The sequence below is a fragment of the Anopheles coustani genome, chromosome 2, assembly GCF_943734705.1.
Source record: "Anopheles coustani chromosome 2, idAnoCousDA_361_x.2, whole genome shotgun sequence".
NCBI lineage: Eukaryota > Metazoa > Arthropoda > Insecta > Diptera > Culicidae > Anopheles > Anopheles coustani.
This window is the reverse complement of record NC_071289.1, coordinates 5,108,201-5,252,379: the sequence shown is the minus strand read 5'-3', so window position 1 is coordinate 5,252,379 and position 144,179 is coordinate 5,108,201. Positions and strand designations below refer to the sequence as shown.

Below are 144,179 nucleotides of genomic sequence, written 5' to 3'. Positions count from 1 at the left end.
GCCGGAGCCGTCCGGAGCCGTCCGGAGCTGTCCGGAACCGTCCGGAACCGACAGGAGCCGGAGCCGTCCGAAGCCGTTTGGAACCGTTCGGAGCCGTTTGGAACCGTCCGGAGCCATCCGGAGCCGTCCAGAGCCGTCCGTAGCCGTCCGGAGCCGTTCGGAACCGTCCGAAGCCGTTCGGAACCGACAGGAGTCGGAGCCGTCCGGAGCCGTCCGGAACCGACAGGAGCTGGAGCCGTCCGGAGCCGTCCAGAGCCGTCCGGAGCCGTCCGGAACCGACAGGAGCCGGAGCCGTCCGGAGCCGTCCAGAGCCGTCCAGAGCCGTCCTGAGCCGTCCTGAGCCGTCCGGAACCGTACGGAACCGACAGGAATCGGAGACGTCCGGAACCAACACGAGTCGGAGCCGTCCGGAACCGTCCGGAACCGTCCGGAGCCGATAGGAGTCGGAGCAGTCCGGAGCCGTCCGGAGCCGTCCGGAACCGTCCGGAACCGACAGGAGCCGGAGCCGGTTTAAAGATGCTCGGAAGTGATTCCGGGCGATGGGTGCAGTTCCGAGAACCCATCACTAGTGGTCAGGATGGCAATTAATAGAGTACTTCGATTAGAAATTTAAAATGGGTACTAATAACATTAGAAAAATAAACTAACACCACTTTCTGTCACTAAAAATCCCCTCCCCCAAAAAAACATAAAACTACCCACTCTAGGCACAGATTTTGTATTATTTAGTTTTCTTTAGTTTACCAACAACGGCACGATCCTTTCACTCCCGTTCCGGGAGATAATGCAGAAAAATTTAATTGAAAAGGGCCCCAATAAGCTATCTGTATGCTCAGGACAGCCACAAACGGCCACACAGACTGGTGACATTGTGAACTCCCCCCTCGAACATGGGCGCCAACGTTCAAGCATTACTCAATTACACTTCGGAGCGGAAGGTTGTTGGGTGCTTCTTTCCTTCACCCCAGACTAGGGGTTTTTTTCTTCGTTTCATTTTTTCTAGACCTCCCAAGACCCAAATCAAAGCAACAGAACCGACGCTCATTAGCAAGATGATCTCGCCGTGGCACTCGACTGTCAACAAAACCGACGTGCAGCTTCACTTCGCCCGATGGGTCCCGCATTGTTTGGAAATTGTGGCGGCGTCAGTTGGCGAGAAGTAAATGAAACCGACCAGTTCTTCCGCTGGAGACGCCGGTGAGAGTGTTGCTGACTAAATACGGCCACCGAAAGGACACCGAGCAAGGAAAATGGAGGCAAGCTATACACAGAAACAATGCACCGGGGTGGCGTAATAAAGAACGCTCTGTTCCTTCCCGGTGTTGTTGTTTGTAGTTGTAGTATGAAGGAGACTCTTCCTCCGCCAGAACAACCTTCATCAGCTCGAACGACAAGGACCGAAAGTTGGCACGGTCGACGCATCAGATAACAACCGAAACCGAAAAACGACGGTCATGACGCATTATTTGCTTTATTTTTATTTTCAATTAGTATCCTTTTTCTCCGGCGGGGCAAACAACAATGGCGCTTTGGGGAGAACGAGAAGGTTCGAGCGTTTTTCCTCCAAAGTAAGCTCGAAGGTTTTTCACCCACCCTGGGAAGGGTGTGTTTTCATTGTCATCGGGCTTCCCGAGCGGTACCATTGAACATCGGTTGTCCATTGCCGGGGTGGGTTTGTTTTTCCTCTTTTGGGGGCTTTTCCGAGGGGGAGGCAATGGGTTGGCTCTATTTTTTCCACAACAGCGAAAGGACAACCCAAACCTAGCCCAGTCGATTGTCGGTTCGGGTGATAAGATTTTCTTTCCAATCGTTTTTTCAACCCTACGTCCATTCAGGAAAAGATAATTTCCAACCTGCTTCTGCCATATTGTTTGCAGATTTTTCTCGCTTCAACTGCAGGCTATTGATTCTTTTAATGTCACGATTTTTTAGATACTTTGAAAATTCACCAACATTCATATGTAAAAGTCTATGTTACATAAAAAATACTTGGTTACAATTTTGTCATTTATTAAAATGTTTAATTTTTATGTTTGTCACGTTTATTAAAACGAATTATACTACATTTTAGCATCACATATTCAGCTTCTGTTTTTTAACGGGTTAGGGAATGCTCGTATCCAGTCCGTTTAGGATAACCTTTTAATTTGAGCAAGCACATCTCTCCCCTCAAGCATTTAGCTTCGGTCAGTTAATACCATTTCCGGTTACATTTCCGTTCCATAAACATGTGTTTGTCGGAATCATGACCTCTTATTTGCCTGCCGACTAACTCATTCCAAAAGACCGATCCAAAAGGATACAGTTTTATCGAACAGACTGTTTTTTCACTTTCTAGTGCGTTAATCCGACAATCCTCTCCCGTCAAAGTAGGCAGCTTTGAAAAAGCATGCTGTTTGTTTTTTCAGCCTCCAACACAGCTTCCCTTCCATTATCGGTTTATTACTCACTCGGGAAAAATATGAAAAATAAGTATTGAATAAAATATTAAGCACGGGAGAAAAAAGGTACGTTGCATTTACAGCACACACGCACACGCTGGTAATATTTCATCGAGACGCGTGCCAGGGAAAAGGGGCCCCGGTACAACCGAAAGAGATTTCCTTCCCCGAGGGGTACCGAACTCCAAACCAGAAGGCAAAAGTGACGAGCACCAAATGAAAGGGGTTACACGTACAAATGGTACACAGTTGCAGAATCGTTTCTGCTCCGATGCGTACCAGGGCAGGTGTTGGTGTTGGTGGTGCGGGAAAATGGAGAAGAAATCATACCTCCCTTCATATCCAATCCACCACGCGCGGATGGAAGCGGAATTGAACTTCACGCGGGAGTCACCGTTTTTCCAACGCCCACCGGAAATGAGAATGTTTGCCCGAAATGAGCGCGCAAACATTTCGTTAGGCTCACGTGCGGTAGGCCCCCTTTTTTGTGGGTGAAGCGAGGGAATAGAAAGGAGGGGGGGAGAAAGATCAACCGAAGAATATCATCACACGAGGCGTACTGCTGCGAAATGGTATTGCTCCCTGTCTGGCGGGATATTACAGGAGAACCAAAAAGTATGCAGAAAAACGGAGAATGGGAAAAAGCATTTCCAGTACATGCCCGCCATGATGATTTGGCCTCGGGTTGAACATCGTGGATTTTGGAGAGAGTTTTGCAAAAACATATTGCGATATTGATGGGTAGGTATAAAAATGTTGCCAGAAGTTCCGAACTCCTCACGGCCAAAACGCAGACGCTTCGCGAATTGGTTGGATTGTTTGGAAATCGAAATTTCACATGTCAGAAACAAAATGTTGGTAGGTTGCCGGTGCTTTTTTTCCGGCCAATACCGCCATCATGCATTGAAGTGTTTTTTTTTCGAACAGTTAAATTCATCAAGGATGAAGCCACATGCCAAAACCATTTGCAAATCAAGAAACCACCGAACAATGAAACCGTTGCTCGATCCTGTCCGAGGGCATTATTTGCTTCCATAAAAATATCTTTTATGCTGCTTAAATCAAAACTCTTCCATGCGCAAGAATAGCTTTGCTTTGTTATGGTCTGACCAGCATAATTAAGGCCACAATTGAAGCACACCTTCCTCCCGCCGTAATCGTCGACCATTAAGCACAATGCTCTGACGAAATATCTCTGCAGGTTCTAGGTAACAAACTTCAAACAATTCCATTCGCCATTTGCGGCCTGAGCGAATTATTTTCTTTGCGCGTTACACGATAAACCCATTTCTTGAATTTGTTTTCGCCTTTCTTTTCCACTTCCCGAACGGAGCAATGTTTCAAAAGGAAATGTTTGTTTAGGACATCGGGGCCAGCGGGAGTGTGCCGCCCGGTCAAAAGGCAGTGCAAAATTTCCCTTCGATAGCCCCCGTGGCGAGCCCTCGATTTCCCGCTCTTCCACCTTTGGCGCGATTCAAACGAAGTAACATTCCGTTAAACCGAAAACGGAAGGGTTTTCCTAGGAACTTACATTCCTCGAAGATTTATGCCGAGCAAAAGGCGAGGAAACGCCGAACAAAAAGTACAAAAGCAAGTGAATTAGTAAACAATCCGAAGGAAAGGGAACCGGGTTTGGCCGGTATTTATCATTTAAATTTAGAGAAAAACTTTTCACTTTCAGTTTCCTTTCGGAACCGTCGTCTTTGGTGTGTGTTTTCACTTCCTACCTCCTTTATGCCGGAATTCCAATTCACCGAAAGCAGGTAGAAGAACATAAATGTCCTAAACCATCCATGGGGATGAAATACCGATCTAGAATCGCTTCAGTTTTTCCACCCCGATCCTGGATAGACCCTTCCTCTTTACATGTTTCTCCAACGGCAGCTTTTTGATGCCCACGACTTACATTGTTGTGTGTTAAAGCCGACCATTTTCTTCACAATTTACGAATTTTTACATCGTTTTTGGTGGAAACAATGGATCGCCGGAATCGTTGCCTTTCTAGTTGATGAAATGGGAGGTAGGTGCGGAGATGGAGGGAAAACTTTCGAAATCAACATAAAACATGTGGCTAATGGTGGACTAAAACTTATTGCAAGTTATGCTTTTCGACGATCCCTGGAGAAATGGATTGATCCGTGTACGAACTTATCTGCGTCAGTGTGATAGACATTTTAAAGTTATTACTTTGAAACAATTTTTGTCTTTCTCACAAATAAACGTCACTTGTTATGACATCAACAAAAAAGTGTGTTATTAGAGAAAAATGGATCGAACCTTCATATGAAAGGTGAAACATTGTTGATATAACAACAAAAAACATTCTTAAGAAACCGTGTTCTTCAATTGTATTTGAAACTTTGAGATGAAGAAATTGCAGGTTGCTTTTGTTTTCAATTAAACCAACAAAATGAAGCTCCAAAACTGATGATAACGTTTCACTTTACCAAGTTCATAAATTCAGCTGTGAGCCATTCGGACGTAAAATTACTTTTCTTCTTCCCTGCAGTCCAACCAACAATAAAGGCCAATTATTGTGTTCTAAAGACGTCCTGCCTGGACGATCCGTGAAGTGCGACACTCTCCATTCTGTTGGCCACTCTGGTGGAAATTGGCGGATAAGAAAGGATTTGGAATCCTTTTTTTCTATCCGTATCGTCGCTCGAACGATCTTCGTTATTTAATTAAGAAAGATTCTCCGTTGACCTGCTTTTTTGGGGGCAATTTCTTCCACTTTCTGTCCAGGTGAGAATCGTCCGGGTAAGATGAAATGAGGTCACAAATCCAAATATCATCAGCTATGGTTTCCTTCATCAAAACGGTTCGTTGGGTCCGTCAACTTACGACTTTTGTCAGTGGGTTGATTAGACTTCTTCTCGGCGACCTTTTACAGATCGAGAAACAGACACAAAAACGGCTCTATTGGTCCATTGGATTGGACTTTATTGCGACGTGGGTGGACCACAGTTCGAACAAAAAATGGCGTCCCAAGTTTCATTTGCGCAAACAGCTGCTCATTGGGGATTCGAGATAAAAATGATAAGCTTCAAAGTTGCGCACTGTCGTTCGTTTGTAAACACAGAAAAAAAAAGAACAAACCTACCTTCCTTAGAGGCACGCAATAACCCTTCTGCCAGCAGTGTTGGTGCACGCGGCTTGGAGATGGAGCCGGTTTATGGTTAAAAGTTTCGCTCTGCTCCATCCCTTAACGATCCCCACCATTAACCTAGTTTGAATGCACTTCGGAAGAACTTCGGAACGGAATTGTAAGTTGTGAAAAGGCCCGGCCCGGCCTACGCCGTGAAGTTGATGAAATTTTGCAAAATGTCGCAATAAAGAAAGCAACTAAAACTGTAATGGGCCACCAAAGTGGGAAAGCCCACCAGGAAAACCCGGATCGGAATGGCCTTGAAATGGGTTTACAACTTTGCGCGAGTTGACATAAAATTAATTATGAATGCGATACAATCTGGAATGATAGTTGGTTCGAAGTTTAAACCTCGACCGGTGGATGGTTACGTGTTGAAAAGCTGTTAAAGAATATTTTTCCAGTTGCATGCGGCTACAACAGGACAGACAGTATTAACATTTATTAATTGTTTACCGTCTTTCATCAACCAATTAAATTGTTCACTTTTCTTCATAAATATCAAACGATATTCTTTGTCGTGTAAATCTTTTCTAGAAGTAAAACAGTTCAAATAGCAAACGCATTGCTTAAATACTGCAAAAAGGGGCGCTGAATAAAATGCTTATACATATTGCACATCACTTCATGCGGTCTCAAAAATCCCAACTTCGAAATGCCAACCATGTGGTTTTTCTACCGTGGAAACTCAGTTTCATTTTCCTACTCATCCCTTTCGCTCATTTTAGCTTTCTGCCAGTCTTAAGTAAACAAATATTATGTTGTTTGTGCGACCACAACATCCAACCGATATTATCCTTGGTCACCACAATTTCGCCATCTCGCCCACAGCAATCCAATAGTTGTCACCCGTCCAAAGCACCCCTTTTTCTCTCTCTCTCTCTCTCTCTCTCTCTCTCTCTCTCTCTTTGTAGTTGTGACCGCAAGGAAAAACTCTATCACAGTTTGTTTTTTCCTTCTTTCCCCATTTCGTGCTTGTCGCTCGGGTGGAAAAACGAACCAAAGGCGAACGTCTTCTTTAACCTGCGCGCCCCTTTTTTCCCATTCTTTGCCCCACCGCAATCGGGTGAAAATTTTCCGGATTTTTTCTACCCCTTTTCTCCCGTTGTAGTATTCCTCCGGTTTTCCTTTACCAACATACAACACTGGGCTTTGTTTAGTGGTGCTTTTTCTTCGCGTACTTGTTTTTCCTGCTCACCCACCGTATGCTCCAAAAGCTCCTGCGAGTGGTTTTCCCCTCACCCTCACCATTCACGTCAAATCCTTTTCACACCGTTTGGGGGGCAGAAAAAAAACTATCTCAACCACCTTCATTCTTCACCGATAGAAAATGATTGTGTGCCGTGTGACGGAAAAGTTCTCGTCCGAGAACGCGCCTTCTCGGTGTGTCACGCCTTTCGGGCCCGCGGAAAATTACGACCAACTTCAGCTGGCCGGGTGAACACCCGGAGCCGACTTACTAGTCCTGTTTTTCCAGCTATTTGTTTCGCTTTTTTCTCCCCCTCATCTCAAAGTATGCGCCCCAGAGCACAGGTGAAGCACGGCAGGAATGGCGTCCGAAAAATCTCCTCGAACGTGGACAAAAATAAATAACTTTTCCGGGAATTGTTGAGATGCCTGCGGTGGAGCTGAACGTTGTTCTCGGGTTCCGACACCGGACCGGGGCTCATGTCGATGGTCAAACTTTTTCGCTCGTCGAAGGAATTAGGAGAAAATATTTACAACCGGTAAGAATGTCAGCTGGGAACGCTGTATAAAATAGCTGCAGGGCGCAAGGGGTTATAGAGAACGAAAAGGATTTTTTTCGATGCTGGAAACATGAAGAACAAAAGATGAAGTTTCCATAAAGTTCGTCATAAATGTTACGACAGGGTATCAAAATTTCATTCAGTGAAAAACGAACACCGCATCATGGTGTTGTTGAAAATAATCGAACAACTTTAACTTGGTCCAAAACGATATTACTGGTTTAAACGGAAATACACAAGTGCTACATAGTTCAAAATTCAATTTAAAAATAACCTCCAGGTCACACCGCAAACATCAATAATGTATGATCAATTCATCATATTCACAGCGCTATGATTTAATCAAACAGGGCCGCTCTAATTAACTCAGCCACCCCGAAACACTGTGGCGAACGGGGGATGCCAATCACGATTCACACAACGTCACTCCAGGGAGCGCTGACCTGCTGATCAAAGTGCATCAACTTAATATTCATAGCGTCTCATTCTTCTTGCACGCCCCATCTTCCCATCGATCCCGGACACCTTCCCGAGCAAGTGCTTCACTACACTTTGTTACACTGCCCATCGAAAGCACACCCACCCATGTGCATGCAATCCCCACCAACACCACCACCACCACCTTCGCCGCTTCCCAAACCGACGGGTCTCGAGGAGAGAAGAACACGGAACAGCTCAGGACATCATGATGGTAAAATAAATTTCACATTATTTATGAACAGCTCCCAGCTCCGAACGTGGCGTCAAGCGGCTGGCGCGAAGACCAACGTCGACGGCTAAACGGCGAGCTGGGAAAAGAAACCTAGTAAAGCACCCATAAAACTTCCACTCGTAAGAGACAAGTGACGCGAACCGGAAATGCTCATCGGTAAGTTCAATTGCGAATCGATGCATTCGACGTTTCCTCGGACCGTTCCGCTTGGCTTGGACCAAAGGTCCCGCGGGGGGGGGGGGGGGGGGGAGGGGGGGGGGAGGAAAATGCACCAGGACCATCCGTTTTTCTCCTCGCCAACCAGGAACTTGTTGACATAAGCGCCGTCGTCCTGGTGCACAATTCGCCATTGAATACAATGATGCAAGTGTAAGCGATGTCAAATTACAAATTCATAATTCATACATTTTCTTAATCTATTTTCATAGACAACTTTTCTAATTTAAATTGATAAGAAATCAGGTTTTAATAATTTCATATCTAAATTTAGAGTCAAAAATAATTATTTAAAGCCGTTGAAGGGAAGATGGGTTCGCCAACGCTGTCATTTCTACCCCCGGGAAGACATACACAAAACTCAAAACACAAACAAGCTCTCCAGCAGCGACGATCCTTGGAAAACGTTGATTTGGTAGCTTTTCCTTAAATGCTTCTTCCCCTTCGCGTCCCCCTTCCAATCCGGTTCCGGTTGAGCAGCGGAGCGCAAAGTGAAAACGAACGAACGAAGCGCAGCTCAAAACGTCAAAGTGCATAATTTAAACATCAACATAATATGGCACTTATATCCGATTTCCATGACAAACAGTCAATTCTTGCACACTGGCACACGCTTCCCGACTCCCGGGTTCCTAGCAAATGTGTGTGTGTGTGAGTGTCTGTGTATTTTTATTTATTTCACTTTTCATATCAAAGCAAAGGTAGGAGCATAAAGTCGACGAACCTTCTCCCGCCGCGGTTCCAAGGGAAGCTTTGGCCTCGTGATATTGGATGGTGCATGGATAAAAAGGCAAACAGTGCTTCGTACTTTGCTTTTCCCTTTGCATAACTACCTCCCCGCTCCAGTATCTCCGCACCGATAGACTAGGATTCCCACTCCCTCTCTCTCTTTTCTCCACCCAGTCAGTGGCTTGCATTGATTTTTAATCAATATTCCACCACACGCTTTTCCGCGCACCAAGAAGCGCACTTCACTTTACCACCGGATGTACCGGGATCCACCAACCTTGGCAAGAAATGGAAAGAATAAATAAAAAAAGCCGTACGTCTGCTCCACGTCCATGAGCACGGGGACGGGGTTTGTTGCTAGATAGCAGCAGCAGCAGCAGCTAGTAGTGAGCCAATATTGCTGCCATACCCCTTTTCCATGCCCAGGACTCCTCTCTTTCTCATGGTCTCGGATACGCACCGATATCTTCATGTCTACACCTCAACGTATGCCGGTTGGCTTCGTTTCGTTTGATGATCATATTTTTACTAGCCCGGTGCCCGGTAAAAGGATGGAAGTGCTGGAAAAGCATACGGCTCGGGCCCGTGGCTGTAAGTGAGTGTGTGAGAAAATGTGCAAAATTTATTTATTGCAACAAATCTGCACCATTTTGCGAGAGCAGCATGTGAAACCCATTCCCGTCATCGGTTTGGCTTCAGTGATGCCAATTTGGTAGTAAATTGAATAATAAATCTAATAATCTAATAGTAGTGTTATTTTAACAAAACCAAGTGAACTCGGAAAATCTTTTTGCTTTATGAAAATAGTTAATATCTATTTCAACCCTTTTCTAAATAAAAGGTGGCATAAGGCTAAAGATTGATTTAAAGAGTTAGCTTCTAGCTTTCTCTAATATAAACGACGTGGAAGAAAAGTTCAAGAGCTGTCGAGCTATTTTATTCACGACCAATCGACCGTAACGGAAAAGAGAATACAAAACAGCCACTGAAAATCCACCCAAAAAAAAATCATATTCTACTGGTCGAAATTTCCTTTTTCCAACTAACGAATGCAGGATCCTTTTGCATTCTTCCACATGACATTCGATCTTCCGGTCTGCCGGGAAGTCAAGCGTTGCAGACGGTTGAAGTTTCGTTTTTCCTAGCTCAAATCGAGAAATTTTCTTTTGGAGTATTTTTCCTTGGAAACCGTTAAAGTCACAAAATTTAAACGATCTAATAGACACTTTTGTAAGGAATAAAAATTTGATAAAGTATAGAATGGAAATATAATAATTTGATTTAAATGATAGAAACAATAGTTTGATCAAGTTCAAGTATTTGGATCAACATTGATACAATTTGTGTCTGTTACCTTCTGCCCCGAAATGATTCAAACATAAATTGACTGTAATCGTTTTTATATACGACCTGCGCGGAAACTTTTGTCGGCTAACATATTGTTTTCCACGCATATCCCCAGCGTGTGCAACATTCCAACTGCGAGGAAAACTAACGACTCAATGGTATCGTTTTCGGCTGAAGTTAACCGCCACCCCAAAGCCACAGCCTCGACGATCATCGACACCGTGTGTGAGTGTGTGTGTGTGTGTGGAGCATGTAGACGAAGGAAATTTACTGCCCAACATCCTACACTCCAAGCAGAGCATGAGGGGTTTTTTTTTTTCATCCTCCTCGGTGCTCGTTTCGGTGGCTCCAAACGAAGAGGTCTAAATTGAATTACAACCCCCGGCGCAACTGAGCCAAACCCGAGACGTCTTGTATGGCCAACGACCCGGGGACGGAGGTTGGAGGCTGTTTCTGCTACCGCAATTCGGGAGCAACCATGAACCGCGCTGTCCGGTGCAATAATATTAATGAAAAATTATTTATTTATTGCTTCCAAGGTAAATGAAGCAGCGCCGCCAAACGGACCGGTGTGGTTATGCTCCCAAAAAAGCCTTCCCCCCCACTCCAACTGCACCCCAGAGGGACGCGGCGGTACCGGAACCGACGGTTCCCGCTTTTGCCGAGTCCTTTGACCGACGGGGCGATCCCTCATTCATCCGGGCGGACGTCGATGTAACAACTTCGGTGTATGCTGCTTCCGCGGGGAAAACCCGGGTCGATTCGGGGTACTTTTTCGGCACACACACACTCACACATACACATCCTAGAGCTACTTCGAGAGATCCGGTATCCGGTGAGCACATGCGGGACAGAAAACCTTTTTATACTTTTCTGGATGTAGTTTTCCCTCATTCTCTATCTGGACTGGAGGAAAATGTCACGGGACACCAACTCCATCCTGCTCTTAAAACTGACCCCCCTCCCCCGCTGGAATCAGAAAGTCCATCGTTCCGGTCCGGTCCAGAGCGCGACGACAAGCGTAATGGACGAAATTTACGCTGATCATTTATAATTCCGGCTTTTCTTTGCCACCCGAGAGGGGGAGGGAGGAGGAATGGGAGGGGTGAGGCAAACCTGCTGTCTGTAGTTGATTGGCCAATGTTTGCCAGCACGTTTCAGTAGTGCCGGAAACAAGTCGAAGAATTTATCATCCGGAATGCAAGTGCCCGAGACAACGTACTTTACCTTTCTGCTAACTATTTTTTTTTTTTGTGAGCGAATCGAAGGAAAACTATGGCTCTTTGTTGGGCAAGTGCGACGGTGTGTGCGAGGGAGTGTGAGAAATTAGCTGCTAATGGTTCTCAAATTAGATGTTGAAGAACTCACAGCATCTGTTTGCTCGGGAGAAAGAAAAGTTTTTCCCCAGATTAATTCGTTTAGAACCACTTAATAAAACACTGGCTTTAAGCATCAATGTCAATATAAGAAAAATATAAACTAATCAGATTTTATAATTGTAGAAATAAATTGTAAAACTAAACTTCTAACACAAGACAGTTTAATAAAACAATCATGTTTACAATGGAATATCCTTAAGTATACAATTTTTACGAATGCTCACAAAGAAAAGGAGACTACGAATACGAGCAAACCAAAAGATACATAAAACATTGATCAAACCAACCGTCCATGGAAAGCATTGGCCGACTGCGGGGCGCATCTTAAAAATCCAATCCACTTTCATTCAATTACGATATCAAATCGAATCGAGACGCTATCATTCGCACCCGCGATTCGCGCAACAGTCTTCCGGAGTCTCCTGGCGGCTGACCAATCTCTTTCCCCCCTGCTTCATAGCCTCCTGTGATTTCGGCCACGGCGAATCTCGCGTGCTAGCAAAAAGAGAAAAGGACACACCAGCCGAGCCCGCTTCGGTTGATTCAATTAAATTTATTAATATTAAGTTTTTATCTTCATCGCAATTCGCAAAACCGCACCCCAGCATCACCGGCTTTATCGCTTTTAATTAAAAATTATTTATATGTTCGTACTCCGTACTCCGACTTTCGTAAGTGCTCCGGACGAAAGCTTTCAAGCGAAGGGAATGGGACAAGATAAAAGGGAAAAAAGGCAGGGCTTTGGAACCCGGGCGACAGTAACAGTCAAGAGTAAACAGACCAACAGCAGTAAAAAACACAAACCAACGGACCCCGAGCTCCTTCTTCTCCTTGGACCCGTTTTAACAAAGAATGGCCAGCATCTTCGCCTGGTGGGACCCTATCCTATCGCGCGCCGATACGATATCCCCTTTCCGTGAGTGTTACAGTATGTTCGAGCCACTTTTCGCACATTCCCCGTAGCTCGACGAGATTATCAAACCGTTTACCTCGACCTTTTGTTGGCGTTGTGCTGCATTCGAATGCTATAGGCCATACATTTCGGTTCCTTCCAAAACACGACTGCGCGTTGGGAAAGAACTTTCCGCAGCAAGGATAAACGAAACAGGTCGGAAGCGATAATCTCGCGACTTCTTATGCACACACACACACACACACTGCCTTTTAGCGCCTTCGCACACACTGATTCAGGTGGTCGCCGTTAATAACCAACAAATTATGTTAATTAAATAAATAGCCCTGTAGGCTGTGGACATAATCTCGCCCGATCCCGCAGACATCCGGTTACGTGATTTCTCGTTCGCGAACGACTGGCGAATAACAATACAAGTTTTCGCGATCCAAAAACGAAATATTTACTGAGCTACGGATTTTTGTATCAAGTTTTAATAAAATTGGTTAAAACTTATTCACTTGCTTTTTATTTTATTCCTGGAAACATAACAACTTTGTAATACAAAATTAAAAATGTATAGGAAACTTTCCAAATGCATTAAATCAATAAAAAATCAACTCACACGTCGAATGTAAGTAAACAAACAAGCAACAGAAACGAATGTAAAACTGAACCTTGAATTAATAAAACCAACAAAATATAATACTAATGCAACATGAAGTTACTTTAAGGCACCAACCCAACCAGAAAACATCCATAGCGAACTGAACCAGAAAATGTGAAAAAGGAGTGAGAGATAGAAACGCCCAGGCACGGACAGTGAAGCAGATGCTGTATGGTGCCGTAACTGTTTTAAGATTTTATCAGTTCAGCAAAGATTTGAAGTTATTAAATTATATTACACGAGCGCACACCTATGAAATTTCATTCCATAAAACGTGACTTCGGGAACAAACTTTGCAACTACTCGGTACCAGCATCCTTCGGGGCGCCGGGTTCCCGTGCACGTTTTCTGACCTTCTCCGTGCGGGATTGTTCCCTTCATCCACCTTGTAAGGGCCATACACACTGGGAGTTCTATCGTTGCGGCAAGCAGATTGGGTTCGGAGAGAGTTTCTAGCCATTTTTCAGCATCGTTAGAAGCTATGGCACGATTTTTACTGTGGCTATCAATGGCCGAGCTACGAGCGAAGAATCATCACTTTTTCATATGTTTGTAGGTTACTAGATTGACGTAAGAAATTATCCAAAAATGAAAAAGCCAGTTCATGTTTTTCTCCACTTTTTTTGTGTTTTAAACCGTTTAAATTTGTGTTACTAATTTACTTCCAACACTTGCATGTTCGTGTAGTACAAATACAGTTTTTCTGTCCCAGTTTCAAGAGAAGCACATTTTTTACATCAAATTTACAATTTATCTAACTCAATTACAATCTTCGTGTGGGCAAAAAGCTTTCCGGTCGTTAAATAATTGATTATCCTACTAGAATGCAACATCGTCTAGCTTATGTGTTCATTTCCAGAATTTTCCGACATTTGGGGGAGGATGGTTTCAACGAAAAAAAAAAACCCACAGTAAAGTGTCCGATACTGTGCACAGGGATTATAAAATTTACTAGTGAATAAGTTATTCCGATTGGCGGTCTCCGACGGACAAATGGACATGGAAATTCCATTTGTCACTGGCAAACAGTTTCCACACCAGCGCCACATTTCCCCACATCACTTCCGGATCACACGCTCCCTTAATTAGGACCGCGACAGAATTGCAGGACTCTGTCTCTTATGCTTTGTGGTTGTTTTTTTTTTAGTTTCACTCTATGGACAAACAAACGTTGAATGAGCATTAAAAAAATATACATCCGGTTCGCCAAATTGACAGTTGACGGTCAGTTTTTCGTTTGCGATCCGTTTGCGTTGAGCTATGACGGGCCAAATTGAGACTAGAACTTTCTATCCTCCCTGTGACTGTGACGGCATTATTCTGTCTTCTCCTCGTGAGGGTTTTTTGTTCCCCTACTTTGTCCCTTTCCCCCGTCGAGACACGAATGCAAAAGTTTCAACATCCAAGTAGACATTTAAATTGCCAACAACAAATAGAAAAACAAACACACACACCAAACAGTAAAAGCCTCTTCCGGTAGCAAAAGAGGAAAACCGAAAACGCGATCCCCTTTCCGAACGGTGAAAGTGCGACGGATTTTTCATTCCTTCAACTTTTTTTGCCTCTCCCCCCACTAGTTCCCTCCACGGCAGCCATTTTCAATCCGCTTGGGAACAATTATTTTGACATGAATTTAAATTTATTTGTTTACGTATGCGAAAGTCGCCGCCGCCGCTCGCTCCGTTCTTGGCCGTTCTTGGGTTCGCGGGAAAATACACACACACACACACCTCGGAATATTTCACCTTCCCCATCCGCGCGACAACGTCTTACGCCATCCGTCATCCGTAAGCCGACAGATTGTGAGAAGCCGGGTGGAGGAGCACAAATCGAAACGAATACATTTTTTAAGAAAACCATTAGCCGTACCATAATGGAATGCAATCAAACTTGAATTAGGGAGCATTAGTTTCATGATCCTGTATGTGAGTTTTCCCAGCAGCCCTCAGCTGGAACTGAGGGGGTTCCCCCCGTCCAGGGAAAAGGCGTTGTTGTTTGATAGCTTTTCCATACCGAACTCGGGTGGCTTCGAGGGGGATGGTTTTCACTCCCTAATCTCGGAGGACTTCACCTTTGCGTACCCTCGCGGAGCCTCCGGCGCGGTATGTTAAAGCAGACCACGTTACATATGGTCCGATTCGAACAGAATCGAAGAAACAAACATCATCATTCCGCGGAACGAAACGCGGGTAACAGCGGTTCGCGTGTTATTGAATTCTGTGTTTGATATATTGATAGCAACATTGTCTTGATTGTTTGTCGAAACCCGGTGTATCGGAAAGGGATTGGACATGATCACTGTGGAAGTTGAGGTAAGAATTGAAAAGTGCTGATAAATGCAAAGCAAGCCTTGGAAGCAGAGAGCTCAAACTTAAACTTCTTGAAAGTAAAAGGATAAATGTGATTCAAACTTTAAAAGAATTGATTTATGGTTATTCAAGAAGACTTTTAATAATCCTTTTTGTAGCTCAACTGCTGCCTTTAAAATATCGAATAACTCATCCCCGTTCTTTTGCATGTCGTTTTGCTCGAAATCTATCGGTTCCCACCATTCAAATTGAATTTCTCATTCCTTGTCCACTTCTTCACTAGAAACACACTCTCCGACTTCATCGCGACGCATCCGTCCAGTTCGGTGTGGGGTTCATAAATTATTTCTCCCGCCGGACATGCTCATTGCTCATTGCAAAACAGTGCAACACGAAGATGACGACGCATGCAACCGGCGAACAATGGACAATAAAATTCCAATTGACTAATTTCATAAGTTATTTCCATACACAGCATGTGCAATGGACGCGGGAAAGGAGAGAAAGGCTGAAGCGTGCAAAAATCAATGCACAATCGGAAAAACAAGGGATCGAAGATTGGGACCGAGGCTTTCGGAAGATGGTACCGGGCTGTTGACTATTGTCGCAAGGACTATCGATTTTCCGTGCCGACCCAAAAGGTCTCCGCACCGAAAGACCGTGTTGTTCTTTCTCCCAGGTTCGGTTCGTTGTTGTACCGCGCGCGGTGGGAGTTATTGCAGTCTGCAGTCTGACGATGATGCAACGCAAACAGCGCGCGATGCAATCGAAAAGGCTCGCCAAAACCCCCGACCGACCCGCGGAGGTCAGACGCGACCTCGGCACATAAAACGTGCTTGCATACGAACAATGTTTTAACGAAATCACGATCGGCCACGGAATGATCTTTCTGGAGCTGGCGCTCTGGTGCGCGTTCTCCGTGAGTTCTCGTCGTCGTCGTCGTCATCAAACGTCCTCTAGACAACCGCCGTCCAGTTCGGGGCCGTAGGCGCTGATTTTATGCTTCATAAATGCCTCTCGCCGGGTCGCACACGAGGGTCAATCGTGGCGCGCTTTTGTGCGCAACCGTCGGTCCCCCCCCCGTCAGCGTTGACGACTGCCCGGGTCCGTTTCCCATGTGCCAAATTTTACGACTACTCCCGGCACAGACTACAGAGATGGACATTATTTATTCCGGCACGATCGACGGGCAGAAGACGTCGGGAAACATTACCGAACCGTGGACGAGAAAAGTATGATGTCAGCGAGCGCGCAACCAAAGGGCAGAGCATCGGTTCTCAGCGGTTCCAACAACGGGGAGACGTTGCGAAGCTGTATCACAGGGTCATCGAGCCTTCGTGGACATGGAATGCACTTTTTTCTGCACGCTTTTTTTTCCCATCCCCACCGTGTGGTCAAAGTGTGTGCCCGTCGATTCGATTCACTTTCGTGAGTTCGATTTCACGCCAAACGACTCCATTTCCATCTTCCCTCGAGAACGGAGCGCCACATCGGTTGGTAAGGAATTCCACGAATTTTTAAATTGACATGCAGCCCTGAAAAAAATGACTCCAAAGGGTATCGTCTCGCTTGGAAAGGCATCAGCGCGCGATCGTCGTACGTCTATAGCCTCTTTTTTCTTGTTTCTTGCTACACATCTCTATACGAGAGAGCTCAACAAATTCGCACGCCTCTCCAATCCATTTCTCGTTCGAGCTGTTCGTTCATCGCGTTTGTCCTGCGAAAACCAAACAAGGAATGTTTATGGGTTTGGCGATATTGGAAACAGAATTCCCGAATGAGATACAACAAGATGATGTGCAATAAAATATCTTAAATACTCGAGCTCCGGTATTCAGATGAAGATAGGAACCTAACCTAATAAAATAATAAAAATTTCACTAAAAATTCCATGTTAAAATTATGCTACTGTTATCTTCAGTATTCTACAAACACGGAACTTAAAATTATATTCACGAAATAGACATTTTGTATTGCTTTAACTCCAAGCTTCATTTTTCTGCAATGCAACTTGCACCTTCCCGTCCAACAATGACATTCCAAAACTCCAATCTTCGGTGATTTATTGAATCAAAATCCATTGCTACCGCATTCCCCGGATTGTTTTCGAAGACAACCGACTCCCGTTGCTCCCCTTCGGACGGAAAACCAACATTCTTTGGGAACAGGAATTTGTCTGTTTTAATTTAGATTCACCCCCATCCGGGAAGGGAGTACTCTCTCGTCGACTAGTTTCGGGAGATGATTCAGAGATGGGTTTGCAAAATATATGCACCACTATCAGACACAACACACTCACCAACACTCAAACGTAAACGAATGGTGGAGTTGTAACTTGATTTTGGTGCATTCTTTCCCCAGTTGCCGTTTTCCAATAAAACACCACCTGGTGACGGAGGTCCGAAGGCAGAAAAGAGTGAAACGTCCCAATGGCAAGTAATTTCGACCGGTGTCAAGCCATCGCCGGCTAGCCTATCCTCAAGGTTTTTCACCGTCCACCCGATGTAGCATTGACATGTAAGGGGGAGGAAAACTCGTCCCGGGAGTTGTTTTCGCAACAAAACCGAACGACGACCCGGCGGGTGATCAACAACCGAATAGAGTCGTCGTCATGCCGGGGACTAGAAATTTGGCGAACGGAACTTCTTTCCAGCGACGCTTTGGGTTCGATGGAAAACAAACGAACACCGGTCACCCGAACAATTTCGCACAAATAAACACCATAAAACCGTTGGTATAGGATTTTCCGACCGTAGGTCTGTTTCGGGTGCCATCATCTTTACCAGAAACCTGGAAGCATAAGGACGAGGCTCAGGAGGACGGTACTCATACACACACAAACACATACGACTGCACCGGAAGTAATAATTCCTGCTTCGGAATCCGTAAATACCTTAAATAAGTTTTCAATCTTCTTATCTTCTCTTGGGGGGGTGGGAACTTGTCCCAAAGTATGGCATCATCCTGCCAGCCAGCGGAACGGAAACAGGAAGCGGATCGTTTCCCGATTGTGCTGCACTGCTGCAAAAAGCTGCACAATATGCGTATTTCGGTTGGGCGAAGAATTTGCCCTCGATGGGAACAATTTTGCAGCAGTTCCTTCCCTGCGGAGTACTGCCGACCAGACCCAGACCAAGTTACATCGTACACCGGATCAACTCCCACCCGGGGTGCCGTATTTCGAGTTTCCCTTCGTTCCGGTGGCAGTAAGTCGAAGCTCGAAACATGCTCACTGGAAAACGAAACTGACGTTGGGAAAACCTGGGTGGGGGAGGAGGAATGGGTCTCGTAGTGGACGAGGAATGCCAGGCATTCCAGCTAGGCGTCGGAGAGCGCTGGCAACGATGGAAATGCTCCGTTACATTGAATCATACTTAGAGGACGGAGTGCGGAGGGAAAAGATTAGAATCGTCCTTTACGAGCTATCGTCCGGTTTGATGCAGGTGCAAAAGAAGATTTTCCTCGGACCTAACGCTGGACAAACGGTCGCACGGGGATAATAAAGCTGTACCGGGAACAGTTTTACTGATTCCGAAAAATTATAGAGAAAACTTTACACAAAATCTTTAGGGAAAATTACGACCTTTTATTAATTATGAATTATCAAAAAGAAATTAAAATAAATTACACCACCTTACGTTGATTTGATTGATCGCTGGAAGGCGAAGAAAATTTAATAACAAGCAAACGTCCCATCCCGCCCCAAACGAGGACAAGATTTTCTTTCAAACCTTAACCCTTCCGACGCGTTTCTTCCAACGTTTCCAACCCGGTTTAGTAACGGATTATGAGTCCAAAAATCCCCTCACCGAAAACCCGCATATGCTCGAAAGTATCCGGTGCCAAAAGTATGAAACTTAAAACATAAATTTAATATTTATTTGAAAACTTTTCTTTATATCTTCTCTCCCCTCCTCGTAACGAACCAAATGATGATCCCGGGATCGAAAAACACACACACTCACACATACGCCAATGTAGACAACACCCGGTACGGGAGAAGCTGCCACTCTCCAGAGAGCTATCATAAACGTGTAACGTGGGTTGGTATTTTTGAAACATCAGCAAATTTTCCCAATCGAGCTCAATATGGAATGGAGTTCCGACGGACGCTTGGAAAAACAAACAACATTCCAGCGAATGAAACAACTCGGGCAAGTGAATAACTCATTCGTATTTGGTCATTTAGTTCGAGTCCGGCTTGTCGAATGCAAGCCGCGAAGAGTGTCCCAGAGTGTTGGCACAAACCGGTTGCCTCCGGTTGGAAAAGTCTTCCCGTGTCGTCCTTCCAAGACTTTTGCGACGAAAAAGTGCGACCTCGTCGGAATTGTTTTGTGGGAGCAAAAGAAAATGTCCAGCTTACGGGACTACTTTCGGCGTGCACTTCTTTTCCGAAGCCATTCCAAGATGCCAACTCCTTCTCGAAGCTTCGAACATCCTTCGGAAGAAAAAAAAACTCCCTCTACGTTCCGAGAGCGCGCGCGTGTGTGCATTAACTGTGATAAATGTTCTAATTTAGAATTCTGGTCACAATGTTGAAAGCTATTTTAATTTCACTTCGAGACTAAAAAGTAACTAAACAGATACAAAACACTTTTCACCGGCTGCTGCTGCCGAAGACGGAACAACCCTAGACATGGCGCTTCGGTTCAGACGTGCCAAGCCATTTATGCCAAACCCCCCCAAGCCCCGACGACGACGACGACGACGACGACGACGACTGGAAATCGTTCCGTAGCCGGGAAAACCACCGGCGACACGGCCAAGGTGGTTGCCATTTGCTTGCCCATTTTCTTTTATTTTATGGGAGTTTTTGGCGCGCGGGTGTCTTCGGTCCGGGTCTGAAGCCCGGTGGCAGCTATAAATTCCTCCCGGAAAGCTTCGACCCAGGACGGACGTGCTCTTTCGCTGGTTCGAGGCTGGTGAGGGAGGACAAAAAACGAACCGAACGACGCCACACAGTGCGGTGTGGAAAATGAGACAAAAATATCGTACATGAATTATTTACGCAACGCATTTGCAATCGGGTGTTATTTTGCCGACGTAAAAGCTGCATTTGAATGTCCAAGTATGGGAAGGAAAGTGGGAAAAACGATTGAAAAGTAAGGTGTCTTTGAACTGAGGTGTTTGAAACAAACAACTTTTATCACTACTTCCATTACGAGATGCAAGTTGAATTATTTTTTCTCAAAGCGACTAAATGTGCACAGAACTGTAGAGGAAAACTGTTATGAATTTTCTCAACAGGCCATGCTCAGCGCCAACTGCGATGAGGCTGTCAGGAAACACGGCAACCTTGGATGATCGCCCGAGTTGCTCTCCATCCAGGAAGTTGCCAAACTCTTTAAGAATTGCTTGTGACCCGAAAGGAATTCCGTACTTCTCGTTTCATTCGAACCAGGAAGAGTTTGTTTGGAATTGATGAGCTCGAAGCGCTCCATTACAACTCCAACGAGCAATCCGCCACCCTTAAAGTGAGGTGTTCTTGGCGCACTCCCCCCAAAATCGGAAGGGTTCCTTTTTGGCACGAATTTTCCAACGTTTAAATAAAGCAAAACCAACGAGGAAGGCTGCTGAAACACAGGATCTGGACGAAAGATAAACTCGCCAGTAAACGTCTGATCGATTCGGCGTGGTTTTCAATCAGCGTCCCCTACTACCGTTTTCCCGCCGGTGTATTCTTTTCCACCATTCGTTCCGTTTGTGAACGGCTTGGCAGTTTGAACGGACATATTGTGGGTTCGGGTTATGTACATCGGACCATAACGTTCCGTATCCTTAAACTCGAGCCCCTCCCCAAGAGTTTTCCTTTTGCATGGGCCGTACATAACGTTCAGCATGCCTGCGTGAGTATGTGTGTTTTTTCACGCAAGTCAACAACGATGGACACAAACAACAAGTGGATCGTGGAACCACCCCCGAACAGCACCAACGATCGAACGAGATGGGATGCTGGAAAACGAAAAGTCAGCAAAAATTATTGGCTTCATTCGGTGGGAAACACTCCTCCGAGTTTACATTCAAACGAGCTCCACGATGAGTGGCCAGGACGTGAGGAGGGTGGGGGGACAGTGTTTTGCGGTGCACGAGACAAGAATTTCAAATGGGATTCAAATATGTTTCCGAAATATGTTTTACACTCCACACTCCCTCGCTCTCAGCAGCGTCTAATGTCGAATTTTGTGTGCAGGTCAGCAGTATTCGGCACTCGGATTGTTTTTCCAATGTTTTTTCCGGAAAAACAAATTGAGATCGATAGATTGGTTTAAATCACCGTCGGGTGTTTAAGAAAGCATTACAAAACCCTCCTGGTGAGTGATTTCTTTTCGATTGAAACAAATTAAACTGTTTACTTTATGTGTTTTTAAAACGATTGAGTGGAATTCATACTATTTTAATATGCTTTTAGAAGGGAAAGGACTTTCTTTTATTTTTCTTTCCATGGAAAGTTTTCCCTCTCGATGGTCTGTATTGCGCAACTAAACTTTGAAACTACTTCCAAAGATTTTTTGTTTTTCATTCCTCATTCTAAAGTTTCATTTAAAATAACAAAACTCTCAACTCTTTTCCTAACTTCATTGGTAAGAAGATACTTCGTACGGACGTAGGTTCCTCCCTGTGAGCCCGAATCGCAGCTCACGGTCATCGATCAATTTTCTGCTTCCTCGTTCGCTAACTACGCTCCGTAATATAGTTCAAGTTCTAACGGAAGAAAATATCTCATCCTCGTGAGGTTTTCTGCAAACTTCCAATGATTTATCACCCCGAACGATCCCATCCCATTGCTGACCGCCAGCGTCAAGAGTATGGTCGTCCAATCCTGAGTACAGAACGGAAAGTGAAGAGTATCATCGCCTAGGAGTTGGAGTTAGGGATGGCTAAGAGCGAAGTACAAAATATTCCCAAGAACGACCGCTCGTGTGCTCTGATTTACACACAATGCATCCCTGTACGGTGTGCCCTACAATGTACGGACAAAAATTGTAATGAAATGAACACCCGCACTCCGTTCGCAGAAGCATCTTCCTCTCTCGGGGAGAACTAATAAAATTAGCACCCTATCCAGCGATCCCCCATACATGAAGACTCTTTGTGGAACCTTTGTCTTTCGAGAAGTTCCGGAACCGTTCCTAACTGTGGCGCTCGGTACTCGGTTTGAAATCTACGAAAATTGGGCTCTACCTAATTGGTGACCATTTCTGTCCCAACCCGAACCCGCCGGTTTTCCCGTGGTTCCGGGCTCGACCACCATTAGCCCATCAAAGACTTTCGCCTAACACACATATGCACGGAGTGCAGCGAACTGCAGAGGCCAGTTGATGAGGAGAGAGTGCCCTGGGTCCTCTGAGTTGCAACCCTCCCGGGAGAGCCTCGTCCTGCCAGGGCGATGGACTTTTCATCTTGGCCACACGGACTGTCAGCCGGCTTCAGAACGGTGGAGTGAAAAACGAGTTTGCCCCTTCGAACTGGGACACAAAATTAATTAAATCATTTCATTCGCTCATGATCGTTATTTATTGCACAGGATGACACTCGACCACCAGTTGCTGTACGACCGAACGAAGGCTTCACCGAAGTTGTGTAACATGTTAGAGTGGCTTTAAGAAACCAGCTTGATTTGAAAGTAATTATAACTTATGGGACGAAAGTTTCGGGTACTAAAAAACTTATAGCACCTTTAAACACATTGAAAAATTAGCAGAATTAAAAAGTGGCTCTTTTGTGTAACTCCAAAACAGACGTGCATGGAAATAAAATGATGGATTGTAGTCGAAAAGTACAGCTCTCAATGACAAAAAGGAGTAGTATGAATACAAATTCAAAAGTAACAAAAGAAAACAAAATACAAAAACCAAAACTTGCAAAACCAACCGGTCAACACGGGCCTCTAACGAACGAGAACAAAATAATCAACACATTTCCCAACCGGAGAGGCTACCGGTGCTCGGTCGACCAAGACATATGGGACATTTTTCAGCGCGCAATGTCCTGTCACTCAATACAGAACCGCACACCGTTGATGCATTCGGATCCGCAAGGAAGAATCCATCAGCTTGGGGGTCCTGCGTTCGGTTAGCGTACGTCCAACTATAGTTTGACATTCGGCCAACGTTGGCGCGACCACAACAACGTTCGCGTATAATAGGATTAGGGTAATGTGTTATATTACGAGTAGCATGATCTTTTACGGAACTGCGGCCCACTGATTCCGTCCCACCGACGACCCTCGCTCGGGGAAACAAAAAGAATCCAACCTAAAGCCGGACGCCGGAGATTGGCACAGGATGTGCGCGCGGTTTTTAGCCTGTAATCCGATGACGGAATTGGTGGGCATGCATATTTCAGACCGTGGCCTTCTGCGAAACGTCAGCACTAAATTACAACGCACGGCCGAATGCAACCCGGTTCTCGGTGCATGTTTGTGCAAACGTTGGACCACAGACGAGGTTGTACGTTGTTGTACGTTCTGCAGGAGAAAAAGTATTTGTCATGGTCTAGTAATTAAGAAAGTGCACCGTAATTATGAACTCGACGGAAAAGTAAGTTATTGGATCAAATGAAAGGATATAAAACAAACCATACATCATAGGGGTCAAGCAGTTGACGAGAACATATGAACACAAAACTAGTTTCAACAAAGGAGAAAATTACATTTAAGTAAAACAATTTGAGATCGAGGCAATTGAAGTATAAAACTGCAACTAAAGACATTAAATAAAAGTAAAAACACAAATCAAAACAAATTGAATTTATTTATTCAAACACATAAGGCAAAGATAAAACGAAAAATAAGCAAATTCTTTACTTAGTTTACTCTGTTACACGATCAAATATGAATATAATGCATTCTTTTTGCACTCGGAAGAATGTCTCTGAATGCACTCTAATTCGTGGAACATTTCTATAGATCTAATCATTGACGTTATTTGCACGTTCCACGCGTGCCGCAATCTTTCGCTTCTTCGCAAGCCAATTTCCTTCGTAAATAATCGAGTTACAGGCAGCGCCGGGACAGCTTCTTTCTTTCCCTCGAATCCGGTGCAAGGATGCGCTTCCATACTTGTGCTGCATCGCGTATACACATTTTTATGAACTCACAGCTCGTTCGTAAGAAAACCGCCAGGGAAATCCCGGAACAGAAACAGAATTTCCCACGTCCCATCATATCGGTGCGTCGCTCGGAGATTTGCATCGTCCTGTTTTTCTTTTTGCTCATCTCATTGCTTCTCGCGTGTGTTACACGTCGCCGCATATCTCATGCGGAATGGCATCAATGTTGCCGCGTGCCCGGTACCGCTTCCAGTTAAAACGCGATCTGCACCCTTTTGGCTTTTTCCCGCGCGCGCGCACACACACACACACAGAAGGCGTGAGTGTGAAACTCAATTTAGCCCTCCGCAATTTGCACGAAATTCAATTTGCTGCATAACGCCGCGGGCTTCGTTTACCTTCCCGTTCCCTGCGGCGAACCCCCGGACCCCTCTTGCAGCCTTCGGCGTGGCGTTCACCAAAAAATCCCGATAGTGCAGTTACGGCAATAAATATTGTGAAATAGAGTTATCACACAACCGGACCAACCGGGTACGGGCTGAGATATGGGAGTTTGCTCCGTCCCATCTTTCGCTCTGACTCGACGTTGCCTTCGGCTGCGAAATCTTAGCGCCAAACGCCCCGTGGCAACAAGGCATGATGCATCCATAGGCTCGGGCGTGGTGCCTTCTCCCGGACGGTGACGGTGGAAAATACACCGGGGGAAAAAAACACACACAACCACCATCAACGGAACGATGATAACTGCGTGGAACGTTGCTTATTCACACAGATTCCACAAACCCGGCCGCAAACGGCGCGATGTAAAGCATCGGTTTTGCCGAAGCCGGGAAGAAAAGATAAATGTTCCTCGATGTACCAACGTCCGGTAGGTTTACGCCTAGAAGGGCCGGGAGTGCGTTTTCCCGCGGGAAAAACCAACCACCAAGGGACTCGTAGGCGCCGTGAGATTATTACTTCTGTATTCGGCAGTAAGGTATGTTTTGTGGATGCTTCCTATATTACGTGTTTGTTTTTTCTCCCAGTGTTCATACATTTTTGTGAGAAGGAAACCAAACTTATGACGCAAGTCTGAGGCGCGATCCTGCGTTTCCATTCATTTACGCAATATCCATGAAAAAAAGAATGCCCACACAAAAAAACACAAACTCAAGTTAACATTGAACACCGTTCAAGTTCATAACCTTGCAAATATATACTGAAGTGAAACGTATTTGAACGGTTTTTCTTTTGCTTGTTTGGTGTCCTAGTCTTTGTCTATTTTTTCGCGTATTTGAAGATGGGCTCATCTTTTTGACATTTGTCTACCTTTTCAAGATTTCCAGGACAGTTTTTTGTGATAAAAACCAAAATGTTTCGCTTCTTTCGAAGGCGATAAATAAGTAAACTAAAGTAAGATAGGAAAAGGTTTTAAAAAGTGTTCCTCAAATCCTCAGATACTCAGGAAACTTTTCTTCCCGCCAATCCAAAAGTAAACCGCCGGCAATAATCGTGAAAAAATAAGTACTACACAAGAAAAAATAAAAATGCCCGAAAATGAAACGACCGCGAATATTGTCGGGCCCAAATTTTTATTGCACTTCCATGGCATTCAAAAATGGCGCCTCGATGTTGGTACATACATTGGCCTAACGGTGACGTTCACACTCCGGGCCCGAGGTCGTATTTAATAATTTCAGGATTATTTCCATAATAATGTCTTACATTCCGATTCCCGAGCCGAGTATCGATGCTGCAGCATCGCTCACCAACACCAGCAGCCACTCTTTTTCCCAAAGGAATGCGTATCGGTTCCAGGGTACCCATCTCGAGTATTGTCGTAAGGTCGGTTTTCTTTTCCAAAGTCTTTCTTAGCTTTTCCACACTTTTTGCCAGTCGGAAAAGCGAGGCTTTTGGTGTAACGAGAAAAAATGACTGTAATTGTACCGAGAGTATTTTTCTTTCCATTGCACGACTTTGAGTTCTTTTTTTCCCCCAGTAGGAGGGTAACATCATCGTTGGATTTCCCGGAGTTCGAAGTACCCGAGCAAAGGGGAGTGAGTATGGGGTGGCAGCGTGGGAAATTGATCACTACAGTACCTCTTCACAACTCCGGGGAAACCCCCCAGGGAGGTGTGGAATGGCATATAATAAATGATTTCCTAATTTGGGGAAGATTATGAAGCGCAACACGAGGGAAGTGTCGAGGGAGATTGTAGGGGGATGGGGGCGTAGTAAGGTAAGTTTTTTTGGATGTACAAAATTTAAAAAAATCAGCTGGTCCTTTCTTTCCTCAAATCGAAATGACTCGAAGAAACTCGAAAAAAGAACTCGGAATTTTAGAGAAAAGTAATTAAAACCGACTTTCAAGCATTGAAAATCAGCTCTTCACATTTCCTCAAACCATAACAAAAGTTCATCAGGAAAAGGTTTAATATCTCTTGCCTAATATAGTCTATTTTAACACACATCAAGGTGTGAATGAGCGGAACCATAATTTGATCGTTTAATTTCTTACCCAAATTATAACCACCCCGGAATGAACGGAAGCGTGGTTTCCCGAGCGCGTAGTGTTATGATTTCACAAAATCCACCTCATTCCGCGGCTGTTTGTTATGAAAACACCATGTCACACTTGCCTTCACGTAAACACCCACGCAACCGACGCCTACATCCGAGACGTTCCAGTCTTGGGACGTTCCCCCTTCGGGCAGCATCTGCCAAAACTGTCGTGTTCAATGTCAAGCATATGTATCGTTTCGTATGCATCGCCGGTCGGAACATTTCTTGTTCAGCATACCGATTTCCCACCGTCGAGCCCGTCGAGCGATCGGTTTTCCACGCTTATCGGCGTAGGTGCCGCCGTCGCCTATCCAATTCGGTGTAAATTATTGACAGTTTACACAAAATCCTCTGCGAGCGACGAGCGACAAGCCGCGACGCTGCATTCAAAACAGACGGCTGGCTCGAATTAGTTTTTAGCGTTCGGAAAAACGAATACACAAAGTCACTGCGGTTGGGGAAATTGTCTTTAAATCGGATCGGTGGATTATGCGCCCATAAACACCTACAGTGTGAGGAGAAAGTCAAGGGACGTTCAGTTAAATTTAAATCTATTATTCGTTTAGAATGTAGAAACAAATTCAATATGTAAACGTAAACATTAGTAAAATATGTTAATAAGAAATAGCACACAGGAGAAAAATTTGTCAGTGTGTTACAAAATTTACATAACACTGTGATAAAGGTACATCTTACTTAGATCCGCTCCCAAAACGTGCCATTAGCGGGCACGCTTCGGCAGAATGCACCGGCTAAGAAAACACTGCCTAGCGGTAAATTATACGTGGCATTTTCCAAATTCCTCTGCCAGTTCTTACCAGCTCAGCCCTGGTGACCCGCCATGTAGTAGAAAAATTATCCATCGTTAATCTCTCTCCCATTTTTCGTTCCATTGCCGCGGTGTTTACCAAACTTTTCCATTCCCTCCCCCGAAACCGGAAAACCACGTTCAACACAACTCGGGAAGCGTTCCAGCGCAAGAAACGGTTCCCCAACTTGGTACCCTGGTCGCCTAAATCGGGAGTCGAACGGTTTAAGAAATCCCGAAGACAACCTGCGAGACAAATGCACACGATAAGTGTAATTAATTAGAATAATTATGTTTCCTCTGGCACGACGGACGCCTCTGGCACGCCTGGGCTCCGCCACGGGGTCTCTTCTTTCGCTCTCAAATGAGCCACTAAATTATGCTGTGTAAACATGTGTGCCTGCGTTTGTCGTCATTACCCTCATCCGCGTGAAAATGGCGTCCGTGCGTCCGTGCGTGCGTGAATGCGTGTCACGACGAACCGGGGGAGAGGGATAGAAGAGGCACCTTCGTTCCTGGGACGCCCTGGAAGGATTTATTTTTAAACCGAAAACTGAGGTTTTTTACTGGATTTTCCGTTTTTCCCTTTCCTTCATCCCATCCCAAATCAGGGTCCAGGGTTTTTCCGGTGCGTCTGGTTTGGGCACGCGTTCGCCTTAATGGTGAAAGTTGTTTCGAGAGGTAATTAATTTTAAATTAATCTTCATCATCGATACTAACGATGGACAGAAGGTGCAGCAGCTATTTGGTGGACTGTTGTTTTTTGTTTCAACTTCCTTACGATCCCGAATCCCAGATTGTTTCAGTAAATGGGTGATGTAAATTTTCATTTGAGCAACAACGCGTTGCAATGATTTTACTGTTAAAAAACACTGTTACTTTAAAGTGTTGATAAAAAAGGAAATCGTTAAAATAAACCCATAAATCCAATACCATCACAATTACAAAGGTAACTACAGTAAAGATCAAAGCGTTCGAATGCATTCAATGTTAATGAACGACACAAAATTCCACAATTTATCGAAATGCCGTGCTTTGCGGGGCCAATATTATTAAAACCAACCTCGTTTGAAGCTGGTTCCAATTCGAATTCGAAAAAATATTTTCCATACAAGATCTTTTCACAGCGATACCGCGTCAAACAATGGCGACCACGCGGACCACAGGTTGACTGGTTTTATTATGCTTTAGCCAGTCAGCGAATAGCTTCGAATCCTTTGTCCCGTTGTGTTGCTTCGAGTAGTAACGCTGCATTAATATTATTACTTATTAAAATATATCGCAAAATTCATCACGGAGAATGTAAAGGGCGGTGCATTTTGTTTTGAAGTATTTCCATTCGCATTTTGTCGTCAGTTATTTGAAAAGTATCGATGAGTATGCCAGTGAGTCAAACAAAATTGATAATCATGAAAATTTAATTTATTTTCAACTTAACGAAGAAAAGACACACAAAATCTGCAAAGCTCTTACCACTACCAACATGCATTTTCGAATTTTATTTGATTATCGAAATTGATAAATTAACTGTAAGCCTTCGCTGGAAATTTGTCAAAAATAATTATTTTCCATGGAATAGAACTCAATGGAACTCGTAAAAAGGTGCTGATATTAACATAAAACACCATTTTTTCTCAAATCATCAACTCATTTGTCGTCAAAATTGAATTAAACTGAAAAAGTTCTCAATTCCCTCAAACCTCACCCGTGAGTCACAAATCATACCCAATTAACGACACCGTACCACGTCCTCCACGGTCGGTTCGTGCAACCCAAGTGCAGCACCACCGGGAAATGAACGTGTCAGGATGCGTGTTCTTCCCAGAAAAGGGGATTTTTTCTTTCCCCCCCCCCCCCACCCCCCCCCCCCCCTCCATTTTTCTGGCGCAGAAAACTTTCGCGATCCTCCAGACGAATTTCGAATTCCACTCATAAATCTGCAATCTCCATCGCCCGATAGGGAACGCGGTGGCGGCATTCCTTCAGGTGCTGAATAGCAGAGTGTCGGCGGAGGACGCCGTTGGTTCTGCATTTTAATTGAATTCACTTGCTCCCTCGCCCTCTCTCTTTCGCTATTTTTCTTAGGTCGATGCGACGATTCCGACGGTTTCGCAAGCGACGAACGTCCCCGGAACAGGGACTTCTTTACACCTTCTTACGGTCGCAACATCATCTTGGGGCGGTGTTGTCAGCGGGTGTCCGCCGGGAAAAGAGGGAGCATACGATCCTCGGTGTGGTATTAATTTTCAAACCGTTCACATCGCGCACTTCCGTGCTAAAACACTGGTCCGTGTTGGGTGATGAAGGGGGGGGGGGGGGACTGCGGGTGCGTTTCGGTGCGACATCTTTAACCTTCCCTGGTGAGAACGTCTTCGCATGCCGTAAATGCTACCGGAGTTGGATGTTGTGGTAAATTCGTTTATGAAAATAAATATCACTAATAACTACGTGCCGCACGATGAGCCGGTTGAGGTGGGCGAAGAGGACAAATACGATTTTTACAAACGAAAGAAGAATCTAAAAAAATTCAGTCAATTTTCTGATTAATTTTATCAGATAAACTAATCAAAGTTCTCATCAAAAAGAAATACAATTAATAATAGCACCCAAAAACAACCACACCAGAAATGTTTATCTCTTTTCCACCGAATCCCATTGTGCAACCTGTTGTGAAGAAACCCACCGTCAGACTGCCATCTTCATCATCGGAACCACGAACCACGGGCATAATGTGCAGCGGGAAAAATTATTCAAAACAAACCACGAAATCACGCGAAATGTCTTATTAGCTGTTGTGCGAACAACATTTGCATAAGAATGGTTTCACGCGCTCACGACAAACTTCCCGCGGACTCTTTTCTACATGCCCTCCCGACCGCGATACCAAAACCGACCGACCGTAATTTGAAGGTCCTTTGTTTCGCCTGCCAGTTTTACTTCATCTTCAGCCCGAAGATTTCCGTGCGCTGGTACGAAAACTCCCGTGAGACGCGCCGAACGAACGCAAATGGGAAAATATACCGTAAAAACAATGCCAATGGTAAAAACACCACACGGTTGTGCCGGCACAGTCAACGCACAGGACATACGGAGGGCACAATTATTACCTCGCCCCGTCCTAGGCGAAACCCGGGGGGCCGAAGGAAAAGGGGATCCTCAAGGATGTGTTTCCGCGAAAGCAAAAGACTGTCTCTTCTACCAAACCGAACCGGGGAAGGTCGCCAAGAACGCAGAAAGCAGATGGAAGAGAACAAATAGAATCCGACACTTGTCAAAACCAATGCCATTCACATGTTTAATTTATACAATTTTGAAATGCCATCTCGGGCCCCCCCCCCCTTCGTCGCCGTTTGTCGTCGGCTTCCGTTCCGTTGTTTGTCTATTGTTTAAACGTCACCCGCGGGCGGCATCCCGTGTGATGGAAAACCCAGGAGAAGTTCTGGGCTGGTGAAATGTGGAAAAATGGTTCCGGACACTCCCCCTTGCCAAGGGAAAACATTTCACAACCGTAGGAAAGGACGGAGAAATATGAAGAAGTTTTTCCTCTATGGTTGGAAAGGAAAAGTGATGCTGCACGGGACATTTTGAATGGAACAATTAAAGTTGCAATTGAATCATGTCAATCTGACGGTATGATACTGCTCATTATATTGTTTAACGAAATTAGTTTAATTAAAACACAGATATTCTTTCTGGACATAAAAGAAAATAACTTAAGAAGTCCTATTCCTTACCAACTAGAAACTAAAATCATGTTTTATGCGATCTAAACCAAATAGAAGAGAAATAAATTGATGCCGTATATTGATCGAAGAATTTAATGAAGCCATCAATCGATCGTTCGACGTCAACCCACACGACTTGGCCATATTTAATATGCAACCAAGAAGCTTCAACGAACGCCCTGCAACACGCTTCCCCGGGTTCCATTTCACATGCAACAATGGGTGATACTTTATGGCCATTGCATTATTGCTTGTAAGAGTCACATTAACAACCGCGATCGATGGGCTCCATTGTAAGTCAAACGGCGTATGGATCAACTCCCAACACCCGTCCGGGGCTAGGATTGACCGGGAGTTTAACGTTGCCAACACTTGCTGCACGGTCTTACATATCCGTTTCACTTGAGCTTCCTGTAGTTTTTCATTCTTTTTGCTTGGTTTATTCATTCACTTTGACATACGCAATCCTTAAATGTGCCATAGCAGGCCGCGTGCATGTGGTTCCTTCCTGCATATTGTAATGGCATTAAACTTGTACGCACCGAAACGTGGCCATATTCAACCGTGCGGTGCGTTCGGGGCGATAAAACTTCGGTGCCTCGGTTTTATTACGCACAAAAGCCAGCGTCGGTCACTCAAAGAACGTCCGAACGATGAGCGGATTTTCTACGGAAAGTATAACCCTCTGGCGAGAAAATAAAAATGCCACAAAAAGCTCCATCCAGCGTGTACTAATAACTTAAGAAAAAGCAAGGCCAACATGATGTGTGTCGGTTTGATTGAGTGTGGAGCACTACAGCAGGGCATTAATTATGCACCGCAGGGATATGGAGCATGAAACGAGCACAAGAACACGCAAGGAAGCACTAAACGTTGATCCTTGCAAAAATAATCAGATAATGAAAGCTTATACTATATAAAAAGAATGATGAAAAGCGAGCAGACAAACAACAGTAATATAAGAAATTAGTTTTATCAAATACTAAGGAAAACTTCTTCCAAATAAATGGATGTTCTCAAAACATCAATATCGATTTTATGCAAACAAATATTATTATTCACACTTTCATGTTGTACATTCCGCTACAACAAGTTGCAAATAATCGTTCTATAAAACGAGGAATAACAATTCGCTCTCCGTGCGGCAAAAGCTCGTTGGGGAACATTATTTATTCCCAAAACACCCACCTGAATCGAGTGCGTTTCCGAATCACGAAACTTTAACAAACCGTCCGCGGATGGTTGCCCCCCCTCTCTTCTTCCCGTCGATAATGGACCAACATGGGGACATGTTCTCGCGTTGAATACTAATACGGCATCGCACACACACACTTGGTGGAATATAATCCATTCGACGGTCGCGACACCGAATCGTCGTACGCTTCGCGCCGTGGAGAAGTGCACTTGCGTCCTCTTGCTGTGCGTGAGTACGGCCGTCGTCATCATCCCGATACGGTTTCCGATGTCCTACACCGCCACCATGTCCTAGACACACACACACACACCAGAGGGCAACACCATGTTGGCACAGTCGGTCCGTTTGCCAATGGCTTCAAATTTGCTGTAGTAATAAATTTAAATTGGTTATGAATTTTTAACCTTCCACCTCGGGGGGTTGGGGGGGGGGGAGAAGAAAACCAACGATTTGCGAGGGAAAGGGTGGGATATGCGTCTACCGGAGGAGAAACCGTCTGCAGGAATTCTACCTCTTGCCTACCCCACCTTGGTTTCCTTGCTCTTAACGTGCTTCTCGCATACTTGGCTGGTTCAATTTTTCTTTTTCTTGCTGGAAAGGAAAATCCTCGGGGGAAATTTTTAAGCGCATACCTTCACAATCTTTACATCCTCCCTTAAGTGTGTTGCTTTATAGACTTTTGCATTTTCAATTTCCTCGCGTCGAACGGGCGTCGAACCGGTTCGGGTGTGTCCGGGTTTGTGTGTGTGTATTTTTTGGATCGACATCGGCATCCCCACCGGGTCCAGGGGTTTTTCCTCCTTCAATGGCTCTCACTGCTCGTCCTAAAATTGTAAGCAAAAAAAACCCCTCGTAAGAAATGTCACGGAGGCTCCGAGCAAAACTCGAAAAGAGTGAAGAAAAAGCCTGAATGGAACCTTTTGTGAAGGGCAAAGAAAGCGACCCGAAAAGCTCCCGAAGCGTTGGAAGCAAGTCGGCCACCCCGGCAACACCCCTTCTTTTACGGTCTTGCATAGTAGTTTGCTGCATATTTTTCCACCTCCAGGGAAGGATATTCTCGTGCCTCTCTCCCTGCACCCGAGCGGATATTTTATTTTTCTCTCCCTCCGCTGTTTGCACCCGAGATATGCACAACTTCCGGCATCGGCAACCTCTCCGCGTGCCACGTGTTACGTCATCCAAGGGTGTGAGGGGCGGGAGCGGTGGTTTTGGGGTTTCAAGCATTCCTGTCGAAAGCCTCCTGGGCTGGCTTCCTCTTTATCGCTGACGATTTTCCGGCCAGCGGACAGCGAAAAACACACATTCCAGCGTCAAAGTGTTCGCCAAACAGGAAGGCCGAAAATCTTCCTCCCTTCGGAAGGCGGATGGATTTGGAGGAGCCTAAAAGAAGAAAAGAAAAAGTGAGTTCCAACCTTTCTTTTTGCGCTTCTCTCAACCTTCTGTTTCGGAGAAAAGAATCTTTCTTCGAATCTCGTGCCCGGAAAGATCAACACAACAGCGCTGAAGGCAGGCCATTTTCGGGAATGGACCACCGAAAGGATGCAGAAAGAAGCATTTCCCTTCCTCCCCCATTCCCGCGGAAAACCCAAGCAAGCCATGAGCGAGGGGTTTTTCTTTTTTTGATTTTGCTTTGCCTTCGCGTCTCATCACCGCACAAATAAAGCCGTCCACAGATTGAGGCTGCCATGCCGGCACTGGATGGGAGCTCCATATCGGGAACGGCACCGGAAAGCATGGGAACTCAGGTATCGTTCCGATGAAATGTGAACCCAGGCTCCAGTACCGACCAAAGGTGGATCCTTTCCCGCTGGCCAAAGATTGAATGCATAATTTAGGCACCCCCGAATTCGGCCGCGTTTCGTCGGAGCTGGTGGCGGTGGTTTACGTCCAGTGTTGACGTCAGGTGCATGGTGCGGCCATCTCCGTGATGTATGGAAATGATCTCTCCCGGCAAAGCAGTGGTTCTACCATGAACAGCAGCAGCAGGTTTTCATTTGTTTCGCTGGTCGGCCACGAGAAGACGAGTCGAGCGGAGTCAATAATTCAATAACGTGGCGGAACAAACGGCCAGCAGAAGTTAGCCGGGCGGAACGAGGGCGTACTTATTCACGTACGAACAAACGAGAATTATGCTCATTGCCGTGCGGAAAAAATAATGCGATCCGTGGTCCATGCCCGGTAATAAAAGGTTCGGAAAATGTTTCCAACCGAAAAAAGGAATTCTGGAGGAAAAAGAGCAACCGTTTTCTTTGAGGTTTGAAAATACAAAGGTGGTTTATCCAAATCTATTAAAAAAATTGGGAAAAACTTAAGCTGTGGATAATTTTTTAGCTATGGTTTTCATTCTTTTTATTTTAATAATGCTTCTTCATGTGCAACTTTTCATCAAATTCATTCAAACTTCTTACTGGAAATCTTCTGTTTTCATCACCAACAAAATTTGTAAACTTCTCTGCGATATTAAATAGCTTCACTCCATCGCTTTACACTCCAGAAAAAAGCCACAAATTCCATCAAAAGTTGCTTAGTTAAAATTTTAGAAATAGAAAAAAAACCCCGACTGCACACAAATATTCGCTCCACACAACCCAACGTTTCGGTACCGGAAAATGTGCCTCTAGGACATAAACATTCTTTTCTCCACCGGAAAAATTCCGATGCTGTAACGACACACACATGAACCCACACACAGTCATACACGGTGGAAACTCGATGCTCGTTTTAGTGGAAAATAAAAATGTCACAAACTTTTTCCCCGACGTTCGGCCCGCAGGGAAAAGCAAAGAAAGCACCGAAATACCGTAGGATCACCATCCAAACGCCCAGAGGGGGGGGGGATGGGGCGGGGGGGGGCGCGGAGGTGGGGAAGGGAACTACCTACTCGTCCTTTGCTCGGGAGTACCTTTGCGACTGCATCCGACATTCCGGCAATTGTTTTTTCCTCACCATTTTTATTTTCATACATCACCGTAACGTCATCCCGAACGGAAAGCTCTTTTGGAGGGAAGGGGGGAAGGGCTGCGGTGACCCATTTATGGATGGAATTTTGTAATTAAATATTACATTTGATGTCAACGATGGTTTTTGGACGCAAGCTTTGATGGAAAACCAGACAAACTCTTGTGTTTTTAATTTTTATTTTTCCATTATAGTCATTCTTTCGCAAAGTTCTTTAACATAGAACAATGTGAAAAATACGAGACCTACGACAATGTTTGACTTGAACACGTGAAAACATCAAAGTAAATTGAACCTCAAGATTGTCAAACATTGTTGCAATGATTTTTCAAACCCCCAAACAAATGTCTGACAAAGCTTCTCGTTGTTCGACCTTCTTAGAACTCTTGCCGTTTTTGTGTTCAAATTAGAAGCATCAGCTACAAATCCGTTACAGTATCATGTGCATCGAAGAAAATCATCAACCCACACCGCCTCCAACTCCAGTACCTTGTACATTTACACAATTTCGTACATATTTTCCAACTCCTCTTCAGCCACAGACACAAACACATGCTACCTCCAGCAGCTGGGAAGCCCATTTCTCGGCCCTTCAACTTCAAAGCACCGAGAAGGAGAGAGTGCAAATGACTTCGTTTGAAGTAAAAAGGCTGTTCCATATTTTGATTAAACCTTGCACATCACTGCAATGGACTCTGCTGGGCTGGAAATTCGCCTCTTTTATCTGCGCACCCGGAGCACCGGAGGATGCGCCAACATCAGGTAAGGTTCGGTGACGTCCAAAACCCGGGCTTCTTTCCTAACCCTCCCTTCGAACAGTTCGATCTTCGAGCGGGCACTGAAATAAGGTGTATTACATTAGAATCTGCACCACCTTATCTGCATCGGACGGTTTCGGACCGAGCAAGAAAACCTACATTCGATGCCCGAAGGCCGAGACGGTTCCGTTCATTGTTCATCCGAAACAACCAGAAGGAGCAAGGAGGGCAGCGTTTCTTCGATGGTTTCCTTTAGGTTTTCTTGTGTTTTTTTGTCCGTTCGGCAAAAGCTGCGCAGAGATAAAACCTTCCTAAGGAAGAAACGGCCCCACCAAGCCAACATTAGATAACGAAGGCCTGGTTGGACGGTTGGTTGGCCTTTGTGTGGCAGTGGTTTTGGCAACGAATGGAGTCGCCCGGTGGTTCCCTTCCGGGACATCCGAAGGTGAGAGCACTGGATACCCAATAACGTTATTCAATTATTTCTTTAAAGTGTCATTCATTCCTGGACCGGAGCAAAAGGTGAAGGAAGAACTGGACAAAACCAACCCCGGAACCGTAGACATTACATATCGAAACCCAAGGTGTCAGAGCTCGGTATAAATGATGCAAACGATAAATGACACTAACAATGTGGCTGCAATGGGGCTCGGGACTCTGTTTCGTGGTGGAAATGAGGTCCCTCAGAAGGCGAGACAGCAAAAGTTATTTAAAATCATTCATTGTATGCAGCTTTTCACCTGGAAGAGTGCGTAATCAAGAAACATCCGATGGAAATCTTCTGTACAAGATAGAATAAAGGATCATTTAGGCACTCAGAACCCACAATATAATGAAGTATTTTCTTGTATTAGTTTTTGGAGTTTCAAATACAATTGTTTGATTCAATGTCCTTTTCAAAAAGGATTTAAATTTCGATTCAATATGGTACGGAAAAAAGGCGAGCAATGACTTCGTTGGACACTGTAAAACTGACGTATGACTCCAACACGTGATTCCAGTGTTTCCCCCTCTCCTCTGGCGTGTCGGCCGCCTTTGACACCGAAAGTCGTCCACCTTCCAACGGGGTCATTCTGTCATGCAATATTTATGTCGGCCGATGTTTGGAATTTGACAGCCAACGAACCGCACGATAAATAATCGATTCCATTGAAAACGCTCCTTTATTGTGGTGACGCCGGGTGGTGCTGTATGCTGATGGTGCTGGTTTACCCCTTCCCTCCTCCCCACTCCTTCCACCCACCTTTTTCTATTCGTTCCCGGGGCCAGGGAAAACGCCATCATATAGGAAAAGCCTAGCCACGGGAGATGGAATCCGTGCTGTGCGTTCTGTCACTGGCTTCGCGGAGCATTGTTTGATGCCATGTAGGTAATGTAAAACCAAAAATTTAATTCAATTTCCCCCACCCCCCCCCTTCCACCCAATAGCCTCCGCAGCATTCCCGGTACATCTCTCCACTTCCAGAACTCTCGTGGAGCACCTGCAATGGATGAAAATATTGTGGCGGTTTGCTCCATGCACCTTTTTTATGCTACTTCCCTCCCTCCTCCCCCAATCCTCCATAACATCCAGCTTCACCCCAAATGCGTGTCGAGTGTTTCATGAACAAATATGAAACTGATTCCCGAACTGTCGCCGTGGTGAGCCATCAGGACGACAGGAGTGCGCTTTCTGTCATTCGCAGACGATCGCCAACGTAATGGGATTTGTTGGCGTACCTCCCCATACACACACACACACACAAATACACATGTTTTGCATGGTCTCTCAGCCATCAGCAGAATAGAAGGTAAACTTTATTACAGTAGCCAGAGGAGGCAACACACAAATCACTGGCAGCAAGAAAATAATCAAATTTCCGTTTCCTGTTCCTCCCAGGTGTGTGTGTGTGTGGGTGTGTGCGGCAAAAAAGAAATTGGATACTCTAAAACAATTGCTCCCGAGTTTTTGGAGAAGCCAACACGGTTGCACGGTGTAACACGTCCGTATTTAGTTTACTCGGAAAAACCTATTCAATTTGAAACAAAAACAGACGCTCCGGGGAAAACCAACGTTATTAACTTCCACATACAATGCGTTTCATGCAACAGGAAATTTAAATGCGTGTCGTATAACTTTTAGGAACAGTTTTAAACCAGAGATCCTCGTTTCATCGACAATCTTGGGTAGATTTACATTTATAATCCCAAATTTTCACATTTAGAAGCAAAACTTTACTCGACCTTAAACGAACGTTAATCCTTTTTATCTCCTTGAAAATCCGTTTCTAGTTTTTGTTTGCTCTTCCCCAATCCGGAAAGCTCCTGTTGAGTCCATCAAGGAAAATGCACACACTCATGTCAGGGCAAGCCTTCCCGTTGTGCAAGCCAGTGTTGTAGTTGTTATGAAAATTAATTCAATTTTTCCAAATCGGAAAATATGTTTGGAGCTGTCGGGCGCATGTCTATCATCGTTCCGCCATCTCGTGCCGTGCTGTGGTGGAGTCGACGTCGACATCGTTCATGTGCCACCCTTTCGGTTGACCAAGAATCTCATGCTCCTTCGCGCTGAGTTTGGCTTACCTGTGGAAGGATAATATTCTCCGTTGGCTTATCCAACGCTCACCTCCTCATCATACGTGCGATTCACTCTTTCACCCGATTCTTATCAACCTGGAAGCATCACACCAAGCCACCAGGTTGGTTGGGTGGCTGGAAAAGCGACCATCGCCGAGCGAACGACCGAGAAGGAAATTCGAAACGCATTCACTCAGTTATGGCCGAATGGTGGTTAGCAAATGGTAGACAGGATGACTTCGTTATCCCCCGCTTGAACCGTACGTTCTCTTCCGTACTCTGCTCCGGTAACTGAACGACAAAGTCCTGACAAAACTTCCCATCAACAAACCCCATCCCCAGCCCACCCCGAAAAAAAAACAAAAATGTCCGATCCGATGGTAAAAATCATCAACTCAGAATTGAGTTTCCCTGCTGCAGCTCGCCACTTACGCCGGACGCCAAGCGGACGGACTCAATTGGATGGAAGGAAATTAGAATGTTTGCTGGAAAGGAAATTTTTAATCAAAGTATTTCACAAAACTATGCCGAGCGTTTTCGCCTCCCTCCCCCCGGGAAGGCGGGAAACTGGGAACAACCCCTTCGGGCGTTTGATGAACATGATAGGGGTGGTCGTGTGCCTGCTGCTAACTGTTGCTGTTGGCCCGGGTCAATTGGAGGAGGAAGCATAAAAAAACCGAACGACCAAAGGACATACAGTCACGTCCCGACAGGTCGGGGATTGGCACGGCGCCCACCTGCTGGGAAATGGGGGAAAACGTGGCAGAAAAACAGCATCATCCGAGGGGGAAGAAGCAGCATAAACGATTGGTTAACAAGATGTGAAATGATGCAAACAGTAAAGTTCAACCTTAATCTTCCCTTTCCTCGATTTCATGAGTACTGAAGACTACTCCCGGCCATTTAAGGGAAAACTGTTAAATGGGTAAATACAAGAGGAGTGCGAAACAGGAAGAGGTTAAGTTTACGTTAAAGGTTAAGTATCCATCCATTGAATTACATCTATTTGGCACTTTCAAAATCAATTGAATAACAAAATGTACATTATTGTTTTCAACTTTGAAATAAGTTTTCCATTCAACGAAGCCTAGAAGTAAGTAGAAAAATGAGAGGATTACAACATGCAGTACAAAACTCAACTAATCACCATTATTTACGTAACGTGAATTAAGTTTCTAAATCATCCGTTGCATCGATCGAGCGATTGAAAATAGGAACCGCTTCGTGCAATAATATTTACTCCTTTTCAATCGTTTTATAACCAACTTTCTGTTTCCCTTCACTATTCAATGAACAATCATATGCACAAACAGGATTGTTTACTTTATTTTCCCCGTCTTTCACCGGCGGCTTCGACAATAGAATGCATGAAAGAAGGCAGGACAAAAAAACGAACTGCATACAACACGACGCCAAGCGAAAATAGGAAAGAAAGCACCACTCAATCAAACGATCCAAAGTCACAAATCGTTTTCCGACAATTTTCCCCCGGCAAAGCTTTCTTCTTGCCCCGCACGAGGAAAACAACCGACAGGGTTTGGAGGGGGGCGGAAAAGGCTACGGTTAAGCTACGGTGTACGTTCCCGAACAAGAGCACTCGGAGCAGGAAAAGCGCAACGGTTTGAAGCAAAAGTGCAGCGACGACGTCAACACACGAGCACCTACAAGCTCGTTTACCGATGTACGCGATAAGAGCCGGGAAAACCGGCACCAGGAGGACACAATGGCGCACACACACACATACACGTGCACACGGATGACACTACAAACCTCGGGCGCCCCAGCAATGAGCAATCTTGAGCGGAAGAAATCACAAGAAGCCACACCGGGACGCCGGGAAAGCCTGAAGGTGTGTGGCAAAGGTATAAATAAACCTGACCGATTTGCCGGTACGACGAGCGCGGCGTGGAAAACTGTGGAAAACTATCACAGAAAAAAAACGGAAACCCCACGAAAGGGAGAAGAAAATTATTCCACGGGTTTGAACCGGACAAACACGAGAGAAGGAGAGGAAAAAAAGGGACACATTGCCTGGACAAAATAACCTCATCGGCGGCACAACAGCTGGTCGTCCATTTTCTTCGAGTGTCGCAAACAATGTCGGCCACTAATACCCGGCCGGGCTCCACTCGGCGGAAAATGAAGTGGATATTTCTGCTGCCATCTTCTCCAATCAGAAGCGGTCAGAGAGAAAAAAGGCTCAACCTTGGCACGTGGCATCGAAAAAACGAACCGAAACCTTTCCCTTCAGCGAAATGAACGCGCACGACGTGCACGGAAAATTATCAAACAAAAAGTAATTAATTTTCGTTCTTCTCGTGCCGTGAAAGATAAGGCAACACGGAGTCGAAAACGGGTACCAGCAGCTCGCAAATAGAGACGGCTTCGAATAAACGTTCCTTTCGGGTGCGAAAGGTTATCCAATGAAAAGAGTTGCAGCTTGAGCGTTCGAGAAATTTCCATCAAGCAATTTATTTTTGTTTTTAGAACCAAAGGAACCTAAACGAAATCCAATGCCTACTTCGACGCATGGTGTGTAACGTAGAAGTAAATCGAAGAGAACATCGTCAATGCCACGTGGAGATGTCACCACCGGATGGAGTTAGTCAAATTGAAGGCCAAGGACGACGAAGGATGCCATTTATAAAGTGACAGAATAAATTGAGACTGTCATTTGATGAGCCTTAAGTTAAACGAGGTGTAATGAGGTGTGTATGTTGTTTATTGACGTAGTGTAAAAGGTTAAAATAAAACATAGAAAAAGTCTACCATAATGAAATATTTCATGAAAGTGTAACAAATACAAATACTCTTGGGAATCATTCATTGCCTCATCTCACGACTTCATCCGGATGCGGCAAAACATTCGCCTCGAGGTCACGGAAAGAAATCTTTCCATCGTTCCGACTCTTTCGACTTCTCTCCTGCAAGGTCGACCTGCATACACCATTTCCTACACATTCATCGATTGCATCTTCCATGTCCGTTTCGCTTTAATATCATCCAAAACCCTGGGGCCACAAAGAAAGCGTGCACAAAATGCCCTCAGGACGATCGGGAAGGGACGGGACGGTGGCGCTGGCTATCGATCCAATCAAGGCAAACTAATTTTGTAGAGATTTTCTCGGCGCCCTTCGTTTACTTTGTGTACCGTGTGCGAGCGAGGTGGTGGACGAAATGCATGTGGTCCAGTTTTCGATCGATTCGGCGGGGCTGAGATCGTGTGAATCCTGATGATGATTGTGTGATGTGTGGGTATGTGTGTCAATTTTTATGTAATCGAAAGACCATTGGCGCGTGATTGCCAATCCAAGATGCATTACTGCATCATTCATCGTTGACCATGTTTAATCATGAAATAGATGTGTGTCTATCTTTAGCATCTTCCACTGCTGTATTCGTTTTGTTGTAATATATATTTTATTAAGCCAATTTTCTTCGTCAATTTTTCTGCGTGGTAATCAAATGTTAAAAAACTAACATTGTAAAATACCTTTTGGAGTTGTTGAAACTATTTATCTTAACGAATACGATTCCAAGAATAAGTTATAGACAAAATATATTGTATTTGTAAAATATTTAAAACTTTGTAAATACCAACTGATTCTCTTCCATGAAGCAAAAAGCATGATGGAAGAGATCTTCTCCAAGGAAAAGGATTTATGCTTCAACATCAAACTATGCACCCACACAACATAAGATGAAAAATCTTCCAAAGTTTCATTGTAAGTTTTTCGTACGAGTTTTCCTGTTACTCCGGATGAATATGACTTGCCAGACCGCAACTGTCTTCAAACACACAATACATCTTGAGCTCGCCTGACGAGCATATGGAATCTCAAGAGCTCCATTGCACTCCGGACCAACGCTTCCATCCACACCCAGGGAGGCATTCGTCTTGGAACAAACTAATTAAGTGGTCTTTAGGAGCTAGCCAGTGCCATCTTTTCCACCCAATGGAAGGAAGATGAAGGTGGAAAACTTTCACCCTCCCTCCATTCAACCGCGGGAAAGTATGTTCGCAAATTGACAATCATTATTTTATCTCTATCCATTGCAATTAGGAAGCAGATTAACTTAATCTTCGGAGAAGCTTTGAAATGTGAAAAAGATGGCAAAAGTAGAAAAGGGCTCCAACATGGAGAGTAAAAAGGAAAACGGGGGAAAACCTCCCCATATTACACCCCCGCACGAACCAAAGCAAAAACTCGCGTAATAAAAGATCATACCCGGGACGCAAACTTCGGACCACGGAATCACATCACCCGACGAGTTGGCTCGGAGTAACGCCACACAGGACAATGCTGGCAAATACAATTTGTATCTATCAAGCGGCATTTCCGTTTCGCGTTTTCCCTTTTTTTTTATTCCCCTCTCCTGCGAATGCGGGACGTGGATGATAGTTGTAAGTTGGTATGGAAATTAATAAAGTACCATCTTTATCATTGTCCTTTATCATGCTTCAGAACTTGCGCACCGAAGCACAAGTAGTGTCCTCCGGACGCGCCGCTTTCCCAATGGCGTGGGGCAAATTGAAATTTGCAAGTGTATTTATTTAAAGTTGAAAGAAAATTGTTCGAATCCCCTAGCGCACACTGGAGACATGTTCATGTGAGTTTCATATTTGTTTGGGAAAAAAGGAAATAATATCATCAAATATGTTTTCACAACAACGTGAAAAGTTAAACAACAGCTTTCTAGTCAATTGAATAATAACAATACTTTTCTAAAGTAACACGTAAAAGAGAGGAAAAGCGATAAAAAAATACCGTTCGTTCCATAATAAGCACCCCGTGTCCATCGTTGGCGTACAAAGTGTGCCCTTCAAGGGTAAAATAAAAGAGAAAAACCCTTCTTCGTGGGCGTGGGCCCTCTACAACTCCCCGGGCAAAACAGAATCGACCAGCGCCAGCAATGAACACAGAAAGAAAGAAAGAAAGTATTAAACGGGAGAAAAAGGAAAAATTCAACTAAAACATTGGCCACGGCAGGAGAAGAAAAAAAAGAATGAAACACGGAACGACGGCGAAAGACGCTGACTTGCGCGCAAAAACTAGACGCAGATGTGATCGGTAGAGTTTTAATCCCGGCCGGATTACTGCATTATTTATTAACAGCTTCGGGTCCCGGTGCTTTTCCCCCCCACCCGGCGTTGGTCGTGTGTCCCAGCGGGCCCTTTGGCATGCACACACACAAAGCCACCCATTGGTGGGGAAAGTAAAGGACAAGTACAAAAAGGTAGGACCGATTGCATCGTGGACGGAGAGTCCAGCACCGAAACGACCCGGAGCAGGCTGAACGTCCTGGCACGGAAAACCTAACACAAGCCCGCGGTTTTAACACACACCACAAGCATAATATTGTCCTGGGAGGATAGAAAAAAAAAGAACCGAGTGGGGGGACGGCCGGGAAAAGCGGACCAAAAAGAGGAGCAGAATGGCCACCGATACTTCGCGGTGTTCATTTTACCAGGCTTTATGGCTTTATTATCCCCACAACTTACTTCGCGAATGTCACTGCACTTTATTAAAAAGAATCAGCCACGGATCGACGACCGAGCGGCGGTTTTGTAACAAGATCCGGCGAATCCGCGACACTCACACCACCGCTGCCTCCCGTGGAGTTTGTTGCACCGGTTTTCCGCGCGTTCGGTTCATTATGGCTAATGGTGGATAATAGGGTCCCTAAAATATGTATCCCCCTTCACCCCGTGCGACTGGGAGGGGTGGTAAGGACTTGCCATGTTCAGCCGAGGGTGAGAAAGATATAAGAAGCCTCTATCTATCGATGGAAAAACGCAGTTTTCCGAAAAATGGTGAAACGCTTTTTCAAGCGTATTAACATCTATCCATTCGGAATTCGTCTCCACGGAAGACGGGGAGAGCTCCGTGCCATGCCGAGCCGGGACATTCGGCAACAACCATTATTTATAATAAGGTGTACGACACGGGCAAATATTTTTGGAAACAAAATTTGATATTTTCTTTTCCTTTGTTGCTACAACAAAAAAAAAACAGGCAGGCCGAAGGGAAAAAACGGTATCAAGATTTTTTCCGAACCACTGGGGTGCAGCATCTGGAGGTGGATGGTTTTATGACGCAATAGAGACTATTTACGTCCAACGAAGTTGGGTAAATTCTCCAAAGAATCATTAATACCATTACCAAAGTATTGGTAGAAAGCAACAAGTAGAGAACAACAATATAGAAGTTGTTTTACAACGGTTCGTTTAATTCAATTTTGTTATTTCTATTATGGATTTAAAAGAGCTAAAAACTTTCCATGAAAGGTGATGCTTCAGTATATTATGTCCAAGAAATATTCCCATCTACAAGGTTTTATTTAGAATCCTACCTTACGTTTTGTAGGCAAAGTATATTCACCCACTAACAACCAACACCTTTCCTTACAAACTATTACTGAAACCCTATAAACTCTCCCTAACAAACAACGTGAAGCCACGTCGAATGAAATAAAATAAAATCATATCCCCCCAAGGACCTCCGTTGTGGACCTCGGTTGCGACACAAAATACCACCGAACGACACATGTGTTTGTGGATGAGTATGGAAAAACCATCAACCTTCCTGATGGAGGAATGCCGACGCCGTTTCCAATGGCCCACCGGGGTTTTGTCGCGCAAAGAGTAGTGAAATGACATCGACGTGGCCCAACACGGCATTACCACCGACAATAAAACCGCAGATGGCATCGCAAAGGCGAGTGTTGTCGTGGAAAACAATATCTCCGCGGTGTTATTGCCGGTCCCCACACGCGCGAATGTGGTGGAATCCTATTTATTGATTTTGTTTCCCGTTGCCCAAACGCTGGCCTCTGGTTTTTCGAGGATTTGTTTGTACATTTGTCCCAAACTATTTGCATTTCGAAAGACTTTGTCCGACTTTGAGCTGTCTATTTCAATGAAACCATTTTCAAAACTCAATTTCTTTCGGTAACTGTGTAAGTTTTTTCAAAAATAAATCTGTAGAGCTGCGAATTTAATCTGATTAATTTTACTACACCCTTTTGCCTGGAAGAGCATAACAATCTTCAATAAACTCCTAATCCACTCCATCCCGAAGCGACGCTTCGAAAGGGCAAGAAATCTTCATTACGCTTGCCATAAACCATAATGAGCCATAAAGGAAAACTCGAGCGTCCTTTCCAAGGCAAACCAGGGTTGCTGCGATTCGCAAATACACCCATTCAGCCACACATCGGTTCCCGTTTTTCCGATTGTTTTTGTGTCCCCCTCGCCGGCTATTGGTAACAGGGGGGGTTCGTTTCTTGCTCAATTTTTCTTCTTCCCATCGCAAGCCATTTCCCCCACTCGTTTGGGAGACGGTCACCACCAACAAGTAAACGCGGGGTGGAGATTTTCCTTTTAGTATTTTAATAAAATGCAATCCATCTAGATCAAGCGTACTTACCCGGTAAGCCAGCGGGATGTCCTTTTACACACCGAAAACACCTGGCTCTCGGTGGACCTGGTCTGGTGCACCGTCGTTCCCGGTTTGATGGGAGATCGTCGCATCCGAACGGCATCATAACAATGACGTGCTGTGTCCAGCCGAAGCTGGCGAAGCTGTTTTATTGTATTTCACGCAGTGGGGGCATACTGCTTTCATTTTATGAATAAGTTATGCTGCAAGCGTCGTCTGAGAAGTAAAAACTATTGTTTAGAAAACGGGAAAGGCGTTATGAAGAATCTTGCATACACTACTCACCTGTAGAGACTTTATTTTTAATTTAATCAAACCAGCTGCTTTCCTGCTCAGCCCTTTTTCATGAAAGATCTCATATAAAAATCGTTGGTAAATAATGTTATGGCATTACTATTACCAACACTTCGTGATAAAAGAATGTAATACCATTAGGAAAATCCTTGTTCGATGATGAGGAAGACCTTTCATGCAACACCCCAAAAGCCTGCCGTTGCCAAAAAATGGCCACATATTTCGGCATTATCCCTTCATATCGTAGCAACTGGAAGTACATAGAGAGACTGTCTGTTCTGACCATTCCGGACGTGGTGTAAAAGGAATTTGTGTCCACACATTTGAATCCCCAAAAGGGAAAACAGGTGAGTACTAGGATATCACCCCCGTAAAAGTGCTCCGTTCTGGTCAATAAATACATAAATGTTCGTCTTGTTCGAACCCAATTTCGAAAGAAACCACGCAACGGGAATGCTGACCGTTGTCGGACAAGGAACACGCACCAACAACATTCGGAATCATCAATGTTCATGTTGTGCCACCCGGAGGGGGTTGACTTCTTCTATGCCCACAAGTGAACACACACATGCACACACCTATACCCACAAGGTAGCATTAGTATGGGGCCATATCATACGTTAACTTTTTGTCCCGAAAGCCGAACAACGGGCATTCTCTCAAGAGTAACATAAATCCCACCCAGAAAGAACTAACGCTACACCGTGCGAAAATATATTGTTTGCTCGCTTACTCATCCATAAAAAGTACACACACACACGCACGCACAGTGTTGGCCAGTTCGGTCAAGGATTTATGAAACAGGATATCACCCGGCGGAACTCCACACCGTTGAGAAGAGTTACTACTGAACTACGAAAGGGCGAAAGGAGTCTACATCCTTGAGCACAACACGAAGGACAGGACGTCTTAACGCACCTATGTCTGAGGGGGAGAGGGGGGTGGAGGGCGCACAACATAACTCGCACCTTCACCCCGGGGCGAACAGGGGACACAAGGGTAATATATAATAATTTATTATTTTAATAACATTTATTATCGCTTGCTCCTGACGACGTTCTGGTGCGAACCAAATGGGACGAAAATCGAATGCTAAGTGTTCTATTTAAAGACTTTAAGGAAAAAACATAGGTTTTAATCTGTTAATTAGCATTGAACTTTTTTTTTTAAATAAACTTGCCGATGGAACAGTTTTTATGCAAACACTGGATTTATTTTCCATTACAAAAAAGCTCTACGTGTTCGATTTCGAATTCGAGAGCAACGCAAGATGAGCTTCTTTGCAATAAATCAAATAAACATTACCTGACAAATTGGATTTTAAGCCTAAAACAAGCGTTCATTCTGCTCCGGAAACAGGAGACCACACTGGAGAAGAAAGCGCAGTCCATCAGGTTCCGGATTTAAACTGGATGTCAGTCCATCTCCCGGCAGATAATAACTCTCCGCAAAGCTACGTTCGAGCAGCACATAAAGGGAGAGGGATAAAAGTGAAATTTTATCCACCCAAAAAAAAAAACAAAGGAAAAAGCTGAACCGAAAGTGGATCAATGTTCGGTTCGGAAAAATCGGTGTCCAAAACTGTAAAATTGGAAAGTCCTAGTCCTAGTCCTCGCCTACTCCGTCTCATCCTAAGCAGGCCAGGGCTTAGCAACCGCAAATGTTCGACAAGCTTTCCCTTCCGGAATGGCACAGTTTTCGAGTACTTTCTTCCACAACACTGACACACGACGATGCTGATGACGGCGATGATGATGATGATGATGATGATGATGGCGACCTGCAATGGTCCCTGGTATATGGGGTGCAATGTTTATTCATGAAACCTACCAACTGCTTCCTATTTCAAGCTGGAAAACTAACAAACGAAATTCGAGCGAATTGATTTTGGGTCGGCTTTGGCGGGCAGTTTTCTTTTTCTCCCCCTACTAGGGAGTTTCCCTGTTCAATAACGTGCGCCCCTAGAAAGGATCATATTTTTCCAAGTTATCCTCGCCCAAACAACCCATTATCTTCCCGTTTCGCCCGTTCGAACTGATTCACTTCGATCGGGGCCACTAGCGTGTCAACCCTCCGTGAATGGTATCCGCGTGTGTCCTCGGGAAATTACATTCCCTTAATCCTTCCACCCATTAAGGCCATCGGTTTCGGGTATTGGATGGTGCATGTGTTCTCCACCTTGTACAGAGGTTGTTTTTTTTTATTAATCATCCATGTTTTGTTTGGCTTACGGAACACAACAATCCTCCCTCTATTTGTGCTGGTAACATCGTAAAAATACAACCCCTCGGGTCGGGTTTTGGAATTCGTTTTGGTGCGCTCTTAATCCTTCTGCGTAATGGGCATTAGATTTCCCCCCGTCGGTTTAGGGCAAACCCTTCCTTCCGCCAATCCATCGCCTCCGGTTCCGGACGAGATTCGCTCGAGTCAGTCATAATTAATTTTGACGGAAAAACTGTATCCCGGGGGCGCCCGGTGATGGTGAATTTTTCATGCACATTTTTCCCCGTAGTTTCAATGTCTTCCTCCCCGGAGGCACAGGAGTTTTAAAACGCGCGCGTCCCATTACGGCATACCCTCCGGGTACGGGGTATTCTATATCTGGCCAAATATTTACATTTGCTTGTTGAAAAATAATGCCACCCAAAAAAAAAGGTGCATGCACTTTCACTAAAGGGGGCAGCGTGAGTGATGGGTGCAACGGAGAAAATGTCTAATATCTAAGCGGCATTAGGCAAAGGCCGGATGAAATGGAACAACACCCGGAAAGAGGAGTAAAATATTCCATCGGATCAAGTGCATCTGTTACGACGATGGGTTATAATTTATGATCGACCCTTTGCCACTCTGCCAACCCCGAAACTGAATGGATCTGCAAACATGAAAAAATCGGGAAACATCAAGGAATAGTTTTAAATCATCCCATTTGAGTCATTTATCGATCCGTATTCAAATATTTAAATAAGAATTTGTAAATGCTACCTTAAATATGATTTTTTATTCTAGTTCAAATGGAGAAAGTCATTAAAACAGTATTCCCGCATAGAGCAGAGGAGAAAACCTAATAAAATACTGGAGAACAACATGTAACTAAATACTTTCCACAGATTTCAAAGGCTTGCCTTATCAAAACAGCTTACTTATAACTATCCAATAACTAAATCACAACATTATTCAATAATTGCCCTGGGGTTCACAAACAACCTTCCCTCTGATTGATCATTAGGCATTTCCGCATCTTGTATCCCGTTTCCCTGCCCTCTCCCAGCCCAACACAATTTCCAACCCCGTGGCACCGGAAACAAGAATTGTCTTCCTTTCGCTGGGAAATTCGAATCCCTTACGTCAGAAAAAAGTACAATACGCACGGCGGAACACCGGGGAAAATGCTTTCCAACAAAAGCGTGCACAAAAGGCGGCAGCGTTCGAACGGTTCCCATATGGATTGCGAAAAATTTAATAAGTTTACATGTCATTAAATTAGCGTACTGCAGCTGGCCTCTCCAGTTTCATGTGTTTACTCTTGCTGCCAGCTGCACCGAGGGAGCTTCCTTCTCTCAAATCTAGTGTCGAATCCGATACTTCAACATTTCATTGAATGTTGTTATATACTATTAATAAATAACTGTTACTTGAGAATTATATGGAAAGTGAAAATCCTTGACGGAAACTGCCAAAACGTGGTCTTCCTTCAGCATAAAACATTTTAAATTCTTTCCCTTCCGAGCACTTTTCCTTCCCGATTTTCCTCCCGAAACGCTAAACATGCCCATATTATTCCCATGCACCCATTAATTGGTGAAGTGATCCACTTTTGACAGCCATTGTTATCTCCATTTGGTTTGCCGGCGATGCGGAACTGAAAACAACCCTTGCCGTCGGTCCCTTAATTGCCACGTGATCCGGGACGATGCTTTGCCAAGTGAAGCCGGTCGCATGCATCCTCCCTGTCGAAAAGATTTCTTCCCTCTTTAAAACACACATACACACACACGTGCAAAGGATCCTCTTCACCTCAACGTCAGCAGTTTTTCCGCCGAAGAGGAGTCCGCTTTCTCTGCGATGCTGTTTTGACAGTTGATCAACCGTTAAAGCGGTAAGATGATATAAAACACGACGTGCGGAGGGATGGGAAAGGGGCCGGGAGGGGGATGTGCGTGCACCCAGGACGCCAGTTGTGTGATTGCACACGTGCACCAGACCAGGGACGCATCATCGATGAGGCTTCCCTCTTGTCAGGAGATCGTAATTCACCCAGCAATAGGGATGCCTCTTCACATCGACAAGATGGTGAAGGTATTGATGAGCTATTTCATAGCTTACTGGGATGGAAAATCATATTTTCATGGGGTTAAATTCCACATTAAGTGAGTGAATAAAGGAATTAAATTAATTGAATTTAACCATAAACGTTTGTGTAGATTATGTTCAGTATAATATTGAACCCATCATTTTAACATAAAAATAATCAGAACAGGTTAAATTTGTTTGTTAAAAAGAACTGGCTGAAAATCAGACAAAAAACGAACCTAAAGATGAACCGTTTACGAAACGGAACGAACAGAGAACCCTTCATCAACAATCACAAAACCTTGCCCGGCGCCAAGCATCAGCAGTTCAAACTGTGGAGTCTACCCTCTGGCCAACCACTACGACAACGCTGTACGTCCGTCCGGACCTGCCGATAAATGCTTTATCAAAAAGCTAAGCACCACTAGACCGCCGGATGCTTCAACCCAGAATCTACATTGTCGAATCAAAATTCATACGCCTCTCGGAAATTGCGGCCACGGCGACACTGCGCTCGGTGGGAACGTCGTCGACTGCCATTGCCATAAACAGGAGACTTTGCTCCACCATCAACCGGCGAGTCTCTTCCTGAAACGGCCATATTCACAGAAACCCCGAAGGCGTTTCGATGAAAACAACATATGCTAACCCCCGGCGGAGGCTGCTTCCGAATTTTCCCTCCGCGAGGCTCGTCTAATATTCCGACCCCCGGGTGACAGTGGACCTTACCCAAGCTGTTGACTTCCGCCTTTCGAGAGGGTATCCGTTTTAGAACACACACCCACATACCATACCGTTGCGCCAACGGGCAATCGGATGTTCAAGCGGTTCAATTCTCCATGTGTCCACATACATTCTGCCTTCAAACCGGACCCGCTTCTGAATGCTGGGAGGAAAACACGGTGACATCGATCGGATCGAGCTGGAAAAAGTCATCGAGAGCCGGGCACATTCCGATTCCTTAGTTTCCCGCCCCAAAAGCGTCCCAAGCCGAACGTTTTGCACTCACAGGTGGAAAATCAACGCCAACGAGGTCGAAAACAACGTTTCAATGCACCTGAACCAGGCCGCTTCCCAAATTGGGTCTCGCCTTTTCCTACCCTCAACAAAAGCTTCCACAAATAATTGAAAACTCACCACACTCCACAGCTTCCCTCCACCGAGGGTGGGAATTTTTGGCGAACGAAATCGCTCATGAAAAATCCCGAGCAACTCCTCCGCGGAGCGCCAGCGGGGGAAAAAGCTACAAAACTCGGTCACCGATGAAAATCCACCCGGGCCAGCAGCGGCTCAAATCGAACACGGCTGGAGCGCGCGATGATGACAATTGGAACATTGTTTCGTGCTTCGTTTTAATGAAACTCATAACCCGGCCATCACACGGGAAAACAAACAAACCGAACCAAACGAAACCGGACGGATCACGACGACAAAATCCGATCCCTTTTGATCGTGGCCCGTGGGAGGTTAGGGAAATGTCTGACGGCACCGACCGTAGCACGTATGGAAAAAGGACATTTGTTTTTCCGCTAAGACACGGATCCGGTTCCGGAGAAAAGGAAAGAATATTGGAATATGATTTTCCCTGAAGAAGCATAAAGGCGAAACATCTATAGAGGGAACATATGGTGTGGACAATGATTTCTTTTCAATTCCAAAGATAATACTAACAATTATTTGCTTCTCAAAAGTAACATACATAATCATTTTTATTGAAAACCAGAAATAAATCCATCCACCTGTGTGTCGCACAAATAATAAACAATAAATCAGTTCATATTCAAACTTTCTCCGATGAAAAACCTAGATGATCGAGTGCATCGAACGCGCGGAGCTCGGTAGCTCGAATATGTGAACGGATGTTCATGTTTGGATTGTTGCAATTATGATATAGTATAAACATAGACTTAATATAGTACAAATCAATAAATTCAAAAAAACAATAACAATCGTTGGCTGCGCAAGAGCACATTTTGGAAAGGATGTGCATGGTGTTAACAAGATTGGCGGTTGTTACAAACATATTCTTAATGCTATAAGTGGTTCTTCGCACGAGGCAAACAGACCCCGGACACAGTTGTAACCGATTGCACATATTTTCCCAGATGTTTTTGGGGTGTTTGATTAACATTTCCCCTTCTGTTGCAAGACTAGTGAACAAGCCTCGATCGTTTGAAGTTAGATATTATGAACAGCACTAAAATCGAATGATAATAATTCTCAAACAATGCACAAAAGTATACATTCAACGTTAGACAGACAAGCACAGGCAGACGCTGAGTTAGAATATTGTTGGTTTAAATGCGGTTGCGGTTACCTAATGCGGTTTTAAATGCGATAAGTCGGTAATCGGACTTTGCTGTGGGGGGGAATGAAAATCGGTTGTCTTTCCCTCTCGCAGGGAGAAAAGAGTGGATTTAAATCGGTTTTGCAGAAACATTCTATTGTTTCTTGTCACTCTCGTCCAACACAAACGCTCAAACGTTGGACGCCTTCCAGAGGCAGTGATCGTCGTCCTCTTTACTCTATCTTTCGTCCAAATATTAACAAATTCTTATCGTGCCTGCCCAAAACAATCAGAGATAGAACAAAGGATCACACACTGGGGAGGATGGGTGGTGAAAGGCTGCCGGTATCCAGCAATATGTATAAAAATGAACTAAAAACTAATCCTTACGAATGTGAATGCAACACTTTACAGATTTTATCGATGATATCTTGTGTGTAGGAAGTTGATTCTTCGTAAGGTTCGGTAGGGTTGAAAATTCGAGTAAATTAACTGTAGGAAGCAGAGTGACGCGAAGAGTTATTCCAATTTTGTGGCGGTGGGGTCTTGTATTAGATATCCATCAGATGGCCGGATTACATTCTTCTCAATAGCGCCGGTTGGTGGAGGAAGGGCGCGCTTGGCTGCGATACAGCGAACCATTGTTGCCCGGAGCATTACCGTTCCTTCCGTCTGCTCCAAAGTTGCGCCCAACCTGCTGCTGCTGCTGACCGGAGTTGGCTCCCAGAACGGAAATGCTGCGCTGAACATTCGGGCAGATCGATTGGATTAGCTGCTGGACGGCCGGTATCGGTTCCTGCTCGAGTATCAGCCGGCTTTGTTCAGCAATCTTCTTGCGCAGGAGGGCCTGCTTCATGATGGTTTGTGTGTGCAATTGGAGTTCGGCCTGCGAAGGCAAACGCTGCTGCCCACCCGCTCCACCATCGAGCGAGCATTTCTTCATCAGCACCTGACGCAAGGCTTCCGTTTGCTGGCTATTTTGCAGGAGCTGCAGTAGATAGTGCTGCTGCTGTTGCTGTTGCATACGATGATTCTGGACGGCCATCATCTCGAGCAAACGTTGGAACGACTTTGCATCTCCGGCGGTTGATGCTGCAGAGCCCGATGAAGAAGCAGACGAAGATGATCCGGCATCGAACGACGGAGGGTTCTGCTGATGTGGTCCTTCTATGCCCGCAGGAGGATGCTGCATGGCCGACAGGGACAAACGGCCCGAACCTGCCTGACGATGGGACTGCGGATGCTGATAGTGATGGGTGTTCCGATCCAGGGCGAAGCGTACGTGATGTTGTTGCGAGTGTGGCTGATGGAGGTGCTGCTGGGAGTGATGGTTATGACTTCCACCAGAACCGGCACCGCTACTGGAAGATCCAACACGGCGGAAATATTGACTGAAGCGGGATCCATTTCCTTCGACCAGATCACCCAGCATGGAGTCAAATTTCATAAACTCCTCAAAGTTCGACACATTAACGCCGGAGGAAGACGAACACCCCGGAGCCTTCCCCCCGTCCGAAATTGGTCCACCTTTGCGTCCACCGGCATAGTTGTTGTTTGTGTCCGCCACGTGCTTCGTCGGAGTGCTCCGGGCCGGCGGAGGTGACCCGTTGTTCGACGTGGAAACGACGCTCTCGCCATCGCCACCACTCGAGGTATCGTGCTGACCCTTAGCAGAGCCCTGCTTCTGCGGATGGACATGCTCGTAGTGGAGCAACTCGTCGAAAAATGCGCCACTGCGCTTGCCGTGACCCGACGGCGGGGACGACTTCAGCGATTCCGTCACATTTCGCGCCAGATCTTCGTCGAATCCGCGCAGCTCAATCGTGTCCAGCCGGGAAGTTGGACCGGCCGCAACCCATTCCGGTTCTTCCTCGATTATGGTGTCCTGGAGGCGCAAATTGTGGCCGTAGCCATCACCAGCACTATAACTTTTCACGATCACATGGTGGTTCCGGTTACTGAACTCATGGTTACGTCTGAATCTACATTCCGCAATGTATTACGAATCGAAAAGTATGAAAATGTTTCAATTAAAAAGGAAGCGAATCTTAGTTATCTCAAGAGAGCATACGATACAATATCATGGAAGAAAATAAGGATTTACAAACTATAAATACTCAGACAAACAAACAAATAGGCTTATAGAGTTCAGAGTAACATTCATCAAAAGAGTTCAACTAACAGTAAATTAACTTTTCTAATATAATCGGAAAGTTTCTTCTTCAACGCCAAGAAGCGTAACGACCTTGTTGGTCATGCCTGTCCCGTTAAAAGATTACGAGACTTTTTCCCCTATGTGTACGTGGATAGTCAGTCCTCTCGTACAGGGGAGGCCACGGTCTCGGTTGGGATTCGATTTTAAGTTTATAAAAGGTAAATTTCAAATAGAATTCTTATTACAAAATATGATATAAAAAGTGGCTTTGGTTAAGTTCATTCAAACATCCATACAGTAAGCTCATTGAAAAAAAAACTTGTTACATTTAAATAGAAAACATGGAGACATGAAAAGTATAACACATACAAAAATTTGAGTAAAACAACTTTCAATAAAAGAACTATCCACTACAAATAATTTCAACGTATTAGTAAAATGAATTCCAATCACATTACCTTGGCGGATTGAAGCCATTGTCACGCTGACGCTGATCGTTCGGTTTGCGGCCGGAGCCACCACCACCGTACAGCAGATACTGCTCCTCGTCGCCGCCGCTCACTCTGCGCTGCCGTTCGAACCCGGTCCGACGCCATATCGGATATTGTACCGTCCGCGGGTCGTCCATTGCGGCCGGGCGTCGATGGGAGAACGGACTCTTTCTGAAGGCCAGCAACTGCGCGAACGTATACCGAATGATGGCTACCGCTGTTCTCATTGAGCCCTGGGAGTCGAGGACGATGGCCGGCAGGCCGCAGCTCAGAATGGCCGGATCCAGTGCTGCCAGTGGTGTCGTATCTGGTATGAAGGAACAGACGGTACAAAATGGTTGACTCCACCAAGGCCTACTACTTTCATCTTTCTCCGATCAGCATCCATCGATGTGTCCAACAAGAGATAAGAAGATCAGAGAAAGCTGAGGGAAGGGGAGGTGGTTGGGACCTCGTATACTACTCACCCGACTCGATGAGCAGCTGCTCCGAACAATTTTCGTATTGTTCTCCATGTCGCAACGACAAATCCGTCGTGCTGTCCGAGGTAACGAACTTCATCATACCTGTGTGTTGACCTGCGAACCTCGAGATCCTCCCGTGCCGGGGATTGTAGCAAATATTGGATTCTGCACTCTGCAGTAAAGCCCTTTTGCCTTCCTTTCTCTTTCTCTCTACCACCTTGCCCTTTTTAGGGACTCCCTTGCCTTCACTCCTTCCGATATCAACGCAAAACCAACTTCAGTGCACTCGACAGATACGCACACAACATACACACGGGCACTTTGCTTCTTTTTCGGGTCCACGAAAGGGGGGTCAACGCACTTGGGGCGAATCTACTTTCGAAGGAATTCTAATGCACAGCGAAACTGGGGAAGGACTTTGATCTTGGCAACAGTTTAAAATGATTTTGTTCTAATGACGCTAGCGGTACGCGATTTGTGGCTACTTTTTTCTTCTGCAAAAGAAGGCTTTCCGAAAACAATCTCGATCACTCTGGGGAGCACACACGCGCGCGCGCCCAAATCGTAACGATAAAATCAGTACTACAGGAATTAAATAATGAATAGATGCTCGGGAGCGCCGGCACGGAGGGCACACAGATCGAAAAGATTAAAATAACGATGCACCGCTAGCAGCTTCCAAGTGTTTGATCGAATTTATAAGGCACTGCCTCACCGGGAAGTCGAAGGCTGCTGCTCTAGCGGAGGGTTCTTTACTTAGCAAACGATATTTAGTAGTAGGATAATACTCTGCGAGCTTTCACTCTTGCTATGCGGTCACCAGAAAAAAAAGGTTGTGGTCACGCGGGATCACACTTCACCTGCAAGATCTTCGGCGGTACTTGATGAACTGATCACAGCTCGATGCAATTATTTTTATATCGGCTAATTGCACCGACTATCAAAATGCCGATCGCTGTCAAAGTGGGTCGGTATCAATCGTAGTTGGCGGGAAAAGGCAGCTGTTTGTAAACAAGATTTTTAATTCGGAAAACCAATTCGGATACATTTAACTAATGTACGAACAATGTAAAGTAATTATTGTCTTTATTTAGATTTATCACAAACGAAGGTTCAGAGTGTTGGAAGAACGTAACGGGGATCGTAAAGATCGGTGAAAAACAACCGAACAAAATAGATCAGATTGGCATCAGTTGGTACTCTTTGACGGTCGTCTGTTGGCGTTCCAACATCCGGCGACTGGCACCGGGGAAGAACAACCCGCAGGTCAACCAGCGCACTATAGTGGCGAAAGTATCTAGAACAGAAACAAACATTTTAAATCCAGCTTTGCCGGGTGGCAAATTAATTCAGTTGAAACATAAGCAGCGGTGGTAGCATCAAAATGACGTGTTCCGGATGGAAAATATAATGGTGAGAATGAGCAATGAACAATTAACTGAACCCCCGGGGTAACCCTGTAAGACTGAATAAATTTCACAACCAGGTTCTCTCATCAATGTGTTTTTATTGTTTATTTCAGATTTTTCATGCAACCAGGCAGAACAAACCAATTTCAAACGGATCATGTCGGGTTGGGTGGTTGTTGGTAATCGTAACTACTTGCAAAGGCAAATACAGAAAAACTGTGTGGAAAAGCGATGGATCACTCGAATGCACTTGGAGCGCTTTACGTGCGCTTTGCGGAACTCGAAAAATACGGATGGTAATGTATCTACCGGTAATTATCACAAATTAGTTTCATTGCAACGCCAGCAAGCCAAGAATAACATTGATCGCACTTTTGGGAAGTGCCCGGTAATAAACACAAACATCGTGCGTGAAACAGAAGCGATTGATGCGTTTAACGAAACGTAGCAAAACTGAAAAAAGGTTAGCGATACAGACTGGTTGAACACAAGGACGAATTACACACGGTTTGATACAAAAACAACCACTACTGTTTATCATACTTCCACTTTTCGATTATGCTTTCAACCGTAATTATTCTGCGCTCACAATTAAATGTCCCTATGAGATTTACATTGGTTTAACTGCCATCCCATTGCTATAGAAATTATCAGTTTCATACAAGGTTGTGTATTATTGTTATGGCTTTTGCTTTTCATATAAATCAGTTATGATAATTTCTAATCCCTTACGACTAGCGATTTACGGAGTATTTACTCATTTCTGTCTTTCCTCGTTCCATATCGCTCAGGAGACTAGTCTTAGTTGTTTAAAAAACGTACCTTACTTTTATTACACTTAAATTATTCGTTGCGTTACTAGTTCCATCATCTGACCCGTCTTTTTTTAGATCTCCATCATTATTCTACTGCAGAAACTTTCAGTTCCCCAAAAGCAACCGTTTCATGCCGTTTGCCTTCAACACAAAAAGTCTCATGTGTCTGTTGCTCCCTTAAAAGACTTCGCTTTTGGTATATTAACAGTATTACTATACGTAAACATCACTTTACTTTTCCCCCTTAGAGTGCTCGGTATCTTTCCAAAACATTCGCGATGTTCTTCGTAATACTTTCGAAATCAATTCTGCAAAAAAAAAGAACATAAAAAAATATATTGCCATCCCCAAACATCCAATATTTTTCATACCATACTTGATTCTTCAATGATGCGCATTCGTTTTAATAATTTAAGTGTTTTAAATTGTGAATGCAATAGTTTTTTTACAGTGAGTATGGATATTTATACTGATTGGGTTAATTTTCCATACATGTTTTCTCTACATCAGGAAAACCTTGGCCTTGGAAGGTGGTGGTGTTTTTATATTCATGGGATTAAAATTAAAAAAAACTTATATCCCATAAGCCAAACGAATATATACCTGAAACATTAAAAAAGGGAAGCACTAATTGTCCGTAAACGTTACATGGGAGAGTCACATCGAACTGGAAGCAGTAAATAACATTAATATAACCGTTGCAAATTGATAAAAAATAGCACAGTACGCCAACTTGGAATATGAGTTCAGTTTTCATTTCCAGGGAACTGGGTCAATATCGGTCAGCACAATTGAATGCATCACGGTTTTCCGTACCACCCATGGACTAACGCTGGCAACGCGTTTCGAAACCGACCGGGAGTATAATAACAACTGTCACAGTTAACCATCCCAGGGGAAACTGCTCCATGTGCCACGACGTAAGTTTCTGTGCTTTCCATGCTTTACCGTCCAAAAATAAAAACACCCGAACCAGATTCCGCTTCACAATCGGATTCAGCGATGAAAACTGATGTAGGACGCAGTTTAAAAAACGAATCAAATACGAACGATCGGTCGAATCGGTGCATCGAATTGCAGTGCTGCTGCCGAGAGGACAACCCGGATCAGCGTTTTTCCGGCTGGCGAAAATTGCACACACAAAAACAGATGAAAATCAATTTAAATTGAATTAATTCATATACCTTCTCGTTCGCAGGCCAAGCTCACAGACACACACCCACGTGTTTCCCCCGTTTTTTTCGCAACCATGGGAGGAGGGTGTTTTAAATATCATTTTAATTGTGCCATAAGCAAAACGGCAACACCGTCCGAAACTGGCGACGGGTGGATCAGCCCTTGGACCTCGTGGCGGGAGGATTGATTTCGTTATTTTGCGTTTTTGTTTCCGTCGTCCGGAATGGCCCTCGGATGGCCAACTATTTGCCATCGGTGGTATCACTACTCGGTACTGCGCACGGCCCTCTGCAGCAGCTATCCTTGTTCTTTATTTATGCTTTTTTATTATCGAATTTCAATCATCATTATCGGACGATCGGTGTACACACTCCTATTTATTATCGTATTATTCGATTTTTCATTTTCAGTCTCCTACTACTACTGTGGGCTCCCACGTTTTTTGCCCTCGAACCCGAATCCGAAGCTGAATCCATTTGCCGGGCGCTGGCACCGGAACTGGCACTGTTCCTCCCCCTCTCTCCACTCGAGAACCGCTGAAACGTCCCTTCACCAAGCGGGGCATATCCCTTATCGTGGCGATCTGCTTGCATGTGTGAAGCGAAACCTGATGGTTTTACTTTTGATAATTTTCCACGTTCGATGCAAAGTTTTTCCCTGCACAAAAGGTAGTCCGGGATTCAATTGCATCAGGGCTATCGGTATATTTTTTATTCCCACTTTCAACGCATCCGGACGGCTGGATAGTGGAACGGTCGTAGGCACATTTTCGATTGGAGTTGGAACCGAAAGAGGAGAAAAAACGAATGTATCCCTAACGAATCTACGGCAAAAAGATCGTCGCACGGTTCGGGAGTGGACTTTCTATCGCTAATTTTTCGCAAACGCTGCCGGATGAATCTTTCCAATGTAATTAGTTACAATTTAACAAAATACACAACATTCTATCGAGCTTTGATGGATCGATGTACAAATGGCAAATGCTATTTAGTTACGATAGTTGCTAGCGTTAGCAGGGAAAATCATCAGTTACTTTTTGTCCGAACGCACGGAATGAGATTATCTTTTGCAATGAAATAGCTTATGCTGCAGAAACTGTGAAAATGGAAATTTCAATGTGTTCATGTATGTGTTCTTTCTCAATACGACCGCCGTTTGCCAAACAGTATACGATGGTTTAACAAAACGAAAACAGTAAAATACAAAACTATTCATATTCGTTCGCTTCATGTTTAACCAATTTTTCATTTAATTTACACTACATACTAGTAAATTTAGCCTACACTCTTCTCAGCATCTTCTGTCCTTCAACTTTCCTAAGATATCTTTAGCTTTTTCATGCCCGCCCTTTACACAAGATACATAGTTATACACAATAGGATGGTAGATGGTAGCTTACAAATACACGAGGAAAAAGATACACAGTGCTTGGGGGGAAAAACAGGGAAGATGAGATGCTATGTTGTATTGCGCCGATGTACAATTTCGGTCGGTGGATTTATATAGATTAGCTCTTCTGCACTTTTCTTTTTACGCCAAACTGATCGATGCGGAAAACTATGGAGACCAACAGTTGCAATGGGGTAATTCGGTCAAACAATTTACTTATAGATGGCAGCCAGCCTCAATTATCGAGGCACCATCAACTGATTTTAATCTAAACTGAACATTTCGAAAGGCTCTTTCACAACAATATGCCATATGGGCACGGAAAAATATCAGTTTAATCAACATCTTTAAACTAGATGCTACTATCGTTGCGATACATTTGCACCTCACTCTGACTCGGTGGAAGATGCATTTTAATATTTTATTTTATTTAACTGTACAAATTATTGATCTCCATCTTTCGCGTCATCTTTTCGTCGGGGGTTGAAAGGTTCTGTCCTACGCAGTGCTTTTCTTGATGAAATGCAATATAATAAAAGGTTAGTTGCTTCTTCTTGATGCATTTTTTCGCGCACAAACCACTCACGTTAACCGTTTTCTAGGCGTGCGTTCCGTTTGTGTAGGGTTTTCTAATTTCTAACAATTTCAAGCAAATATCACTGGCTTGTTGGAAGGCTTAAATCAAATGATTAGTATCATTTTCGTTCCACACAGAAGCGCGCACACCTGCGATTGGCTGTTTTGTTTTGTTGTATTCGGTAATTTTTCAGCTATGGAAACGCGTTGGAAGTGCATTTAGTATATATATTTTTTGTTAAGCGCGATTACACTTTCTCATGCAGTCTTACTCTCACTCTCTGTTTGAATTTCTCTTCCACACTATACACACATCCGCCACAAACAATCAATCTAAACGCTGACCATAAGGAAACAAGTTAGAAGGGACGATACGAGATCAGAGTGTTGAAGTTTAGAGTTTGGTATATTTGGATGAGAGATGAGAAAGGATAAACAACGTAGTAGCCTGTTTGTTTGTTTGTCTCAACAATCATTCCCCTGTTGCTAAGCGGGTTTTCCTCATACTACTGTACAGAGTGTGGGCTGTATCCTATCGTCGTTGCATTGTGTACTAGGATTCTGGATTTTTGCTACTTTTCATGATCACAGAGTCACGATCCACCGATCAATCGTTTTACCCGCGCTTAGTACTCGTACATTCGATCACATTCACTTGCTTCTCTATTCGTTTACTCTTACTTCACTCTGCCATTTTCTCAGACATACGCACGCACATAGAGACACTCCTATCGTGTTTGTAACGTAAACTAACGATTCAAATCATTGGGAAACCGGAACAGAAATAAAACAGCTCCCAACAGTCCCCAAAAGAAGGGGTGTTGGGAAAACAGATCCTACACACTAGACTAATCCGCACCCGGGGCTATGCAACGGTGCAGCACCACTGGATGCGGGGGGTTGGTAAACTAACAGAACTTAACACTACCTCACCGCTAAAAAGCTAACGTTGTTTGACTGCACAAATAGATATTTAATTTCTTCTCCCGATAGACGTTCATAACCATCATCATCATCATCGTCATTACTCCTGCACTTGACCGATAAGGTACGCGAGGAACTCAACACGAAAACAAAAAGGAACACAAACACAGTAAGGAGGAGTGGATGGATTATCGCATATCCGGACGAATTAGTAGCGGTAGGAATAAAAGGGAAGCTAAACGGAAGCGATTATTACTTTTTCAAACAGCTCTCTGGAAGCAAATTGATCGATTTTAATGTTGACTTTGGCTTAGGCGATAACTGAACAGCAGTGCGCACTTTTACGTATGAAAACATTTCATGGCCAGTTTTTAATTTTTTGTTGCCTTGAAGCATGTTCAGTTTGAAGCAAAAATCAGAAAAGGCAATGATTGCACACATCTTTTTGGCCACTTCGTTTGGACCGGGCGACGCGGAAGCTGATGGTAGGAGTTATTAATAGTGTGAATGTGTGTTTATGCGTGTGTGTATGTTGTTGATTTTTTGCTGCATTTTGTTTTAGTTCTTCAAACAGGACAGCGCTAACTAACTTTTTGCCAGGGCTTTCTTTTTCCTTTGTACTAGAATGTCGTGGAACGGGTTGTGGCTGATCGATTGGTTCAGGCGGCTGATCCATTCCTGCTGCTCCTCCTCGGTGGCGGCGGACATCCGGTAGACGGTGTGCTTACCTTCCACCACCTTGCCCTCACTGTCGGTTTTGCACGCCTTGATAATGTCCGCGCCGCCGCTCGCATGCAGCTCAAAGCAGTGCGGTTTGCTGCGGTCCGTAACCTCCCGTACCTGTCGAAGAAAGAACATGTCCGACACCCGATAACGATTAATAGAGGGATATCTTAGGGAGCCTAGACGATCAACGATCGCATCATTTTCTCAAACGAAACACTCACCGCGATATTTTCCAGTGGAATGATCCCCCTCGGTTCCTTGTCGGTGGTGTATTCGAAGTAGTACAGACAGTTGTCGTTGAGGATGAACCATCTTCGCTTCCACGATTTGTATCTGAAACGACGATAGGCAATATTTCCATAATTAATCCTTTTCAAAAATGGATGTGCCTTAATACATACCTTCCACCCTGCTTCCACAGCCAGCCTTCCTTGTCCGGGTTGAAGAAGGTGTGCATTAGATCGTTCCCATCGTCCTGAGGTATTTTAAACGGTTCGGCACGTATCGATTCGTACAGGGACTGAAAAAACGACATGGATACAAGTTAGCACCATTCTATGAATCAATCGAGAGTTCGCTTCTACCAACCTCTAGCAGTTCACGTGGAAGATCGCCCCCGTTGTTGATGCCACGGTTCATGGATATGAACTGTTCAACCGTAGGCTTTTCTTTGACCTATGTGTGAAGTAAAAAAAAATGCAAGAAAAACAATTACTTCCAGGAAACCGCACAAACAAACCACGTAACATTTCACGGACCATTGAATTCCGTTCGATTGCAGCAAAACTAAATCGAAACCAGTCACTGGGTGCACACATTTGCATTTGATTTCACGTTTAAGTATTTCTAGCATCCACGGGAGTTACATCAAAGGATATTGCCATACCGTGTTGGGGTAATCCGTTTGATGTTATTTGCCTTTAACGTGGGAGCTTCTGCGGGTTCGCTCTTCCCTTTCGGCTTCCAGTTAAATGATACAACTTATTGCACATCATTGACTTTGCAGCACTGACACCGTAACGGGCCGTTCGCTCAATTCGTTGGATAACACGAATGGGTAGTGAACAAACACGTCGTTCCGACCAGCAGGCCCGAACAAGTCAATGAGCAATGTTGTAATTTAGATTAGGCCGGCCACAACCAAGTGTGGGAGTGGGGGGGGAAAATAATCATTTACATTTCGACCGAGTGCGTTTCTACGTCCGCCCGCCCGATGGCCATGCGATAGCTTTAATTTACACATGCATTAACAAACCAGTTGAAGCATGTTTGATTTAAATCACATCGAACGCATTGGCATGAAACTAATTCACAAGTAAATGAAACTAGGTCAACAAACAAAAAAAACGCATTTTTTTCTATTAAAAGCTATGAGCTATAAGTATTGATTTGCATCGTGCAAAATATGCGTGATTTTTTTTCCTTTTTGTCAGGTTCGATTATGCAGTCAGCGGTACTGACTGTTCTCCGCTTGCAACGATAAACCACGTAATTCGAACGATAAAACGTTCCCCTATCTATGGACATCATCTAGAGCCTCCTCTAATTGACGTGCCGACAAGAGTTGGTAACAACAAGCGCCACCAGCCACCGGGTTATTAATAAGCCAACGGTGCATTAAATAAGAGGCAAAAAACCCTGACCCCGCAGGACGAGAGCTATTCTAATCGATTGCGACCCATCCGATCCTGTAAGGGTGCCAGCTACACTGAGAGTGAACATTGTATCCAAAACCATTGTGTCCATAAGGGTGTGGATAATTCAAAATTTTCCAACCCACTAACCATCAAGGGTTTGCATACCCATGGCCCAAGCGGAAACACAACCTGTACAAACGATAATTAAATTCTGCTATCTTGATGTTTCCGACTGCAACTTGCTAATTGTATTATCGTGAACGAATTCATCAGCACTGCAGTTCGTTCTTTGGGGTTCATAAGTGAGGTCTCGATTAGGCTTGTGTTCCATCCAATGTAACCTCTCTCGTGTCTGGTGAAACGTGCAAACATAAATTCTTCCGCGTTGCATCCACCGTAAACCTACCGATGGGTTGTGGAGCGAGGTGTTGAGCATAATGATGGCAAAACTCAGCACGTAGCAGGTGTCCGTGTTGGTGAAGATGTCCGGATTGAGCTGGCAGTACCGCTGGGCGAAGCATTCCATCATGCGATCGATCTTCTGCGCCTCGCCGGGCAGTCTGAATGACCAGAGGAATTGTCTAAAATCGGTAGGCAAGGGAAAGAGTAGATAAAGATTAATAAACTGTGTTTTAAAGGCCTTCCAAGAGAACTTAAAATAGTTAACGCCGAACAAACTCTACCTTAAAGCTTGCACCAGAATAAGATTCGTAAAATCATGCAGTTCTACAAAGGCCTTCAACACCTGCTCGTTGAAGTCGTTCTTTTCACCCAAATAATCACCTGCAAAAGAGAGGGAGAAAAAGAAAGAGAAAATTTAAAACAACAGCTCCAGGGAGGAAACCTTCTGTGTGGTAATTACGAAAATGGTTTTTATTAAAGTGTCCCAGTTTCACACTTGTTCCGAGCATCAAAAGCTACCTGAGCGCGGGGATTCCCTTCCACTCCCGCGCGCGCGGTCAACCACTCCGCATCCCACATTTATCTTATTTGACCGAAGGAAAAATTTATTGCCACCATCGGGATGATTTAAAATGGCAACAATTTTTGCGGCATTTCCCTCCTTCCCATCTTTTTCCCTTCTTCTGCTTCCTTCTCCACACCGAACTGTGTTCCGCAAATGAACTTCCGGCAACGAACGAAGGAGAGGAAAAATACATCCCGTCGAAATACACCAGGCCCAGTTTTGTGTGAACCAATGTGATCATTCATTTCGGGATGAAAATTATCACATTCGCGAGTATAAATTTATTTTCCTGCTTATCTCCTCCCACAGTTGCGAACGTCCACAAGGACTCTGCAGCCTGCGGTAGCCAACAATGCAACATGGGGGATTCCACCCACCTTCCCTGACGATCCATTTCATTTGGATTGATTCCATTGAGATCAAAAATGTGCCAAAATAACAAACTACCATTCGACCGCAAACAAGCGCACCAGTGCTTTTCTCCACAGAATTCGATCCACAGGGCTCCATGGAAGCACCAACAACAACAATACCATTTGAAAACAGGAAGAAAACAATTGGAAATTTTTAATCGCTTTTTATCAACACGATATTAATTATTTCTGTTTATTTTTATGAATGCTGCTATTATCATCGACTGGGTGTCCCGGTGGAGAAACGTGGAGGATTAAAAAGGTTTGTGGCATTCGGTTTGACGCAACGGAAGCACTTCCTCCCCGGCCGTTGAGATCATGATGGGCGAGTGGTGTTCCGCCTCGGGGACGGACATGACCGCGCGCGTGTAAAATCGCCCGGTGGTTATTATTAATTACCCATTCCAACCATTCTGGGTGAAATATGAAAATTACCAGCGCGGGCAAGAGGGGTTATGGGATGGAAACACAACAATCGCTCAAATTCTCCATGGAGCACGGGGTTGATTCGTGGTTTATCATCTCTACGCGGTGCCAAAGGGTCTGAGGTTTACATATGCGTCGGGTCGCGTATTTAATCTGGCAAATGTATTCATTCGAGGGTGCCGCTGGTGTAGTAACGCACGCTCGGAAAACAGCTTCAATTTGCGATGAGTACAATTTTGCAAATTATTGTACAAGCAAGTCGAGCTTAAAACCAAACCAATATGCAACACATTCGTTACAAAGGGATTACTATTTCGAGCAGCGATTGGATCCATAGTGATAAAACCGTTTCGATCGCGTTAGGTATGGATGTGATAGACGCAACAACATCACACATTTCCAGAAAACATGTTATGCCAAAAAGGAATCCTTTGATAATGGTAATAGCTATCAAATGTGTTGTACCATTTTTCAATGCAAATGTTAAGCTTGTTTGTTTAGTGAAAACTGCAAGCGAATGTAGCTTAATCCGTCGTAGCATTCCCGTTGATATTGTGTTTTTGTATAAAGTTATCATAAAAAAAAACTATTGTAATGGAGTTCCCAATTAATCGTTTTGATTCCCTTCCCATAAAGACACTCTTATCACATTGGCAGCTCAACCCCCGAACGAACTGACGTGAGTCGATCGAGCGCATAATTTGTGTATTAAATTTTAACAATTGATGCATCCGCGTTCGGCGTAATTCATCCGGGAATGCTTTTTCCATGTAGTGCCGCGCTGCTACCCGCTCTTACATGGTCCGGTGTTCGGTAGCAAATTGAAAAAGGCAATTATTTTATCTGAGCTCATCATCGGTACTACGGTGGCCACTTACACCCACTTCCCCCGTTTTTTCCCCTTGTCAAATATTGATCCCGGAAAAAAAAAATGAAAATGCAGTAAAACACTTTGGAAAGGATGTCGGATGTCCGTCGGTTGCAATATTCCGGTCCACATTCGGATGAGAGAGGATCGATTATGCGGATCACTGATTATTTGCATCTTTTTAATGCCTGCCTTTTAATCCCGCAAGGAAAGTTATTGCCATCAGGAGTTGTTTAAGATTTTGAATGTTGAAAGTTGGTTAAATTTATCTTCCATTTATTAGAAATTGAATATTTATCCAACGGGTAAAAAATCTGTACATGATCAGGGAAAATAATTTACGTGTTTGACTGAAACTGCGCAATGGAAAATTAAACAAAACAAAACCCAGAAACAATTACATTTGCCGGATTGAAAGAGGATATCCAAAGGGAGAAAAAACGTTGCATTAAATCGCATCCGATACGATTAACGAGTTACACCGTCTATAAAGTAATGGTTCCATGGCAGGTTGGTTTTTTTTTCTAGCGGAAGGGAGGTCCGAATAAATGCGGGTCCATAAACAAGTCCACAAGCCGGGGCCGGGGAAATGCAAATGGAATGCATGCCAAATGCTCCAGACCTTCGAGACCATCAACTCCTTGCCCCTCCTCCGAATGATCCCTTGGTTCGATGAGTTTTCCATAAATCCGTTAAATTTATGGTCTGTCTCGGCAGCGGGTGGTGGAGGTGGTGGTTGGGATGGATGGGATAATGATCGAATCAGGTGGAATGAATTATGGCAAGGATTGTCGACTGGGTTGGTACGTATGACGTTGGCTAGCATTCGCTTCCCAAAATGTTTCCCGTAGTGGAAGATCGCTCTCTTAGTAAGGCCGTGACTCTGCTTACCGATAGCTGTTTTGTTGAGACCTTCTCCCTTGTACAGAAATTGCGCCACGTCCTGAGCGTCCGTTTTCAGTAGTTGGTTTTCGTATAAAAATTCTATTCCTGTAAAACACAAGAGAAAGAGAGAGAAACATGGTTTTAATCATTTGCAACAAACTTATAGAAATAATCCACCACCCTCTTATAATAAATTCCAAAAAAAAACACCGAATGACCTTGGTCTTGACTCGTCGACTGCGATATCTCGGGGGGCAAGCAAGAAGGCATCAATTAAAAATTAAAAAGTTCCTGACAAGTTTAGCACTCAATCGAAATCCATTTCCACCGTCGACGCCGGCTCTATCTTTTCGACCCGACATGACGTGGGAAGACGGGAAATGATAAATGAGTTTTTAATTTTAAAAGCCACCTCTCTACCGCCACTTGACGGGCAAGATCCTTCAAGGCCACTGGCCATGGTTAGTTTCAAGGAACGTCCGTAACATAAGGCCGTGTTGAGCAGAAGGAAAGGAGTTTGGGCTGCAACCCGACCGTTCGCCTTTGGGTTAGCAGCTTGGTGGAAGTAATGCTGAAACGGACAGCGTCCGTGGGTGGTACATTCATGCAAGTTTAATTGCTCCATTAGACCGCAACAGGTTGCGCTTTGTTCACAGGCGAGAAGGCGATATAGAGGCGAGGAAGTTTGATGTTCAATGAGGCACAAAAATAGTTGCGTTGAGTTGCGCAAAGGAAACGGCAAACCTGTAGCGCTCGTCCCGGATATCGAACGGATACGAACAATTTCATTAAACGCATGAAGACAACCATTCATCCGAAAGTCCTGTCGGTGATGGTGAATGGTCGGTGGTTAGCATAGATTTTGAGCGATGACTTGGATCGACCTGGGGGAAGGACAGCGAACGGCGTGAACCGCCAACAGTGCACAACGGGAAACAATATGGAGCCACAATTAATGTGCACGTGTGAGTAATGTGCTCTTGATGTACGTGATGATTTACTTCGCAATACGCACGAACGATGGTGTTGATTGTTTTCGTAATTGAAACTGGGTGAGAAATATTGACCATCAGGAGAACGACGCTATGTCCTGGTGAGCAACAACATGGCTGAATTCGATCCGGACCGATAAATGATTAGACAATAATTTGTTCCAGCGATGAAACATTCCTACTTTCATTAGACGCAAAATCGTCGGCAAATTGATTGTTTGTTATGTTTATGATGGCAATTGTAATTCAATTAAAGGAAATGAAAACTTTCTAACAACGCAAAGAACCACTTGTTGTTGGATAAAACAACAAGAAATAAACCGGAACACTAGATCAGAAGAGAGAGGTACACTAGCTTTTCTAAGCATACTTCGATTCCCGCAAAGCTTTCCACCAAACTTCACTTCGAACTTTCCTGCTTCCCGAACATCCGAGGAAAGTTTTCCCGCGTACCTTTCTTTGGATCCATGTTGAACTTTTTCCGCCCGAGCGCCATCTGTTTGTCTTTGTTGGAATGTTTGTTCTCCTCCTTGCTTTCGTGTGCTTTCATCTCCGACTCGACCTCGTTCAGCTCATCGTTGATTTGCTGTTTGTGTGGTGAAAAAAGAACCTCATTAGAAACGTTATTGGATGTGGTTGTTTTTTTTTTTGTTATAAAAAAAAGATGTTTGGTCTGGTTTGTTTTTTTCATTGGCGTCATTGTTGATTAGCTGATCGAAACGACTTGCGATTTCAATTACCTTCCGTCCGGGCTGGGAGAAGCTACGCTTGTAGACTAGATTACTCTTGTTCTTACAGTTATTACACATCTTCAGCACTTTGGTAACGGGTGATGTGGCTGCTGCCGCCCCCGAAGATGGCCCCGTCATCGCCGCCGCCCCCATTGCTAGCCCCTTTGGTCGCTCACCACCTCCCGAAGGTTGGTGGGGATAGTTCCGATTGAACAGGTCGGCACTGTCGTCGATGTAGTCGAAGTTGCTGTCGTCCAGTATGCTGAACTGGTGTGTCAACTTCCGACCGTCGACGGGGGGTGCGGCTCCTCGCGAGGCATTGTTGTTCAGCTCCGGGTAGACGTCGGGTTTCCCGCTGTCGGAGGGCGGTAGTAACCGTGGCGGTGGCGGGATGGTCGGATCGGTGTGCGACTGCTGCCCGAGGGCGTTGAGGAAGTTCTTCTTGCTCTCCTCGACCAGCTGCCGAAGGTCGAGGTTGCTGTTCAGCAGCTCCCCGTTGTCGCTGAAGATCAACCCCACCCGGTACGTCCTCTGCCGGTTCATGACGGTCGTCTTCGTGACCGTGGTGACGGTTTTAGCGCCGTACACGTGCTCCTTCCGCCGACGCAAGCTACTCGTGTCGTACACCGCCACCGGCGCGCCACCACCTTCCGTCGCCGCGTCACCCTCCTCGACGATCGGAGACTTGGGGGCGCTCAAGGCAAGATTGCTGTCGGACGAAGCGGATCCCAGCGTGTCGTTCAGGCGGCGGGAAACGGTCGTCGTGATGGTGGCCGTCGTCGAGATGCTACCGCTCGTTTCCGTCGGTTGCACGAGCTGCGGCTCGAACAGCTGCACGTACTCGCAGCTGCATGCGGCCTGTGGAGAGCGCCGCTCGATCGAGGAACTGCTGACGGACACCTCGTCCAGCCCGTACAGGGTCTGGCCGGTACCATCGGTGGACGACAGATCGACACAGCTCTTCTGCAGCGGTTTGTCCGGCTCGAGGATTGCTTTCTTTGGCTTGGGCTGCCGCCGGAGTGACCAGAACCAGTTGCCCTTTTTGGCGGCTTCCGGTCCGCTACCGACGCCCCCGTTCGGTGGCATCGAGGAAAACATTTTGGGAGGCCACTTTTAGTCACTTGAGGCACTTGTTGTTCGCTGTTCAATTGTTCAAAGTTGTGAAGACTTTTGTAAGAAAAACACACGCCTTATTGGTTTACTAAATGCATGAAACCTCGAACCGATCGCTTTGTCCTTCCTTTGGTCGAGCTTTTCATTTGAGGTAGGTTTATAGTTGGCGATTTTAATTTTGTATATTTGTTGTCACTTCACTTTTCTGTTAAATTACATTCCCATAAACACTTTACTATGAAAGAGTAACATTTTAAAATCATTATTACAACGATTGAAATATCTAACAACAACACTATAAATGTATAACTAAAAGCCAACAGCAGCAACTTAATCTCCTACATCAGCAATAATGATAGACACATTGACCAGAGAATATAAATTAGCCGCACCACAAATCTGGCAAGGATTCTTGATTGACACAAACGAACGGATCTGTCAGAACCAACAACATCTGTCTGTAAAGAGTAGCAAGGAGATAGATTTGGAACCTAATAATCCATTCCCTGTTTTCGACTTTGAAGATGTATTATTACGATAATAAAACCCGCAAACTTGTACCCATTAACTTCGGATCTCCGAAACAACTATTTCAAATTAGCATGCAAAACAAACCCATTATGGGCGTTGTTGACCCGCATTTCGTTCCGGACATACGCCCATCCAGTAGAGGATTGAACACTTCATTGAAACGTGGAATAAAAACAACCACCCACCCGTCCACGAACCCGGCCCCCTGGTTCCGTCGTGTTATGATGGAAATGGAAATTTGTTCGATCGAATTAAATTGGCTGATTTCCGTCGGCGTTCGCATCGTCGTTCCGAAAACGGCGACCCTACACATTCCCAAATGGGCACCCAGCAGCAGATGCCGGCGTAAACGTTTTCCATTTTCACTGCTGGCACCGTGCCAGTGCGCTGTGGAGGAAAGAAAATCGAGAGTCGGACTATTTCCACCCAGAGGCCGTGCGCTCGCGGGAGAGAAACACGCACACGTCCCACAGTGCATTACCGGCTTTGTTGTTTGATAGACAGCAATTATTTTCCACCAACGAGGACGATGATATCCGGGCAGAAGCATCGAAGTAGCACCATTACGTCAAGTGGGGGAAATATGTTGAAGTGGAGGATTTGTTTCACCAATGTTTGCCCCATTTAACTCGAGTTCGAACCATTCGAGGGCCATGTTTTTCGATTCCACGATGGCCACCATTCGAAAACTCGTCGAAAAACACTCGAACGAACAAATTTACAGATCGATTTTATCAAACCCCAAACCAAATGCCCTTTTAATGATGTTTTATCAAATCCACAACAAAGACACAATGTGATAGTTTCTTTTATCCCATTTGTCACATCAACCATTGTGTTCGCTCTCGTAACCTTCGTTTGTCAAGGATAACACGTGCGTTACTCATGCCTCACTAAACGAACTAATCAGGCCACCACTTTGTCGATAATTCAATGCTACTTAACGCCACTCAGCTCGCAAAGACCATGTCCGTCTTTCCCAGTCCGTGTCCTTTGTGTCCGAAGGCGTTCCGAGGAGACGGTTGCGAACACACAAGAAGCAAATCTGCTTGCAAGCAAATCGAATAAACTGTTTAAAGTGCGGCTCGTTCTTTGCTCTCGTTTGTCGCCACAAAGCGAGGGAGGTTTGGATGTTTAAAGGCGAGATGGCGAGAAAGTAGTGATTGACATTGCCGGTTTGTGGTATGTGTAGACGACGACGGTGATGATGATTGCACAAACGATGTGTCATAAATTTGTCGATTCCCGACCGCCTGTCGACGGAACATGACGTCTTGATCCTACTCCACGGGAAAAGGACACTGGGCAGCTGCTTCGTTCGAAAGTGAAGCAGTTCGAAGCACTCACACACTTCACACTTCGAGAGGGGTTTGGATTAACTTTAACGACCTTAAACTCCACACGTCTCGGTGAATAATGCGCGAGCGAACGATCGTTTCCTCCTCCTTTTTGGCGAGTCTCGCCACCGGGAATATCTTCATCCAGGCATTCACCCGACCGTATCATGTCACACCAGCCGGGAGCGAAAGAAAGCGACAGATTTAATTCAATTTATTCCAATTATCGCCTGGACGAACGAGTTCCTTCTCGGGTGACGCCGTCTGATGGATTATAAGCGACCAGGTCGAACAGACGAGGGGCAGAGAGGCGGAGGAGGGTGTGCTAAATTGTCCAAGCGAAGTAGTTATAAATTTCGCTTAAGCGTACACACGCGCCAAAATCGTAAACGGAACACATGGCTTGTGGCGGTCAATTTGTTTAAAAAGGCTTGTTATGTATGAACAGTCACGTGTTGAGAGTGTCGTACAATTATCTGTTACGTCAAGACTTTTAAAAAAGAATTGCTTATTTGTCCGTCAACTATACACACCACACGATGAAACAATATTTAAAACAAAGTCTCTTAAACATCCATTCTGGAAAGGTGATTAAAATTAAACAAGCATATTATCAATTTCTATCCACGCAGCAAATAATAAGAGCGGTACAAGCGCATCACTTTTATTTTCACCGACACTACCTCCTCCCTCGGGGTATGACCGTTAATTGAATAAATTATGTGCAGTAAAAATTAATTTTACGAATTATGAATTATTAATCGGATAAATATCGCGCGCTGGAAATGGCGCGAGCTACTGGAGGACGACGCTCCGAGGCATTATGTTTCCACCAACCGAGCATAATGAGCGCCACACATCGCTGCTGTTCAATAAATTTACCGATGCCACACTTTGTCCTTGCTGTGTGTATGTGTGTGGTAGATACATACATTAACAAATTGTTCAATGGAGCAGGGTTGATGATAGGGTGTTTCAATTTCTTCGTGAAGCGCATAAAAAGATGCACCGAGAATTATATTATGGGCAACAAGTATGGAATAAATTCGAAACGATACTTTATAGAACAGCATGGATTTTATATTTTCCATAGCGAAACTCAAGTTAAGAATGTTTAATTAAGGGTGCGAATAAAAATTTAAAAATAACCAGGCGCCTCCATTTCGCGATGGCATTTCAGTTCAAACAACACCTCTCGAAATCGATCAAATAGCGAAGCGGTGCAGAAATAATTCGTCCGAAATTACTAGTATCATAAATAAGTCATAATTACGAGGGAAATTGTAATGAAAAATGCGTTTTTGTAAAGGAATTTTATTCCACCCTCCGTCAGCGTGGGATTTCGACAAGATCGTGTGAACCGAAATCGAACGCTCCCACCCAATCCCTCCTCAACCCACCACCCACCATTGCGCCATAATTAATCAATTTATCAATACAACTGCCGACGGGTGGGAAGGGGAGGAATTCTCAACAGGGCAATTATTTGCTGTAAAATTAATGCTACTTGTCATGACCTCCCTTCACCGCCGGTTTCCCTCCTTTCTTCTTCAATTTCTTCCCGGGGTCAGCGGTGTAAAGGGGCTGGAAAAACATGATGCACCGGAGGGCAGTAAAAATTTATGATATGAGATCAGCACCGAAGGAAAAATATATTAATTTTTTATTTTATCCTGACATTCGATTTCGTTGATGGGTGGCCCACGACTTTTCCGAGTTATTTTCCCCCCGTCAATGGTGGCAAAATTACAGAAAACCAACGAGACACGGGAAAATAGAAAGAGAGAATGGAGAGTGAATTATCGGGATTATTACGGCATATTCCCACACAAATTGGCCTCTGCTGGGGAAACACATGCGACATGCTTCAACACAATCGATTTTAGTTGGAATAAAAATTTCATTTCATTTCGATTCGTATTGAAAATAACTTTCACATTTTAATGCATGTAATTGACCCATGCGTCGGTAAAATATCGATAGTTTCGGTTATGGAATGCATGCACCAATTTTTGGTTTCATCAAGGGATTTTCCTTAAAAATGCGCCCAGTGTTTTCCAACAGAACCTTTTTTCTCATAAAAGTCCATCAAATTTCCGAAAGTATTTCGTTAAATCAGTTTAAAACCATCCGTGGGATCCAATTTTCCAACCTCAATAAAATCGTGTTGGGCCACCGAAAGAAAACCTGTCAGTCACAGATGAAAGTGTTTGTCCTCCCCACGGTTTTTCGATATTTTTTCCAACCCTAGGAACTTATAATACAAACTCAATTTTTTCCACTTCCACAGTTTTTACCAACGAAGGATAAAAGCTTTCCTCGTACCCCGAATAAGTAAACCCAATCGAAGGATATTCACCAGCCTAGAAGCTAATCAATTCAATTCTAAATCCCTCAATTTCCACATTTCTTGGCAAACGGGAAACTAGAATGAAGAAACCTTTTCTCGGGATTCTCTATCTCTATGACACAGAGATGCCCCAAATCCTCCTGCTATCGATTTCCGTTCACTATCGACAGTTTTCGTATCTGGTCCCCGGGATATACCCGATTTATTTCCGTTTTCAAGACTTTTACCCAGAAAATAGTCCCCTTTTGGAAGCTCTTTAAGAGAAACGTTCTCTCGTGACACACGTCCCAGTACGGGGAAGCTTATGTTTTCCCGCCAGCGTTTACCACCCCACTGGGAATACGATTCACGGGGGAAAGCAAAAGCGCGAAAACGGAACCGAACATTAGGGCTTTAATTTATTGCCAAAGCATTTCCCGCGGTGCGTATTATTACACGCATTTTTTTTTCCTCGAATGCGGGAGAGCTCTGGAAGCTTTTTGGCGCCAAACAGATGTGAAGAAAAACGAAACGTAAAGTAAGTCGTTTTCCGTGTTGCCACGAAAAGCCCTTGGACTGGGTTCCTAGAATGTATGGTAAATAAAGGCAATATCGCCGTTCTTTCCTTTACCATAACGGAATACTGGTTGTTAGTAAATGTGTTTACTTTTTAATCAAATTTCGGGCGATAATCGCGAACAGACCAACGGCTAAAAAGAGGACAAAGAACAAGATACAGACCTCGCAAAACAAGGAGGAAACCAATTCTTCAAACGAATTATGTTTAATTAAATCAACTTTTGGCAACAAAACCCCACACTCTTGCCATAAGGGAAAAGATGAATAGCGGAAAAGTTAATTAACTTCGAAAGAATTACGAAACATACTACGCCCAACTCCGGACTTTCATCAAGAGCATCAACGACTGGTGAACCATTTGAAAATCATTTTCTCGAAACGTTATTGCAAACGGTGTTTGGAAGGAGAAAACGACCAAACTGGTGTAACAAAGTGATCAAACTGTAGCACGTTCCGATCGGAAATCCCTGAAAACGTTCGAGCCAGCCAAAGGGACCTCCTCCTGGTGAGGTAAACGAAACGGAAACGTGCCATTTGAAAATAAAAAAGTAACGTCGTCGGAAAAACTCCAAAACCAATCACCACCTACTCTCCTGGCCTGGCTGGCCAGGAAGTTTAGGCCAAACGATGGCGGCACGCGAGATGACTTTTCACTTCTGTATTTTCGAGTTTTCCGAGCACGGAAAAACAATGGTCATAAATTTCCACCACCCCGAGTCCCCCTCCCCGGTTGATCCCGGAAACAGTCGAACCGCAATCGACCATAAATACAGAAACGACAATCATCCATCGATGAAACTTTTCTCCTTCACAGCCTATGAAAAACAAAAAGCGAGACATCTGGTGAAAACGATAACACGAACAGAAAAAAATCAACAGCGTGGGGTGGTGGGTGGTGCAAGTCATGATATGCTTTTGTTTTATAATGTGTCAGCCTTTTGATCACCTTGATCAAAAAGGACAAATATTAAGAGATAAAAAACGGATGTCATTTTATAACCGAAAGCAAACTGTTCATTTTGTTCCTTTGAAAACTTTTCCTTGGAAAAACCCAAACACGTGGTAACCACAAAATCCTTCCTCTAGTTCAATGTCACACGAGGTTCAAGGGGAATAAATCGTATGTGGCGAAAATTCTGACACATGATGTCATGGTGAAATCTGAAATGCTTGCTTGTTTTATAGTCGTACGCGCAGATGGATTTCCTCCCAAACCGAGCGTCGGAGGAAAAATCGATGCGACAAAATATGACAACATAAACGGCTGGTGGCGGCATTATGTGCCGCTTCGAAACATTAGTGTCTGCGATAGAGTTTTCCCCGCGCCACAATTTCCTTTCCTTTTTTCGTTTCACCCGCACCCGGGGTATTCGAGGGTGGTAAGATTCTATTTTCGATAGGCATAACTTCTTCATGCACCTTTCGGTTTGTTTAGTACGCGCGCGGTTGTCTTTTGCCCTCGCCCCACTCCTCGGGCTTTCCCGTACGGCAGGTGCCCTCGGGGAACGATTTATTTCTAGAAGCCAAACGAAAGAAAAAAATCAATATAGTTTAACGTTCAACTAGAGCCATAAATTTTACCCTCGCGCCAACACGAAACGAAACGCTGACTGATAGTGATGAGATTCTATCCGATTCTGTGACTTTCGTTTCTCCATTCCCGTAGGTCACAAAACGCTCCAAGTAGCGCTTGGTTTAAAATCCCTTATATTTGAATAAAATCAAAGGCAATATACTAAACCTAGTTATTAGATTGAACTGATAAAGCTTCATATGGGAATCGCAAGAAAATGTAGCACGAACTCTACTGAAGCATTGTATTTGTATACTTTGTAAAAATAAATATTCAAACTTAACCTAATCGACCTTCAATGGAATGAGATTTTCATGTTTCAACCTCGTTTGATGATTGCTAAGCTGAGCTAGACGTGCTTCAAAGACTAAGTGCAATTGTGTTGATCCATAAATCGTCTAGAACGGATCGATCGAAAGAATGGGAATGTTGTTTCGATTATGTTGGAAAAATGGTGTTGTTTCGATTATGTTGTTCGAACAATGAACCTGGTTTCGTAGAAAGGGAGATCCAATGGTAATTTATTGCACGCTATATTCCTCCAATTCTTTCACATGATTTGGCACTTACTTGACGTAATGTTTCTTTAACAATATTCGTAGATGGTAAAAATAATTTTCGTTTTCCAACTAATGACTACCATAAATTACTGCAGGAATCATTTCAATCGTTGTACCTGTTATTAAAGGCTACCTCCTGTACGATGATCCTACAAACAGTTCAAGTTCATCGTCTAGCAGGATGGTTCGTTTCTTTCAACCCAAGTCAAGTCGTCGTGCGTGACGACCTCAAATGTTGAACCGCAAACTGAACTGGAGCCGAGCACCGATATATCTCATAAAACCCTCGTGTGCACACGCAAGAAATCAATCAGCCATGCAAATCGTCCTCGATAAAGAATTTTGTTTTACGACCGGTTTATATTTTCATACCTCTCGCTTCACGCCCGATGGGGGAGAAACCCTTTTTGACCTTTCAAGACGGCCAGTGGGCTGGAAAGGAAGAGGAAAGAAACCCGATCCCCGAAGTGGCGGGGACACAAATCAAGACGGAGGAAACATGAAATACGGGCAATTAAAACAATTTGTTCGTGCCACACCACCACGAAGGAGGAGGGGGTGGTGGTGCTCTGATTGAGCGACACACGAAAGGTTCGGGTGAAAATTGCAATCACGCACTCTGTTTGGCGTTCGAATGAAGGCCTGACTTCATGCCAGTGTAAACCGGGTCTCCCCTAGGTTCCTCGGGAAAAAACGGAAACACGTGCTTATCGAAGTTTGAGTGCACGGGGAAATTCCTACCAAACACGCAAATGCAACGATCTAAATTAAACTGAGGGGTCTCCGAAGATCACCTTTCGTTCCCGTCCAAACACGAACACGTACGCTTTCCAGAGCGAAATGGGAGCAAAAGTGTCAAGGAGTAAACTAGTTCCGTCAAGGCATGGACGCCTTTTGGATAGACCATGGCCTCCCCCCTCCGGTGCGTATCAATTGAGCGCAAGGTCAAACGCGTGCGCAATTTATTGCCAGCAGAAGAACGCGACATAAATTGTCCACCACTTTGAGTGCCGTCCGAACGTCCCGAAGAACAGCATTGAGTTATGAGTGGAGTTTTGAAACGCCGACTTTTGCTTTTGCCTTCCGAAAATGACACATTTATTTTCAAAAACGGCGCAACACCCTCAAGCGATGATTCAAAACACGCTCGTTTTCTTGACGCACTCAAGAAAACTCTTCCTTCTTCTGAGACTTTTTCCACCAACCCAGCCGGTCTCTAGTGGCGTGGAAAGCATTGAACTCACAAATGAAGGAAATGACCTCCGTCGCAATGGCATCATAAATTAGCGGTAGCATTTTTGTCCGCGCTTCCAACCCCAAGCTCCAGACGAACGTTTCCCCTCCCCGTCTAGAAATCCGCGAGTTCCACATAATGGGCCATCCTGTGCGCGGAAGACGTTGACGTTGGCATTACAGAATGCATCACGTATGTCGTCTGGTGCAGCATATACGAGACCCTCGCCGTTACGCTTCTGATTACCTTACGCCATCGGGCTATACGTGTTGTGTGTGCGCACGATGGGGACACAACATGGCGAGGTTTTTCTCCTTTCGCTTCTCGTGCTTGAGCGTGGTGTGAATGGGCAATCGAACGAACGCACGTACATACGACGACGACGCCCGCTAATAAATGACGATCGATGCATATTTGCATACGTCCTGCAACATTAACACCACGTCGTCGGCTTCAGGAGTGAGCGAAATAGAGAGAGTTCGACCAGTTCGACCGTCCGAGAGGGAGTTCATCAAACCAGGGAGTGTGTCTGGTGGCGCAACACTCAAGATCAGGGATTTTTGCCGGGGGCCAGATGACCACTGGTTCGCTAAAAGTAAGTAAGAAGTAACCCTCCCCCGTTGGGTAATGTGTAGCTCGGGTCGTTGTCGCCCGCAAACCGAACCGGACTTACACGATAATCGACATTGGCGCAGACTGAGGCGTTGCTATGTACACTAGAATATTTGGTGAGGAAAGCGAGCGCGGAGAGGCGCCAGTAGGGAAGCAAGTCAGAAGAGAAGATTCATGATCACCGGGTGCTCGGGTACTACGTCAAGAATAAATATATAATAAACATACCGATCGAAGCGCGCGGTTGACCCTCGCGCGCGATTATATTCGCAACGAAGAAGGTGACACTTTGGGGCATCGAAGAAACGGCGGATTTGTTCTTGAGAGATAAATGGCATATTTTCATTCCACTACCCTTTCTTAAATTGTCTGCAATTATTCTTTAAAAGTCATGGGGAGGAATTGTATCAATAAATCTACCTTCCTGCTTTTTTAACGTCACTTGTTCAACTTTTTATTATGACGCAAACAAATAGAACTACCATACGTGAAGGTCATCCATCGATTAACACTTCCGGGCGGTGTCTTAAGCGTCATAAAATCAATTAGCGCCACTCGGAAAGTCGTCTTCCAAAAAAGTTCTTAACACCCCATTCAGAACCCAGCTGTCAGTGCGGTCTAATTGAGTGACATGTTAAATGTCGCTTATTAAAAACTGATCCAAAATAACGAAATACGACCTCCTCCTATCCAAAACTCATCGGATCATCGAAAACTAACCGCGAAACCAGATATGCATGAGAAAGTTTTCTAGCACGACTGGGTTGATCATTCTTGCAACACGATCATCAACAAACTAACCTTGTCCCATAAACGTGTTGGATGATGTGTGTCTCTCTCTCTCTGTGGTTTTGACGCGTTCGCGAGACGGTGTGTGTTGGGGTGTAAATTAAGGCTTTAGCGTGATCTTTCGGGCCGATTCGGGAGCTCTGCCATGGAGGCAGAGATATCAAGCAGACCGTGAATGTTGCAACGTGGTGTGAATAGTGACACGGTCGAAGCGCGTCACCAGACGTTAATAATATGTTTGTTGATAAAGCTGGTATCTTTTTTCACATGTACACGCCCCTCGTCAACTCCCGAACGTCGGGTTTAATAATCGTCATCGGCTTAAATTCACGATGGATGAGTCACCTTTTATTGCTGGAGAAAAGATATGAAGGCCTACCATAATGGTACTTGGAATGTGGAGGTTTTACTTCGTCACTCTTGATCATCCGATAAGTACCAGGCGACGTAAACAGTTAGTCAGCGAAAAGTCAAAATAAGCGCTATACTTTACGGCCAGCCATGACTTGAGATCAGGACCAATCGAATTAGTATCTACAAATGTCAAAATCTAGAGCAAGCTTTTCGGATGCTTCTTGCTAATCCCCAAAAATCCGACCAGCGTAAAAAGATCTCTACTCCGTCCTAAAAAAAAATCGATCCTTGAGCCACAGCCTGACTGACAGAGCAAGTCACATTTTTAACGCGTGTGTGTATGTGTCGTTTCTGAAAGATTAAAAATAGGATCACGAAAATACATCCGTCAATCGGTCGCGGTACGCGATGTCATTAAAGTTTTTTTTGTCTCTCATTCCTTCCCTTCACAGTCGCGAGTTTTTGGTTTGTTGATGCAGCCCCGTGTGTTCCGTTGTTTTCCACCGACAAGGCGCCAACAAGCATGATAGACAGCCCACGTCCTGCAAGAGGTTTGTTTTTCGAAACGGCTTCTCTCGTTTTCGGCCTCCCCCTCGGGCCAATTATTATTTTTCGCGCATTTTCCCGAGAAACTCGTAGAAGGTGGATGCGTCATGGTGCTTCTCGTTTATGCGAAAAGATCAACCGAGAGAAGGTATATTTGTGCGACCGGCGACATACAATACGACCAATATAATGGGACAATTTAAGACCGGTGCTATTTCCGATGGGTTCTGCCATTCTTCAGAGACATTGGGGGGGCATGAACATTGGGATGGTCAAAGAATAATTGTCTTTTTCCTACTCAACTCAGCTGCCCGACCCGACTCACAACAAGTTCGGACGATCGGCGGCGCCTCATTTCATATGTCTTGGCCTGCGAATTTTCTCAAGACACTAAATGACGCTCCCCTCGAGAGGCACGGATCACGATTTTTCCCGGTCTCGCTTAAGGGCGAACCGTGTTCCCGCTCACGATCAGTTTTTCGCACCAAATGGTGACAATTTAAATAAAGAAAAAAAAAAACGGTGGCACACACTGTTGCCAAGCGGAACAAATCTTTTATCGGGTTGCGAGCTCGGGAAAAGTATCACCTCGGAATGCCACGCATGAGGGCGCATGGCAAAGAAAGGAAAGAGGGAAAAAAACGATCGCTAATTACAGCGGAGCGCGGAAAATTGAAAAGGTAGACAAAGGACCATTAGAGAAGAATATATTGCGCTCATGAGCAATGTTGTTTTTTTTGTGGAAAAAAAATGAGAAGCGAAGATTCCCCAAATCGGAGTATTGCGGACTTTGCCTCAACCGTAAACAGACTACTAATAAAATGTTCGGACGTCTTAATTCGGCTCTGAAGATCATCGAGGCAATTCGAGTTTCCTAATCATCTTTTGTTTGACCTTGTCTAGCGTGGGAAGCTGGACGAACGAAACGGTTCGCAACAAAAAATGGCAAACTAGTCAAAACATTAAAGACGAGTAAATAAATAAATTAGGTGATGAACTGAACCCCCTTCGTTTGGGAAATGAAACGTATGGTAGTCATTTGCATAACTCTCGACGTCTGAGGCTGATGTCATAACTTTTATTAAGGCAAGAATATATATGGCAATGTGTACCATCAATTTAGTGACTGCGTTGAATTGACTGCCACAAAACGATTATAAATGGCCAGCCGCCTGTCATCGGCCGGAGGAAGTACATCTTCTAGCAATTTCAATAAATAGTTCAAGATAATGTTACCGAACAAGGAAGGGGAAGGAAGGTGGGTAGACACATCTGATGCAATCGCGTAACATCGCGTTCTAATGTTTGTGCATTCTGAAAGGAAAATTCACAAGGTTGCAACACCCCGATCCCCGCCAAGGTTTGTTTATCGTTTCCGGTTGCTTCCAACGTCACGCCCAGAAGAACTAGAACCTCCGAAATGAATCTCCCGCAATAAACAAAAACGCAGGCACCAGAACTCCCGAACATCCACAGAGCACACACATGTTTCGTTCATTCCCAAGGCCTAGCAATTTGGATAACGTGCGAACGTTAAGCAAACGTGGCAAACGTGGTCTCTTCTCCCTCGCCCTCGATTGCAGTTCGCGCGTGTTTACTTTAAACCCAAGCCAACGAATGCCTCCTCTACAACGTCTTCCAAACTATCTCCGGAAGAAAAAGTCTACTTTTTCGATGGACTGTTGACGATGTGAGAGAATGCCTTCAGTTGGCGCAAGTCAGAAAAGGAAAATTGCTCCACCGAGACGCACAGGAGTTGTGTTGTTGCCCCCAAAACAATCACCATTGAAGAAGCGTATGTTTGAAGAAGTCATACGACAGGATACGGTATCAAATGCTACCAAAGACCAAATGGCGATGGTGATGCATCAAAATGGATTATGTTTGATCATCGCCGGAAGTCCCCGACCCGATGGGATGGTGGCACAATGTGAAGTAATAACGCAATAAATGTGTTCATATTCACGTTCAATAAACGAACGCAGCTTGAGCAGCAGGAGAGGAGCCGTGGTGAAAGTCGAAGGCATTAGCGCGTCACACGTTCGAATTGCCGATGCGGGATGCCTGTGTGTTTGTATTTCGTATGACGTTGATAAGGCATCAGCTTGTCGGCGGCTTTTGTAACGAAAAGAAAGGACGTTCCTGTCCATCCTGTCAATCAATTTTGATGAGCGATCGTTATGGAAGAAACAGGAGCTACAATAAATACAACAATGCTCCATATTACCGGAGTGTCTCTCCAGGCATTTAGACCATGCTGGTTGACAACCTTTTTAATCAGAATATATCTTTGAGAGTAGAATCATTTATGGTACATACTTTTTTGAAAAGAAGCGACTTAAATTGTTATGTCTCCAACAACCTTTCCATGGAAATGTACTGGAATTCCAACTTCACTAGACTAGACATCCACTTCAGTTGCTTTCTTTATGTCTAGGAATGTTTGCTAAAGATAGGAAGCGGTCGTAAGCTACGGTCTCCACCATTTCCAACAGCTGAAGCAATAACTCGAACTGTAATTCAACCCAACTGCAGAAAAGAAGGGGGACACAGACCATGAGATACCATTTTCGTCGGAGACGCGAATCTGAACAGCATCGGAAACAATCGTTGTCTTTCTCATCCAATCGGTTGCGAATGTTCTGAAGATCATTTGTCGCATGTGGAAACCCTCTTAGACACTTTGGACACCTTTAGCTTGCAAGAGCGACTTTTGAGGCGCAATAGAGCAACATCGAAGGAGCATGTCTTTGTCCGAAAGGCAAATACCTGCCCCCTTGTGTTCAGTCGAGTGTAAGAAATGGGAATTCATATTTCCTTCCCACGTATCGAATGTCGACGGCGTTAGACTCTCCGCGTAACACGATCGTATGTCATAAATCATGTTACCCCTGGATCGAGCGATCGGTGTGGTACAAAACAACACCCAGATGGTGATTTTTTCCTTTTTGCACAACGGAAACACATCACGCACAGGGTTGTTAACCAAGCCGTGGCGCTTCAATGGACACCTCCTCCTCTCGGAAGGTCCTCGAAGGCCGGTAGTATTACCGTAATCATCCTCCGTGGCGCGCTCGATCGAGCATACTGATAGGTATAATTTTCCATTTGTTTCGCTCCCTCGCAATGTGCGTGTGTGTGTGTGTGTGTGTTTGCCATTTCGCGCAATATGCCATTCACCACACGGACGGACGGGTTGTTCTATTCTTAGTCGCCATTTGGTCGTTGGTCAGCCACTAAAGATCCTAAATGGTACGACGCTTCATCATAATGCGCACATCATCTCGAGCGCGCTCGCTTGGACTAAACGCCACTCGAAGGAGGAGGAGGTGGACGCCTACAACGCCAGCAAACAACACTCGCTGTGACGTCAGCTGACGCCTCGAGTAGACACTCTCCACAACCGGAAGAACCACAGAGACGAAGGAAATTATAATAAACAACACGCTGGCACCAAACGAAAACCATCACACACACACACACGGCTGCTGATTATCTCATAATTTCCTCCGAAATTCCCGCCAACACGTTATGAAGATATTCGTCAGAGCAGAACTTTGGAGCAGATGATATCATCGTTCTTACGAGCGGTTCGAAGAGAAGGGGATGCATGTCAGAACAAGACGAAAATAAAAAATATACACCCAAGGCGAAAGCGCCATCAACCGCAACCACTTTGGCGATGCTTGTTCCAGAAGACACATCAGGTCAGTTAAGTGGAACGGACCGATTGAAAGTAATGCGCTGCCACCAGAAACAGAAACGCGCCAGAAGGACGAGGCCAAGGCTGTCCGGTTCGACCGGTGAGTGTGGGATGGGTCCGGGTGTATGGCTGATGATGATGATGACGATGCAGATGGTGTCACTCAATAACGTCCACACTCACACGCCCCGGGTTTGGTAATTGAGCGATATGTTCCTCGTGGTCCGCAAAATGGGGAATTTACTCAATTTGCAGAACCCCCAAAATGGGGCTGGCACGAGATGTGAAAAGTTGACGGAACTAAACGATCCAATATCTTTTTTCTACATCCTTTTACTTTTTTATCCGTTCGACAATGTAATCTCCCATTTTGGAGGCGAAAATAATGGGATTTATTTTTGTTGTTTCCAGCCCAAACTGGAGGAACTTTCGGGACAGGGATAATCGGGTTTTATTATGGAAGGGAACCTACTTTCGCCCCCCCGGCGGGGGAATATGTTTATGTCACACGAACTTTTGTGGAAGCTTCTGACGAAATGCGTCCCCTGGAAAGTACCAGAAGGCGCCCGGGGCTTTGCAGCAGTTAACTGGTTATAGGCAGCGACGCGTTATATCTCGACACGTGTCGAAGTCATAAAAGCTGATGGCGAACTGCGGGTTGTGGTTTTGGTGGAACGCACATCGAATGATTCTCCAAAACAAGGAAAAAACAAAGGACAAAGCTATGCTTCGGGTTTCTGCTTTTCCCGCCGATAACATCCGATCTAACGGAACAAAACAGGAAAAGGATCAGTGATAGATTGGGCAACACAATCCGCAGTTTGTACCGGAAAGCCTCAAGCAAAGATTTAGGAAAGCCGATACCGATAAAGATCCAGGATCCAGGAGTGGGTTCCTGGTACCGGATCCAACAAATTCAAGAGTAGGCTCTTTTCCACAACAAAACCGATAAAAATGTCCCACAAAAGGATCAAAACTTTGGGTTTCCTCCCACTGGAGGTGGGAGCCACTTCCAGAAACTCGTCTTCAATGTGCCCGAAGTTAAACTGGGTCAAACACGTAAAGACTGTCTCCTCCCGGGAGGACCTCCGATGGTAGTAGAGGAAGTCATTTGTAAGCGAATAAACCATTTTCTGCACCTTCAGCAGTCCGTTCCGCCATCCAATCCTGTGGGACTGTGTGGGTGGCAAGACACAAGGAAAAAAAAAGATGGCCGTAGGGTGTTTCGGGGAACAACTGATACCCAAATACCGGAACCAGAAAAAAGGGTTGCCATACCTCCGAACTCGCCCGCGCAATGATACGAAGCAGAGAGAGATCAGGAAGTAAACATTTATTTATGATGCGGTTGCTTGGGAGGAGTGCAATTGAAACGTTGTAACATAAATAACATTGTTTACCCTAACGAAGCATAACTCTTGGAAGGCGCGGTTTGTGAGGAACCCTTTGAAATTTGTTTATCGGGGATTGTTAATCGAAGAGCTTAAGGGGCTAGACAAAGACATTTTTGGGACCGATCTTTGAGAGGTTTCAAAGAGCAAAACACTTGCTTTGAATAAATCATTTGATGCTGAAGAAAGGATTCAAGTTATCGATTCCTTTTTCTTAAAATCTTACGAGAAATAAATAAATAAATAAATTACACAAATCAACAACCTTTTTCCTCCATCTACAACATTATTTAGCGCTTGTTGACATCGTCATAATCTACACTAAAAAAAATGTTCTACCACGAATTCTTCAACACCCAACCGCGGATCGATTTGTCAAAAGAAAAACATAAACGCCTCGCCCACAAAAACTTTTCTCCCCGAACCGTTTTTCCCCGCGGGCAACTAATTAACCTCAATACAGCGACACCTCTCTATCAATCGACATTATCATGTGCCTGTTTTATTTCCCCGGAAATCGGCTAATCTCAGATTCGAATGGAAGCCTGCCAGGCTTTCCATTCCCTTTTTCCTTACCCCAGGTTCACGTTTAGGACAGAAGTCGGCAACCTTTCGACCCGGTTTCAGCAGCCTTTCTTTCTTTTTCCACCCATTCCAGTGAGGGTGGGAGAGGTGGGAATGTTTTATCACATTTTCCCCGTGTGATTAATTAGCACCCAAGGGGAAGGAGAAACGTGCCAATGGGTTGGAGGAACCGGCATACGCGACATCACGCGACAGGATCGGAAGATATGAAGAAAAATGCGACCAAACAACGCCAGTGTGCTGCCGGTTTCACCTAAGCAAGCCCTAGGAAAAGCCACAAGAAGAATACAAAATGAGCTGGGAATCGATTTTCCTTCGATAGGCAAACCGAACGCAAGAACGTTGGAAACATTCCAAAGCAACCATCCCCAAGGAGAACGATACGTTGTGTTGTGGCTGGGGGGGTTTTATTGCTGAATAAACTGCTGCTTATGGTTTGGTTCGGGTTTCTTCTTCTGCTTACATGGCACAGAAATGCCTTCGAAATCAATCTCCGAACAAACGTGACACCAATCACCGAAGCTGGTCGATCGAAAACGGCATGAATCGTTGATGCATTTGTCAAATAGTTTACTTACAACCAAATGCCTTCGCTTTTATTCAACGACCTTATGATTTGACAATTTACCCGCAGCTAAAAAAAATGAGTCATAAACCTTTCCACTTCAGTAAAACGTGACACAGGTTTTCTCAACACACAGAAGATGCAGCTCGCAAGACGAAAAGCAAACAAACCCAAGCAAACCTCGGCAATAAAAAGAAAGTAGTGTCACATTCCTTTTATTGGCACAAGCAATTGACAGACAGCAAGCATCGCGTGGAATCCATCAATTATTGCCCGTTTTGCGTCATCACGTTGTCGTCGTTGTTTGTTTGAAACTCACTCACTTCACGATGCAGAAATTTACAAAAACACACACACCTCGACCCGGGGTTCGACAAACAAACGCGAACGGTTACGAAAGGTTGTTTGGAACTGGACCTTCTGGCATCCAGATGTTGTAGCAAAAATAACGGCCACAGAAGTTCGAGCGAGCCTTCAGAGAACATAAGGACCAAACGTTCCTCTACAGATGTTGAAAAGGACATCCCATTGGCATCGATTTCCCTTTTTCGTTCCTCGCTACGGACTTACGAAAATCGATGAGCACACACTTTATTGGCTTCCACCAAGCTTGGTTATCTTTGGGCCAAAAGCAAAAGAAGGAAGAAGGAAGAAACAGCTTGTGAGCGCCGCCGAAACACCGAAAACCATGGGAAGAAAAGGATCAACCAAGAATGGAACGCCGCAAAAACCTCGTCCAGCTCGAGGAGGCTTCTTGTATGGTAATTTATGCAAGAACAGCAACGCACAAATCGAATCAGTTGGTAAATAAAGCCGAGAAGTAGGAGGTGGGTTCTGCTCTTCAGCGCGCGGTAGTATGCAGCGCACGATCGGTGGCAAAGACTCATGGAAAGTCGCCAACACCGAAACGACCGCGAACGACGACCGCGTGTTGTCCGCTTCTTGCGAGCGAAGTAATTTTCGGTGTCGGTTGTTAAAGTGCTTTCCGCTGCACTTCTTCGTTGGTTCAACGAACCGTTGTAAACCGTCTCCCGTGCCTATTTATTTCGATGGCTGATTGAGATCTACTTTAAGCCGGAACCCAGAAGTCAAGGTGTCACCATGTTGGGTGTGGTTGTATTGCCGACCTCCCTGCCCCGGAGTGTCGAACTTCAATTGGTTACGCGATCTTGAAGACGCGATGGCCCTACCGTGACAAACGTTTACAGAACCGGCCGTCACTCACATCAATATTCATCGAAAACAATGAGCTCTTGCTCTACCCTTGACACCTCGGAGAGAAAAAGGGCGTGCAAATGAAGAGATTCTTTCCGGGGCAAACCTCGTCGTCGTCGTCGTCGTTTCGGTTGGAGGTTGGTCTTTTCGTCTTCCAAACATCTTGTTAAAATAACACCGAAGAGTGGGGATTACTTCGACGAAATCCACCGATGGAAATACGGCGTGCCGCTCTATATCTCTCGGGAGGAAAAAGGCAACCGAACCGACTTAACATTCCACTTTAAGTCCTGCAGTTCCTGCTCCCTTTTCCGTTGAGGTACTGCTATAAACCAGAGTTATATCCAACAACCCCGTAAGACCATGCCCTGTCCTGTGTAATGGAGGAAAATTCTGTTGGATTTTCCCACTGCACTACAAATAACCCCGAACTAAGCACTCGCCAATGCGGAGAGCTTGGTTGCTTGCGTGCCGAAGGTTCGAGTGTGCCATTAAAATGAATTCCTCATCCTCCTTCGGATAGTCCTCCTCAGATATAGGTGGCCCTAGAGTGACAGTACGCGATCCGTGCGAAGGCGGACTCGACGACCCGGGGATGCGTTCTGTAGCGAAACCTCGTATGTTCCTGCTCACATGAGGCGATTTATGCATCGGCCGTGACACGCCATCAGGCTCCGGCGTTCTGGCGTGTTTTTCTGCATGAAACACTAAACGTAACAAAATACACATACTCGCGTTTGTATGCTACGCACATTTTCCTTCCCCGCTCTCCCAATCCATCCCGTTTTGGGACATTTTTTCCTGCACGTTCCTTCCTTTTTTATGTGCGTTCGGTGAAGAGGATCATCCCATTGATATGCCGGTCGACGGAAAGCCAATGGTGGAGAAATGCACGGAGAACCAGTTTCTTTTTGTCTCCGTCTCCTTCAGGAACATTTCTGAGAACAAAAGAAACGCGCGGAGGCGAAGGACCCGTTGGGAAGAAATGACCTTCCTGGAACGCCGAAAAACACCGCACCGAACCATACCGAGCGTTCCCCTCTAGGAACCCCGAGGCTTTTACGGGTTGTTTCGTTCTTGGTGTAACTTTTTGAACTACTTAGCATAATTTTTGAAGCCCGCCAGGGGCGGGGAGGAAAATGAGAAGTTACGCGATACGCTGGCTCCGTTCTTGGAGGAGGTTTTGGGTGGGTGCAGAAAGCTAGTTAGCATAAGCCATTAAAATGTTAAGTATTCCTTGCACACGCACGCCGCGTCACGTGGTGGAAGTTGGAGCCATAACGGAACGGGTTGGGTTGGATAAAATCTGTGAGAAAAGGAGTAAATCTATTTACGGCGGAACCACGCTCCTGTCTCCTGCTGGTACAACATCCGGTACAGGACTAATATTTAAATTTCCAAGAATATTAACAGCAAACACTTGTTCTTACTTCCGCGCGTTCCAGCGTGAACCGTGGAGAGAAAGTTAAATGAAGCTATCAACTACAATTATTGATGGGTTCATTATCATGTTACTGACGCAGAATATTTTTCATTTTGAGTTCGAAAAGAGAAACCAAATGTTTGAATTCGAACACTTCTTTCCTCCACCAAAGTAACAGATCAACTTTGTTGCAATCGAAGAAAGAAGCACGAGGAAACAGCAAAATGAGCAACAGGTTTACTTCTTATCAATTAAATTAAATAATTGGCATATTGATACGTCTCACGATTCAGAAGAAGGTTATATGCTGCCCTTTTTGCGGGGTAGGAGGCAAAGTTCAATGAACCGAGAAAGAAACGGTAGCCGCGGCGAAAAGAAAAAAGCGGACGACGGAATGGAAAACCAACACCTGATAGCCTCTTCCCTTCCCCGCTCGGGGCGAGGGTTCGTTATCTGACCCATCGCTCACCGGAGTGTACCCCGCGCACCTGCTTCTCTCGTTCCCTGCCCGGCAAAGGTCCGAAAAAGAGGGTTTCGTCTTCAACGGTGTTGTTGCTAAGAAAGCGGTAGCCAATCGTTGATGAAGGTAACTTTTCCCTCAAAGTGCATCCGTATGCAGGTCGGGTAAGTGATATCCATCCGTCTCCTGCACCACCACCACCACCACCAACCGGCCCTGGTTGCTTCCAACGCCGCGATTAACACCGAAGTAAATTTAATTCATCACGCCAAGCCGAGTTCCGCTATTTTCTTCCGCCGTTAGCGTTAGCATTCGGGAGCATTGGTTTCGTCGTTTGGCTTCGGTCGTCGGTCAGCTGCAGCGGCGATATGCGGAATATTAATTCGCACACGGTGTGTGCCATTTCGATGGCGTTTCAGATCCACAAACCCCTCTAGAGGGTCGGCTTCAAATGTCTTTGGAGCAAAAGGGCTTCGGATGGAACTGATGACAACATCACTTTCACCAGCTCCTTTGTCCCGATGGCTTCAACACGAGAAATCCGACATGACAATCCGGGGAAACATGCTTATGCATGCAATGACATACAGTATGAAGCATTATCAAAACTTGTCAATCGTGTACTCCCTTCGTTCGCTACTGTGTGGTCGTATCAGAAAATCTCTCTCCGAAGGCCATTCCACCCCAACTGAAGCAAAAAAGCAAAAAAGAAAGAAAGAATGTCCAATGTAAGCCAGACTGTTTGTGAAAAAGTTATCTTATCTAACCGTTGGCCACTATCACCAACTGACCACGAGGCGTTCGACTTCTGCAAACACACTCTGATAAAGGAATGGAAATGTGGTCGATAAGCAAACGGAAAGGAGCAAACCCATTTGTCCAAGCAAAGAAAGGGTGTTTTGAAGTTTCAATCTTTTTCATTATGATTATGAGATGACGAGTCATGGCGATGCATATGAAACTCTCCAGAATGATCCTTAAAAGCTGCAAGGAAAAAGCATGAGTTGATCATTAAAATGGTGTGCTTTTCTGTGCCGCAGCTTGCAATTATGATAATGAACACCTCTCATGAACATTGCTTTCGGGCGACACATTGGATGGTTTGTGCAGTGTGTTTTTAATTTAAAAACATATCGTACACCCTGTTTCCATATCTTTACCAAAGAAGGTGAGCGACATATGTTTTCGTGGCGTGAGAAAACACAAACCACCAGTCTAGACTCGTGTTTTCTCCCTGTCGAGCGTCATAAGCCGCTTGGCAAACAGTTTGCAAGAACACGACGTAAAGGCTTCTTCGTCGAAACGGGGGCACAAAGGGGGGCATGAGAACGGAAGCGTGGAGCATACATGATGTTTTATGGCCCGCGAAAGGGCGTGGGATGAACAACCCGGAAAAAAAATTGTACCACGAGCCAGAGATAAGATGGTCGGAAGCGGCTGTCCGGCTCGAGAGCCTCCGCCTTCGGACCGGAAGTCGGCTGGTAAGTTTTGCTAACAACACCGCTTTCTTATCAACCGAACCGGGTAAGGAAATACCAATCTTCCCAGCTCTCCGCTTCTCGGAGCCATAAGGCTCGAGACTCGGGACGACTTCATCGTCACTTACGATGAGCTAGATTTTGCGTATTTTTTTCCCCCATCAGCAATTCATTCCAAGATTGCTCACTGCCGATCTGCTGATGCATGTGCGACTTGCCGAGGGTCTTGGAAAGAGGCGAGAAGGAAGTGTGAAGAATTGTGATGCAAATAATCATCGCAGCAAAGACAAAAAAGAGGGTCAACATTTTTTTCGGATGCATGAAAATACCCCCCTTTTTACTTGTTTACTGTTGGTTACTGGGTGGGTTATTTTTAACAACCGAGGGTAAAGTGGATAGTATTATCAAGAGTTTGTTTGATAAGATAAAAAAATTAAACATTTAAATTTAAAATAGAAACAAAGAAGTTTTTAATTCAGTTATCGTCGGTCGCCTGAATCGAGCATAACATGAGACAAAAAATCAAAATGTTCCAATCTATTCTGGTACCAGCTGTTCAAACAGATGCTTCATGAAAAAGCAATGATAAGCAGGTAATAAAAACTAGGAAGAAACTATCCACTTTACTTGCGAAGGCATAAAATATAAGCTGGAAAAACCTCGCCCAAATCTTGTTTCGCTGCAACGAATGCAAGAAGCGCAAAGAGGTAAGTTAATTTAGTGTGCTCATGAATTTCTCAGCCCGGTCGAACGGAACCAGGAACGAAAGGAAAACCACCAGAGATACATCACCAATCTAGGGACACAAATTTGCATCTGACGTACGATGGAAACCTCCCTCCGATGGATGAAAGGACCACGACCGAAGGGTCCGTAATTGAAAATCGTTATACCAAGAGTCCTCGAGGCCATATGGAGAAGGACGTTACGCTTTCAGTGCAACATTCTAAGCAGTCACATCGGTCGGGAAGCGTTTCAAGAGGCTTGAAAGGCGTGTGGTTGACAGTCAAGAGGCTCTCAAAAAGGGGCTTCAAAGCTGACCGGCAGGGTCGACAAATTTGTCATTGAAAGATATGAAACTGGGCCGATGGCACGTTGTGTAAATCGATCGTTTACTTTTTTCGATACAATGTGAAGATGTTTCCCTTAGCGTGAACCATATTTTCTTCTGCCTCTAAGAAATAGTTGAAGCTGTGAAAATAAAAGGCACATTAGTTTGTTTTGAAAATGTTGTGAAATCTATCCACAATCCCCAGATACTTTGTATATCTGGCCGTCGAATATCTGTGTTCCACCTGAGCAAACAAAAGGCTCCCGGAGCTCGAAACAGAAACCCCGACAGACGGAACCTGTCGGCGGAACAGGTTTAATTCGGCCCCAACAACAGCAACAACATTGTTTCAGCTCCAGCAGACACTGGCAACAACATCGATTCTAACACACCACCACCACCGTTTCGTCTCGACACGCGCGCGAACCTTTTTTCCGCGATCTGCATTTGCGCATTTCGTGCGCAACGCCGCCATGAGTCATGCATTTGGCGTGGCGTTAACGGTTCCCAATTCAAGGGTCCCTGCTCCTCTCCGGTGCCACGATTCTGCCCTCCATTCGAGCCCTGCCACAAACCGTCGTGCCGGTGACGATTTCGATCGAGAAAGGCACCCTTTCGGTTGCGTTTGTTTATTGCAAAATAACGACGACCCCACTTCCGAAGTCGCGCGAACGTTTAAGGGACGGTTTCGCGGGGCTGGGGGGAGAGCAAAGAAAAGTGGCAACGAAGGAAAAATGTGCACTCGCCACCATCGCCAGTTGTTGGGCATATTAAAGTTCAATTAGATGCGACTGTGTTGGCAGTAAGGCGTCGACAAACGGAAATTCATTCCACCAAAAAACGCACATGTTGGCTTACATTGAACGGTGGAAGAAAGCGTGGTCAATTGGAAGGGACAGGAAACCCAGACGGAGACGGAGAATTTATCTCAAAACTAGCTGCAACTTTTACTGCACGTTTTAGATAGTTTTAAAATTACCCAAAAATAACTTTAAACAACACACTCACATTGACTACTGGGGTTTTCTAGTTGCGTAAATGTAAATTTCAAAAATGTTTCTTTAAAGTGATAACAAATTCACATGAAAAAGGCAGCTGATAAAATTACATTTAAAACCCCAAGACCACCGAAACGGCACAAACCTTCTTATCTGCAGCGCAAAAGGCAAACACAGGCTGCACTTGATTAAAACAAGCATTGAATTAACTTTTCGCAATCCATAATTGCATTGCGAATGCAAACGGATGGTCAGCATTCTTTTAAGAATGTAGGAGGAAAAAAGAAGTAAACGGCATTAGAGCGAACAAACAACACCGTGCTGGGGGGCTGATTATCATTATCGTTTGCGCAAAATGAACGTTGCGTGTTTGGTACGCGCAACCCCGAACCATGTGACTCATCTACATCAGTGTTATGTAGCGGAAAGAAAAAAAAAACACACGCAAAGAATAAAGAACACAAAAACACAGTTGACCCCGCAAAACCTTGAGGTTCGCTGAGAATAAAGAGAAACGCAAGATTGCGCCTTCGAGATAGGTGGAAGAATTTTTCGACGCGATCGTTTTAGCGAAGCTAATCTCGTGGGAGGAAGAATTCGGTGAACCGGGGCTGACGATGACCAGCAATATTAATTGTCTCTTACATACCGAAACACCCCACCTCGGACAGCAGCTTCCCACGAGCAGCGAGCTGAAGAAGCGGAAGTTTAATTCAATTTCTTCGTTGATTAATCTATAGAGAACCGAATCGAACCGACTTGCTGAAGAACTGGGTGGCACACATTTCAACGAAGGCGAAAGTAAAACTGATCATCTGAGACATCATGTTCGCAGACAGCGCAAGCAATAATTGTCCCCAAGCTGACCGGAAAAATGTGGTGGGATGCATGTGGTAGCGCTTATGCAGCTTCCTTCCGTTTGTTCCGTGCGGGTGGTCATCTGACCAACATCAACCCCCACACCACACCCCCACGATGGGGGGAAGTTACTGATGCTGCTAACATGCTATTTCGCCTCCTCCGGCCACTCATTATATTCCTTCTCTTTCCTTTTTCTTAGTTGCTGCTATTGGCGTTTCAAGATGATTTGTGTTTTTGTTTTGTTTCTTTATCTCGCACGATTCGACGGATGTGATCATCCCTCCCCGTGTCATTTGTGTGGCTGCTGCGCAACAAAAAAATATTCTGTCATTTTATTTTATTTTGCTCGTGACGAATGCTTCAGCTTGCAAAGCGCAAAAGGAAAAAAAATGCAACAAACTATAAAACTACACACGACTTATGGAAAAAAACACACTCATCCGGCTGCACCCTTATCGGCGATTCGAAAAAAATACCACACTCACACACTCGATCTGGGCAATTTAACACTTGACACAATCCCCCCCGAAACAACACCCGCCTGAAAGCTGACAAAACGGCAGCCACTTTGCCAATCCGCGCACAAGTCGGTTGGATTACGGTGTCTGCCTTCTGCTGCACAATTGCATCCGTGCACTTACACTTGCACCCGGCCGATCGGAAGCAAACTACGGCCACATTCTTTCACTTTCTAGGACACTGTTTCGTTCAAACCTACTTTTAGTCTGGCTGCCTCTGGGGCGCATGACTAACTGGCGACGCGACGCAACTGGCTTTGAGGTGACATAAAATAAAGTGAGCCCGAATGGGTTCGCTGCTTTGTTGCTGATGTAGGCCACACACAGCTGCCCCATGCCGAATGGGACAATTACAATCAAGAACACTTGCATCCCATGTTGTTAATGTTGCAGGGCAAACGGATTCTAAGTAGGCATTTGAAATATTCAACGCCTGATGTTTTGCCAGCTCATCAACGGCGAGTGATTCAGCACCAGGAAGTTACATCTTTATCGGGTGCGTGATCGTTCCCCCTTGGGGAGCATCGGGATTTTTTTTGAACCACTACACATGAGAAAAACATGATCATACATATTTTAGCACATTTGCACTTACTTCACTGTAAAACTATTTCTTAAAACTCCTTTGTTTCGTTTTTCTTCTAACACGGCACAAACTACTGCACGACGGTGTTTCACAGTTCACTAAGATTGGGCAAGTTTTGGCGTTAAAGGAAAAAAAAACCCTCCCGGCACACTATATCAAAACAACCCGCGCCGTAAACGAAGAAGCCCGGGGCCGCCGCACGAAAACGATCTGCGACCGACCGCCTTGCGTTCAGCTGAGAAACTGACAAAACACGCGAGACCGTCGGAACAGCGCCGCAAACACGCGAGAGAAGAAGGACAGCGAAAAAGGCAAAAAAAAAAGGAACGGAACACAAACAAACACATTCCACCCGCTGCCGACCCTTCAAGGGACGACGACAACACATTTAAAGAACCGCTCAACTCAACACACAGCTGGGACGGCGGGGTTGGTTGGTTGGTTTGGCCGCTGTTGTTTGCTTGCAAGACGTTCGCGACGACGTCGAAATGCAGCGTCAATCGCGAAGAGAAGCGCGAAGTGTGAGAAAGATGGAGAAAAAATAACCCCATCTGAGAGCGACGTGGCGCTTAGAAAAGAGCAACCCCGCGAATGGCCGGGAGAGAGAGAGAAGGCGAACAAAAATATCTGCGCCAGGGATGAACAATCCCAAAATCCTTTTGTATATCTTTACAGCATTAAAAAGAAGTATTTGTTTAAAACGTCAATGTTGGGTTCTATCTGTCAAAACTATAGTCCTTCACATAAGTGTTAATCAATAATTCCAAACTGACTTTCCACTGCAAACTGAAATGCGTAATTTGTTCAGAAAAGGATACAAAAAATTAGTCAGAGCATATTTTTGTGCAATTCTTCTATGTTATTCAACAACGAGATGGCAAGTGTTATCCAACATTTCATCTTGCAGAAAAAAGGGCTGATAGGACTGTTTTTCAAAAAGAAAAAATGCAATATAACCATTTGCAAAAAGTGCTAACGAAATTGGTTGATAACCATGGTCTAATTTAAAGTATTTTTTCAATATTGTATTTAATTTTTGGTTTTCCCCTAGGTAGGATAAGGTTATTTTAACACATGTTTTGACATGACGAAAAAATAAAAGATATTTTTAAAAATTCATTTCGTCTAACCTCTCGATCCAAGCTCTTGCGTCAATAGGTTGGCCATCCCCGACCCTAATCAACACAGAGAACGCAAATTGCTAGCAACCGCGAGATTTTTGTCAGAGAGCGATGGTCAAAGTACGAAAGGGGGTGGGTTAGCTTTGGGGATGAAAAATGTGGAGCAATTTTTGCGCCGTGTTCGACGAAGAAGCAAGCCGATGTACGCAAACGTTGGAGTAACAGAACCGGCTATAGCGATGGGGTGGTTGTTGCAAACAAACGCCAACCAATGGACCGTATCAGAAACAAACAAAAACAAAAGTTGCATTTTTGCTGGAAATCAAATCGTTTGCTACAATTTTCACTGTTTCTTTCTGATGTGCTTGGTAGAGAAATTCAAAAAGGACATCAGTAAAGCCAACATTTGTTGTTAAAAAAAAGTACATCGATCCTATACAAAAGATAGAATCGGTGCCTGGCAATTTTCTTAACTATCCCACAAAGTTGGTTGTTCTATACACTTATCAATCTATCCTTCGCACCACTAAACCGGAACCGGTGTTACAATACATTAGATATTAGAAGATGCTAAACAACACGCGGCCATAGCAGAGATTGAGCTTGAGCGTAAACTAACACCAGTGAGTTTTATATTCATAGACGTTGATGAGGAAGACGACTTTGCGTACGATCAGATAGTGGTGAACGTGAAGTGGTTTACAAAAACAGCGCAAAAGTCCGAACAAACCAACGGCGAAAAGAACGTCACCGTACCGCCGGTAGGTGGTCGTCGACAGATTATTCACGGCTGTTATGTGTCGCGGGATTGACTGCATAAAATTACTGATCAAAGTTTACCCCACCACCAACGCAAACGCGGGGTTGTACATAAACACACCAAGGATGAGGGTGTGTTGCGCGAAGGGTACGAAGGGTGGATCAGTGTCAGTAGAAAAGCTTATTTCAATTCACACGGCCGCGAATGGAATTCGGGAAGGAACGCGGGGAATTTATTGCACCGCTGTTTTGTTCGCGACTCCCCTCGAACGACGGTTCAGACACAACCACAACGGAACGGCGGCCAGGTATCTAACAGTACCAACTCTACTACACCCTCGCGCGATCGATCCGATCCGGTCGCGCCAAAATCGAGTACGAGAATCGCGAATTTGATGACGTTTCCGCCAACGAAGGTTCACCGGGTGAGCGCGCACACACTGGCAAAGCCAAGCAAAAGGCCAATGAATGTTTGCCGGATGAAACGCTACGGTTCGTTCGAACGCGCCACCGATGAAGGGAATGACCCGCGAGCACCTGTATGTTTATACCTGTGAACGTGAACGTGGCCACTTTTTTCAAGCTTCTCCACCAAAAACAACTAAAACGAAGACCAGTTTCAATCAACGAATTAACATTCGCCGAACTTGAATGTTGTCTTATCCCCAAGTCTCAATGCAGAGATTACCGTCTTTTATTAATAAACACCGTCTTATCAACACTGTTTGAGGTGAGATTATTTGCGACTGGAATGTAGCTTTTAGGAGAAAGATTACCTACATGCTTTCAAGCTTAGAGTCTAGACAGAGATTAGGGAAGTATTGAAAGTGTAACTCTTCACATCGATCCTTTTTTCCGATTCCTTTTCATGTGCTTTAATCTTAAATTATCTCTTCAAAACACACGCTCCTTTGCACTTTTATCTCATCTACAGGAAACATATTCGCCCCTAACAAAACTTTAAAACAACACTCGTTCCATGCCACGTGCCTTCGAAACAACTTTTTACACAAACTATCTAACTATTTTTCCGCCAGCGTCAAAGCTGACGCAGCTTCCTCAACAACCACCAAGCTCGAGATGATCCTGGCGCTTCCGGTAAATGTTTGGCATTCCCGAAAAGACGCCAGTGCTCTGTGTGGAAGGTCTCTTGCTGGCAAACCACGAGAAGAAGAGCACATGGGGTGCAAAAATCCCGAGTCCTGGGGTGTTGGCCGGTTAGGGAGCAATAACACGCCACAGTGTCTCTCTCCCGTGCCTTTCTTGCTTTGCGGTGAGAGACCCGAGAGCCAAAGAGGAGCCCGCCCAAGGACGCCGTCTTCCGGGTTGGGCCTGGGGGAAAAAGTGATCAGTGGTAAGGTAAGGAAGGAAGGAGATTTGGAATAAGCTAATTAAAAACATGGTGTGGATCGTTAGCGGGATGATTCATAAAATGTCTTTGTTTTAGCTTTCGGGTACCATTCATTAATTTCAAAATTGTTTTCCGTTTAAAAACAAAGACATCATTGTACTGACACTTGACACAAATCCTACGGCTAAACGGGAGACACTATATAAAGGACAAAGGACAAGGCGCTTCCCTGTTGTTCCAACACGCCCCGAGCCAGGATCAACACCGAACACCCGAGAGAAGCTGCGGCACGCGCGCAACCGAAAGCTTTCCTTCCGCCCACAAGACGTGTGTACGGAGCACGATCGAAAGTCCAACGAACTCCCGCGCGTAAAAGAAAATTAAACAAAACCAAACGAGAACGGGAAAGCACCCGAAGGCGTCAGAAAGCCACGGGAGGAAATTGGAAAGCTTCCGTACGAGGCGAAGGAGGGAGGTGCTGCGTCACGCCGCGTGCAAAAGAAAAACGCCGAGAGGAAACGGAATTTGCCGGAAGGAATGCTGCATAACGAGCCGGAAGAAGGCCAACGGTACGCTCCCAAGCGTATTCTCTCACCGGTTTTCCACACTCACCGACGAAAGACTCTGTTGTTTCTAAACCAGGAGTACTGGTAGTTTGATGGAGAAGAAGGATAGCAAAAGTAAAAGCTTACAAGCCGGGCACAGCGGGTCGAGGGAAGACTTAGTAAATAAGAAAGTGAAGCATCGGGGGGAGGAAGTTGTAACCGCTTGTACGGATGTTGTTTGTTTTCACGATGGAAAAGCACGACGACGAAGCTTTCGCAGCACGGTGAAGTATATAAGCATCGGGAGGGATCAGTGTGTGGGTTAGGAAAGTGGATAACCCGTGGACATGCCGGTAAATGAAAACAGTTTTTCCACGTGCTGGGAAGAGACGGTGTAAACCTTGTGGTAGCTAAAGTGAACGTTAGTTGAACGAGGGATGTGTTCGCTTTAATTGAACAGAAGGAATTAAGGAAGCGATAAAAATGCACAATATACTCCCCTGTGGGTACGGGAAATGATAATGCAGTTAAGTGTATTAACTAACCGAATAATCACTACGTTGCAAACAACATCATATGGAATGGAACTATCCTTATCGTCTAAACCTAAACAAGCCATTTAAAATGAACCTACTTCAAAATACCAATTCTCCTTGTTAATCAAAGATGTAGAAAGGAATTTAAAGATAACCAACATCGCACAACCGGAACCCGAGGAGAAAGTGCAACGAACGATATTTTTTTTCCATCCGTCTTTCTCCACAAAGAATACAGAACGTGCTCAACCAATAAAAGGAAAAGCTTTTCCGAGGTGCATTAATTCAATCAACCGTTATCCCTAGCCTTTTTTCCGACTCCGACAACTTTTTCCCGGACAGGACGACGATGGGGTTCAATGGTTGCCAAGTACACCATTACCATTCGCATCCAATGACCTCTGGCAACGGAGGACAGGGCTTCGCTGGTACGCAGGGCATGGTTTCCCTTCTCCTTCACAGACGGAACGGGAAGTTTTATTCGCCCTTCCACTATTGCTATGGCGAGCGCACGGACGCACACTAGAACCCTGACCAAGGAAGAGCTGGCAGAACCGTTCTTGTCGGTGGCCCTGGAGACGGTACTTAAGAAGCGAAATTAATCGATGGGGCTGCATTGAAGTGAACCGTTGCGCCATAACAAGGCCAGTTTCGTTTCGCCTCAGTTAACTGCATAGTGCTCAGATGGTTATCTGATTAGAAGGACAACAAAAAATTGCCCGAACTAGGCCATAAGCTTCACATCCTTGTGAAAAAAATCTTGACCCTAGTACGGCCACGCTTCCTCGTTAGAGTAGTGCTTTAATGTCCACTGAGAAAGTTCCCTGATTAAAACATAATAGAGTTGTTTCCCGGTTTTTCTTCCCCGTTCTCTGCAGATCATTCGACCAGAAAATGTCCCCCCCCGCATTTATCCCTCCAGCACAAAACTGTAGACGGGGAGCTTTTATTTGATTTCAGGCAATAAAATAAAAAAGAAATGGCACGGCGAGGAACGCCGTCTAAAACAAAGCTTCGGGGCGTGCACGGTTTGCGTGTGCTTGTGTTATGTTTATGTTGTGTGCCCTTTGTCACGCGCATTTTACTCCAGGAGTTCCGGGTGAGATTTTAGTGCTTGGGAAATGGAGTATGGTAAACAACATAATAAAAACAAGGACACAGCACCGGGAACACCCCGGGTCGCCAGGGAACATCTGCAACGGGAACCGATAAAATACAACATAATTCTGCCAGCCGCCTTAAGGGTCGCTGATGGTTGCCTTCCCTAGAACAATATTTAATGATGTTGTGAAAATTATAAAATGATGAAAATGTACAACAATTTTAAGGCTAATCAACGAGAGCACAGGGAACACCCCAATGCGTACCATAATGAAAAGGATATTATTTAAGATTGTAAATCAAATGGTAACTGGAACATTCCAAGGCTCAAAAGTCGCACTAGAAAAACAAACCGACTAGGAAATACGTCGTTTTAAAACCGAGATCGATTGAAGCCGTCGTTCTAGAGTTCGCCCTTTAGACAAACACCACCGTTGCCAAAACAAAGCGAACCGGAAAGCACTTGCGTGAGTAGCGGGGTTCGGTGGAGCCTATTTTCGCTACCAAGGTCACCATCGAAAACAGACCCGGCGTGCGAAACAGACCGAACGTCATATCCTTGATCCAGTTTGCGAATTTGATCAATTATTGGGCGACCGATGGAAGACAGTGGCGGAATACGGAACTCCAAACGGTAAATTTTTGAGGGTTGTCCTGAAAATATCACTGATGGATAAGATTGTGTTTTTTATTTTAACAAATTTGAGATTAAATCGAATAAATCCCTTACAACCATCTACCACTTTTACATCTTTTAGCATAAAATATTTGTAAATTAGAATCAAATAATGTTTTTCTTGCAAGTCACACACACACAAAAATGAATTGGAGGGTTGATAATGTGGTGTGATTATCGTATAATCATCATGAGAAAGAAAAAACGGTGAATAGGCAATGACGAACGTCCCAGAAAGCGCGTGAATCCGCGTTCGTGCGTGATGGATTGCCTAAATTTATCTCCCCGTTTCCCTTGCCCAAACCCATTCAAACTAGCCCTGATTTGCTGCACCGCCCATCCTAAACAGACGCACAAGAACACTAATCCGTTATCTACTCACCATGGAGGAACGGTACTAAAACCCCTTTCCGAAATAGAGAAAAAAAAGACTCCGAACGACCTAGTCTCGAACGGCCTGAATCTTGTTGAAACAAGGCTCGAACGACGAAAGAATGAAATTTGGGATTGGCCCCTGGTGCTCGGTAAAGTAGGGCGGCTTTTCGCGCCTTCACCAGTGGTGAATAGATTCGCGAAGTCGAAAACGTAACGTGAGCTTCTTACTAGACTTATTCCCTTCGCGTACGTGGATAATCCAGTACAGTCTTCTCGTACAGGGAGTGTCCGGTCTTGGTTGGGATTCGAACCCATGCCATGCCGTCGAGGTATTCGGCACTCGTGGACCAATTTTCTAATCGTCACTAGACGCAGAGAAAAAAATCCGATCTTAGCTGGGTTGAATCCGTCCGACCCAGTTCCGACTTGGGTTCAATCCACTGCATCCGATCCGAATCCCTGCTTTCTGTCCAGATCTCAGATTGATTCCATTTCTGGATTCCAAAGGATCTGAATCAGCATTATGGATGTAAATTCCAAATAACAAGAATCCGTATTCCTAAACTGAATACTAGGCATCAAAACCGCGTTTGGGTTCAAGTCCGAATCGACCTTTCCGGATCCCCTTTCCCAACACTACAACATTCGATAGGGAAAAAAATGCTCGAGCGAAACTCTGCAAACCAGAGAAAACGTAGAAAAACAAACAATGTATTCATAGAACAAAAACAAAAACATATACAACGTAATCACGTAAAAAGTACACGCAAGTGGGGCGCGACAATGGAAGCAATCGCGTTGCAAGCTGGTGTTTGGCGAGGCGTTTCAATGCGACGGATTAATGGCACGAATATCCTTTCGGCGTGCGGAAACCCGCGCCTTGCCGTTTGGGGACAGGAGACGACGAAGGTCATCTTTTTTTTTGCAACTAGGCCCAATAGGGGTAAACGGTTGAGCAGTATCGTGTACCCGGACCGTCTTCCAGTTGGTACCTGGCTGGCGGCAAGACGAGACCTAATTGTAGCAGTGGACGGGTCGGTTATTGGTTTCCCGCGATTCGATCGAGGTAGAAAAGTACTCGTACCGTTGATTAAAAGAGTGTTCATTTCAATTCTTGAAAGCAATAGCAAGGTAAGAAATAACAATCATCCTCCACCATTTGAAATGAGTTTAACAAAATCGTTGATATTTCATAACCTGATTCACATTATTATAAAAACTAATCCACCCATAAACAGCCCCAATCAAAAGAAAAACCCTTAATATTTGTGTATACAATTAGTGAGTCACCCGCGGGGCCACGGCATCTTCCAAGAAGTCACCGTACGCCGCCAGTGATGTGGCAGGCATAGTTCATTTGCCTTTGCGCAGCTTCAGGGTCGTTTGCGTAACGTAGCATATTATCACTCGGAACTAATCACAACCGGTTTATGGAACCATACCACCATCTAAGTGTCTAACGAGCAACTTCCTCCGTACAATTCGCATTCGTGACATCAGCATAATGTTTAAATAGCCATGAACGAAACATGTTATCAAGTTATTTCAAAACAATGTAGTTGGTGGAATTATTGAAACGCTATTTAATTGAACATTTGGGAAAAAATGCCACGAAAATGTTCACGCACTCTACAAAAATGCTGTAAAGGAAACGATTATAGGTTCACTAATCAACAACGACGCCAAAGAACAGTTTCTCGCGAACACTTCGAGTATACCACTTTACTCACCTGTATTTCTAGTAGAATTTCCTGTTTCTTACGGCGCAGTTCTATCAACAGTTTCTGCTGCTCTGGTGTGAGTTCTAGAACGAGATCAGGAAAGGAAGTGTCAAAATTAGTCGCGGGACGGAAAAACATCCTTTAGCCACAGGATGCATTATTACGTAGTGAATCGGGAAGGAGCAGCTGATTCGGCTGATGGTAAAATTAGAAATTAGAATTTAGAAACCTTTCCCAAGCTGGTTCAAACGTTCAAGGGGCATAACAAACGGACACGGAACGCTCCGAGACAACGCGACGACGGTCAATTTCACTCTAAACGAACTCTTTCCGTCCTGGCCACGCTTTGGCCACCCGATTTGCATTCACTTACGAGGCCAACACATTACGTGGACCAACAGCGGAATAAGACTACGATAAAAACGTCTCGTCGGTCGGTCGTTCGTCTTCCGTGCTGCCCCAGCCTTCCGTTCCGTTCCCCCCGTCACAAGCAAACACCTCATACGGGGGCCATTTTGTCGGCCCCCATTTTTTCCTGGCCGGAACTCTGGAAGGTTTCAGGTTCGTTCTACGGTCGGCTCCAAGAAGTACTAACTCCCGTTAACCATTAGCCGGGAGTGCTTCGAACCGGGAGGGTGCCGGTGGTGGGTTATTCTATTTTCGGTAATCCTTCGAACGTGCGGTCGAATGCGATCGACCAGATCCGGAGCCCGGTAGGGAACGATGTTTGGTGCTAGATTGGAAAAACATATCACCATGTATGTTTACCTTCTGTTGCGGGCATACTTTCTTGGAGTTGGGGAACAGAGGGGGGAATCGAGTTTCCACGCTTCAGAGCGTTACAAAGTAAATAAACCAACACTTTACGTGCAATGATTTATGTCACATGGAAGATTAATTATGCTGTTCCGTGGAGTAGAGACTATCAAGAAATGTAAGTAGGACGTATTGACCCACAATATGTTATCATGCACGCACAGGTGATAACGAAAGTTGAGTTATGATATCTTTCTATAGCTCGCTTGAATTTGGCCATCCCATTTTTTCGCGCTTTTTAGTGCTATGGTCAATTTTCAATCAGCTTTACCAAAACAATGCACCGAAGCACGCATACGAGGCTAATGTGCAGCGAGAAAAGGTGAATGCAAGCCACCGTTAGCCATCGGCTACGTAACAGACATACTTTGCAATGTCGGCCGCAAGGTAAACCGGAGTTGTGACCGACGAACCCCAAGCAATTACGTTTACGTTAATTACGACCCATTGCTCGAACCGCCCGCCTCGTGGCCAGATAATGACACATCGCAGTGGTAAATACCACGGGAGCTGGTGCTCTAAGGTAAGAGGTTGCCCGTGGCAGCTGTGTACGCACCCCGTATCTAAGAAACACAGAAGGGAAATCTGCTGAAGTCCGTCCGACAAAGCCGAACGAGGTCGCGGCTTAAGGGATACATACCTGGCAGTGGGAAGTTTTCTGTGTGCTGCGAAATGTTTGACATCGTTGCGTACGAGCTTTCCATTGTGTTGACCATTTTTCGTGCTTGGGAAGGGCACCCTTTTACACGTTCACAAATGCGCTGCCGAATGAATCATGCACTTTCCGTGCGGAACGTATGATGATTCCTTTGCGAAGCTGTAAAACTTTTCGAGAGAAGCAGGTACCAAAGAACAACACAACACCCTTATGCTAAAGATTTCTTTTTACGGACAAGATGGATAACAACACAGCCACTGTGAACCGACGGCGGTTCGCTAATTTTTAGACGGTTTCCTACACGCTAACCGACACTGCTTTACAACAATCATTCGATTAGAAAACACTCATCATAAACACAAATTACACTTCACATCTCGCGAACGCTTGGCACAAATACTTTTCGCGTCGTTTTTTACTTTTCCATTCGCTCGATTCTCTTCTATTTTTTTTTAGAATTCGATACGTTGTTTACATGTTGGCATGTTTCAACTAATCCAATGACAGGACGCTTTTGACATTTCTGATGACAGCGTCTCGTCTATTTCAAAATACTCCAATTAAAACGACCGTTGCAAGTTTCGAACAGCATATTTTACTGCTCCAGTGTTCCATGAATGCGTATGCTGTGAATTAACAGGTTTTCTTGAGCTCAAGAATCAATCAAACAATGTTCTTTTTCTTACCGATAAATACAGGTATAGTTTTCACCATGATTGGAATGAATTTCCACTCGCACATAACGAACCGGAATGGGTGGGTCCGAGGTTAACGTAAAAGTTTCTAGAAAATCATTATCGTAACTAAATGTAAACGTTCCTAAATAGGTTTCGGTATTGCGATCTCCAAGTTTTTTCATTCCCTGAAAAATAATAAAAATGTTCTTGCTGTAGTAATGTAGTTTAGGAATATAAAACACGCATATTCGAAACAAACCACCACGGAAAATTCTTTTAATGCACTGTACGATTTCATTTTCTTCGGGTTTGAGTGCAGCGGAATGTGCTCGATAGTGATTCCGTCAAGGACAACATTTCCCATGAGTTTCAGTACAACGTATCCAGAATTGCCCGGGAAAGCATAGCACGTGCCACAGTCCTAAAATGTAAATGTGTAATGCAGTAACAAACTTGTTCAACTGTACATTTTTTACAATCTCACTTGAATGATGCATTGTTTGTAGTCATCGCCTTCGTTTAGTGTTGAGAATATTTTTTGGATTTTTTTCAAAAAAGAACCATCTCGTTGTAACTTGGACACCACCGATATTACCTCTCCGCCAAACTTCAGGGCGGCATAATCGGTAGGTCCAAATTTTTCGTAGTTTATCTTCTCCAAATGTGAAATTCGTTCATTTATTTGCTTGAGCTCTTGGGAACAAACCGGATTTGCATCCAATTCTTCGGACGTATGCTTGGGATACGCTAGATCGTAGATGTCCTGTAAATGAAGAATGAAAACAAATGTTAAGACGAAGAAACTCTGGAACATATGAACTACATTTACCGATTTAATATGATTACTATTCGAAGGCAGATCTGTTGGAAACTCTTCTGACACATAATACAAAAACACAATGCAAACGACTAAAAGAAGTGTTGAAATTTCCATCCATTTTAGGTTAGGACAGTATGATGGTTTTTTTCCGTGATTCACCTTCCATCGTCTTGTAATATTAGACACGGTTTTTAGTCAGTTGAATCAAGTTAATTCAAGGCTCACTAAAATCAAAATTGATCGGAGGACTTTTTCGTTAGCCAAACCGGTCACTTGGATTACCATTTTATTTCAGATTGTTTTATCCCAGTGAAAATTATGAAGGTTATGATGGACATGGTGTTTCTATGCGTACTGCAGCGCCACCTTTGAACAAAAATACGAAAGACAAAGAATAACAATAATTTATTGACACAAAAACACACCGATTTGCAAAAGCCAATAGAACCTTTCGGATCAAATTCCTGTTGAAACCCTTCTTCAAGAATGTTCCTGTCTTGTGCTCATTTCAAAATCGTGCGCATTTAGCCCCAATAGTTGCATTCGTTTTGGTTTTGCTTGTGCTCGTGCAATAGTGAGAATGTAAATTGTTGCTCGCTCATCATCGTTCGGCACAATTAGCAGCGGTCGAAGTAGCTTACGTTCTATTGCCGCATTGTGTGCTACAGCAACGGGAACGAAACGTACACCGAACTCTGTGGTGCTGAAGCAAAGAATTTGGTGCTCAGCGCCAACTGCGTCTGATAATTTTCTGAATGGCAAATGACGCTGTTGCTAGTATAGTGTATGACCAAAATAAACAATATTACATCATACAATAACCTGCCTAGGGGTAGAGTGAGAGAGAAAAGCATACGCGGTGGCGTTTGTTCGAAAGTTAAATGACTCAGCTGCCGCCACCGTAAACCCTTGTCGATTTCGCCAAGGAAATCATCTGCTTTCCCTAATCGGGATTTGCGGCGCGGCTCTGTCCGGTCCTGTCGCCGACGATGGATAGCAACAAGAACGAACAGTGCTGCTTCAACACCAACGCCCACGGCAGGCACGATCCCCCGGCTCGATCGGCGGACATCATCGAAACCGGCTGCCAAATCGTAAAAACGGTATCTGCTGCCAAGTACCAGAATCAGTTCAACAACAACAATCTGATCGAGCAGGAAAATTTGATGCCGCCGGTGAAGAAAGACGATCCTCCGGCGATTCTGGTTGATCAGAATGGCGGTGGCGCAGTTGGGTTGTTAAGTGATTTGCACGTGAAAGATAAGGTTCTTGCTGTAAATGGTGAGAATGGGATCCCTGTTTTGAGAATAATTTGTTTGGATCTACTCCTTCAAAGCTAAATAACTGTCGTTCGCGATGTAAAATTTAATCCTTATCTCCTATTTCAGGTTCTACTCGCAACAATTGCGCAATACTTCCATCGTCATCGTCATCATCATCCTCATCCGTTTCCGTACCCCGGAATGCATCCGAAGAAAGAGTGCCTTCTGGTCAGCAAAACGTAGAATGCCTTACCAACGCCACCACTACCACCATCACCACATCTAGCTTTATTCCCACGATTAATGGGACAAACTCAACCATTCCGGAGTCCTTGTCTCGAAGTAGCATCGCGGACCATTCGCTAGACACGCTGGCCGCCGGTGCTGGTGCCTCGTGCGATCGGAAGGACGAGTTCTCGTTGGAAGCAGTGGCCAGGGTGAAGCTGGACGAAGCGGGTGCTGGGTCCGGTGCACCTGACGATGGGGATTTTTCGGACAATAACTCGATCGGAAACCTCTCCTACATCAGCGAGAATGGACTGATAGAGGAAATTATTCTACTTCCGAGCAATGCCTACTCCGATGACGACAGTGCATCCACGTCGGATGACTGCATCTATGCGTACCGCGGTGGCGAACCAAGTGGGGTGGCTTGGTTACCGCAAGAACTAGATCAACCACCCGACGACGAGACTGACTTTCTGGAGATGGACTTCGATCCCGAACCAAGCTCGGAGATGGAAAATTTTGACTCGAGCCAGCAAGAGCAGGTTTTGGAAGATGATGGGCTTGCTGCGGCGGCGCCCATTGCGGGTAGGGTGAATGAGACGCAACACTTGCAAGAAGCGATTCCCAGAAGCAACAGTCCCAGGACGGCTGTCGTCTCTTCCGGTCGAACGTTGTCGCCTAATTTGAAAGAATCCGAACCGTCTCAACCGAACATTTCGGGGTCGCCTGAGGCATCTCTAGCTAGGAACAATGACAAGCAAAAGTTGTCCATTGAGGATGCATTAGCTACTACGAGTTCGCTATCAACACCAGGTCCGATTGCAGCAGTTTACGTGCAAAAAAGCACCGAAGAGAATGCGACACCGGATGAGATACTCGAAACGATCGAACCCGCATCGATCGAGCTGACACAGGCTCACAAAACGGGTGCCATTCCGAAAACGGTTCCACATCACTACACAAGCCCAGAACGCGACCGAGCTTCCGGCGGAAGGGGTTCCTCGAATGCTAAAAATTTGAAGCTCGATTTAAGTCTATGCTTGGACGATATTGAAGCAGGCGGTAGGGCTGGGGGTGGTGGTGCTAAGCGACGCTATTTCGATCACCTACTATACTACGAACCCCAGGCCTGCTCCGGTCAACCATGGACGCCGGACAAACTAGCCGCAAACCCGGAACAAAGTGTAAACCATGAGGAGATAGAATTCTACTGTGCCGAATGTGGCAATTTGGAGTTCACGAATAATCTTTGGATGGTCCAAGAGCCCGACAGCTGGATGTGTAGGAATTGTACGTTTACGCGAGACGAGAAGTTAATTAGGCGCCGGGCAGACTCTTTTCGGCCTCGAACAAATGACAGCAATCAGAAAGGAATCGGTCCAAAGCTAGTGGACTGTCGGAGCGACGCGGAAGCCCTCGACATACGTGCAGAACAAATTGCGCTCGAGGCTTTGGGTAAAATCAACTCGCTCAAAGAGACTCCAGCTAGCAGCGGACAACTATCGTGGCAGGAGGAAGAACAGCACGGCCGGAATCGTTCGATCATGACGAAGGGAAAAGAATATGAGTGTCGGGATGTGCTGCAGGATCAGGAAGTTCCCAACCCAGGCAACTACCATTACATTGGGGTGCGTAAACGATAAATTTTAAAAGAAGTCTGTTGAATAATGATGTTGACCATCTTTTTGTTACCATTTTTCTATAGGTTGACAAGCATCCTGAAAATACTGTCACCATCTACACGATCAACTGTAGCAAACAGACAATAATTGAAGCACTGGTAAGCAAACATTATTTCATACCCAATTGGTGGAACGTTTTTCATTAAACCTAAGTTCAATTTCAGACACGCATTGGAATTGCACCAAATCTAGACGTACTACGACAGTATTTCAATGAGCAAACCCATGTCGACACATCCAAGATGAATATCCCGCAGTACCTGCTGCACATGTCGAAGCGTGACTGTAACTATAAGAAACTGATCGAGGCCATTAAATCCTGCTGTGATGAAGAAACGTTGGACGTTCAATATTTTCCGGTTCGTAGCGACACTTTTGTAGACTAAAAGCATTTTCCCTATTAATGACCAATGACCTGCCGATTTTTATAGTTTGATCCCTTCAGCGATATGCCGGAGATCGTACAGATAAGTTCTTGCGAGATTGCGAAACGATGGAACGCAAACACCAATCTAAGGCAAATTATACACTTCAAGCATAAGCACTTTCACACGCTAAATGTTCTTGGTGAGTACTTCTATCCGTTGAATCGGCTGGGGAAGGGAGGAATTTTTGCTACGAACAAAGACGTTACAGACTGCTGAAATCTCTCTTTTTCAAGGCAAAATTGTTAACATCATCCGGCAGCCTTCCCGCGGTCGTCACACAACGCACACGATCGGTATACCGCAGTACTACAAGAGTGGTTCCATTACGATCACCCGGATGGCAGAAACGTCGTGAAAGGGTGAGGGCTGTCGCTAGTCAGTTACCTGCATACGAAGCATTAGCAGAGAACGAGTTTGTAAATATTAGATAGAAATATATATTTATTCTATGATCCACGATGGAGGGGCAACGGTGGAGTCCTACTTTGGGCACTCTTGAAGATTAAAGTTATGGTGGAAACACAGTTGAAGATGTTTTCTTAAAATATTGCATTAAGTTTTCGGAAAAGTGCTAAGGGAATTGCCATAAAAATTGTTTCTAATCCTTTCGATCCTCTCTTCGATTGCTAATTGTGTCGGCACAATGATAAAAGGAGTATTATTAAGAATATAACATACACAATTAAACAAGGCTTATCGATTCCTTTGCGTGGCAGGTATCCGCGAGTTTTGTTCCTGTACCAGTGTAATTGTTCCGATAATTTTACTTACTGACTTTCGATGAAACAAAGTGCGTATGGATTTTCGAAGAATCAAAATATATAACCTAATGAAACTAAACCAAGTTGCTTAGGCACACCACACCCGCCTATCATTTTTTGTATTCGTACACGCCTAATGAAACGGTGCGGGCTTAGCTTGGACACTATTCAAAGTCGGAACAGATCATTGAGGTGCGCCTATCTACCTTGGGGTAAACAATAAATTATACATATATACACACATAATCTCCAGTAAACACGAGCATATATGCAATCCATCGTAAAACACTCCTGCTGAATAAACCAAATAAATTTATACACAAAGAAAAACGAACAGATCTTATTTTCAAACATTTTCATATCAACCTGTGCAGCACACACGTAGTCCAAGCGAAAGTGTGAAGTACACGGAGGTCTAGTAGGCTGTTAAGAGATTTACTATGCTTACTACGTCTTCGTTTGGCAACAGCTCGTCATGCGATCATAGTTTTATGCCGTGCGTTTGGAACAATCTAAATTTGTAATAATACGATCGGAAACATGGAGTCTGCCGAAGAGAATCTACGGGCAGCGTTGCAGGAGCAAAAGAACAAATTTTTGGCTCTACATCCGGTGTTCGCATCAAAAGGATTCACTTTGAATGAACCCATCGGCTATGGATCTTATTCCGTGGTGAAGGTTTGTCTGTTTTCAGGAAACGTGGTCGATCAACTTTTTTGTTTCTATTCAATCAATCGTACATTTATATGTTCATTTGTCAAACTAACAGAGGGGATATGACTCGACTCGGAAACGAGCAGTGGCAGTAAAAATTGTATCAAAGCGAAGTCAAGCGACCAGTACACTGCTTACCAAATTCATTCCGCGTGAGAAGGATATCATTCGAGAGGTGCGGCACTCCAACATCATTCGGTTCTACGACTTCATTGAGACAACTAGTCGGTAAGTGATGAAAAGAATTGAAAACAAGACCCTATTTCAACCACCCTTCCCCGCACTAGGATTTACATCGTAATGGAATATGCCGAAAATGGTTCACTGTTGAATTTGCTAAAGAAACAAAAATGGCTACCGGAGGGGAAAGCACATGCCTACTTCGGTCAGCTCGCCGGTGCTGTTGAGTATTTACACAAATGTGGTATCGCTCACCGCGATATAAAACCCGAAAACATCGTTTTGGACGCCAGTGATACCATAAAGCTGATAGATTTTGGATTTGCTTGCCGCCTGTCAAAGGTAGAGGACGAGGAGGAGCTGCCACTGTCGAACACGTTCTGCGGGAGCTACATGTACGCCAGTCCGGAATTGCTCCAGTGTAAACCGTACGCGCCGCAACCGTGTGACATATGGGCATCGGGAGTAGTTCTCTATATGATGTTGTTTGGTAGATCACCTTTCTCCAGCGGTAAAAATGCTCCCGATCAGTTAAAGGTTTGTTCGTGTAGATCTTCATCCCCAATAGCAATAATGTATTCGACACTTGATTTTTCTTCCCATTGGTAGATGATTTCCGTGGGGGTTTATTTCCCAGCGAACATCAAGGTAAGCGATGAAGTAAAGAACCTTATGAAGCAAATTTTTGTATCTGCCGAAAAGCGCATCGATGCTACTTCGATGTTCAGATGCAATTGGCTGCAAATTGAACATGAAAAAATTGCTAAAGTGCTAAATCCTCAATCTGAATGTTAAACAATTAACTGCAACGTTAAACGTTACTTATACATAGCCAAATTTATTTTGCAAACCCAAATGTTCCTAGTGGAATACGATTCTTCTTCTTCTTCTTCTTCTTGGCGTAACGATCTCTTGGTCATGCCTGCCCGTTAAGGACTTACGAGACTTGTTTCCCTGTTTTACGTGGATAGTCAGTCCTCTTGTACAGGGGAGGGTCCGGTCTCGGTTGGGATTCGAACCCACGCCGTCGAGGTGGTGAGCCCCGGCGCTCATGGGCCGATTTTCTAACCGGGGCTACCACTCGGCTGTCGCGGACCCCCGAATTCGATTACAAGTATTATAAAAAGGCTTGGTTAATTAATCCGGTGCAAAAGCATAAAAGAGCAGCGTGGTGTTAACGGAGGGGCGGGTAAAAGGGAGAGACGAAAACTAGAACATCCTCATTCAAATGTAACATACAGTGGCTTCTGGCGGGTATCATCAATTTTCGAATTAGAAATTCCGAATTCATTAGTCATTCAGTAAAACTGAATGAATGATTGTAAAGTCATCTTTCATTACATTTTATATCATAGCAAATTACAGATAAAAATATAAAACTACATTTTATAATGATAAGAAAAATAATAATAACAAATTGAAGAAAACTTACATAAAAAATGCTTCAACGAAACACATACATATTGCGTGAAAGATTAATATTTAATGGGTACACCAAGCACACGTGATGAATTTTTGTCTGCATGTATTCTGACTTCTCCACATGATTGTGACTGTAAGCATTACAATTTGTTGCCATTCGTCGCCTCTGCTCAATTTGCGTCTCGTGATTTACAGTTGACAATAACCATCTCGCACTGACCGTTGATTGTGGGGACAGAAAAAAACAAACTAACTTCAACGCAAAATTGTACCATGTGTGAAAGGGCGCTGGTAACGATGAGATGGGTAGACATTATCATAAATCTTGGATCAGATGCGAAGCTAGACTGTAAAGCTGTGTATTCAGACTTGTTTTTGGAGATACACTGACCTAGTTTTACACCATGCAAGGTATTTCTAACATCTAATACAATTTTGAAATAACACTTTTATAGGTAGGGAGGAAGTTGCGACAATCATACACTTGAATTTATTTTTTGTAAAAACATACTGAAAAATGCGTATTAAGATCAATGGAGGCACTTGAATCTTCTGACATGCTTGTACACTGCTCAACACGGATAGCTTAGTCATCGTTTGTTAATCCTTTCTGGTACAGTGGTGACCTCTTCTGAGATGATTTACACTGCTTCAGCAAGATTGGTATGTCTGGGGGGCATGTTTGTTCGATAGTTTATGGTTGGTACCCGCCATATGATCTATATCCTTTATCTTCGAGGTTTTACGTGGGGTATTCATCAACATCGGTGATGGTTAGATCTGCCATGAGATTTTCAAACACGATCGTCTCATTTTGCGCCAGCAACAGTTTTGTTTTGTATCTTCTATCAATTTTTGTGTAGTTTTCTTTTATAGACCTTTCGGTCAGTAGATCCTCATCCAAAACCCCGCTGTTTCGCCAATCTATTTACGGTCCCACGTGGGAGGTGGTGTTTTGCCTCCCTTTAGAAAACTACCAGCTAACATTCGATTCGCGGATGGCCATTATATTAAGGGGGTTGTTCCGCGATTGTTCTGGCCAGTCTTAGATTCGCACTGAAAGTGTTTATATCTATAACATAACTTGGAGTTCTTAGTGCAATTAGCATCAGTGGAAAGTGGGGTAGGAGTTTTGTGATTTGTAAAACAGAGTTTTAAGGTTTCTGGGAAGCAAAATGGCAGGAGGTAAATGTCGAGTAACGAAGCGACATTTGTCTGTTATTATTAACGTTTACTTCTTGTTACGGAACTAGGCGAATCTTCATCAGCAATGCGAGATGTGGAGCGCGGTGGAACTCCGTCAAATACGCGAACTCCGGAAGTACAAGAAGTAGAAGTGAATGAAGCGGAACATAAAACGGAAAAACCCCTATCTAACAAAGATATTGAGGTTAGTATGTTGCATTCAATTAATGGAATGTAAAACCACGTGATCAAGATTGAGTGATGTGATAAAGATGAAAACATAATTATTTGTCGTTTACCGTTTTATAGGGGGTTCGAAAGCGCTTTAATGACTTTATCGATACCATAACTGTGGATAATACATCCAAACAGTTGGAAGAATTCAAGGGAATATTGACTGACGTTAAAATTAAAGAGATGGAGGCATGTTATGAGCAGGAAGAGAAGAATTTGCAGAACGTGCTGGCCCACCTTCCTGGTCAGAAAAGTTTTTTAAACCGTTTTAGCCTTCAAGAGGCATTGTTGAGAATGCTCAAAGACATCGCTAAATATGCTGAATTTTTGAAATTGTTCATCGAACGTTTCAAAGCGCATAAAGAGGTATGAATATGTTGTGATGAACAGTGCATTGTAATGCAAAGTATATTTGTTTCAGCACATCGAAAGTAAGAACCTACTAAAGAATTACACCGCGACGGGCAAGACCGAGGAACAAAAGGACAAGACCAAGAAACAACGTCGACCAAAGATCAACAACGATCAAAGAACGATGCGAGAACTGGACACACCTCTGCATTGTGCGGTAAGGCAGTTGAATAAGGGTTTCATTGAATGGCTCTTGGAGCAACCTGAGACGGAGGTTAACCTGCGTAATAAACGTAGGGAAACGGCACTGGCTATTTTATGCGCAATGTATGATTGGTATAAGGAGCTTGTGCCGAAATTAAAAACCCGTGTAAACGATATCGAAAAGGAGCGCGAAAAAGCGGATAAAATGCAACAGATTTGGTTGGATGACGAAAAAATCGAAGTGACGAATCAGATGAACGCACCAACCCATATAATGGAGCTGATAAAGATATTGCTGGTAAAAGGAGCCGATTTTAACATTTACATAAACGATGGCGCTCTGCCCTTTGATTTCCTGCGGAAGTATGATAAAGAAGCAGATGTGGCCGAGATAATCAATTCATATACTAAATCAAATGTTGCAATGACTGAAAACCCACCGAAGCCGTTAAATGCCAGTGCCGAAGGGAAGAATGTGTCGAAAAAACGAATCGTGAAGTTTTACAAGAAAACTGAAGACATGGACGTGCGTGTCACGGTGGAGCTACTTGAAATCTTCATCTGGTTTCAAGATTTGGAAAAGTTTAAACATTATTGGAAAGATTTCAAAGTTACCGGTGACAATGTTAAAAAAGTTATAACGCTGCTTTTACATGTGGCTGTCGAGCTGAATTATACGACTTTCGTGGATCATATCATTAAGAAGGCATCAAAAGAAATCTTCAAGCTAGACGAGAACAAAGCAAAGCAAAATAAAACAATCGAACCCCAAGACAACATCCCGGACTCTTATGGCAACCGCGCGGAGACAACACCCATGAGCGCTAAGGTTCTCTCTCGTTGGCGTTGTTTCAAATGTTGCCAAAAGCGATATTACCCTGGTTCACAAAAGCATGGTGAAGAAATCGAACTTCGCGCCTCGGACTCCCAGGACAAGTGTGAGTTTATGTCGGAGAGATCTCGTTGGTGTTGTTTCAAATGTTGCCAAAATAAGCAGAACCCTTCTTCGTCCGAAGGCGTCGATTTTCAAATGCAAGGTAAAACATTCAAACAAGAGAAAAACGAAATCGGAAACTCCCAGGACACCTGTGCGGGTACTTCGAAGAGAATATGCATGAACGCTGGAGGCTCATGTAAAGACAACCCTTCCGCGACCGAGGGTGCTGAACCACGAACGGAAAGTGGAACATCTAATCTCCCGGCTACCGATCCGCCGGTCTCCCAGGACACGACGGCGGCAACACGCACGAGCGATGAGCAACCCTCTGGTTGGTGTTGTTTAAAATGTTTCCAAAAGAAACAGAACCCTTCCCTTCCAAACGGAACTAATCCACAGGCGCAAAGGCAGAATTCAAAAAACTGTCGTTTGCCCAAAGCAGAAGGAAACCAAATGGTTCATCGTTATGAGTTGAGAGGTCTGCTAAAAGTGGTGTGTCTTAATGGGAACAAGGCCTTGTTAGCTATGTTTTTAGAGAAGATGATCGATAGGCTGTTGGTGAACGAGAATCCTCTGTTGATTAACACGCTGAATGGAGCATACGCGATGAAGTCGAAAAAGGAATCTTCTTTCTTGCTGGCATGTATAAGGACCTTGATCGACAACCACAAGAAAGTTGACATGTACTGTGTGGACATGAACGGAAACACGGCGCTTCATCTGGCGCTCAGTTATGGGTATGAAAACTTGGCCTTGCTCATGCTTAAACACGCTCATGGCTTAATGGGACGCATGAATAATCAATATTTTACACCCATCGACTACGGAAGAAAGCAATTCTGGGATGATTATCTGGACAACTGTATCACAGCTGGGGGTCGGAGTGAGTTAAAATTCAACGTGAATTTCCTCAAGCCGCTACCGAAAAAGGAATCAATTGAATCGAAAGCTAAGGTATCGTGTTGTGGAAACAGGTTGAATTGCTTGAAATTATTCAAGCCAATGAAAGAGTTACACAATTCCCAATATCGTTTCACTCGCACTGTGAACGACATGACGGCTCTGCGTTTGATTTCCCAGTCTAAGGATCGCAAGGAGTTTCTCATGCATCCTGTCATCAGTGCGTTCATCATAATGAAGTGGGAGCGTCTTTGCCACTGGAATATTCTGAATTTTTTGCTCACGACGATAACAATGTTCACTTTTGCAAGTTATACGCTCTTAGCACCGGGAAGCTGGAAAAATGTGTCTAGGGGGTGTACAATATTCGGAGCATTGATATTATTACTTCGGGAGATTACGCAGGGATGTTTACGACGATGGTCTTACTTCACCTTAGAGAACGTAGTCGACATGATCAATCTACTGCTGATAGGCATAGTTTTAGGATGCGAATACGAACGAAGTACAGTGTGTATATCTGTGCCAATTTTGTCGTCGTTTGTGGTAGTCAGCTTGTCCCTTCAAGCAATATTTCTTCTCGGTGCATCATGGAACAGCCTGTCCATTACGCTTTACATGTTTAAAACGGTCTCGATTAGTTTTTTCAAAAGTTTTCTCTCTTTTACTCCAGTGATCGGTGCGTTCATCTATTCATTTTATCGGACAAACAATGACGCTTCAGATAACTCTGCCACTTACTATTCCAAAGAGGACACCCAGAACAAAAGTTCCGAAAAGAACTTCAACAATTTTCCATCGTTTCTGAATGCTACCATCAAGACATTGGTAATGACGACCGGCGAGTTTGAGGCGGCCAATATTGAGTTCGATGGCGGAAAGTGGATGCTATTCGTTGCGTTCGTATTCGTTGCACCAATCGTTATTCTGAACCTTATTAACGGTCTTGCGGTCAGCGATATTGCTGCTATTCGTCAAGAGTCGGAGTTTATTAGCATCTACAGGAAAGTAAAGTTGATTGAGCGATACGAACGCGCAGTGATCAACTATGGCCATACAATACCAGGATGTTTGCAACGGTTTTTCCGTGACCCCTGGTTTCCCGGCTCGTTTTTCCAGGAGCATGAGAGCTTTATTTACCTCAATACGAGCGAGTTGAACCAATTGAAAATACAAAAAAAGAAAGAAATATTAGGCGAAAAACCCAGGCCCCGTTTAATTCCTGGTTTTTTCGTTCGGCTGTTCAAGTGCATGAAAGATCGTTATTTTGGTTTTCGCTCGTATGAGAAGTCACTGTTCGCTACACTTGATCAGTCGTACGTCGACAAGGCGATGGCCATTGTAAACAAACGTTTCACGATCACTTCGGACGAAACAACTAGTCCATCTACAATCGATACACGAGACGCAGGAAATGATACTCTGCAAAGACAAATTTCCAAAAATAATGGAGTTCCAGCCGTATTACCTCCTAGTAAATCGGAAGATCAATCCGGGGACCAATAAGTCTACGTTACTAGACATTTTTTTTACGGCACGACTTTCTATTGTTTAGCGTTTGGTGTGTTGGGTACATTCTAGGTTTCAAATATGTAAGGTCATTTTGAGATAACGGTTGCTTTCTGTACCGGCAATGCTGTGTGGGTTAAGTCCAGCAAACCGTTGTTATCTTGAAATGACTTCAAATTTCTAGTGATAAGTTGATTTTTATATTTGCGTATGTACAATTTTCGAACATTTTTTGAAAACAATGAAATAGAATGAAATAAGTCAAAACATCCCGAACAATTGATGTTCTACAGTAGATATAATAATACCATTGCCAACATTTTGTAACACTTTAACGAAATGATTTTGAATACATAATATAAAAATGAGTTTATTACAACCAAGCACTATGTTCAAGATTTAAATGATAGTGAGACATCTTCATTAATGGAAACATGAGAAAAATAAAATTTCGTGCTCGATTTGGGCTCCACCCTGATCAAGGAAATTGATGACAATGAACCATTGAAGTCTCAGTAACTGATGATCGTTTGACTTTTAAACAAAAATTAAGTCGCTAGATCGCTGTTATGAACACTTGGTTTTAAGTTCCAACACGACTATAAAACCAACAAGGAACGGAAGCCACTGAAATACACATACCTGCTGGGTTATCAAACATGTAACTGCAAGCGATTGTATATTTTCTTTAATTAGGTTGTTAATTGAGCTCAGTAGTATGTAGACTGTCTTATTGTTGCATGATGCCAAAATTAAATTTACCTTACCACTCTACATTTGTCACGATTATGATGAGATATTGCAAAAAGAAAAGGAAACACTTTGGAGGTAAGTGGTTAAAGATAACCTATTTGAAATTTTCTCGATGAACTTTTTTACACATTTTCATACTTATTTTCGTTGAATTTTGATTTTTTTTTAACATATACTCATACAACAATATTAATATTAATTTTTGGGAAGAAGAACAAACCTGACATCGTGAACAAATCCGATAAAAGATTAAGATGGGTTTTTTGTATGAACACTAAAATTTTCTTACGGGTCGGATAAAATCAGTTGGTGGGCCGGATTTGCCCCGCGGCGCTTGCCGGGCTTTGCCGACCCCTGAATTAGTTGGTACTCAAAGAGCACCGTAGGCTATATACCAGCCCTTCACCGAAAAACCATCCTTTATTTCTTTAGCCAATTGGAACCCAGGTTGACGTCAACTAGTCGTCTTAACTATTTTCATAACTGTCACAAACACTTTGTTAGCGCTGTAAAACCAGACGGACGTCCTCAAAAATTCTTATAAAGAACCGAAATTTGGACGAAAGAGCCAGTTCATCGGAGATATTGATGAGTATATCTTCAAATTATTCATTTCTCACGTTCATTCAAAACTTGTTTGAACCACTGGTGATACCGGTTCGATCTGTTTAAATATAGTTTCTTTATTCGTTTCTCGCTCTTTTACCCTTCTATTAATCCACACAAAATTCGTTCGTGCTTGTAATCGTCTCCCTTCCTCATGCCTATCTTCTATTTTCTAATATTGGTAGATCTTCATCTAAAACCTGTTTCAAACGCTGGAAATTTTATGATTTTGCTATAGGTATTTGCTGTTCTTGTAGAAATACCTCTCGCATTCATCTATCAGCTCGCAAGCGAATTTGAGCAAAGCGGTTTGTTCCTCAGTTTGAGAGTAATTATTCGAACAGTTTCGTTTTTCGAAAGGAAGTTTCAAGTGCAACAAGAATCGTCTTGGTGGACAGAAATATGGCCGAAGGTAAATGTTGCGCAGCAAAGTGGCATTGTTCTATTAATGTTCACCATAACTTTTGTGGGGCTGGGAAAATCTCCGTTAGCGATAATCACCGTAGATTCGGATTCATCTCGTTTATTGCCACAATCACAAGAGAACTTCAATCAAGAAGAAGACGAGCATGAAAACACAAGTGAATCGGAAACAGGAGAAAAAATTTATAGACTTTCGAAAGAACTAGAGGTTAGTATGAAGTGTTGAATTACCAATTTGTAAAACCACGTGGTTGTGATGGACTTACAGCATTTCCCAGTGTTAAGGGCCAAAGTTGCAGCGCTTAGTAACAAGCGGCGGTTTACCACTACCTGCTTGAGGTTACGATGCCGGAAGGTAACCCAAGGTAACCTGATGACCATCGCGAAGTCAACTAATGCTGCTTCTAGGTAGTTTTTAGGACGATCGCATCTGAACTGTTGTATTCACGATGTCTACCGCATGAATATTAAAACTGCGACAGCTAAGTGAGATGTGTAAGATATTGAATGTGATTTTGACTCTGCAAGTGGTGCGTTTTATACTTTTTTGTGGGATGCAACTTTGACACTGTACACCGGTAAATGCTGTACCAATGTAAAAAAAACCAGATGAAAAAGTATAATTGTTTTGTTTTCCATAGAATGTCCTAAGGCGTTATGATGAGACTTCAAATACCACTTTAAAGGATCAGCTAAAGAAGAAGTTCAAAAAATTATTGTATGGAGAGAAAAGCAAGAAGATGGAGAAAATATATTCTCAGGAATGGAAGGATTTGCAAAAAGTTACAACTCACATTCCCGAAAGGAATAGTTTTCTAACCCGTTTTGGCTTGCAGAAGGTATTGGCCTACATGCTCACAGACGTCGTTAAATATGCCGAATTTTTGAAGATGTTCATCATACGTTTTAAAGCGTACAACGAGGTACTTGAATAGTTGACCTGAAAGGATTAGTTTAATACAAAATGCCATTTCTATTTTGTAGCGCATTGAAGCGAAGTACCTTCCCAGATTTGACACCAAGCAGCAAGGTCATAAGACACCTATGCAAGGACTAGACGCACCTCTTCATTGCGCGGTAAGGCAGTTGGAAGAAGATTTCCTTGTGTGGCTTTTGAACGAGTGTAACCAAAATGGGGAGAAATTTACGGACATTAACTTGCGCAACAAAAATAAGGAAACAGCCCTGGTAATTTTATGCGGAATGTATGATTCGCATAAAAAAGTGTTGGAAAATAATCGAGAAACATCGAATCGGGCGGAGTTGGAAGACGAAAACAAATTAACAACTATCGTAGAGCTCATAAAATTATTGCTGGAGAAAGGAGCCGATTTTAACATCTACTTGAACGATGGCGCGCTGCCCTTAGATTTTTTAAGGCCTCTAGAGAATGATCAACCTTTTAACAATCAGAATGTGGTTATGACTTCGATAGACGACAAAAGCAAATCTAAAAAACGTTCCGTGGTATTTTACAACAAAACTGAAGACATCAACGTTCGGGTTACGGTTGAACTACTCGAAATATTCATCTGCTTTAATGATTTAGAAAAGTTTAAACATTATAGTAAGAGACTCGTAGTGAAATCCGCTGAGGAGGTTAAACAAGTAATAAGGTTGCTTCTACACGTGGCTGTCGAGCGAAATTATGACGAATACGTGAAGATTATCTTGAAAATAGCATCCGAGGACATATTTAAGCATGATGAAAATAATACAATGGCACATCGTTTGGAGTTGAAGGGATTGCTAAAGAAAGTATGTCTTAATGGAAACAGTTCATTGTTAAAAGACTTTTTAGAGAAGATTAGCGATAGGCTATTGTTGAACGAGGTACCTCTGTTGGTTGTCACGCTACAAAAAATGCACAAGATGAAGAATAGTAAAGAATTTAGGCCCTTGCAGAAATGCGTAAACATGTTGATCTACTACCATAGGAAAGTTGACATACAAGGCATGGACGAGAATGGAAATACGGCCCTTCATCTGGCGCTCAGTTATGGGTACGAAGATGTGGCTTCGCTCATGTTGAAACAAGGACATGGTTTAATGGGACTCAAGAATCGCCAAAACCTAACCCCCATTGAGTATGGAACAACAAAGTTTTGGGATGATTATTTGGACACCTGCATTACAACCGATGATCGGACTGTACTAAGGTTCAATGTAGGCTTTCTTGAGCCGCTGGCAAAGAATTACTCGAAAACAAATAATGTTTCTAAAGTACCATACTATACAAAGTTCTCGTTCCGTCGTATCGTTAAAAAAGTTGAACAAAGAAACGAGATCAATAATTCTCGATATCGGTTTGCGCGCACCGTCAACGACATGACCGCTTTGCGTTTGATTTCTATGTCCAAAGATCGTAAGAAGTTTCTCATGCATCCAACGATCAATTCGTTTATCATAATGAAATGGCAACGCCTTTGTCACTGGAACATTCTAAACTTGTTGCTCACAACATTTACAATGCTGGCTTTTGCTAGTTATTCGCTCATGTCCTGTTTGCCGGGAGGTGGAAAGTATATTGTAATGGCGTTAGCCATAATTGGAGCAACAGTAACATTATTCCGAGAAATCATACAACTTTGTTTACTACGATGGTCGTACCTCACGCTAGATAACATAGTCGACGTCATAAACTTGGTGCTGATGAGCATTGCCATCGGATGTGGATGCCATCGTAGCGGAGTTTGTGAAGCTGTTCCAATGCATTCATCGTTTGTTGTAATTAGTTTGTCCCTTCAGTCATCCTTTCTCCTCGGTGCACTGTGGTTGAACAATCTGTCCAATACGCTTTACATGTTCCGAACGGTCTCGAGAAGCTTTTTTAGAAGTTTTCTCTCCTTTACTCCAATACTCGGTGCGTTCATCTTTTCGTTTTATCGGATGAACAACGAATCGTCAGGTAATTTGTCCAGCAATCATTCTGAGGGCAAACAGTCAGAAAATTTCAATCACTTTCGATCGTTCTGGAATGCCACCATCAAGACACTGGTAATGACGACGGGGGAGTTCGAGGCGGCCAACTTTTATTTCGATGGCGGACAGTGGATGCTGTTCCTTGCGTTCCTATTCATAGCGCCAATCGTTATGCTGAACCTTATCAACGGTCTTGCCGTTAGCGATATTACTGCTATTCGCCAAGAGTCGGAGCTAACCAGCATCTGTAAGAAAGTGAAGTTGCTTGAGGGATACGAACGTGCCGTGGTTAACTATGGTCCAACAATTCCTCGTTTTCTGCAATGGTTATTTATTGATCCATGGTTTTCGGGTCCGTTTTTTGAGAAGCATGAGAGTATCATCTATATCAAGGTGAACGAGTTAAACAAACTGGTAGTACAAAAAAAGCAGAAACAGCAGAGTGTGAGTGAGAACGTTGGCTCAAATGAAAACGCTAAACACGCCAAACGGGCAGCTAATAAAAAGAAGCGCGAGCTCCATCCCATACCTGTTTTCCCTGGGTTGCCTAGCATTTTGCTAGAGTATTACATCGGGTTTCGCTCGTATGAGTATGCCCTGTTCGTATCCCTTGGTCAGTCGTACGTCGATAAGGCGATGGCCATCGTGAGTAGGCGTATGAAGGGTAGTCCACCTGATGGATCTGTAACACACCCATCTACAAGCGAAATCCTTCAAGGATAAATAAAAACAATGATGGAATGTTTGAATGCACCTGAACTGGAACAAGCTGCTTGGTGACGGGTTTTTAGCAGATAATTTTAAATAAATTATATTTTAATGTTACCAAGTGAACCGGTCTGTGTTTATATACTTTGATGACAGTCTAGATATCATATGTGAACATAAAATGTGAGAAACATGAAATTTTAAAACATTTCATTGCTTTGTGGCATCCGTATGTATGTACATCCGTTTAGTGAAAAACATAACTTCGCCGAGTCCATCCAAAAAAACTGCACACGAAAAACGATCTTCTTGATACGTCAGCCATGCGTCTCCACTGGCCAAAACGTACGAAACGAACGCTCCCTGACGATTAATCCGTCTTAGTACTGCGTTGACGTTATCGAAGTTATTCTTGAACCGGTTCAACGTCTTCAAGATTGTTTATGGATAGCGCCCGGTGTATGACACATCGCCCTTATCTTCGAAGTGGCGACCGCATGGCATCGACGAACCCCCGTACTATGGGTCTTAAGCCAAAAATTCCCTTTCAATTCCCGGAATTCCTCTTGTTCTGCGAATGAATTTGTGGTGCACCGTGGAACGCCCTCGCGAAAATTTATCAATCGCCATTTTTTATCAGCTCGCAAGTGGCTACGAGCTCAGTGGTTCGTTGTTCAGTTGTTCCCGTCAGTCCGCAATTCGCTCTGAAAGTGTTAATACCTATGACATAACTTGGTGTTGAAGTCAGCAGTGAAAAGTGAAATAGTTTTCTTATTATAAAAGAGGTTTGCTGGGAAGCAAAATGGCAGAAGGTAAATGTGGCATAGCAAAGCGAAATTAGATAGTTTATGCTAACGTTTACTTCTTGTTGTGGAACTAGGCACATCTTCATCAGCAATGCGCGACGTGGAGCGCGCTACAACTCCGCTAATTAAGCAAATACCGAAGATAACCCTATCTAACAAAGAAATAGAGGTTGGTATGGTGCATTCAATTAATGGAATGTAACACTACGTGATAATGATTGAGTGATGTGATAAAGATGAAAAAACATAATTATTTGTCGTTTACCGTTTTGTAGGAGGTTCAAAAGCGCTTCAATAACGTTATCGATACCTTAACTGTGGATAATAAACCCTCAAAGTTGGAAGAATTCAACGGAATATTGAATGACAGAAAAATAGAAAAGATGGAGGCATACTATAAGCAGGAAGAGAAGGATTTGCAAAACGTAATGGCCCATCTTCCTGACCAGAAAAGTTTTTTAACCCGTTTTAGCCTTCAGGAGGTATTGCTGAGAATGCTCAAAAACATCGCTAAATACCATGAATTTTTGGAATTGTTCATCAAACGTTTCAATGCGCACAAAGAGGTATAAGTATGTTGTGATGAACAGAGCATTGTAATGGAAAATATATTTGTTTCAGTGCATCGAAGCTAAGCATCTACTAAAGAATGACAACAACACGGGCAATACCATGGAAGAAAGGGACAAGACCAAGAATCAAACTCAACCAAAGATCAACAACGACCCAAGAACGATACGAGAACTGGACACACCTCTGCATTGTGCGGTAAGGCAGTTGAATAAGGGTTTCATTGAATGGCTCTTGGAGCAACCTGAGGTGGAGGTGAACCTGCGCAATAAGCGTAGGGAAACGGCTCTGGCTATTTTATGCCAAATGTATGACTGGAGTAAGGAGATTACGCCAAAATTAAAAACCCGTTTGGAAGATATCAAAAAAAAGCTGCAAGAAGCGGATAAAAAGCAACAGATTAAGTTGAATAACGAAATGGAAGAAGTGTCTGCTCAAATCAAGGAATTGGAGATGGAGGAAATAACAATGAAGGGACCAACTATCTTAAAGCTCATAAAGAGATTGCTGAAAAACGATGCCGATTTTAACATCTACATGAACGATGGCGCTCTGCCCTTTGATTTTTTGCGAAAGTATGATACAGACGCAAATGTGGCCAAGATAATCAATTCATATACTAAATCGAGAATTGCAATGACTGAAAAACCATCGAAGCAGTCGAATAATAATGATAAAGGCAAGAATGTGTCGAAAAAACGAATCGTGAAGTTTTACGAGAAAGAAGATCCACCAGGAAAACAAGAAGCTGGTAAGCAAGAAAATCAAGGAAAGGAAGCCATGAACGTGAGTGTCACGGTGGAGCTACTTGAAATCTTTATCTGGTTTCAAGATTTGGAAAAGTTCAACAAATATTGGAAAGATTTCAAAGTTACCGGTGAAAATGTTAAAAAAGTTATAACGCTGCTTTTACATGTGGCTGTCGAGCGAAATTATACGCCTTACGTGGAACATATCATTAAGAAGGAATCTGAAGAAATCTTCAAGCTAGAGGAGAGCAAAGCGACGGATACTCAGAACCCCTCAGCAGCTGGGGCATCAATTCACAAGCTAGATGAAACATCGCAACTGGAAGAAAATAAAACCGAAAACTCCCAGGACACCTCGGCGGATACTTCGAAGAGAATATCCATGAACACTGGAGGCTCAAGTAAAGACAACCCTTCCGCGACCGAACATGCTCAACCACAAACGCAAAGTGGAACATCCAAACTCCAGGTTACCGATCCACACATGGAAAGTGGCACATCCAAACTAGAACGTACTGATCTACAGACGCCAAGAGCAACAACTGAATTCCAAGACAACAACCCGGACTCGCAGGACAACCATGTGGCTATGCTGGAGGGAACACCCACGAGTCATGAGCAACCCTCTGGTTGGTGTTGTTTGAAATGTTTCCAAAAGAAACAGAATCCTTCCCTTCCAGACGGAACTAATCCACAGGCGCAAAGCCAAAATTCCAAAGACTGTCGTTCCACCAAAGCAGAAGGAATGGTTCATCGTAATGAGTTGAGAGGTCTGTTGAAAATGGTCTGTCTTAATGGAAATATTCTCTTGTTAAATATGTTTTTAAAAAAGATGAATGATAGGCTGTTGGTGAACGAGAATCCTCTATTGATTAACACGCTGAATGGAGCGTACACGATGAAGCAGAAAAAGAAAGATTTTTTATTGGTAGAATGCATAAAGCTCTTGATCAACAACCATAGTAAAGTTGACATGTACCGTGTGGACATGAACGGAAACACGGCGCTTCATCTGGCGCTCAGTTATGGGTATGAAAACTTGGCCTTGCTCATGCTTAAACACGCTCATGGCTTAATGGGACGCATGAATAATCAATATTTTACACCCATCGAGTACGGAACAAAGCAGTTTTGGGATAATTATCTGAACAACTGTATCATAGCTGGGGGTCGGACTGAGTTAAAATTCAACTTGAATTTCCTTCAGCCGCCAGCGAAAAAGGAATCAATTGAATCAAAAACGAAGGAATCGTGCTGGTTGAGTTGCTTGCCATGGTTCAAGCCAATGAAAGAGTTACACAATTCCAAATATCGTTTCACTCGCACTGTGAATGACATGACGGCTTTGTGTTTGATTTCCCAGTCAAAGGATAGAAAGGAGTTCCTCATGCATCCTGTTATTAATGCGTTCATCATAATGAAGTGGGAGCGCCTTTGCCACTGGAACATCTTAAACCTGCTGCTCACAACATTCACAATGGGAACGTTTATTGCCTACACGCTAATGACATGCTCATCGGTAGGATGGAAATGTTTTTTCACTGCGTGTGTGATACTCGGAGTTTTTATAATATCGGTTCGGGAAATTATGCAGATGTTTTTATTGCGATGGTCGTATGTCACGGTAGAGAACATAGTCGACATCATAAATGTGGTGCTCATCGTCAAAGTCTTGGGATGTGGATGCGAACGTGATGGATGGTGCGAATACGGACCAATTTATTCGTCGTTTGTGGTAATCAGCTTATCCCTTCAGGCAACATTTCTTCTCGGTGCATCATGGAACAGCCTGTCCATTACGCTTTACATGTTCAAAACGGTCTCGATCAGTTTTTTCAAAAGTTTTCTCTCTTTTACTCCAGTGATCGGTGCGTTCATTTATTCATTTTATCGGACGAACAACGAGCCATCTGATGACTCTGTTACTTACTATTCCAAAGAGGACTCTCAGAACAAAAGTTCCGAAAATAACTTCAACAGTTTTCCGTCATTCTTGAATGCCACCATCAAGACATTGGTAATGACGACCGGCGAGTTTGAGGCGGCCAATATTGAGTTCGATGGCGGAAAGTGGATGCTATTTGTTGCTTTCGTATTCGTTGCACCAATCGTTATTCTGAACCTTATCAACGGTCTTGCGGTCAGCGATATTGCTGCTATTCGTCAAGAGTCGGAGTTTATTAGCATCTGCAGGAAGGTTAAGTTGATTGAGCGATACGAACGTGCCGCGATCAACTATGGCCATAAAATACCAGGATGTTTGCAACGGTTTTTCCGTGACCCGTGGTTTCCCGGCTCGTTTTTCCAGGAGCATGAGAGCATTATTTATATCAAAACGAGAGAGTTGAACCAATTACGAATACAGAAAAAGAAAGGAATGTCAATCGAAAAACCTAGGCCCGGCTTAATTCCTGGTGTTTTCGTTCGGCTGTTCAAATGCATGAAAGATCGTTATTTTGGTTTTCGCTCCTATGAGAAGTCACTGTTCGCTACACTTGATCAGTCGTACGTCGACAAGGCGATGGCCATTGTAAACAAACGTTTCACGATCACTTCGGATGAAACAACTAGGCCATCTACAGCCGATACACGAGACACAGGAAATGATACTCAGTCAAAACAAATTTCCAAAAATAATGGAGTTCCAACCGTATTACCTTCTAGTAAATCGGAAGATCAATCCGGGGACCAATAAGTCTACGTTACTAGACACTTTTTTTACGGTACAACTTTCTATTGTTTAGCGTTTGGTGTGTTGGGTACATTCTAGGGTTCAAATATATGTAATGTAAACTATGTTTAATGGGCCTTCGATTATTTGAGATTAAATGACTAGCCCAGTTCACTATAAGAGGGTCTAAAATTTACTCAAATGTGTCGAACATTTTTTAAATACAATGAAATAAAACGAAGTAAATTCTCTTCACTCCAATATTTGGTGCGTTCATTTTTTCATTTTATCGGACGAAAAAGGAACAGCTGTTACTTTTAAAGCTTTGAAGTTTAAACTTCTACCAGGTTCGATCGTTCTGCAATGCCATCATCGCACTTGAGGTAGTAAAGGTGTTTTGCTACTGACACGACACTGACGTTACTTCGGACAACAAAGTAATCTACGAAATGCGGTGGTGCATTTTACAGCAGAGCCGTGTCTACTATAGGCTTCACAAAATCCTGAGATCCAGAAGGCTTCTTCCACGCACGAAGTGTGTCATATACCGCACGCTGATATGACCGGTAGTTCTCTAGAGGCATGAATCTTAGACTCTGCTCACGGAGGGTGTACCCCTTGTACACTTTCCTAGTGTTCCGCCAGATGATGTCGATGTTATCCGCGAAGTCGAGGCATTGGAATGAGCGGGTGAAAATCGTACCACGGATGTCAAGGCCCGCGCTGCACACGACACCTTCCAGAGCGATGTTGAATATAAGGCAGGAGAGTCCATCATCTTGCCTCAGACCCCGGTGAGATTGGAACGGATCCACCAGCAATCCTCACCTTACACAGCACCCCCTCCATAGTGGCCGCTAGCAGCCGTAGCAGCTTGAAGTCGATGAAGAGGTGATGCGTTGGGATCTAGAGCTATAGGCTTTTCTGGAGGATCTGCCGTAGAGTGAAGATCTGGTTGGTGGTGGATTTGCCCCCAACAAAGTATCGGGGTGCGAGACAGCAGAAGAGTTTCTGGGATAGGATTTTGTAACCAGCATTGAGGACTGTGATGGCTCGAAAGTTGGCACAGTCCATTCTGTCACCCATCTTGTACACTGGGTGGATGACACCCAGCTTCTAGTCATCCGGTATCCTTTCCTGCTCCCATATTTTCACAATTAGCTGGTGCTTACTGACGGCAAACTCTACCGAACCCATCTTGAATAGTTCTGCCACCAACCCGTCGCTGCCAGCTGACTTCGCTGAAAGCTCTGACCAGCGGTTCATCCAACTCTTCAAAGCGCCGCTTCTTGTTCTCGAAGACCTGGGTTTGCTGTGCCCTCAGTCGTCTGTAGTGTTCCACGTTCTTACTGGTTTTGCGCTGCTGTTGACTCGTTCCACCATACGCCAGTGGTCATCGAGGGACATTGTGGAGGTCGCGTTATTGTCCGGTAGCGCTTCACCAAGCGCTGACGTGTAGCTCGGTAGCCCGGAGGCGTAGTGTGTTGACAGTAGCTTCTGTAGCTCCACCATGACCAGGAAGTGGATCGAGTCGACGTTTGCGCCTCTGTACCTTCGTACGGAGATAATGTCCGAGAAGTGCCTTCCGTGTATTAGAACGTGGCCTATTTCTGAATATGTATGTGTGGTGATCTCCAGCTGACACGAGGTTTGTGCTGGAAAAAGGTGCTACGGATGTTCATGTGCCTCGATACAAAGTTTAGGAGCCGGAGGCCGTTGTCGTTGGTAGACACTAAAGCTTCCAATCGTTGGTTTATGAGCCTCCTCTTGCACGACCTGAGCATTAAGGTCTCCGATGACGATCTTTACATCATGTTGAGGGCAGCGTTCGTACTCCCTCTCGAGGTGCGTATAGAAGGTGTCCTTGTCGTCATCACTGCTCCCAAGATGCGGGCTGTGCATATTTATAATGCTCATGTTGAAGAAGCGATACAAAAAACAGCTTTAACTCGGCTGTTGCGTAGGTAAACTAAGCTTGCGCCAAAAGGTAGGAAATCCTCACCGAAATTCTATACTTGCATGGGGCCGAATGGGGGACGAAGGGAACAGGAACAATTGTTGAATTATAAATGAAAGGTTAGGGGGGTCCATTTAGGCAAGGGAACCACAGTTAGACATCACTAAAGCAACCAGTAGTCGATTATAATCACTATAAGACACTATAGTGTCTTGTCCTATGAAATGATGATAGTACATGGATTACTTGGAAAAGAATTAGCACGCGTTTTTCTTTACAAGTTTAAAGATCCTGTAATAAACCGAAACCCACGGTTTCTCTTATGGAACACCTTTCGGCACGCCATGTGTTCTATTGATATATTTTCTGAGCTTTTCACAGGAAGTTGTGACCTGTTGGCATGTCCGTCGGTATCGTGCTCGCTCGAGTGTGCGCGACTGGATTTTACGGTCACCGACTTTGACTCGGCTCAGTCAGTCAGAAACACATTCAGTTTGTAAGCCAGAAGAGAACGCGCCACAGTTGGCGTCACACGCTCTCTGAACTTCTTCACTCATGCGTTACTTGCTCACTGCTCTTTGTTTTTCCACCCCATTTCTTTCTTGTAAAATAAAAGAATGTGTTTTTCGTATTTTTAAAATCTCGAGGATGACGCCGCGTATTCGCTGTGGTCCAATTCATACATCAGATGCTGTCTGTACCAGCTGACAATCACTTCTTTCACACTTCACCACTTGAATACACTTTTAAGAATACAAAACTACCCCGTTGACGATGTATGTATGAATCACGATATTTTTTTTTTTTTTTTTGAAGAAACACATCAGATTACATTCTACTTTTTGTTTACAAATTTGCAATCCTACACAAGCTGCTTTGACAGATTCGCTCAAAAGTGACTTGCAGGCGTGAAGTCTCTTGGTGTACCAGAGCAAAACTGATCGCGACGCTATAAATTTCGATCGTTCCAAAACTAACACTCAGAAAAGGGAGAAAGAAATTTGTGTTGAACAAACAGCATTTGAACTGTGAGCGAGGAAGCGCAGAGAGCGTGTGTGCGTTCTCGCCTAGCTAAGAGGCTGGCTGTGAGGAAGCCGACTTAACACTAGAATCCAAGTTGGGGTCATTTTGACCCCAACGCAATTTTTGATTTTGATATCTCGAAAACGGCTGAATATTTTTCGAAAAAAAGGCTTTTCTTAAAACTCGAAGCTACATCTAAAACAAAAATTTCATATTTTTTTGCTCGACCTGTTCCGAGAATCAACTTGACTATCCCTTGAATGCTTTTTATGGGTCATTTTGACCCCTATTTGTAAAACGCTATAACTTCACTATTTTTGAAAATTTTTGAAATCCGCAAACAGTTACATTTTAGTATATTTGTTGACTATATTTGAACATTTTTGGTTTTGCGTTGCATTTCTTCATCATTCCGCTAGCTCAGTGTATAGCAAAATCGATCGAAATTGAGTTATTTCAGCTTTTAATTATTAGAACGTAAGTGCAGAAAAAAGTGTGCGCTGGAAAGATAATATGTTGAGCAACATTAAAAAAATATAATCATATTTTCGCAATTACAAATGACGCCATAAACTGGACTCAAGGCTCGAAAAAAACGCCTATTCCCGTGGTACCGTATCTCGCATAACGCTTCGAAACGGTCGGGTACGAAATAATGGAACAAAGCACGGGACGGAAAAAAACCTATGGAAAATTTTAAAATTTACATCTTCAAGGTCAATTCGTGGCTTAAAATTATGAAATTATTTTTTAAGGTGACCTGATATATAAGCATTGTAGCGCACATTTTTTTTAGAATTTACATGATACATTTTGAAAAAATAAAAGATGAAAAGGATTAAATTTCGATTCACATCGACCTTTTTTGCTTTACACCGAGCTAGCAGAAAGATGAAGTGGTTCATTAAAAAATATGTAAATATGTATGTATTATATAATATACTTAAAAGAAACAGTTAAAAAATTGCAAAAATAGTGCAGTTACAGCGTTTTTAAAACAGGGGTCAAAATGACCCCTAAAAAGCATTCGGGCAAGTTTCCAAAGCAATGTATTCTAGTGTTAAAGCCGAGTTGAAGCCGTTTTTTTATATGGACTTCTGTCAGCTGGGAAGGGATTACGTGGTGAAATCGAGAGAGCGTATGAGACTCTGTCAATGAGGAAGTGCCTGCGATCGGGGCTATTTGGCTTATGTTTTGATCATGGCACGATTCGTCTTCTATTCTTTCGTAATCATCGTCCAGTCTCCTCCCACATGCTCCCTTGTCGAACCCACGTACTATGGGTCTTTAGAAAAAAGGGGCTTTCAATTCTGGAAATCCCTTTTGTTCCGCGAATATATTTATGGCGCCAATGTTGTTTCACGCTCTCGCGGAGAGTGGCCAACGCCCATTTTATTTTCATCTCACAAGTGACTAAGAGCTGAAGAAACCGATTCGTTGCTCAGTTGTCCAGATCAGTCCTCGAATCGCGCTGAATGTGTTAATACCTATAACTATAACATAACTTGGTGTTGAAGTCTGCAGTGGAAATTGTTTGTTAATTGGCTTATAGAGACTTTGAAAGTGAAATAGTTTTGTTATTTGAAAAAAAAAAAACATTTTGATCAGTCTGATCGGTTTGCTGAAATGCAAAATGGCAAAAGGTATATGTGGCGCAGCAAAGTGACATTAGTCGGTTCAAGGGTAAATGAGGCCACGGCCTAGATCCCGATCTTTCTACTGGTTCAAATTTGCGCCTTTAACTATGCTAAACGCTACACATCCATTTTTTTCGAACATTTTAACTTTAACGGGTGGGTTAAAAGAACATAACGGTGCGCTCGCATCTACCGTAGCGAGCGGACCGCGCTAGGTCCACCGAAAGGGTAGTTTGTTATACCTTTGTGAAACAAAAGCCCTCATATCGCACCACTAGATTGATTGTGTAGCCGAATATTAACGGTTCAAATAATCGTAGGTTGAAATTAACGAATTGATATATCAAAAATTGAATACATTTACATATACGACCGAAAAAAGTAAAACCGAGGCTTCATTAACTCTTTTACCCATCAATCTGTTATTATTAACGGTTATCTCTTGTTGTGGAACTAGGCACATCTTCATTAACAACGGACGACATGGAGCGCGGTACAATTCCGCTAATTAAGCAAAAAACGCAAATAAACCGATCTGATACGAAAAAGGTTAGTATGAAACATTGATTAAACCACGTGGTACTGATTCAGTGATGTGATGAAAATGTTATTATCGTTTCATAGGAGGTCCATATCCTTTTTTTTAATTTTTTCGATACCATGACACCGGATAATAAACCAAAAAAGTTGGAAGAATTCAAGAATATATTGGACGGCGAACAAATAAAAAAAATGGAGGAGTTGTATAAACAAGAACGGAAGGAATTGGAAAAAATTACTGCTCATATTCCCGAAAAGAGAAGTTTTTTACACCGTTTTGGCTTTCAGGGCATTTTAGCTAAAATGCTCAACGACATCGCTGAATATGCTGATTTTTTGAAGTTGTTCATCGAACGTTTTGCAGCCTACAATGAGGTACTGGTATGTTGTGATGACCAGTGCATCGTTATTCAGGACACCATTTTTTTTTTCAGTACATTGAACTCATATACTTACTCAGGGATGACACCAAGAAGGACAAGACCAAGAAACAACGTCGATCAATAATCCACAACGACCCAAGAACGATGCGAGATCTGGACACACCTTTGCATTGTGCGGTAAGGCAGTTGAATGAGGGTTTCATTGAATGGCTCTTGGAGCAACCTGAGACGGAGATTAACCTGCGTAATAAATATAAGGAAACGGGTCTGGCTATTTTATGCCAAATGTATGATTCGTGTAAGGAGCATGTGCCGAAGTTAGAAACCCGTTTGGAAGATATCGAAAAGCAACGCGAAAAAGCGGATAAAAAGCAACAGATTAGGTTGGATGACGAAACAATCGAAGTATCCGCTCAAAAGGAGGAATTGGAGGAGGAAATGAACGCATCAACTATCTTAAAGCTCATAAAGATGTTGCTGGTAAAAGGAGCCGATTTTAACATCTACATGAACGATGGCGCTCTGCCCTTTGATTTCCTGCGGAAGTATGATACAGACGCAAATGTGGCCAAGATAATCAATTCATATACTAAATCGAATGTTGCAATGACTGAAAAACCACCGAAGCAGTCAAATGTCAGTGCCGAAGGCAAGAATGATACGAAAAAACGAATTGTGAAATTTTACATGAAAACTGATTACAAGGACGTGCGTGTCACGGTGGAGCTACTTGAAATCTTCATCTGCTTTCAAGATTTGGAAAAATTCAAACATTATTGTAAAGATTTCCCAGTTACCGGTGACAATGTTAAAAAATTTATAACACTGCTTTTGCATGCAGCTGTCGTGCTGAATTATACGACTTACGTAGAAAATATCATTAAGAAGGCATCAAAAGAAATTTTCAAGCTAGAGGAGAACAAAGAAGAAAACAAAATGGTCCATCGTACTGAGTTGAAAGGTCTGCTGAAAACAGTATGTCTTAATGGAAACAAAGCCTTGTTAAATATGTTTTTAAAGATGATGAACGATAGATTGTTGGTGAATGAGAATCCTCTGTTGATTAACGCACTGAACGGAGCGTACACGATGAAGTCGAAAAAGGAATCGATCTTCTTGCTGGAATGTATAAAGATCTTGATCACCAACCATAGCAAAGTTGACATATACCGTGTGGATAGGAATGGAAACACGGCCCTGCATCTGGCGCTCAGTTATGGATGCGAGAAGATTGCCTCACTTATGTTGAAGCAAGGCCATGGCTTAATGGGGTTCAGGAATCGCCAAAACCTAACACCCATCGATTGCGGAACAACCAAGTTTTGGAATACTTATCTTGACAGCTGCATTACCACAAATAATGATGAAAGTGAGCTGAGGTTCAATGTGAGCTTTCTTAAACCGCAGGCAAAAGACGAATCCAGTGACACTTCGAAGTCTTCGTCATTGAAATGGTACCCTCGTTGCATTAAACGTGTTAAAGATATGAAACCTGCTTCCAAGTATAGTTTCACTCGTACTGTGAATGACATGACAGCAATGCGTTTGATTTCTCAGTCCACGGATCGGAAGGAGTTCCTCATGCATCCAGTCATCATTGCATTTATCACAATGAAGTGGAAGCGTTTTTGCCATTGGCACATGCTGAACCTGCTGCTCACAACATTCACATTGGGAACGTTTATGGCTTATACGCTAATGCCATGTCCATCGGGAGGATTTAAATATGGTTTAATGGCGGGTGTCGGAGGTTTTATAATATTGGTTCGCGAAATTATGAAGATGTTTTTATTGCGATGGTCGTATGTCACGCTAGAGAACGTAGTAAACATCATAAATGTGGTGCTCATCGGCATAGTCTTACGATGTGGATGCGAACGTGATGGCAGGTGCGAATACGTGCCAATTTATTCATCGATTGTGGTAGTCAGTTTGGCCTTTCAGGCTACATTTCTTCTCGGTGCATTATGGAACAAACTGTCCATTACGCTTTATTTGTTCAAAATGATCTCGAGAAGTTTTTTCTACAATTTTCTTTCTTTTACTCTAGTGATCTGTGGGTTCATCTATTCATTTTATCGGATAAGTAACGAACCATCAGGCATCTCGATCAGTAACGGGACCAAAAGCAACTCTTCCGAAGAGAACTTTAACAATTTTCACTCGGCGTGGGATGCTACCATCAAGACACTGGTAATGACGACCGGTGAGTTTGAGGCGGCCAACAGTGTTTTGGATGGCGGAAAGTGGTTACTATTTATCGCTTTCTTATTCATTGCGTCAATCGTTATTCTGAACCTTATCAACGGTATTGCGGTTAGCGATATTGCTGCTATTCACAAAGAGTCGGAGTTTATGAGCGTCTGCAAGAAAGTAAAGCTGCTGGAGCGATATGAGCGTGCCATAGTTGAGTCTCGTTCTATAATGCCCAGATGTTTGCAATGGTTATTCCGTGATCCGTTAGTACCAAGTTCGTTTTTCGAGAAGTATGAGAGTATTGTATACGTTATGGTAAACGAGAAGAACAAACTGGCAATAAAAAGCAAAACGAAAGAGAGCAGCACAAAGGAAGCCATTCCATGTTTTCCTTGGTTGCCCAGTTTCTGCCTTAAATTTTACATTGGTATTCGCTCGATTCAGTTCGTCCTCTACATGTCACTTGATCAGTCGTACGTCGACAAGGCGAAGACTATTGTGAGACGTCAATCGAAGACTAATTCAGGTCTTGGCACGAGTGAACTCGGTGATGCGAAGCAGACTGATAGATCCGCTTTGGACAAGAAGACTGCAATGAATCAACATAATATGATTGCTCTTTCAAGATCAGGAACTGGTCCATCGGTACCCGATTCACGGGATAAGCAAATTGAAATGCTGCAAGAACAAGTACGAAGCATGGCTGCAAAGTTGAATGATATGCAGCATCAATTATCTGGAAATCATGCTAGCAAAGCTAAATCAACTGAAAGTACTTCGAAGGATCATTCAAAAGGACAATAGCACTTCTACATTATTCTTCAAACGGTTTTCAAAACCGGCTCATGCGGCATGCACAACTTCCATAGCAGTTTCCTTTCAATATTTTAGGGTTGCGGCATTGAACTGGGCCAAAGCGTTCCCCTAATGAGACAAGGCCTCTCTCCGATGAGAGTTTCTGAGTCATGGTATATTATAGATCGGTGGTCAGCCGTTCGTAATACCGGAGGGTGCCAGCCAGACTCGAGATGAGATCTCGCACCTATGGCGTGCTCGTGCTACCAGCTAAAGCACCCTCATCTAAATTAGCTGGGATGGACTCAAATTAGCGACATGTTTTTTATGTACAGTCGGTATCCGACTTACACGGATAATGGGGACCAGAGAAATCTGCGTATCTCGAATATTGCTTGACACATAGCTTATACTAGGAGTTAAGAGATCGAGCTCTTGTGTACATGTATCATAGAATATTCAAAATTTTACATTGTCCGTTAATATGAATGCAATGCAAGCGTATTCAAACAACATAAATTGCAATAAACGAAATAAAAAGCGTAAGTTATGCAAATTTGTATTTTACATATTTATTCGAGTACATCTCAAGAATTTACATCGATGTAATAAACCCAATCTACTGTCAAATTTTGAAAACCGCGTATCTCCGAATCCGCGTATGTCGAGTACCGGTTATGTCGGATATCTACTGTAGTTCAAACACCTTCAGACTTTTCCTACCTTTTTTCATCTTTGTCTTCTCGACATACTGCACAAACACCCATTACAGAATGTAGTATGTTAACATTACCGTCTTTTTCAATAAAAACAAGAGGTATTTTTGTTCATTTTTAATGATAGGACCAAGGCGGGAGCGGGGGTTTTTTTTAATCATGGATTTTTTTTTATTTTCTTTTTTTTTGATATCCGGAAAAGACGTATGAGCTGTAGCTTGTTCGTTACACCTCGATGAAAACAGTGTATGAGAATATATAGGACACCGTGTAGCGTGCTGTGTGGTGAAACATCACGTCAAAATTGTACAATTAACACATTGACGTCCGCACAATTCACGGTGTCGAAACGCTTTACGACCTGCGCGTTTACACCAGTTCCTCCGTCTCTGGTCGCCTTGGTTAACACTAGAATACATTGCTTCGGAAACTTGCCCGAATGCTGTTTTAAAAACGCTGTAACTGGACTATTTTTGAAGATTTTTCAAATCCGTAAACTGTTATTTTTTTGTATATTTGATGACTATCTTTTGGTGTTTTTTTATTTTTTGATATATGATATATGTGAAATAAACGTTCAATAGTTGGTAGAGTCGGTGATCATACGCACCACGGCAGAACAGTTTGTTTACATTTGAGCTTTAAAAACATTTTCACCCTGTTTTCGCTACCATTTTTGTGGTCCATCTATAGATAGCGAAAAACTTTTTCGGTACTCAAAGTCGCGAAAAAATAAGTGCCGAAAAAGTTTTTCGCCTGTCGTGGCCGTTAGGTTTTAGGTAGCATACGACTCATCTGAATACGACACCGAGAGATAATTCTCACGATTTCGGGTGCACATGCAATCGCGCCAATAAACAACATATTAAGTTCAGTAATAATAGGGCGAAGGAACGTTTAGAAAAATATCAGATACAATGTATGGATTCCTACACTTTCAGGTAAAATGATGAACCCACCCCTCAGAATGAAGTGATAAACTTATTTTATATTAAAATACGATCTATGTACATCGTAACGTTCATAATATGAAAAATGTTATGGCAGATATTGTTGATATAGTATGATTATTTCAAAATTAAGGTTTCTCCCAGGTTAACAATACTCACTATAAGCTACAAAAAACACAAAATATACTACTCTAAATCAGCCTTAAAGTTTAAAAGAAGCTTTGTGAGTCTCAAGCTTGAAATGTAATAGCCGATTTGAGCAAAATTGTACAGTGTTCTATGTCACAAACCTTTTATATCACAAATCGGTAAGGAAACAGAAATAAGAAGAAATTTGAGAAGAGATGCGCAATAAAGTAAGTAAAAACCATTGCCAGGCATCAACACACTGTCATAGAACGTAACACGTAATACACGTAAGTGTCCAACCTTACGTTTGACTGGCAAGATAATAACTTTTGCACTTGTTCGATCATTGCACTGCTAGTTGATTGCTTTTTAACACGTTAATGTCTGTCCCTGTGGACTGACGGTGAAGTTTCCGTTCACGCCACGTCAGTCCCTAAGGACTGACGAATCCATGATCCATGATCAGTGTCAGTCCGCCAGTGTCAGTTCGGCAATGTCAGTCCGCCAATGTCGGTCCGCCAGTGTCAGTCCACCAGTGTGCTTCATTTTCATACACTTTCTTCACCACTTTCGTTTCACCACTGCTTATCGTGCCAGTGACTAACATCGAACGAAATAGCAGACCGAGTGTCGTAAACGGAAAGCGTCACAAAACAGGCTGGCCGGTTCACATGTTATGCTCTGTTTATGCACATGCTTCGTAGAAAGATAGATAGAAGATGTGATAAGCAAAAATCATTGTTATCAATTCCAAGTATTCTAAAACTGAAAATGATTTTACGTGCCTAAGCCAGCTTCCACAACACTTAAAGAAATTCTTAGGGATCCCAAGTGTCCTACTTTACGTTTGGCTGCAAAATTATGATTTTTTGCACTTTTTCGATCATTACGCCGCTTTTTGAGTGAATTTTGCTCTTTCATGCTTCGTAGAAAACTTTTGCTCTTTCATGCTTCGTAGAAAAGTAGGATCGTCAAACCAGAGAGGTGTTTTTTTCCAAGAATTCCACTTACTGATTGGCACTGCGTACGCGATGCAAAACTAGGGTAGATAACTTTATCTATCTCCCCTCATGCTCTGTTGACGCAACCCCGTAAGCCAAAAATTCCCTTTTAATTCTGGGAATTCCTCTTGTTCCGAGAATGTATTTGTGGTGCCACTTGGAGCGTGCTGTTTTGCGCCCGCGAGGCCTCGCAAAGATTAATCGACGGGCATTTTATTATCAGCTCGCGTGGAGCTACGAGCTCAATGGTTCGTTACTCAGTAGTTCCGGTTAGTCCTCGATTCGCACTTGGAAGTGTTAATACCTCACATATAACTTAGTTTTAAAGCCAGCATCAGTGGAAAGTGAAATATGTTTGTGAATTGAAAAGAGAGTTTTAAGTGTTCTGGTCGTCTTGCTGAGCAGCAAAATGGCAGAAGGTGAAGCAATCGCTATCGAGATAGAGAGCTCTACAGGTCCACTAATGCCAAAAACTGTGGAAGGGCAAGGGGCAAACAATTCACCAGACGCTGCACCACGTGTATCAGTAGCTAAAGACGAGGAAAAGCCAAAGGTAGGTATAGAGCGTTTAGTTTTGATGGAATGTCAAACCACGTGCTGATGATACACTGATCACCCCGATTTTTGTTTTGTTTCTAACGTTTGATAGGATTTTCTAAGTCGTTTTAATGCTATTTTTGATGACACGACATCAACTAAGCAGGAGAAAAAGAAATATTTTGAAACATTATTGAAAGCAAATAATGTAAACTTGAAGAACATTTATGTTCAGAAGGCATTTGCGAAAATGCTCAAAGATATTGCTAAATATTCCGAATTTTGGGAGTTATTCATCAAACGTTTAGCAGGCTACAATGAGGTACGGATGTTTGGTGATGGATAGAGAATTGTAATGCAATATACTGTATTTTCCAGCGCATCGAAGCCAAGTTCTTACGTACGGATGACACCAACAAGGATAAGATCAAGAAACAACGTCGACCAATAATCAAAAACGACCCAAGACCTATACGAGTCTTCGATGCACCTCTACATTGCGCAGTAAGGCAGTTGAATAAAAAAATGCTTAAATGGCTCTTGAATCAACCGGAGACGGAGGTTAATCTGCGCAATGGCAGGAAGGAAACCGCCCTGGCTATTTTATGCGTAATGTTTGATTGGTGTAAGAAGGGCGTACCGAAGTTAAAAATCCGTTTGAAAGATATCGAAAAGGAGCGTGAAACCGCGGATAAAGAGCAACAGATAAAGTTGGATGACGAAAAAAACAAAGTATCTGCTCTAAAGAATAAATTGAAAATGAACGCACCAACTATCTTAAACTTCATAGAGAGATTGCAGAAAAAGGGAGCCGATTTTAACATCTACATGAACGATGACGCTCTGCCCTTTGATTTTCTGTGGAAGTATTACGAAAAAGACGAAGAAGTGGCCCATTTAATCAATTTGTATCCAAAGTCAAATGTGGTAATGACTGAAGAACAGCAGAAGTTGGAAACCAAAAATAAATCAAAAGTCAAAGACAAGTTGGCAGGCACGCCAAAGCAAGAACGCAAGGCTAAGTTGGAAGGCAAGTATAAGTCGAAAAAAAGAGTCGTAAAGTTTTTTAAAAAAACTGAGGAAACGGACGTTCATGTCACGGTAGAACTACTTGAAATCTTCGTGTACTTCAACGATTTCGAAAACTTCAAACGTTATTGGAACAATTTTCAAGTTACCGGTGACAATGTTAAAAAAGTGATTATGCTACTTTTGAACGTGGCTGTCAAACAAAATTATACGAATTACGTGGAACATATCATGGAGAAGGGATCAAAAGAAATATTCTTGAAATTTAAGGAAAACAAAACCCCAAACTCGAAGAACAACTGGGTGGATCTGTCGGAGGGAACACCTATGGACGCTGAGGTTCTCTCTCGTTGCTGTTGTTTCAAACGTTGCCAAAAGCGACATTCACACACGCCAAGTGAAGCAATCGAACTCGAAGACCTCGATGTGGGCTTCCGCAATATTTACGCGATTACGGTGGAGCCAACACCCATGAGCGATGAGCCAACATCTTGGTGGCGTTGTTTCAAAATGTTCCAAAAGAAGCAGAAGCCTTCCCCTTCCAATATTAGTTCGGTAAAAGAAGAGAAACTAGCTCATCATGCGGAGTTGAAAGGATTGCTAAAGACAGTATGTGAAAATGGAAACAATGCCTTACTAAAACTTTTTTTATTTAAGATAAATGATAGGAGGCTGTTGAACGAACATCCTCTGTTGATTCTTACGATACAAAAAATGTCCAAGGTGAAGGAGAACCAGGAAATCAAGTACTTTCAGGATTGCGCTACGACGTTGATCGAGAACCACGGGAAAATTCGCATGCAAGACACGGATCCGAATAAAAACACGGCCCTTCATCTAGCACTCCAGTATGCAAACTACAAGATTGCCTCACTTTTGTTGAAGGAAGGCCACGGCCTAATAGGACTAATGAATAAGCTAAATCTAACGCCCATCGAGTACGGAACAACACAGTTTTGGAATAATTATTTAGACAACTGCATCACAATCATGGATA

The 144,179-nt window shown here is 43.9% G+C and overlaps 5 protein-coding genes across 6 annotated transcripts; 2 read left to right on the top strand and 3 right to left on the bottom strand.

Annotated features, from left to right (window-relative positions):
* Positions 1-52,879: 52,879 nt before the first annotated feature.
* Positions 52,880-57,474, bottom strand: LOC131262260 (protein cup). Its single transcript, XM_058264224.1, has 3 exons — positions 56,607-57,474; positions 56,107-56,446; positions 52,880-55,475 (listed from the first exon to the last, which is right to left on the bottom strand). Exons 1-3 carry the CDS (start codon positions 56,701-56,703, stop codon positions 54,080-54,082), a joined length of 1,833 nt encoding a protein of 610 aa, XP_058120207.1. The 5' UTR covers positions 56,704-57,474; the 3' UTR covers positions 52,880-54,079.
* A 3,753-nt stretch (positions 57,475-61,227) lies between these two features.
* On the bottom strand, positions 61,228-107,043 carry LOC131262263 (cytohesin-1). Of its 2 annotated transcripts, XM_058264229.1 has the most exons (11): positions 106,889-107,043; positions 106,570-106,709; positions 105,123-105,196; positions 70,260-70,392; positions 68,821-68,919; positions 65,939-66,038; positions 65,662-65,836; positions 64,207-64,293; positions 64,020-64,138; positions 63,840-63,951; positions 61,228-63,732 (listed from the first exon to the last, which is right to left on the bottom strand). In XM_058264229.1, the coding sequence occupies exons 2-11, from the start codon at positions 106,643-106,645 to the stop codon at positions 63,478-63,480; spliced, it is 1,230 nt and encodes a 409-aa protein (XP_058120212.1). In that variant the 5' UTR covers positions 106,646-106,709; positions 106,889-107,043; the 3' UTR covers positions 61,228-63,477. The 2 variants fall into 2 exon arrangements, with proteins under 2 accessions (XP_058120212.1, XP_058120211.1); XM_058264228.1 differs by having other exon boundaries at positions 106,570-107,043.
* A 139-nt stretch (positions 107,044-107,182) lies between these two features.
* Positions 107,183-108,198, bottom strand: LOC131267666 (SUN domain-containing protein 3). The gene is made up of 5 exons (XM_058270594.1): positions 108,094-108,198; positions 107,749-108,027; positions 107,524-107,685; positions 107,274-107,449; positions 107,183-107,213 (listed from the first exon to the last, which is right to left on the bottom strand). The coding sequence occupies exons 1-5, from the start codon at positions 108,196-108,198 to the stop codon at positions 107,183-107,185; spliced, it is 753 nt and encodes a 250-aa protein (XP_058126577.1).
* A 649-nt stretch (positions 108,199-108,847) lies between these two features.
* LOC131262255 (uncharacterized) lies at positions 108,848-112,751 on the top strand. Its single transcript, XM_058264219.1, has 6 exons — positions 108,848-109,365; positions 109,473-111,202; positions 111,280-111,354; positions 111,421-111,615; positions 111,688-111,823; positions 111,918-112,751. The coding sequence occupies exons 1-6, from the start codon at positions 109,074-109,076 to the stop codon at positions 112,037-112,039; spliced, it is 2,550 nt and encodes an 849-aa protein (XP_058120202.1). The 5' UTR covers positions 108,848-109,073; the 3' UTR covers positions 112,040-112,751.
* Positions 112,752-112,985: 234 nt separating this feature from the next.
* Positions 112,986-114,134, top strand: LOC131267662 (testis-specific serine/threonine-protein kinase 3-like). The gene is made up of 4 exons (XM_058270591.1): positions 112,986-113,123; positions 113,215-113,387; positions 113,447-113,876; positions 113,949-114,134. The coding sequence occupies exons 1-4, from the start codon at positions 112,986-112,988 to the stop codon at positions 114,132-114,134; spliced, it is 927 nt and encodes a 308-aa protein (XP_058126574.1).
* Positions 114,135-144,179: the final 30,045 nt, after the last annotated feature.

Excerpts from the sequence above, each read along its gene's own strand:
- LOC131262255 (XM_058264219.1), top strand. The coding sequence starts at position 109,074 with ATGGATAGCAACAAGAACGAACAGTGCTGCTTCAACACCAACGCCCAC. Across the intron at positions 111,616-111,687 it reads TGGACGTTCAATATTTTCCG|TTTGATCCCTTCAGCGATAT; the intron begins GTTCGTAGCGAC and ends CGATTTTTATAG. Across the intron at positions 111,824-111,917 it reads TCACACGCTAAATGTTCTTG|GCAAAATTGTTAACATCATC; the intron begins GTGAGTACTTCT and ends CTCTTTTTCAAG.
- LOC131267666 (XM_058270594.1), bottom strand. The coding sequence starts at position 108,198 with ATGGAAATTTCAACACTTCTTTTAGTCGTTTGCATTGTGTTTTTGTAT. Across the intron at positions 108,028-108,093 it reads ATAGTAATCATATTAAATCG|GACATCTACGATCTAGCGTA; the intron begins GTAAATGTAGTT and ends CTTCATTTACAG. Across the intron at positions 107,214-107,273 it reads AACTATACCTGTATTTATCG|CATACGCATTCATGGAACAC; the intron begins GTAAGAAAAAGA and ends GTTAATTCACAG.
- LOC131262260 (XM_058264224.1), bottom strand. The coding sequence starts at position 56,703 with ATGATGAAGTTCGTTACCTCGGACAGCACGACGGATTTGTCGTTGCGA. Across the intron at positions 56,447-56,606 it reads GCAGCTGCTCATCGAGTCGG|ATACGACACCACTGGCAGCA; the intron begins GTGAGTAGTATA and ends CCTTCATACCAG. Across the intron at positions 55,476-56,106 it reads AATGGCTTCAATCCGCCAAG|ATTCAGACGTAACCATGAGT; the intron begins GTAATGTGATTG and ends TGCGGAATGTAG.
- LOC131262263 (XM_058264228.1), bottom strand. The coding sequence starts at position 106,645 with ATGGTCAACACAATGGAAAGCTCGTACGCAACGATGTCAAACATTTCG. Across the intron at positions 64,294-65,661 it reads CCTCGCTCCACAACCCATCG|GTCAAAGAAAAGCCTACGGT; the intron begins GTAGGTTTACGG and ends CTTCACACATAG. Across the intron at positions 64,139-64,206 it reads TTCCACGTGAACTGCTAGAG|TCCCTGTACGAATCGATACG; the intron begins GTTGGTAGAAGC and ends TCGTTTTTTCAG.
- LOC131267662 (XM_058270591.1), top strand. The coding sequence starts at position 112,986 with ATGGAGTCTGCCGAAGAGAATCTACGGGCAGCGTTGCAGGAGCAAAAG. Across the intron at positions 113,388-113,446 it reads TTCATTGAGACAACTAGTCG|GATTTACATCGTAATGGAAT; the intron begins GTAAGTGATGAA and ends TCCCCGCACTAG. Across the intron at positions 113,877-113,948 it reads ATGCTCCCGATCAGTTAAAG|ATGATTTCCGTGGGGGTTTA; the intron begins GTTTGTTCGTGT and ends TCCCATTGGTAG.